This window comes from Idiotropiscis lumnitzeri, chromosome 10, assembly GCF_059441095.1.
Source record: "Idiotropiscis lumnitzeri isolate Australia: NSW breed Sydney's pygmy pipehorse chromosome 10, RoL_Ilum_1.0, whole genome shotgun sequence".
NCBI lineage: Eukaryota > Metazoa > Chordata > Actinopteri > Syngnathiformes > Syngnathidae > Idiotropiscis > Idiotropiscis lumnitzeri.
Window position 1 is genome coordinate 17,820,577 of NC_142400.1, and position 144,179 is coordinate 17,964,755.

Sequence of the window (144,179 nt, forward strand, 5' to 3'; positions counted from 1 at the left end):
GGGAAGGGGAAGCTGTCACTCTCGTTCAGACAGGAAGACATCGAGGGGACATTGAGCATGCGAGGCAGTGGTATACGCTACTTGAGGTTTTGCTGTTATCTTGGACCGCTGCCTACATACTGACTACTACTAAAAGGGTCAAGCAGTTCAAGGTCCGTTTCCAACTACGTGTGTGGGAAAAGCTACTGTAGGTTCTGCTCGGGTTCATGCTGGGGAGGTTTTTAAGAAAATGAGGGCTTTCTACTTTTTGAACCTGCATGCCCTGACACGTGATAATATACAGAGGATATAGTGCATTATATGCTTTCCTATATGGGCCATTGCGAAACTAAAAAGTTGGTTTATATAAAACAGCACACTGTAAAAAGTGCAGGTTTTAAATGGTACTTCACTTAAAAAGTACAATGGACTGAAACTTCTCATGATATCCACAGAGGTTTTCCACACGCTCAGCCATCATTAAAATCCAAAAAGCAAAGCATTACTGTGTCCTGACTCCTTGGGGGTCGGCTCGGCTTTGTGGACTGGTGCAACAGGAGCAGCAAAAACACTGTGATTATGACTGTCCCAAATAAATATTTTAAATGGCAAAAGCAAATGAGGGATGTACAAGAAGACCGAAATCTAACCGTTGTGTAATTATATCAGTGCCTTCCCCTTTGAAGCCTTCCTGGCATGTACAGCTAAGATCATACTGTACAAGTAGTAGCACGGCATGAGGTTATTCATGGCCTAACGGGAACAACACAATAATTTGGTGTGTGGCAGGCCAATACATAGTCCACAGACCAAAGCAGTGCACTTGTACCCTTTACATCTGCTCCAGGGTTGAGCCTGGATAATATTTTTAGCAATCCTTTTAAGCAGACATCCGTATGCAAAGCTTGAAATAACTATTTTTCTGAGCCTCATTAATACACATTGAGGGCCAAATTGACAAAGAATGAACTGCGGCCGCTGATCGCACCTTTAATTGCATTTGCTTTGTTCTCCAGCTCAAACACGCCAATAAAGTTTGAAAGCTGAGTGCAGATCGCACCTGTTTTCCCCCTGATTGCACACACAGCAAAGCGTAAATTGCTTCTGTTCTCCAAGAACACAGAAGAAGTACTTTGGAAGAGAGTCTTTCACATACGACAACTCAAAACACACCTGTTTAAAACACCCGACTCAAGTATTTTTGCTTTTTTTCTGTTTTTTCATCCATCCATTGTTCAAGCCGCTTCTCACAAGGGTTGTCGGCATGCTGGAACCAATCCAAGCTGCCTCCGGACCATCGGCTTGGTACAGCCTGAATTGGTTGTCAATCAATCGGAGTGCAGGCAAAGACCAACAACCAGTTGCTGTATTTTTTTTCACTGAGGTGAAGGAATTTGAGAAACACATTTGAATTTCCATGAATCTACATCTTCTGCAACTATTTTGTGGCATGAACTACTGTGCATCAAATGAAGATGACATTGAGTGAGAAGCAGGGTAAACTGGCTCTATTTTTTTCCAAATTGTTATTCTGAGCCGTGTGAAGAAAAAGTTTTTGCTGCCGTGCACATGACCATAAACTTCTTAGAGTGAGACTTTATATGGCCATGATGTATGATCTAGTTGGATAAAACCATAAAGTATAACAGTTGATATTTTATCAGATATTGTTTTGGTGGGTGTAAGAATGGAAAATTGTTCTTTCAAAGATAAAATATGCACATACAAGCTCGTTTGAAACTATATGGAAGACTGTTAGTCTAAAATAGTAGTTTGAAGAAATTTAGCGAGTGAGAGACCAACAGAAAAAAAGTCTTAGGCCATCATTAGAACTGTCAAAAACCCATTTTTATATATATTTCCCGTCTCTTTATTTTTTTGTTGCACAGTATCAAATGCAGTTTTTAGTCATTAGATGTACTTTGCGGTGAGTTGATATGATAGAGCACATTGCCCTCACATACTACTGCACAGCATTGCTTCTTTTGATTGGATCCCACCCATGCTCAGATATGCTTGTTGGCACATTTGCTGGTATGTAGTGAGAACGAATTATAGTTTCTGGAAGTGTTCTGTCGTTCAAGCAGTGACAGAGGAGACGTGTACAAAACCAAAGAGGAAAAAACTTTTCAACTAAATCACATGTGAAAAGATTTTCTCTGTCAGTGTTTAGATGTCCCAGTTCCAAAAGCTTTGGAAATATGTATTTTTCCTTCCCAGCTATAATGAATAACTTATTTTAGGATAGCAGGTTGTGTGATGAGGAGCGAGATGAGTGCTGGCAAAGTGATGCTGTCACCACAAAATCTACCAGTTGGCCCAGAGGAGTCCCATTTAATTAGAAAAAGTGCACGTGGGGTCCCTATTTGAGAAAAGTAATTGAATGTAAAACGTCGGTAAAACATGATCAAACTTAAAAGAACAACTGTTTTTTAAGCAAATGTTTTAATTTAAAGAACCCTGCAGAGCAACACCATTTTGTCTTCCGGTCTTGCTCCTTGTGCTTTCTTTTGATCACCGTTCATGACAGTCACGGTTGAATGAGAATGTGTTAGGGTGAGAAAAAGATTGAGCGGAGCGCAAATAAACAAACCACAGATGTGCTCAGCCATATTTAACAATGTGTCAAGATGAAAGGCAGGCCTCTGCAGAAGAATATTACCACATATGCAGAAACCAACATAAAGGAAGTCGGAAACACTGAATGTAAAAAAGCTTAACAGTGTTTAACGACAGAAAACCAAAATTCATGTGTAGATTTTTCTACACATGTCCGCTTCAAACTCTGAAAATATTACAACCATCGCCCCAATATTTAGGATTCCATGGCCGTTTCCTCTCACTGGAAAATCTGGGAGCATCCTGGAGAGTGCTCATCAGTTGCACTGCTATTTTAGTAGATTCAGCTCTGGACCTCCTGCAATCCATGCCATGACATTTATTTTTCTGTGTTTTTTGGGAGACCAACATCAGAAAAAAGGATCAATAAACTTACCAAGAAGAATGGTGAGGGTCGACTCAGAGATCACTGAGCAAACTCTCCATTTTGGGCAAACATCCACATTATCGCAATGACATGCTGCAGCAGCAAAGGAGGTTTTACTCTTTTTCACTTTTTCATAAGTGCTATCAATATTATTCGATGTGCAATATTTGTGCACATACTGTATTATCTGCATGTTAACTACACACTAGTGCAGGGCTCCTCAATCCTTCTGCAACGCACCTGATTCAAATGATCAGATAATCACCAAGGTCTGCAGAAGCCGGATACTGATCCTGAACATTTGAATCATGTCTGTTGCAGCAGGGAGAGATGGAAATCACTAGGACACCGCCCCTCAAGGAACAGGATTGAAGACCCCTGTACTAGCGTATTTAAGTCATCAACATGCCATTACATATTCACTGACTCTTATTCCAATACTTGCACGAGACGTTCGGCCATTGAGCTCGCAATTGGACTGCATTTGTACCTTAATTATTTATTACTGGCCAACAGATAACACATTAAATCTATCTAAAGACTAATTTAATGGTTGCTCAGATTTAGTAAGTTTTTTCTTTGAACCCCTCAAATGCTGCTTTTGGATTTGACTTTTATTTTTAATTGATGGTTTCCCCAATTTCATCATTTTATTTATGTATTTAGTTATTTGTGTAATTGTGAATATTGCTGCTGTAACAATCAAATTCCCCACTTCTCCTGTGTCCATTAAATATAAACATCAACATTTAGCACTCATAAATTCATTACCATTCAACAGCACCATCTGAAATGGCAGGTTACAGACATTATCTAAAGAAAAATAATTATGTTTCTCCAAAAACATGGAATAATAATCATGAAACACTTATGATCTCATTCTGTATGCTCAGCATTAGTCAACATGGTTGTCATCGGCCAAATCCTCAAAACCAAAGACCAAATATGTGATGTCTTGCTGATTTGTTATTGATGTAATAAGGGTGGCTTGGTTTGGCTCCACAGCATCCGCATTGGAATAAAAATTTAAACTTATAATTATATATATATATATATGTATATATTCTAATTAATTTTCATTACCATTTGACGAGGAGCTGTGACTAATGTTAAATTCCAAATAACATATCTCCATCTGGTTCTTCTTCACATCCTTTCAACACTTTGAACCCAGCTCAACTTGGTTAAGCCAGTCTGTGTTTTGCACACTCATTCACTCGTTCAAGTGGAACAATACCAATCAGTCCAACGGGAAAGCGGGCTTCCAAACTAAACTCCAACCAGATCCTGTGCTGTGTCTATGCTATTGGAAACATCTGTGAGGAGTCATCAAATATTAGATACGAGTGATTGGGCCCCTTGTTGGCGGTATCGGGGTGGTTGAATCTAAACATAGAGTGTCAAATCCAGTTTATTTATATCTGTTGCGGGGTTGTCTTTGATGTCCTCACAAATGATTGACGTAATCAAAAAATGTGCATGAGTGTAATTTACTGTGCAAACCTCCCAAAGTGAAACACAGTGAATACTGTTTCATTAAAAAAAAAATAATAATAATAGAATGAAGTTCAGAAACTAGAAAACATGAATGTTCATATAACTGTAAATGCGCAAACTTTTTCTGCACATTACTGCTCGTACGCTTCAACTAAGCACACTTGACAGATGACCCTGAAGCTTTCACAGGGCTTCTTAGAAATGTTTAGCTGCTCTCCTCGCACAACACATGGTACAATTAGACATTTATCTTTGCACATTGGGCATTTTAATTATATTTTGTTCTCACTATAAAATTACATGAACTTGGTCTTAACATTGTCCATTAAGAAATAATGAAACACCATCCTATTTAACAGCAAAAAAGAGCTTTCAATCACGTGACCTCTGAAGCGCACGAGTCTCTGTATAATGCTATTTTTTTTCTCCTTTCCTCCTCATTCGTCCTCTCTCAGAAACAGCCACTAGTTAAAAACTTTCATTCTTGCACCAGACTTGGTGAGAAGTGGCTCCTTTCACACACTGGGTCCCATTCACTTGAACAAGATGTCTCCAGCCACCAGAACGGAGCATTGGTGCTTTCCCGGCCCAATGGTTGTGGCTCCCACCTTGGGGGTGACGGCTATGGGCAGCCGCCGACTGGCTTCAGATGCCGCAGAGTGAAGATGACGAGCCGTTGATTCGAATGGGCGGGCAAATGAATGACAGTGAGCGCTCTTGCAAAATCACTAGCACACTACTTCATCCCTGGTAGATATGAAATTGTAAATATGGTTCCCTCCCTTCAATGTTTATGTCCTATCAAATCCAAAATATGCACACTGTATACAGCGTATTTATGTCTTGCCGGCTTGCAGCTGCGTCTGGTTGGTGTAAACCTGGAAATCGGGTTTTCCTCTACATTTGAAAGCTTCTCCTTCTGTTCATTTGATGGGCTGTACTTTGAGACGTGGTTATATCGTGCGAAGGCAATTAATATTTTGTGTGAAATGTTACGACAAAACCTCCCATGTTGAGGCACGCTCCCATCTCGTAAAAGCAACGGAGGCCATGTGATGTGGTGCAAGGTCAAGCGGAATGGTGTGAGGCTGTTGAGGACTAATGGAAAAGCGCTAGTCTTTCTTGTGATCCCAATCACATGGGGGGAGGCAAGGTTTTAGTGAACTTGGCGTCTTAGATCTGGGTTAGAAATATACCCACCAGAAATACTCATATTTCATGAGAAATTAGATCACCATTTTACCAAAAGTAATATACAGAGTCGGGCATTTTGGCAGACTGACACAAGGTCCCTCAGTCCGTCACTGTTTCCATCGGTATTTCAGGCTGATTTATGTGCCTGAAAAAGACTCGCGGGACGGAGGAGGCGCTCACCACCACAACCGGCAAGTCCAAGTACCGGTCCAACGTGCCTAATGTTCATTGGGAAGTGTGTGCAAGGCTCGTTATCAGCAGCTCCTGTCCGCACTGTATCCTTGACTCATTTCATGTAGCGCAAGTCATCAGTAAAATAAGAACAGAAAATGTGCACTAATTGCATTGTGAAATATAGTTTCATGCCGTTATGCCAGGTACATCGATATATCCTGTGCCTAAAAAGTTTTCTAATCTTATTCTCATATAAATATCTAAATAAAGTAGGTAAATCACTTGGACTTGGTTATTTTATATGGAGTTTGCGTGCTGAAAAACAGAGGGCTCCAATAGATCATAGAAAAACCTCTTGTGAAATTGGCGAAGTATGAGAGAAGGCATGTTGCCTATTCATGGCCAGAAAGCTATTTGGAAAATGGACAACAATGTGTAAAAGTTAGCAAAATTATCTCAGGGTTTCGAAGGTTTACCCATGGAGTACCACAAGGGTCCGTTATTGGTCCCAAACTGTTTATATTACATAAATGACATTTGCAATTATTATTTTAAGGATTTTTGATTTTGTATAAACTTGAAAGAGAGCTCAGAAATCTTAAGGTTTGATGTAAACGAATAGTCTCTTACTGAAAACGAAACGTATGGTTTTTGGAAATAAAAAAAAAAAAATATGACATCAAATAGGTCTGATGTCAATATTGAAAGAGTGTTTGAAACAAAATTCCTTTGCGTAATGATAGATAATGAATTATGGAAAGAACATATCAACTACATAAAATGTCATATTTCTACTATAATGGCAATATTATATAAGTCCAGACATCTTTTAAATCACACAGCCTTTCATGCAATTTATTATTCCTTGATTTTTTCCCCATTCGTCTGAATGTGTCGCGTTTTGGTGATCAACCTTTCAAATTACGATAAATGCAAGAGTGGTTTTGCAAACGAGAGCAATACATATTATTAATAAGACTTGATATATAATACTAAGAAAATTTGTGAATAACTATTATTTTTTTTTAAAAAACAAAGCCATTTTTGATGGTTGTAATGAATGATTTGAATGACAATGAAATGTCTTCTGTTATTATTATTTGTTATTTGTATTTGATTACAAAGCAATTTTGTCGCTTGAGCAAATATATTACCCTTGTAAGATAAGAAAAATAAATAAAAAAATAGGCCAGGCTTAAATAAAGTTTAGCTTCTGCCTGTGTCATTATGTCACTAACATTTGTATGTGGATTGTTTTTAATATGTATATTATTGAATGTTCTGTATGATGACAGAGTCAACACAAATTCATGTATTCATTCAAGTGAGGGAAGAATGGAGCAGGAAACCAATATAAGGATCGGTGTAGAGTCTACAGGAGCGGAAGGAGCTGAGCCGAATTGTGAAACTTTCAATTTCCCAGTTATTGTACTTTCCCACCCTTAACTTTGGTCCCTGGGGTTATAACCAAACGAACAAGATTGCGGAAACAAGCGTTCAAAATGAGCAAAGTCTGATTCTCCATGCAGCTGCCCCCCGACCCAATGTTGGGTAACCGAGAGAGAAAAGATGAATGTATGAAAAAATCCGAAAGATTTTGCAAAGTAGTGATTTTCTGCAAATTCATAGTTCAGCACAATACGTATGTGATTTGGAACTGACTAATGGAATGTTCTCACAAGCGCAGAAAGCCAAACGCAAGCGTGTATTTGTGTTTAGAATACACGGTTCATTGCTATTTTCCTAAATATTTTCCTTGGGTGTTTGGCTGGTCAGTGGCCGGGCCCGTGAAGAGGGCGTGTCTGCACCAAGTAGCTGTCTTTGAAAGGAGATCAGAGAAAGTTCTGGCCTAATTACCAGATGTTTGCCTCAAGACATCTGGGCTGACTGCCTTCTGCTGAGAAATGCCTAATATGGAAGGATGTCATAAGAGTAGTCACCGCAGACAAATCGTTTGTCAACATGGGCAATTTATTTAGCCAAGGCAGATTAAGAGCAAAGCCACTCTTTGGGGAATTTCCAAAATACACTCGCATCATTTTCTTGTTTTACAAATAACAATACATCCTCAATTTCTTTTTTTTGATGAAGTGGTTTCAAGACATGAGGAAGTTGGTCACTATTTGGGTCAGTTTTGCAGGATTCAAATAGTAACAGTCACAGTCGTGAGTCTCTACTCCTGAGCACACCTGTTCAATTAGACATTTCATAAATTGGGCATTGAGCAAGATCATTCAATGTGTTCGCGGTAGCATGACTGTGTCCAAATATAAATCATCTTTGTCCTTGACCTCACAATTCTTTTTAGGGATTCATGGACACAAATAATCCGACAAATGGTAAACACTGAGAAAATCTGAGATCAACAATTGACTCAGATTTTTTTTTTTTCTTTCTTAGCACCGACGAGGAATCGTCAATGCCTTACTTAGCTTGTAGGCGTTACCCCAAATTTTTTTATCCACTTTGTGCATCATGCCATTTTTATGCTTTTTATGATCACAGATTGGCTACAGGAGGTCTCCAGATTTATTTGACATAATTTCAACACATTATTGTAACATGAAACTGAGTATCTTTTCTTCCCATATCATCCATCCATCCATTATCTGTGCCGCTTCTCCTCACTAGGGTCGCGGGGGTTGCTGGAGCCTATCCCAGCTGTCTTCGGGCAGTAGGCGGGGAACACCCTGAACTGGTTGCCAACCAATTGCAGGGCACACAGAGACGAACAACCATTCGGCACAACCGCTGTAGTCTCTCACTGTGAGGAAATCGTGCTAACACAAAAAAACATGAATGAGACAAGCAAAGCTCTAATTTCTGAGAAAAATGCTGTTTTAATCATTTACGTTGTGGAGTTTGTTGAAAATGGACTTTTTTGAGCAGGACCATCACGTTGAAAGCAGTGATGTTAGGACCCACCGTTGTTTTCTTCATTGTTCTCCCTGGTGACTTAAATACAGCAGGTCTCAAAAGCCACACTGCTCTAAATATGTATTTCTGCACAGCTAATTAGAGACTGCCTGTTAAGCGGGCACTGAGCCCAGAACGAGGGTTGGCTAAATATACCAAAACAAAAACAAAGCTCCCAAACGGAAAATGACAAACAATTGGACATTAAGTCATAGACATAATAACTAATTTTAGTGGAAAGGTGACTTTTTTTGCAAGTTTCGTTTATCGGAGAAGGAGCACTTCAGCAACATGAGCTTGGTCACATGCTTTAAGAACGTGACGGAGGAGCTCATGTGACTGTAAAACAAAATAAGCTGACATCAAGACTTAGGCGCAACAATCATTTCTGTTGTTTTATATCGGCTAACGTCAATGTAAATGGCAGGTCTCCAATTATATCCTTTCTGCAACAATGTGTTCAAAAATGTATAACGCATCGTATGAAACATGCAGTTCATATGATTTCTGCTTGTTGTTAAACTGTGACGACTCTCCAAAACATTTTTGGCCCCGGAGTGTATTAGGTGTAGATTGTGAGCTTGAAAGTTGCTATTTTAATACATTTTTATCCATCCACCCATCATCTGTACCGCTTCTCCTCACGAGGGTCACGGGGGGTGCTGAAGCCTATCCCAGCTATCATCGGACAGTACTGGTTACCAGCCAATCGCAAACATTTTTAACAGTGCTTAATTACTCATTTCACAGCCAAACATTGCTTAGCAGCATACCGATTTCCAGACATCTGTTCATCCTACTGTTCTATCATTCAAAACAGTTCTGCTTCTTTAGATGCTACGTTGCAACCTTCGCTACATCGTAGGAATTCCCAATTACACTATCAAGTCAATTTTCAGTTTTTTGGGTGAGGATCCACTAGACTAATTGACTCGTGTAATTCAGTGGCTTTGCAATTAAATGTTGCTTCATGTTGCTCTTTACAGGCGCTCCATTCTTTTTCCCACTATTCTGTTTGACTCCTCAACCCTCTGACATTTATGCTTATGCGTTATCTTCAATACCGCTTATCCTGCACGGAGTCGCGGGAGAGCGCTGGAGCCCATCCTAGCAGATTTTGGGCGAGAGACCGACTACACCCTGAACTGGTCGCCAGCCAGAGACAGGGCGCACACAGACATCACTGAGCCGGAACCGAGCCCGCACACAAGTCAAGAGAGTGTAGGACGACACAATCAGCGACTATGTTCTGCTTACGTCTGTGATTATTTAGTTTTTTTGGTGGTGATGGAAACTGTGTATGTTATAAACTACTAATGCATGAAAACTACATAAATGAGTCCGTGCTGCACCACGTAAGATCACATCCTATTGTGAAACATTTAACTAATAAGTAATTTAAAGACAGAAACGTAAAAACGTGCACATTTTCAAAGAGAGGTACTAATCAGAGATAAAATATAGCTCTGTTGAGTGCTCTTCTCTATTTCAGTCTGCATAACTTGAGCGTGATTTAGGGAGTGTCACGGGTCAGTCGATTGGCCTCCCTCCTGCCTCTCTTCCTGAGTCAGCCAGGAGGAAGGTGAAATGTTTTACTGTTCACACATTCCCCTCTTGCTAACCTCAAAAAGAGTCCTCTCTTCCCTCCCTGCAAAATAGCGCTCCTTGAGATCCTTGTGCACCGCCACTCAGCAGCACATCTGACACATCTGGGAACCAAGAGAGGATTAAGTGCTCTGCGTCTAAATGTGTTTTTGAAAAATGAGAACGCGTCAAGGGTTGCAGGATGGAAGCCATGACGCAAGCCTCAAGCAGCATGGTCAAAGAGTGGAAATATGCGAGCAGCAAAAATGCTCAGGCATCAAAGTGTGATTATGAGCATGACTCAAAGGGAACCCCAGCACAGTATGTTGATATCATGATTTGCAAAAACGGCAAAGGAACTTACAGACTAGTGATATAATAACAGCGTTTAACCCATAACATTGTGTTGAGGATTTTTTGGGTATCCTTAATAAAATCTTTTAAGAGGTTTACAAATCCAGTATCAATTGAGTTACAACAGCCATTTAATATTGTGGCTCACTATTTGGCAATTTGGAGTCCTCGGTTTTCAATGGAGAACTTCTTCTACACCTGCAACGAAAGCTAAATTTGTACCTAAGACGCAATACTCTTGTTGTAAAAATCAATACAGTAAAGTCAGAATTACAATAAATATTTGATTAAATGGTGGCACAGTAGCCGACTGGTAAGCACGATGGCCTCACAGTGCAGAGGTCATGGGTTTGATTCCGGCTCCGGCCATGGCAGGGTGATTGGAAACTCTAAAACCCTTTTCTATCAGTATTTTTTCTTATTTTAGTTGTATTTTTTCTGTATTTTTTATTGTTATCTTGATTGATTGTGCTATTTTGGCGGTATTGTATTTGCACTGATTTCTACAATCTGCAGTTTGCATTTGAAAAAAAAAAAAAAAAAAGAGTAAGGGTTCGCCTCTTGTCGCAAGCTTTGGCTAGCCCAACCGCTGCGAGATTCAAACCAGCCGCAGCAGTACCATGGAATGGAACATCAAGGGCAGCAATGAAAAGTGATGCTTTGTCACCAGATTCTTATGTCCAATAATACACCGACAACACTGCGTGCTAAAGATTACTTTATTCATCGCAGCTGTTTTAGGTCAGCGCCACCAACATCAAGGCACTTTACGGAACTGTGCCATTCTTCATAAACACTTCACTTGGAATATGGCACACTTGCTCCGCCGGTCCATACATTAACTTTACAGTTTTAGTATTTGAAAAAACTTCTACTTCGCGTTTATGTGGCGTGAATTGAAAACATTGTAGTTTCTGCAAGTATTTATCAGTGACACTGTACAGTGAAAATGGAGCGGAATGTGAATATTTACTTTGCAAGTCACTTTACCATGTGCGCTTATAAATGTTGTTACAGTGCGCCTAAAATTTTAAGTTTGGGGCTACTACGTTTCCAGTAAAAAAAATATTGGACAGGAGACCTGCATAGTATACAGTAGTCTCTTTTTTTAATAGATGTTTCCATCTCACATTAATACAGTACATTGTGTGAAAGCCACAAACATACGCAATGTGGCGTGTTAAAAAGAAATACCATCGTCCAAAAGAAAAAAAAAAAGAGTTCAAAACTTGACAGGTGGGCCGAGGTACGCTACTGATTCATGGCTCAAAAGGTTGCACGGCCAATACACTGACAACCACCACTGATACACAGCTCAACAAAAATGTGTTGGAAGTTTGCATGGCATAGCACTACAGTATCACAAACGAACTTATCTGACCTTTGAATCAGATGATTTCTATCAATTTTTGCATGCTGTTAAAATGCATGCAGAACATATTTTGCAATGTCTAAAAACAATGTGAGATATAATTCTTCTCAGCATCTTCATTCTTTTGTATGAATACAACATGTCCGAGATGTTTTATTACCCGGACAAAAAATAAATAAAATAAATTTTAAAAAAATCTATTTCATCTAAACTATCCAGTATACAGTTCATCAGACCTCAGACATGTGCACATCTATATCTTGGACTATGCATCTGAAAAATGAAAAGCCTTTGTGATAAAAGCTCCAAGTGGTTTACATTCAATCGCTCACATTGTGCTTTGAATGTGAGCATTACCACATGGACAACAGTTGGATGAAGATCAATCCCGCTTGAACATCGGTTGACTTTTCATTGCACATCTGGTAAACATCAGCTAAATAAACATGCCACAATACTTCTAATACTGTGAGAAAAATAAAGACAAATATTGTCAAGCATCTACAATCATTCCAGGAGCTCTAAATCGTATCAACTTTTTTAACTGAGTGGAACATTTGAGCAGAATGTTGTTAGATTGGGTTTATTTGGAACGCACGGCAATTAGTGGGATTTGTTTATTGCTGTCACCTAAAATTTTGCAGAATGCGAGTCCTCTCTTTTGCACCCGTTGCACACTTAGTTGGCTACGCATGCAGATGTTTGTTTTAGCTGTCACTTAAGCTGTTGAACCAGGAAGAGCATAAACAGGTAATCATTTTTGGACAGGTTAGACTTTCTTCCGCATTCTTCATGGCCATGTAGTCGATCTTTTTGGTATCATTCTAGAATTTTTCTTTCTCGGTTTCAAATTTGAATGACAAGTTTTCCCCATTTTTACCGCCACTGGAGTGTAACACACTTTCCCACATCTGCACTTCTGGAATGATTCTTCCGGGATCCTCCGCAGCTTTGTCATCATGGCCATCTTGATGTCTCCGAAACAGGATCCCTTGGCAACCCTCATTGGCCTTGGCAAAAAGAGGGGAAAAAAATCACACAGGATCAGATCAGATGTGTCGGAAGATCACTCCAAGACGGTGATGTCCTTCGCAACCAGGAACTGTCAGATGCTCATGGCATTGTGAGCCGGCGTGTTGTCAAGGTCAAGTAGCTACGAATTGCCCTGCCACAACTCTCGCCTATTTTCAATGGAGGGAAACACCACAGGATGTCTTTGCAGATCTGCTGGTAGACCCTCTTGCCCACACTGACGGGGGAAAACACTGTATCTTTTCTGACACCTCTCACAAACTGTATCTACGTAAGTACCTATAGAGAGAGGCTTGAGGTCAAGATGTTTATACATATGTTTGATAGTGAATGGACTGACAGATTAATACATTAAGTGCTTGCAGTAAGACTGAAATTGTTTTTTTCATTTCATGTGTACAGTATGCATTTATGAACAGACGTGCAACAAACGTGATCATTATGTAATCCACAGAAATATGCACAGCTGCATTTGGTTAAGATGGTTATAGTACTTGGATAATTCCTTCATACTAAATTTGAACTGTATGTCCTAAAAATAGGATCCTTCACGTATTTTTTTGTAGAAACGCATTCCAGATTGATCTGAAAAGTCTCAAAAGTGGACTTTGGTTGAAATTTTGCCAAAGCAAAAGTCTAGGCTTTGATACATTTTTGGCTTTTCCCTCTGTGTTTTAAATGTTCTGTTTTCACAACATTTTATTTAACCAACAATAGCATTTGAAAGTGGAAACCCCTTATGAAACATCCTGTTGCTCTTCATGTCCGACTTGGCCAGATGTTCGGCATTTCATTTACGTTGCTTCAACTATCACATCCAATCACATGTTCCTTCCAATGAGCTCCAGTTGCTCCGATAAAGAAGTCATCACCCTTACTCCACGAGCAACCCCCTTGTTTGATGTGAAGGCTGCACACATGTGAGCGTGGTATGTGATGATCCTTCGTTTGGGTCGGAGAATCGTTTCTTTGCCACCGAATTTGTGTTGTACCGATCGGTTGAGATGGAACTGATGATGTGTGATGCCTAAACACGCAAATATGCCAAATTACCCCCACTGACCCAGTGTTTTCATGACCCATGCATATCATACCCATAGCAACCATTTGCAGAATTGCTTGATTTTAAACGCCCTCTTTTTTTCTGCTTCTTTTACGCATCATTGACCACGGAGAATAAAGTGTACAAGTTTATCGTAGAAGTATAACCACTGATTTGGATCGACATATTTTAAAAGCTTTTGTGCTGTTGTGAATACTCTTTTAAATGAAAGAGACGGTGGATTACGCCACATGCCATGTACAGTAAGTACTGCGTATTTGTGTGTGGGAATGTGCAGTTCAGGGTTGAATGGGATAATAAAGATGAGGATAAATGCAACAGAGACATGCAGATTCCTCATCAGTCTCTCGCGAATTATCATACGCTCAGCATTTACTGGAAGAGCAAAAAGTTACAGATAGGGAATTGAACTCACCGTTTAATTGCAAACGTGATACAGATTTTGTGGTTTGGAAAGGTTTGTCCTGTCACTGAGGTAAGATTTGTATGCGTAACACATCATAATTTTGTCAGCCACGGTCTAAGGTGCTGAACTCGATGCCTTTTATAGACGTCCAACAAAAGCATCAAATCTCACAATCAAAATGGGAAGATAATAAAGATCCAGTTCAGCATTAATACTTTCTTGTAATTCAGTGATCCAATCCAAGTCTGAGCTGGAACCGGAGTGCTGGGAACACAGATGCAGTGGAAACACGTCTCAGGGAGGACAGAGTGCGGCGCTTGTCAGTTTCCCAACACAGTATTTCTGTTAACAGTTTTAATAAATCACCAATTCACAGAATGGGGATGTTTCATCAAGTCAGATGCCTTTTGATCGGAGTCAAAAATAAACGTGCATTTCATTAGGCCTGCATGTGTGTGTCACATGTACTCCCTGAATCCCACAAGTATGCATGTCATTGTGAAGCATATCTACTGTACAAAAAACGTGTGTGCGTGTGCGCGCATGTGCTTTACTCACCACTTTGGAAGGCTTCATACAGAACAAGACACATTACATAATTGCCTCTGACTGTGAATCAATAAAACTTGTGGACTCTTATTTTGTTGCAAACTTTTATTTATGGTTTATGCCGAGACTGGTAAAAGAAGATACATACAAAACAGAACTGCAACCTAAATTTTGACTTGCGGCAGATGATTTCCATCTGAGTGTGGTGACCTATCCATGCACTCTCTGAACCTAAAAAAGCAACAACAAAACAGTCCATTTGAATGTTTTTTTTCTCCATTATTTGAATATAATTATTTGCTATAAGGACATCACGAAAGGGTGCGATACATCATATGTGAAGCACTCTAAGCTAGAGACGGGCAGGAACATGAAAGCAAGCATTTGCACAGTCGACTTATTTGTAATATGCATTCCCGGCTGCCCGGGAGTCCTGTGATCAGCGTCAATACTGAGTATAGCAGCATTGAAGATAGGTCTGAGTGGTTGCTGATGTATTGGGCTAAATTATGCGGTCAACCAGTCCCCAATCTGGGGAAGCTACGAGAACACAGAAGCCAAGGAACTACCCGGGCCCCTGAGTCAAAAGGTCTGGGGGAGGGCACAAACCCGCTTCATCTGGTGCCGCCAAAGTCAAATTGCATGCTGAAGAGAAATGATGGACAGTTCAAGCACCAGCAGTAATTGGTGCAGCTCCCCATCAATCTGAGCTGTCAAAAGATGTGGGAATGATCTGCTCTGCTCATTTCAACTGGTTTTCTCATCAGGAATACTTGAATGTTTCCAGAGAAAGAGGTCCTAATTTCATTATGAAAACAAAAGCAGGGGTAGGGAACAATCAACTCTCCGTGATCTTGACGTGAAATACATGGAGATGACATCCATCTTGGATTTTCTTTTTGAAATTACCTTTAGTTCCTTGTCATATATTTAACGTTAACCACAGGACAAACTGAAGAGCTATCATGTTGAAAAACACAAGCTTAGAAATGCCATGTATTTCCAATGATGCTATAAAACATGACCCAGTTAACCATTAAAGTGCAGAAGAGGCCACGTGACAGGCAAAGAGGTTCGGTAATCTCTGGTAATCTCTGCTTCGACATTATGGACCACAGCATCTTCACCGCCAGGAGCTTCATGGTGGGATATACCACCCCTGGTTTGTGTGTTTTATGTAAATATAGTGTCTAATGACACACTGTCAGAGCACAGATGGTATTATGGCCTTCCTTCCTGGAAGAGGTCATCTTTACCACCCCGCCCAAAAGGAGGGGCCGAATCACCACTGTGGTGAAAGGACCCGCTTTCACTCCGACCAAAATGACAGATGAGTTTCTATCTCTAATACCCACCTGATTTTATTGTGTGAGCTCCCTGAGAATGTTATCTGAAAAGCATAGGAATTGAAACAAATTGTTAATGTTGAGTCCTCTGTTGAGAGTACACCCATCTGCGGCGTTCACGTGATCATTTTAAGACAGACGGAATGGAAACGCTGAAATGGATACAAGAGACGTGTTTTAGAAATTCTCTGGAATTTATTTTTATTTTTGCTTTTGTGTCTCAATCTGGCGTTATTGCCGCCAATCAGGTTAATAAAAGGGCTTAGCAAAAGTGGTCCGTTGTCAAAGTTGAACTGTTAGTTCTGAATTATTCAAAAGACATTACAGTAAAACGTGTATCTTATTTAGAAAATGACATCATTATGTTCAATTCACTGATTTGAGGTTTTTATGAATGGCATAAAAGGCCTGGTCAGTGTAGCTTCGAGACCCAATAGTTCATTGCTTATCACCAAAATATGAATTTGACACTTAATGTAACAAAAACAAGCCCCAATTTATTCATAAAAACTAGTACTTGCGGAGCACTTCTACTTTGGGTACTCAAATCACTTCACACTATTACCTCATCAATGGTAGATTTCACACCATCACACACTATACAGCACTATATAGTATTTGATTTTGCATTTCATGTTATTGAAAAATTAGGAATAAAGCGCCATGGAATTATAGTACTTTTTGCCTCTCGTAATTTCAAATGAGATGTCATTTTTTTGTTCGGTGCAACAGTTTGTCAATTTTTAGAGGCGTGTGAGGCATAAGAAGCATCATCATAACTGTCATGAACACATTCATGACATGTGTCCTTTGCCATTTAACCCATGACAGCATCCAACACTGAATGGTTGCAGCACACACGGCATGGAGCAAGGGACTCATTCTGTGTCTTGCACATGGACGGCACTGCCATGGGTCAGAGACGAGATGTTCCACAAGCCTCTACAGCTCTTTTTACACTTGACGATTGCCCACATTCTACCGATGACTTGAAGCATGATTCCCACAACGGCAAGATTCCAACGACTGACACAGTCACTTCAAGACAGAAGCAATCGCTTCAGCTCCTGTGAATAGTTTTAGCTTGATTTGCAGCAAAGCATATTACTCTGGGGAAAGCACATTGCAGTTGTTTATTTGCACATTACTAACCACTTTTGGATATTGTGTACCCAGGGACATGATGGAATCCATCCATCTATCCATCATCTGTACCGCTTCTCCTCACTAGGGCCGCGGGGGTGCTGGAGCCTATCCCAGCTATCTTTGGGCAGTAGGCGGGGGACACCCTGAACTGGTTGCCAGCCAATCGCAGGGCACACATAGACGAACAACCATCCGCGCTCACACTCATACCAAGGGGCAATTTAGAGTGTCCAATCAGCCTGCAATGCATGTCTTTTGGAATGTGGGAGGAAACCGGAGTACCCGGAGGAAACCCACGCAGGCACGGGGAGAACATGCAAACTCCACACAGAATGGAGGGATTGTTCTGTTTCTCACTGTGAAGCCATCGTACTAACTAGTCGGGCCACCGTGCCGCCATGATGGAATAATTTACTGCAAAACTTTAAGTCAAGCAACCACACAAATCATTTTCTAACAACACTCACTAAACTCACTGAATTGTGCAAAAAGGTCATTTGATTTTTATCAAATTTCTGTGTTCCGTTAAAATGTCACACCATCCTTTGGAGATGTTCTAGTCCCACTCACTACACAATGCAAGGAGGAAAACATCCATTCCTCCATCCATTATGCGATCTGCCTATCCCCACGAGGGTCGCGGGCGTGCTGGAGCCTATCCCAGCCGTCTTCGGCAGTAGGCGGGGTACATCACTTTTTAATTTATTTGTCCCTCTTTGAAGTCACTCTCACCTTTCTCCTAAACTTCACAGATACGTCAAGTTCACCACTTCAGGCACAAATAAAAAGTTTCAACTTCAAGGGACCAGGGCCATCCTCTCCTTGGCCCCCCGCTTATCACGGGAAACGGTTCATTAGGAAGCTGCTTATTCCCTCCCACAGACTGCATAAATATAACCATAAAGACGCAATACCGTAAACCCAGTGGGGCAACACAGTTACGAAGCAACACAGGCAGCCATATAAAAGCAACATATGGAAAATCTGAAACAATAACTGGGCAGATTAAGAATATAGTATGAGTACTAAACATAAATTGTTACTTTTCTTTCTTTTTTTATGTAGTCAGACTGCACTTGACAAAATGCAGTCGCCTGCAGTGCATCGAGAAAGCACTTCGCCTTTTCCTCATTTGTTCCAGGCTTATCCAAAAATGTTTAAAATTAACTATTTCTTCATCCCATGACAACTATTGCAAAATAAATAAATAATTACAAAAATTTAAAAAGGGGAGGAGCTAGAAGAGGTGGTGGCCACTGTGTGGGGGGTCCAGGAACATTTTGGGTGCCCTTGTCTAAGTTCTTGAAGTGTGCAAATGGGGGACTGATGACTATTATTGTCTGTTGCAGATGGATTTGGTCGTTTATTAAAGGAACACAGGACTGATTCGATGACTGCTCTGCAGAACTGTCTCAACAGCTCCAGTGGCAGGCCATGCTTACACAGCAGACTCAAGGTCATCCTCTGCTGGGCCTTTTTCAGGATGGAGTTGATGTTGGCCTCCAACTTCATATCCTGTTTGACTGTGATTCCCAGGGATCTGAAGGTCTCGACAGTTGACACGGGGCAGTCGGCGAATGAGAGGGTCAGCTGTGGCGAAGGATGTTTCCTGAAGTCCACGATCATCTCTACAGACTTGAGCGTGTTCAGCTCCAGGTTGTGTTGGCTGCACGAGTGCGCCAGCTGGTCCACTTCACGTCAGTACGCAGTCTTTTTCATGACGGGCTTCATTTAAATTTCATCGTTGATGGTTCTGACGACATGATGCAAACAAATCTTTGATAGCACTAATAGATATACCTTGTAACAAAATTTGTAATTGTGATCTTACCGCTAAAATGTGCATGTGGCGCTTTTTTCAGACTTGGAACAACCGTACGCTACACATTGTGATATTTTTGCAATATAGACAGAAATTAATGTATTCACTTATGGAGCGCTTAGCGAGTGGCAACATAAGATTGAAGCTGGTGGCTTCACTTCTTGCTATAGTGAGTACGCAACATTATTAGTCCATTCACATACAAGTCTGTGGTTTAAGGGCTCAGCTTGCAAACCTCATGACCAAACCCAGGAAACAAGTGTTGATGTTAACTGTGCGTTTAGGCACTATGATGTCATTTTCAGTTGACAAAGTGACCGCCCCCTGAGATAGCTAAAAACAGGTGGATTGTATTGCTTAATTCATATTCTGCAAATGCAATATTAATCAGAATGCTGTGTTCAGAGGGAGCGCATAGAACATATTTAAAAGAACATTTTGGATTTAACTTCCCCTTTAAAGGAAGATTTACAAAATGCAATGGAATATATATAGAAACATTTAAGGGTTGGTTCTCTAAGATACAGTCTGATTATGTGATTATGTTAACACCTTTGTGACGCATGGCACAGTTATTGTTTCTGAGGAGGGGAAATTAAGTCACAATTAAAAATGGTTGCTTTGTGTTAAAAGATGTGGTTCCATGTTCCTGGTTTTGTTTGTTGTTCGTTATGACACCATTATGGGTCAAACATTGTTTTGCAGATAGATACACCAGGATTTACTTATTTACGTTTTGCTTCAAGACAGAATGACTGTCAGGATAGGGAATTACAGGTATTTATGAACGATTCAAGATACCTCACAAGGTTCCCACATTATACATGACTCACAATTAAGGACGGTGAAACTGGCAAATTACTCACAGGATGTTTGGCTCATGGAAGCATTAAATGGCAGATATAAAGCAGCGGATATGTAAATGTCTATGACGTATGAAATTATGCACTTTAAAAAAACATTTCAACAACCAGAGTTTTATTTTGGATGAGATTGACTAAAGAAAAAAAAAACACTGCAAAGCAATAAATAATCTCCTCTTGTTGTTACAACACATTGTGGATATTCTGTAATTATCCCCATCATGAGGATGTGGTAAAATAGTGTTCTAAATTTTCCTGACATTGTGGTGAACTCTGTCACTACAAAGTCTGCCAGCGCAAAAGTGTGCACACAGCAAATAAAAAGGCAATCATACCACTCAAATGTTTGCACCAATTTATATTTTGTTCTATTTCACTGAAAAGACAAATGTGTGTAAAAGGGACAGGGGGGGGTTGTAAGCAGTGACAAGAGGTAATTAAATGATAGAATGACATTTTATTGCCGAAGACAAACTCAAATGCAATTAAATAGGTAATGGACTGTAGATCACGTCGTCCTCATAGTTGCCATCATGGACATCATAGAATGAAGGGTGCCGAATCCACAAGTAATGTAAAAGTATAAGATGTGAGGGTACACAGGGACACGGAGTCATCTGGACACGGCTTCCCTACTGGATGGTCATTAAAGTGTCTTTTCCTGGCCGCTCTGCGCTGGTCGGATACATGATGAGGAAAAAGGGGAACACGCCGTTATAGAGCTTACAGGAGATGGCTCTGGAACGAGAGAGGTAGAGAAAGTTAAAGTGAATCACTTGGCAATGATCACGGGGGTGAGGCGGAAAAGACGTGCTGGAGAGAGACGACGAACAACGAGGATGAGCGCTGACGTCTGTTGGAATTGATTGAGAATGTTATTAATGGCTCCGTGGCCCTCAGGCCAACTCTTCAGTAACTATAACTCAAAATGAAAAGTAAAAGGGGATAACCAAAGTGTGGCTGATTCAATGCACTGCAGTTCACAGGATTATTAAGCCCTCCTGGAAGCAATCAGGCAATAGTGTAGCCTCTGGAGTCACCTAGGTCTGCTGAGTATTAGCTTGTGGACTTGAATGATGATGAATTGGGGAAAAAACTATATGGCAATAATAATCTGGATCAGTGATGTTGCTGGCGTTATGCCTGAGAGGACTAGCAAATCTGTTTTTACGTTAACAGAGCTACAATGGACACGCCACACACGTCAAAATCACACGGACATGCACTAAGTGAGAGATGTCCATGCTTTGAACCTGCGCACAGATTTCTGACAGAACTAGCGGTCTGCTCTCTGCTGACAGGAACATATTTTAAACACATGGTCAAAGTACCGCCACGTGCATTCAAGTTCAGCCAACAAACATAAGAGTCTCCATAAACACTTAGGTGAAGTTAAAAGCTGCAAATGTGAATACAAGAACAGTAAAGATCAAGTTCCATAATACTGAAATTCACTTTATTCAAAGGTATGCAACCCATGAATGCCTTTATTTAACGGTGGAAACACAGTCAAATGGAAATGCATGTTTAGGTTTTTTTTTATAAATGTGCCATTCAAAGTCAGTTGTAATAAATACAGATGCCAATACGCTAAAAAGAGATGCTTTGGGGTCGTTAACAGATGTCAACAATCATTAAAAAGGGAAGTGCTTCATGCAAAACATGCGCAACCAATGTTTATGACAAATTGTGGTGCAGTGGCATATGTGGCAAGCAAGAATTTTCTAAATTTAGGGAAGGATCCAAGTGTAGTGTGAACATAAAAAGTCCCATACACCGCTGTTTAGTATTCTTTCATTATTAAAATAAATTAGGTAAGAAAATTTAAATAAATAAAAAAAAATACAAACAAACAAGAAAATGAGGCATTGGGTTGAATTATGTGCAATTCAACGGGAAACTACATAGAGAGGAAATAATATAGGTTAACATTTCATAATACATATTGACACTATTAAAGGGTTCATGATGCCTCAGTTGATTTTATTACAGAAGTTTTTTTAGTCAGGAGTATGCCTGTATGTACACGGCAGGTCAAAGTGGCCAATTACAATCAAATGTTTTCCGATTTATTTGACTGCCTATTTCCATATACATTTCAACGGACACATATCCAGTAAACACGTTAAACAACTAGCAAACGCAGATGCTTAAATTCCATGTTAATAATTCTACAAGCATCAACAATGGGCATTGACAAAACAAATATATATTAAATATTTCGGTTTGGTTGACCTTGGCTGTGATAAGTATGAGATTTGTATCCATCCACATTTAGAATTGGCCTGATTGTGATCTGAGCTTATCCGATTCCTTGTTTTCCCCCGTTCCAGCCAACTTACGATGCAACATTGAATGTGTGAATTAAAGGTAATATTAATAAATGGTTCGCTCCCTAAATAGCCGTATGTTCCGTTGTTAAGTTTTATTATGGTTACTTTCACCCATTAAGAGTCAAGATTATTTTTGAGTTGTATTGTACAGATTTTAATTCCTATAATTTGTATGGGGGGGTAATATGAAATTATGCATGCCTCACACATATCACCAAAACCTCCAATTTTACTTGCATTTGTATTTAGTTATTTATTTTTTTAAACATGTCAAACTAAATTCAAGTGATTTGGTGTAATTATTCCAATGACGATGCATACTGTTTAGGGTGCTCACAACATGCAAGTTAGCTCAAATTTCCTTGAAAAACACAATAGCAATCGTATGGCTTTGAAGTTCTCAGACGGGTTTATGAAAACTCAAATTCAAATTTCACAGATTGCTAAGGGCCAAGAGTGATGCTATAAACAATAAAGAGTGGTGGAAAATACAGTACATGTATAAATAATTACACAGCTAATGAGATACTTTTATTGATACGGCAGATGATATTTAAACTTCCTTTTCACCTCACAATAATGACACAAATTACAAACTGCGCACTGACTGACCTTAATGTAGAGTAAATGCAGGAAAATCGGATTCTTCTGCTGCATAAACAATGTTCGAAGAAATTCAAGACGACTTCCTTACCAGATTCCAGTTTAGTAGTTGATCATCTTCTTGATTCCCTCAAAGCACTTCCACTTATCTGGGATGTAGAATGGTTCAAAAATATGAGGGAAGGGAGTGTCATAACCACACACTCTACTAATGGGAGCCTCCAAATTAAGGAAGCACTCCTCCTAAAAATTGAAAAGAAACAGATCAATAAAAATACTGGTTAAAAATGATGTATACAATTCTGCATGCAAATACACAAATTGACATGATAATATATATGTAATGCTGTGAAAAAGTGTTTGCCCCGACCCGATTTCTTTTTTTTTTCCTCATGTTATATGTATTCTTATGTATTGGATTATCAAAAAAAAAAAAAAAAAAAAAATATATATATATATATATATATATAAGATCTTGTAGTTTGGTATTTGTCAATGAATATGTTAAGCACTGTGTGTCATAAAGAGATACTGTATTTTGATTTAATATTTGAGCATGTCAACTTCACAGTTCTGTTCTCACATTTTGGAATTTTTTTAGATGCTGTCTCATCGCTGTTATAATTCTTTTTCTGTCTGAATATAGCCAAAGCTAAATACTTGCCACGTGTTGCATCTTAAATTAGGTTTAATTAATGTATCAGGATAATGGGTTGAACACAACCTCCTATTCATCACTTTCTTTGCCCTCAGCCTTTGACTGGAATACAACTTGACAGATTCTTTCCAACAGACTGTGGTAGATCCAGACAGTAACCAAAATATACGAGTAAAACTGGAAATCTATTTTCCAAGTTTTTTCACTTTGCTTGAGAATGTTGTATTTGGTGCTGAATATGTTTAAGACAATAAGGGATAGTGAAAGAAGTGCAATCTGTTTGCTTTCTGTTGTTAAGTTTGGAAACAACGTCCAGTCCCACTTTGGTTCGATTCGTTCACACAACAGATATTCTGAGCATACCAAAATGTGTTGCAATGATACAATGCGGGATACACATTGGAGCAAAACTGTTGATTGATAACTGATATTTATCTAGACAGTGTGGCAGATAGAAATACACATCTCCCTTAATTCATAAGTCTAATGTGTTTACATGCCACGTGTAGTTACATTACTACCATGATTTTGGAGAAGACTTTGCTTCGCCCTGTTAGTTGCTATTACTACCACGAATGTTGCTGTGTTAAGGCGCACATGCACGGTTAGGAACTATCCCAAGACCAACTCTTGCAGGAGTACAGGTGGCAACATTCAATAAAACTGACTGCCATTTACACACAGCTACACTGAAAGATTTGGATAATGTGCAAATAAATGCTTACATTGGTTGTCCGCCCTTTTATCCAACATCTTATTTTAACATACTAATCTCACTCAGTCAATGTACATGTCACCTTATATTTTACAACAGTAATTTTTAAGTATCGTACCAGAAGATTGTTTTTGGCCATTTCGATTAATGGAAAGTGAGCCGTAGTGTACACGGATAAACTAAGCCTGAAGCAAATGAAATTGATGTCATACTGTTGGAAAGTGACATCAATCTTAATAAGAAATGAAAAATCCCTTTGGCCTGGTGGACTCAAAATGTTTTCTGACAACATGCAAGCAGCCAGACAGTAACATGGAGTTTTCTCTGTCTGTATAAAATCTCTTCTTAAAAAAAAAAAAAATAAATAAAAATATTCACTGCATGTAAGCGGAAAGTACTGCAGTCTGAGAGCCCACCACCACAACCGGACAGGAGAAAGTCACTCAGCTCAAATTACATTAAAATCAGTATTTACATTTTGAGAAGTGCATCATTATATGCAGTATAACTAAACACAAGAAAACTGCGCACATTTTAATAAGGCCGTTGCAAATGCGTGTATCCATGAACGGCACAATTCAGTAAGGGACGAATGCTTCCCCAGAGCAATATTGTTGATACACTGACATCAGCTTGAATTTAATGTTCAAACTATGTGAGTGGAGTGAACTAATCGTCACTTGCAGTGCATTAATTAATGTTGACCAATCATCTTTGGACTACTTTATCAAGTTTTTAATGGACTCGTTGTTGCCATAGTCTGTTTATATTTTACTTGCCAGATTTTGACTTGACTGCTATGTCAACACTAACACTAGCACGGCAGGCAAAGGGAACACCTTTCTTGTACATCACGTGTCCATCTGGAGGTGGTTAAATCGGTTTAATATGCATAATATCTCATTATCCTGAGTTGCGCTAGTCATTTATTTGAACAAAGTTACACCACTCTCTTGTTTCATGTATGATGCGCGCTAGCACGGTTGGTTTAGCGGCTTCTTCAGCCCAAACCCACACAATGCTGCAGTCAGGGTATACTTTCAGATTTGTCTTATCGAAAATGTTATCATATTCATTTTTTATTTATCTATCTATCGACCATGTAACGACAGCGATGCATATTGATATTATTATTATCCCGGTTTGATGACAACATTTAGGTGCCCTATTCTTATCTTTTGGCCTGAATGTGAATAATGCATCGCCACACAGCGCCAAGGCATGCAAAGAGCAGTTAACGAGACAATCAACAATGCAGTACAATGGCTGACTGGCAACTCGGCTTTCTTGACAACTAATAACGTCACTCACTGGCGATTGCCGAACTAATGTATTTTTGATGTCTGACGAAAGTATGCTTAAAATAGTTTTAGCTGTTACTATTACTCAAAAGATGGTTGGCTATGTTTACATCATACAAGGTCTTTTAAAGCAAATATTTGGTGTTTGGACAAACAAAACATTCAAACAACAAAATACAAATTTCCTACGAAACTCCAAATTTCTTTTGGTTTGCATTTTTTGGTGACTTTTACTTATTTTTTTTTTTTTTATTTTGATTGCAACTTTCAGAGAAACAACACAAATTTCAAAATACACTTTAACAGAAGCGAATATCCTGAGCAGAAAATCATTTGTCCTTAACATCTGAGCGGAATGATTACATAACCACCCAAATTAGAAGTGCGATTTCTGAGTCTGTAAAATGTTCACGTTCTTGTATAAACACTGCCCTTTGAAGAATGTTTAGTGGTTCAAGTGATCAACAAAGCTTGTAGGGCAACGACTTTTACGATGGGACACCATGCCTGAAGCATTAGGACGACAATTTAACAATGAAGTCTGGTTCCGATTCAAAATGCATTCATGGCAGACATGAGAAAAAGTCCTCATCCTTGGTTAACACCATTTGGGTCATAATTCTGATAATGGTGTCAAACGCACAGATCTAACCAGTGTGCTGTGGTAGATTATTAAGGGCTGGGTGATATGGCCCAAACTTCACAACACAGTTTAAATTGCACCCCTTCAAGGTAACGGAATATCAAGATATAGAATTAAGGGTAAAAAAATATTTTTAATGCAATAATAATTTCATAAACTAATCATGTCTGAATAGGGTAGTTATGTGGTACATTAGATAGATAGATATCCATTAGAAAGATAGATTGTTAAAAAATAATATAAGATAACAACTACAGGGATGCACCATATTGTTTCCACAGTATAACTTGGTGCTTCTCCAAATCAATAGCGATCACTTTTTTCTTTGTACACAGCAAATATATCTGAACTCTTGTGAATTGAGACAGTGTGGCAATGAGAAATTTCAAAAGCCCTGTTGCATATTTGTACCTAATGGTCGTGTTTTATCACCCCCACCAGTGTTTCGTAGATATTTCTTATGAGGAATAAATCACTCACAGAATTATTTACTCAGCAGTGACATTTCAACAATGCACTTTGGACACACACACATACACATTTTATAAAGTACCTTTGGCGGGCCATTTTGAGCTATTGATGGGGATACGGAGCACGATTGAAAAGTTTGACACATATGTGGCGTTCCCATTTTTTGTCTAATCTTGTATTTTCCAAAACAATACCTCCTGGTTAATTTAAATGCAATGTTGGAAACGGATGTGACATCAAGGTGTTGACCGGGCTGTCCCTTGCACCCACCAGTTGCTTTTAAGTGATGCGCCAGGTCGTTTACTTCTGGATGTAAATCTGTTTCTTATTTTTTTCTTTCCATGAAGGTGGCATCCACACTCGGATATTTATTGAAGTCATTTAATGGAAAGGATGTAACCTGACCTGCATCATGAGACACGCTCCTGCCTTTGTATGCGGTGGCAGAGTCAGGAAACGGGTCCGTCAGTGACGATTGATTGAACTGCCGTCAGTTATCGACGAAATGGCCACCTCGATCGAAATTGGTCGATATTGAGGATTTTATGCAAAATTGGTGTTCAACTGTAATGTCATTTGCGCAATCTATCAATGACTCATTGATTGCTTACGCGAAATAAGAAATTACAGCAAACACAACCTCATTCTGTCCGGAGATGTTCCAAAAGAAAGTTGAAGAAATGGAAGAAAAAAAAGAAGAATAAATAGGAGTGGCAACAAACGTGAGACGTACGTCATTAGCTTGCAACCACCTATTAGGGAAACAAACGGAAGGATTGTCTCCTGAGCTAACATGATAGTTTAGCATGCGGCATCCGCAACATTCACAACACCAAAAGGTGCAATAGCAGACCAGGATTCCACTGTTGGCCATAATGCGAAGCGGAATTCAAATTATTGTGAATCATTTTCAACGAAATAGAAAAATATTTATGCAGTTAGAAGCGGATGTTCTAAATTCAACCGGAACTCGTTCGCTGCCATCAACACGATTAGGGAACATGGAATTTGGATGGCACAATGATTTGCAATTTTAATACATTGTTGCATCTGAGTATAAGCTTGCACAACCATGCAAACTATGACAAAAATGCAACTTACAGTCTGCAAAATATTGCAATATCAATATCACATAATACATTATTCTTTCAAAGCAAATAAACACTCACTTGTACAGTAGAGCTGATTTCAGCAGCGAACCCTCCAGTTATTGGGGCCTCATGACTAATGAGCAAACGTCCAGTTTTCACCACCGACTGCAATTCGGACAAAAAAAAAAATTACTGCAGATTCTCTACACAGAGAGAGTCTTAAAAGACACATTGCAAATAAAAACATTCAAATAAGGATCATTGAACATTTTTAAAAACTCAAATGTACACAGAACTTCTTCAGAAACAGTATTTAAAGAACAACGTGATAAAAGGTATTGCGCAATAACGTAATGCTTATGTTATCAATACAACATATGTTGAATTGTTGAAGTAGTCAGAACAAATGCAGTTACAAAACAATTTGAAAATGGAATTTTGACCCTTAACATGCAGCTGTAGTAAATATTTGGACAGGAGAAAGAGATATTTATACACTTAAAGCATATTTATTTTCAAAAATGAGTTTGTTGAACCATTTTTAACATTCATAGATTGTTTATAATAAACACAATATAACACTTAAGCGTGCCAATATTATTAGCATTGGCAAATCACAGAACAGTCTTTTGCACTAATGAGTGCAAAATATCTCAAACCAATTCACACGAATATGTTTACATGAAGACAACTATTAATTAAGGTACTCAGCAAGTAAAACTCATAGAAAGTGTTCTGCAAACAGACGCAACCATACAGTGTAACAATTGTGAGGAGGCTGGACAGGGCCCGGAGTGTTTTTGTCGAAACGCAAACAATTGTATCTGCATTCCACAATAAAGAAATAAAGAAATCCGTCCCTGTTTTGTGTGGGGTGTACGAGTTTGAATGATGGATGTGTTGGTGCAAATGGGGATGTGCGATTAACGCCATAAACTGATGTCGCCAAGTAAGGGTGGATGATATACAGCAAACTTCAACATGCTCCAGCAGCTTGGTTCACTTGCGCTGTCCGTGCATGTGTGTGTCTGAATAACTGTATGTGCTTCAAGTGCATATGATGGAACTGTATGAACTTAAGGAGTTATTTAGGCTTGTGCATAGGGTTAAAAGGACAACGATGGACATTAGAGGTCTCAGCCTTCCAAGCACAGGCATTTGGGTTTTCTCTAACCTGCCATTATCCCATGAGGATGCCTCTGCTCCACCAGTTATCTGTCACAGAATAGAACCAAACTATACTATAATCTCATCCACTTGCCACCGATCCAGACCAATGCTATGTCTGTTCCTTGCAACTTAGGAAAACACCGTGCTCTCTTTCAAATGGTTCCATTTAAAATTGCTTTTATGACAAGTTTGAACTGGAATAGCAGCCAGTGGAACGCAGACCTCCACCTCTAAGCTGATGTTCTTTTTTTTTTTTTTTCAAAAGCAAAATGCCACTTTTCTGACCATATTTTCCAATTTGTTGGAATCAATCCGCAGCGGGCTGCTCAGATTGGGGGGGGGGTCGGGTTTGGAGTTGCTGCATGTTGATTTTGGTATCTATTGTAAATGCGGTTGTGTTTTAATTTGTGTTCTTATTACCTGCTAATTTATATTACACCAGATGGAAAGCGCTTTGTTACAGCTCCAGCTGTTGTGAAATGCGCTATATAAATAAAATGGAATTGTATTGTATTGCATATACGTTGCCACACTTTCATAGTGTAAAAAGCTAGATGATGAAAACAGCAGAAACCATTAATTTTACATCGAGCAGAATGTCAGCCTAAAGACTACAATGCCAACAATGCGACTGTCTTAAACCCAATAGGTGGGTGCATGTGTTCAGAGAGAGAGAATCATCTATCGGTGCATAGAGTACTGTGGTTTCACATTTCACAAAATTCAGCCTGTCCTCTTACTTGTCATTAGGGAATTACAAAAACATTTTAGAGGGAGATGAAGCCATCGGAAAATATCTGGACACAAGTTGACCAGTTTGATGGCTTTAAATAGGGAAAATTCTGCGTTTAGACTAAGGAAAGGACCACGAATACACGAATATAAAAACTTGAGACCCCATGCTGGCAAGGTTTATTTTCCCTCCACAGGTTTATAACATCCACATGTTTTTTCTTTTTTAAATAAAGGGTTTCGAAGTCACATATCATAATCACAAACACATTCTTGGCCAAGTATGTTGAAGCACAAAGAATTTGTCTCCAGCAGTTGGAGTTTTTCTTCTACAGAAAATAAGCCTCTAACAAAATACACATTCAGACAAAACAAAAAAGTACAGAGTCATAAAACAATGTAACATGTCTAGCAATGCAGTGATAATGATATTTAAACAAATGATGGGATTCATGGATGGCATTTAAAAAGAATTTAGTTGTTACACTTCCATATCAATACTGCATATCGCCCCATTTCCCCAGTCAAGTTTCTCATTGAGTGAGGGAATGAAATAATACAAATGATATATGATCACTGACTTCGTAATAGTGCTAGACCGATATGCTTTTTTCAGGGCCGATACAAATACCGATTATTAGTGGTCATGGAGGCCGATGACCGATATTTGAAGCCAATATTCATTTGTTGCAAAAAAACAAAAACAAAAAAAAAACTACCCTATTACTCATTGCAGTCAGATTTCAATCTCCATTGTAGCAACACCACACCAGACTGTGATTGATTAATATAGTTCTTATCAAATGGCAAGTGTATTGAATAGAACCCCCTCAACAGTCCCTATGGCAGGCCGTGCTTCCTCAGCAGCCACAGGAACAATATTTTCTGCTGGGCCTTTTGAGGATGGAGTTGATGTTGGCCTACCATCATAGGGTCCTGATAGACTGCAATTCACAGGAACTTGAAAGTCTCAAGCCTCTTGACGATTGGCGAGTCTGTGCTGCACTAAAGCACCAGCCAGTCCTGTGACTGTGGTATCATTTGCAAACTACAGGAGTATGATAACTGTGTGCAGTGTGATATTGTTATTCATGTAGATAGAAGAAACTAGAGAAAGGACATCCTTGAGGGGCCCCGGTGCTGATGATGTGTGTGGAAAAGTTGTTTTCCCCCTGCCTCACCTGCTGTGTTATGTCCGTCAGGAAGCTGTAAATTCACTGACAGAGATGCTGAGGTGGAGGGGCATAGAGGAGAGGAATTCAGGAATAATAGCGTCAAAAGCAGAGCTGAAGTCCACAAACGTGATCCTCGCATAGGTCCCTGTGCCATAAAGGGCAGCCCAATGTTGACTGCAACATTCACAGACCGATTTGCTCGGGAGACAATGATAATGCATTTAGGGGTGTATTCTGCCATTTGCGCTTAAGTTAATTTCTTAAGCGCCTTTCCTGCGCACTTTCAAGGTGCAGCGATTCTCCCATCTAGGCTTGAAATACACCCATCAAGCATAATTGGGAATCCGTGCGCAGCCAATGATGAAGTGTGACCAATTGAATTTTGAGAATTCCTGCAAATCCCAAATTGTGGAGTTTTCCTGAGAAATATGAATTCCATACAGATCAATTTAGAAAATATTTCACACTTTAAATGAGAAATTTTCTTCCGTAGTAGACCCTACAATCATCCTGGTCATCACCCGTGACGTGTCAGCCGTGCATCAGGCAGGCTGCTTTTGAAGCAGCATTTTTATTTGCATTCTTGATCTAAAAAATACAACCAAATTATTTTAAACAGAGTACTGTGCTCATGACCGAATGTAGGAGCTGTTCCATTAGTAGAAAAGTGATTGTGTAGTGTGCGGCAGCCTTAAGGACGAAAGTGGATGTACTGTATGGAAAGATGGGGGTTGCTCTCGTTCACTTAATTGGAACAAAAGCGACACACAAAGCACACAGGGAAGAGCCAGGCTGTTTCGGGGTAGAACCAGTACAATGGAAAAGAGCCATTATGTAAGTCGCTGCACTGGAGAACCTGACAGTCATTCGGGAAAGATAAGGAATTGGTCTCAAGGGCTGCCATTTCCAAAAGGATTCCCTCTTGGGGGTTGCAATGATTATGTCTGCTTCTATCTGTTGCTTTTGTTACATGAGAGTGTAACATGTTTTTTTTTTTGTTTTCTTTTGTACTGTGGTGAGTGAGCGTTCCCTTAAGGCATACTAATGAATTTTCCTTCAGCCTCGGCACTGACAGACGGCTCCTGATTGTTGGGCAGGGCAGCAGCTTGGTGGCTTCCACATTACTACTCATTGTGCTATAGGGATGTCATTCGATACCAGAGTTGTTCCAAAGGCTGCAAGCGAAATGTCATGTTTACTGCCATTCCCATACACGCCCAAAGTAATGAGCAGCATGGAGTTTCATCCTGCCACAGCCGCCCCGTCCACACTACCTCTATGATCAGCCTCTTTCGACATTAGTATGCTTCCAGCTTCTGCTTTCCCAACCTAGTCGTTCCTCAATGATGCGGTTTGTCTCATCCTCATGTTTTTTCTTGGCTCCTCCCATATCGATTCTTCAAACCATCCATTTAGCTTGCTTTCATGAAGTTCATGTCGTCAGTTCAAGCACTCCCCGCAATGCGGCCTCACCAAGGTTGGCAGTCAACGACCTGGCACGCACTAAAAGGCTAAGGTCACAACTGTCACTTTCCCATGGAATACATATCAAATCACACACATGGGCAGATGAGCGCCTCCCACAACCGACTGCAGCATGCAACCAAACACACACTCATACATTATGTGAAGTACAGACACAAATGGCTTTTCAAGAGCTGCTCATTTTGAGTTACTGAAGCGCCTTCGACTGCCATCATGCTTGTTTATCTAGGTGTCATCGTTGGTGTCGTCCTAAAAGCAGACCGCATTTAAAACAACATGAATGAACTTTGTAACGCGACATTAGTTTGGTACACTGACAAAAACTGTCGGTTGGGTTTACAGAAAAAAAAAGGAATCTAACTGGTCGCACGCATTAAAATCATAAATTAATCAGATTTTATTATCTGCACCACTCATGTTGGTGACACTTGATTTTAATGCGTGCAACCAATATCCATATTAGTTTTTCAAATAAATCCAATACTCTTTTTTTCAGCGTATACGTTTATGTGTAATCTAAAATCAAGCAGGAGTACGTATACAAGTTAAAAAACAGTCCTGAGGTATTCATAGATTGCTACTATTTTTCACAATCCCTCAATGGCATATAAAACTAGTTTTCAAATGCACACGTTCCATATGAAGCTGCAAACCGCAATGACTGAAAAACTGTAAACTGACTGTACACTAACTGGAATGATGCACACGCACATGGACGCACAGTGCGCACACACAAACATTGACAGATGGTATGTGACAGGAAACGAAAATTTAGCTCAGTGTCGCCATAGAGAAGCAGTCTCATGTCCGCTGGCTTTGCTCCTGTCTGCTGACCCTATAATTGACTGACCATCTCAGGGTCCAAACTCGAGTGGTAGCCTGATGTTTAAGATTTTTTTTGAATTGGTGCTCAGTGATTAACATAAAATGTGTGTTTGTGTGGTGTGTGCGCGGTGGTTCTTGCTTTGCCTTTTAACTTGGCAAAGAACAAATGATGGTGGGAGGAAACAAATTCACTTGCTATATGTGCTTACCTCGTTGATCCACTCACTCACTCATGCCAGACAGTGAGGGAAGATGAGAACTACAATGAAGGAGAAGGGGGAAAGCACAAGAAAAACAAGTGTGAGGGGGAAAAAAGTGAGGAACAGCTTCAAGACTGGGCAGAGGGCCAAGCCAGCCTCTGGAGGAGTAGAATGCCAGGAGACCTCCGACTGAAATAACTGCTAACATCCCATGAAAACACATTAAAACTAATTTAAGCCAATTACACCCTGACACACACTTCCATACTATTTGCCTGTCCTATACCGCGACTGTACCCCGCCCCTGCATTGGCGTGTACATCCAAACATAACTTACTACTGTACATTGAACCATCCTTCAATGAAAAGTATCTCACAGTCTCAAGAAGGTATGAGCAGATGGAGGGCCCAAGGTTGTAAATCGAAGCGCTTCTTGCGTGGGTTATAATGTGTCAAGTAAGGAGGACCTCTCCTCAGTAGGTTACGTATATAATGAAATTAGAAAAAGCTTTTGGAAAACAGACTGTAATTCTTGAGGGCGGACAGAAACTATGATATACGCACAAAGTGAGTCAGTATGAAAAGGACTTTCTCAGTCCGGAGTGGCCATTAAATTGACTTATAAAGGAGAAGGACACCAGGAATAATGGGAGATCCTGTGAGGGTGGGAACAATCCCCAACAATAGTCAATAAATCAGTTCCTTGCTTCAACAGAATGGAATTAATTTGGGAACATTTCTCACTCATGGCTTTGGCAGTTTAAAACAGCGGGACAAAAGTGACATCAGGTCCGCAGAGACTGTTGATATTTTTAAAAGGAGGCTCAAGACTCACCTTTTTAGTTTGGCTTTTAAATAATTTATCTTAGTCTTTTAATTCAGGACTGTCATTTTATCTATTATCATTGTCTTTAATTTTTTTAGCTTCTTTATCTTTTAGTATCATCATTTTTCTTATATATTTTAGCTCCGTCGTTTTATATTATTGTCTTTTAATTTTTAGCTTCTTCTATGTCTTTTAGCATTATAATTTTTCTTATATATTTTAGCTTTGTCTTTTTATATTATTGTCTTTTAATTTTTAGCTTCTTTTTCTTTTAGCATTATCATTTTCTTTTATATGTTTTAGCTCCAGTGTTACCTCAAGGGGGGCCTCCGCGCTGGGAGGTGTGGCTGGCCTTCTCACAGGGGGCTTCATCCCGGAGGCTCCTTAGGCCCGGCGGACCGGGGCCCTCTTCACTAAGTGTAGGGTCTACCCCGGTCAGTCTGGGCCAGGGGTCTGTGTGTTGGCGGAGCTCCCTGTGGCCGTGGGCCGTCATCCCTCTCAGCGCGGATGAGCTACCCTGGGTACATTTTCTCATATGGTTTCTCTGTGCCTTGCCATGTCTTTCTGTCTTTCTACTAAGATGGTTTATTAAGTTGTGTGAATGAGAGTGTTCTGTGTGTATGCGAGTTCAGGCGTGTATGTGGATGTGTCTTGTGTTTATGTTGAGTGGGTGGAATGGGTTTTAGTTTTTTGTTGTATTTTGGATGTTTTTATTGTACAGCACTTTGAGCTGCATTTTATGGATGAAAAGTGCTCTATAAATAAAATTTGATTGATTGATAGGAAACAATAATGTAAGAATTCATTCATCTATAAATGTGCTGTTTTGCTCATTATCATGTGAGCACTGTTTTTTCCAGGTTATGAAACTGACTTAAAAATGTTGAACTTAAAGAAGATCCGGAGGATCCTTTGGCAACTGAACATCTGGTCGTATCTGCGTTGGATGCTGTGCTTGTGATTTCTGACCTTGCCTTTTCAACCAGTCCAGCTTTTGGACAAACAAACGGACCCCGATGAACTCAACCAGCCCACAATTCAAGCCATGATTGTGTGTTTTTCAGTGGAAAATAATTAAAACCTGGTCCAGAGAGGCAGCAGCCCTTTTCTACTTGTAAATAGGGGGGTTCATTTTCAGCAGAATTATGGAATGTTCATCAAATTAATATACTCAGGAAGTAAATGAGGGTTAGTGATAAAATCGTTAAAGCTCATTTTTATATTTTGTGCTATTTTTAATTCCAGGGTTATTCAACCTCTGTATGGCATCTCTATGGCATAGGATGAGTGTAATTGTACTGTCGAGGTCAGGGATGTACAACTGCCGGCCGCCGACACGGTGAGTGGCACCTTGATTATTCCTCAACCACAGCCGTGTTTTTACAAACCCCCCAAATTAAAAAAAAAAAAAAAAAAAAAACGCCGATAAACATTTGTCTTCAATGATGAGCAAGTGGTGAATGGGGTGGGGTGGTGTTTTATACCAGGAAAAAAAATCTGAAATATTAAATAACTACCACATAAAAAAAAAGAAAAAGAGCATGCAAATACATTACAATCCAATACGTATTTATTAACCCTTACAAAAAATCTGGTGAAAGGTGAAGCCCTGTTTATTCCAATGTTGTGATATTTACACCATTTACATTATCCATTTTTGTCTTGCCGCATATGTTTGTGTACTTTCACTCCACAGAGTACTCCCAAGTGCTCATCGCTATAATTACAGACAGAAAACAATATGAACCCAGGGTGTGGGGCCCAAACCTTTGATCACTTTCTTCCAGCGCTATTCTCTCTCTCTTTTTTTTAATTTTTTTTTTTTACTTTCTTTCCAGTGTGAGGAATAGCAGGCCAAACATATAACAATTGTTGTGGTATGCCACCAAGCACATGCTGGCTGACACCCCTCCATTGAAATGGAAAAGCAGGAATACTAGCTGAGATCTGGTGCTAATTGTTAACAGGCTGCCTAAACTATCCTTGATTCAACTCCAAATTAAAGCACAGCCAATTCACTGCTATGCTGGGTGACAGATCTGGCCATTGCATCTCGTAGTGAAAACTACGTATATTTGAGCTTTATTTAATGTTATCAAAAAAAACTTTCATTTAGTGCTGCCCGTAAAATTCCAACTTAATATATCCACTGTATCCCCATAGTCTTGTATATATTCCTTGGAAAAAAAAGAGACCATAAACCATTTCGTGTTGAATTACACAACTGTTTCTAATCATTTTTTCTTCAATCCCGGTGGCCAGGCATGCTCAGTTTCAGGCCACTGTGGACAAAATGGGATGGTTGTCAGACAATGTGCGAGAGATGGAATGAGCAAATTTGACAGGTGATTTCCATGGACGCCAGAGATCCATCTTAGTCGGCTGTAGTAAAATGGAAGGCACGCATCTAAAACCTGCTAGGATCTTTCAAACAACTTTGAAGCGGACCACAGTGTAACAGAAAACACAACTACTACCCGACATTTGACACTTCTCACCTACAACACTTCTAAAACTAAGCCACATGTTTCGTTTCAACTCCCACCATGGCATACCTGCTAATAATGCTTCATGTTGAATGTGTCAAGCACTTTGAATGTTTTGGGAGAAGACAATGATTTGTGAATTTGTTGAAATGAACAAAATATATTAATTAGCAGCAGCCCCTCATGAGCCGTAAACCTTACTGTGGTGGAGGGGTTTGCATGTCCTAATGATCCAAGGAACTAAATTGTTCGGGGTTTTATGCCCCAGGCAGGATCCCCCAAGGCAAACAGGTCCTAGGTGAGGGTCCAGACCAAGCATGGCTCAAAGACCCCAATGATAAGTAATAAAAATAGATACAGTTTTCCCTTGCTTGGGGTCACTGGGGTCCCTCTCAGCAACCAGTCTTGGAGGTGGGGCTTGTTGGCGACCGACTGGTGGCCAGGCTAGCACCCATGGGGCCCGGCCGGTCTCAGCCTGAAAAGGCAAACTGGGTCCTTACAATGGACTCGCTACTTGTGGGAGGGGACAAAGGGGTTGGGTGCCCTGTGACAGGCAGTGACCTTGGCGCTCCGATCCCTGGCTAGAGAGTGGAGTGATTTCAAATTGCTAACAGAAATAGACCCAAAAAAAAAAAGAAAAAAAAAAAGAAATAGACCAACTGGCAGGAAAAAACACCCATGCTACTAGTGATGGAAAATGAAGCTTCAAATTTGCTTCATGAACCACTTGCTGTATTGTTCGACTCCTCAAGATGGCACTGTTGTCTTAAATAAAGGGGTTTAAGAAATAGCAAGTGCGTGTACTTTCAACCCAATAGTGAACAGAGAGTGCCATGTAGCGGAGTAAAAAAAAAAACTGATTTATGAAACAAATCTGAAGCTTCATTTTCCCATCACTACTTCATGGAAGGCCGCTAAGAAATTCCAAATATGGGCAAGCTTGCAATGGGGGCACAGTTGTCCTTGCATGCTGCACCACAGTGAACACCAAGTAAACCAAGTGCAGTGTGAACAGGCCTTAAAGGGACACTTGATCCGGCTGAACATTGGCACTTATGTAATTGGTATGCATGTAATAATTACGTCTGTACTAAAACGCACCTCCTTAAAAGACTTTGTAGTGATTTAAGGGCTTTTTGTGATAAGATTCTGCACAATATTTTGAATCAAACATGAGCTCACATGAGCAAAAACCATGATCAGCGCCACAAACTCAAAAACACAGCGGCAGTCGCATCTTCACTTCCACAGGCTGAAGCGGATGAGTGCATGAATGCGGACATGACCCCCACAGTGGTAACTGGCTGTAGTTTTCAGACATTTTTCTCCGCTAAAGTTTTCTCACAGGGCAGCTGGCGCGGCCAGCAGCCAGTCATGGATGCCCCCCCCCCCCTCACGGCTAACAGTAGCCACTGTGGTGATGTTAAAAGTAACAGCTTTGCTCAAGGCAACAATTAGCTTTTGGCTGCTAAACAGATGAGGTTAGCGGAACAGCTTCTTAAGTTTTACTGTCTAGACATGCGGTTCTGTGCCGTCGAGTATGTTCACATTTGCCACCGCTTGTATCCGTTGATGATCACAGTGCAAGCGGGCATCAAATTTTGAATGAACACTTCTTCAACAAGCCCTTGAGGTGTTTTTTTTAATTTTTTTTAAACGTTCCGCAACATGGGATAGCGCTGCTTTTAGGGTCCGCCTTTGGGAGAGTCAATGTCGGACAGCGAGCTTCATAATAAACCTGGGTGTCGTATCTTGCCGAAATTTAAAAAGTTGAAAAGTCCAGCATGCCAATGCACAACACTAGTGAGGATATGCAGTGTAGAAAATAGTTGAAAGGACAACATTTGAAAAATTCTGATCACATAAGCCCCAGCGAGGAGGCAGATTCCTTAATTTTGTCTTGATTTATCCAAGACAAATTCATAACATTGAAAAAGCAAACTCATATAATTTTCCTGATTAAAAAAAAATACACATGATCCCTGTAATGTCAACTTCTCACTTTTTCCAGACTGATTGAACTCTGTCTTATATGACGATTCACCCCATATAATAATGGCAGTTGGAATTTTCCACAGTTCTGTCTTGAAGTCCTTTGGTGACATAAAACATATTTGACACGACTACTTCTGCATGGTTGAATCGATGGGAGGATTTATCAAAATGTTAACCTGAGGAAAAGCCTCATTTGACAAAGATGCCAAGGGTTCGAAACTTACTGATACTAATAATAAGACTAACAATCACTTGAAAACATCTTTTACTCTTGTTGTGCACCAAGGCTAAGGGGGACGAGATAAGTGTTGTACATCTTTCTACTCCCTGTGAACATGTAAACCGAGTTGAACTATGACATCTACTGATGACTTTGTATCTTTCTTTCTTTCAATTTTCGTTTTTATCTTGTAATGTGCTTATATGTTGAATCATTCAATCAATCAAAAGAAAAGATGTGTCAGAAAAACGTATTATTAATGTGATTAATCCAACCAGCATTCAGACTCATCTTGGCCTAATAAACAATGTAGTCCTATGACGTAGCGCTGATGCTTGCGAGACCGGAAAAAAATTTAGGACATGCCTGCATTGGGCTTGCTGTATGGAGTTTTCACTACTTTATAGAACTAAAAGCATCATGGGAGTGGTAAAAATGACGCAAATTAAATTCTGAACGGCAAGTAATTTTTTTTTAAAAAAGTTACCTAATTGTGAAATTGATAAGAGCAAAGTCATTTGTGAGCATTGCCATTGTGAACTGAACTCCCATCGTAGCGCGTCCAGTTTGAAATACCATTTGATGGCCAAGCACACAGCTGATGCCAATTCTCCAGCCCCTTGTCAAACCCAGGCATCCATGGATAATTTGCGACAGAAACCGATGGACGGATCAAATAAAAAGAGACTCGCCTGAAGCCATAGCTAAGTGGGTGGCCACTGCACATTAGCATTGTGGAGGACGAAGGTCTGGATGAAATTTGCATTGCGTCCAACGACTGCACTTATGAATTGTCCTCCAAAAGCACCATTGCAACCCTCATTCACGACTTGCAGGAAGCGGAGAAGGTGGAAGCAGTCACGCTCACCGGTGATTACTGGACTTCTCTCAGTAACCACAACGACCTCGGTGTGATAGCCCATTATTTTGACCCATTTCATTTGCACTTTGTTGGCATTTTATAATTCTTATATTACTCCAATTTGATCCCTTTGAAAGGCTGTTGAGATGTTGTTTTGTGTGACTTTGTGTGATTCAAATCCAATGCTTTATTTTTTTCAATTAGAAAAAAAGTATTTTCATAAAAACAAAAAAAAAATCAATTCTCATATATTAAAGGTATTACAATTCAATAAAATATAGAATTATATAATTAATCTAAAAAAATGGGAGGGATTTTTTTTACAATGAATAAAATGTGCGATTAACTATGAGTTAACTATGAAAAAAATGCGACTAATCATGATTAAATATTTTAATCGCTTGACAGCACTAATATCTAAATAGTAGTGGTACTTCCAAGTTCATGAACGCATCTCTCCATTTGTGAGAGAGAGAGCGAGTGAGGCTCTTCCTGCTTTAACGTAAACCACGGACAAATGCACACTGTTTTGTTTGTTAACAAACATGAGCTCACTGACTCGCGCCTCTTAATCCATAGTAAATGCTACAATATGTTAGCGTAGTATCGTGTTACAATGCTACATCAAACACACACTGTAATCTGTGTGTGCTAACTCCATCTTGCTTCCAGACACGACTGTCCCTGTGACAGAAATTAGTTCAGGCATCAGCCACAACATGCTTCCCTTTTAGATGATCGACCATACCCGTCATGCTGCCATGAATTGCATTAATTATTTTTGGGTGAAATGAGCGGTGACCTTTGGACGATGTTGCTAACACCAGTTAGCCATGACATTACATTTCTCACAATGCGATGTTTAGATCTGACAGATAACCCAGATTACAACAACTGCACGTGCGTTGCAGACAGCTATACAGCCAGTGGGAGAAGCAGGAGACGAGGTAGTTTTGTGAGTAAAAAAAAGCGGCAAATAAATAAACACAGTATATCAATAAACAGCTAAATAAATTGTTAACGATTATGATAGTCGCTGTGATTAGTCGACGCTTGGCAGCCCTAATAAGAGCATACTTGGATGTTGCTCGCACCCTTGACAATGACACAGCCTTTTTAACTAGGTAAAAACTCCATTAAACGTTTGATCTCTGCTCTCTGTGCACAAACAGTATTTTAATCGAGCTGGATGCCAAATACAGTTGTCTCATCACATATTGTCTTATTCTCCTGTCAAACAAAGGAGCAAGTATGAAATACTGAGTGAAACGTGGCCCAGTAAGACTAGTGTTACCCGTGGCTATCTCTAAGTCATCGCCATAGTTTCTGTGGCTCCAGTGAAACCAGAGATGTATTTCATCTCTCTGTCACTCAACAGAGGAGACTGAGAAAAAACTCACACTTGATATACAGCGCTACAACAACACTCTTGATCTGAAAGTGGACAGTTTGGCTGCTGCTGGGGAAAATAAATCCTTACTTGGGTCTGAAAAGTCTGTAAATCTAAGCAACGGCTTCATATGGAACCACTGGGCAGCAAAAGTGTTCGAAGGAAATATGCAATATGATTGGTTGGTAGCGTCATGTGGGGCACTGTGACGGCGAGAAGCAGAGATGAAGTAGGAAAAACACTAACATGCTCGATGTTGCCCATTTGATGCAGCTGAAAACAGACATACAGTCTGGTTAACCAGTTTGCAATCACCCACAAGGCAGAGAGAAGCAGTTGGAGAAAAATCAATTTTCCAGGAAAACTCAATTCAATCTTTTTCAGGACATTGTACTTTTTTTTTCTCATTTTCCATGTGTTTTCCATGATGGGAAAATTTGTTCTGAATCATTTTCTAGGTTTTCCAGGATCCGTGGGAACCCTTTATATATTTACATACAGAGTACCCCTATGATCGAGACTGAGCTGGTTTGCAAATAGTGAAAATCCGTGCAAAAGTGACAACCATTGAAATGCATATATTTAAATTGTGTATATTTATTTATAGACAGACTGACGGACAGAGCTGGATGGAAGGATGGGCACAGATTGATTTTGATTGACAATGTGAAACAACTGCTTAGTTGCATGAGGTAAGCCGTTCGACTCGGTGTGCGGTATAAATGGTACATTCAATAGAAGGTATGCATTTGCCCGAAGATAGCAGTTTGGATCCTACTGGCCAATCACGGTAATGAATGTTCATTACGTGTTTGGATCGCTCTTCGTGCTAACTGCGCAGTGTAATAGAGATGCCAAAAATGTATGGCCAACCCAGAGAGAAAGTGGAAAAAGACCTCAGTGAAATAAAGTATGTTCCCTATATCCACCTTATTTTTGTGTTCTTGATGATCAATTGAGCAATTGAAGTTGACAACATTTGGACAGATACAGCAGCTCTTCAATATATTGGTATTTAGGTATCCTACTGGAAATTCTACAGAGTAATTGGGTATATTTTTGGGTGATATTTATACAACAGCCAAAAATTAAAAAAGAAATACAGAAGAAGAAAAAAAAATAATTTCCACTTTATAATGAAGGACCAACAGGTTTTAATTTTGAGATAATCAACATTTACATTTACATTACTTACATTTAATTTGCATATAGCAGCACACTATGTTCCTCTCCAGAAACATTAGTGAGCTTCTACACAAATCTCTCCCCTTATATTAAGTCTATAAGATGAAGTGAAGTCACAATTCCAGTAGCAATTTGGAAAACAACAGACATGAGTAAGCCTGGTCAAAAAAAAAAAAAAAATCAGCAGTAGTTACGGCGACTGTGTCAGGCGGACAGTATCAAAGTGTCCAGAGTCATTTAAGTCTATTAAATGTTGCCATTTGTTTTTGAGTGCTGTGTTAATTTGGATGTTTGACATATGATGCATTTGTTGTCTTTACTAAGGATTAAAAGGATGGGTAAAGGGTCATTAATCCATGGACACAGTAAGTTAAACGAATTATAGAAAACTAATTGATATGTGAGCTCCATACCGAAGTTGTGCAAAGTCTTAAATGGGATATAAAGGGACAAATTAAGATTATGAAAGCAACACTTGCAGTAGCAGCTTCACACCTCAGTCATCACGCCTCCATCTCACGACACATCCATACATGCCCTGCTACACACACGCACACCGTAATTACGATACCACGCTGATGATGAGGAATGTGACGTGAAAAGTGAAAATACACTGATATCAGTCAGAAATTTAGCTTTTTAAATATTTATTATTTAGTGAATCCGTGGGTGATTTGTCCGAAAAGTGGAACGCACATTAGCATTGTAGTGGACTGGCAGCTAACATCGCCGAAGCAGAACATTGCAGGAAAGCTCAGACTTTACTTAGTAAATGTTCCATCCATCCATTCCATTTTCACACCCACAACCTGAGAACTGTGAGGCGGATGTACGAACCAATAATCCAGCTTTGTAAATGTTATTTACGATAAATTTGTCCTTGATGGTACCAATCAATATACCCGTTTGCTCAAAACCACTGTGGGAATGGTGTCAGGCAGTTGAGCTACACGACAATATGACAATTTATCCACTTGTTTTGCTCAGGTCTATGATTTTATTGAATTCCTCCCCCTTTCCTCATTTATTTTCCCATCTGTTATCTTGTCTTCAAAAGAGCAAATTTCGCTGAACTGTGATTTTCATGCCTAATGTTGAGCCTTTGATGAGATAATAGCTTGATTAAAGCCCGACGGGGTGTGTGTGTGCGAGCGTGTGTATCTATGCATCAGGAACATAAACCCACCACTCCGTTTCATGACATTTTAACAAGGCAGTAGTTTTAAAATACTGCGGTTATTTGAGAAACCCTACTTATAAACACTCTCAAAGTCACGACCACAACTGCCTGTGCCTTCACTTCCAACTCACACCTTCTTAAATTACTCCCCTAGTAACGAAATTCTATTCCTGGTCTTCTGTGCTGGCATTAACAACAGTAGCTTTATAGTATGTAGTTGTGGACCATGGGAATTTGACAGTAAATGTGCGAAAACAAAATTTCATGTTGCATCTCAGTTGTGTCCACAGGAAACACATGGCACTTAAATAAACAATGAACTAAAACATGATATCCCAGGAAAAATTGACGCCACAGTGTAACAGCCACAGCTAATCGGATGGAATTAGGTGAAAATACGAAGATATTTTACTTCAAAAGATAGTTTTTTTCCTCAGAAAGATTTAGGTCACATCACTTCTTACAATAAGGAGGGAGTTGCTGACACAATTTTCTGTGGCCATCCCTGATCTACTTTATGAGACGCTTCAATTTACTTCTAAAATGTTCATTCTTTTGACTGCTCGACTATATTGCAAAAAAAAAATGTTATCACTGTGTAATTGTAAAACATTCAGGAATATTGATAAATGAAAGGTATTACCTATTATTTAGGTAGATAATTGTTCAATTGAAAAATTGTAGCCACTATAATTGCTAAGGAGCATATGCTGTCTTAAATTGTATTCTCCAGCTTTAGTCTCAGAAAGGCAAATTTATATAAATTTATGGCACTGTCCAAATACATAATTAGCTCAGTGTAATAAATGCATTTTTTATCTTTGAGGTGCATTTTAGTTTCATATTTTCCAGCACTAGATTGAATGTTACCTTGCAAACAGTTTCAACATCCCATGGCAAGATAGTGCGAAGGTCAATAACCTCACAGGACACACCCAGTTTTTCCTGGGCCATTTGGGCCACTTCCTTCATCACATGTACCTAATGAAAAGGAAAGAAAAAAATAGCCCACATGATCATGATGATTATTATTTTTCGGTCTTTCAGCCATGACTTTCTGTGATTGTATCAACAGATTACAGATGCCTTGCAAGTAAAAATCACTTCAATTTGATTTGATATCATTGTCTGTGATAAAGACAGAGCATAAGCAAATACTTTGTTCTTCTAGAGCTCAAATTCCACTGATGTAGTTTTCTTTCTCACTTATCATAGACGGCCAGGCAGATGAGGAGTGGTGAGATAGGAAACAAAGAAATGCATTGCCACTGTTTCCACTACTTTACTGGATCATCTCTCTCGCCAAGTCATCCTTTAAGAATATTACTGGCTATGATAGAGACGCTTTCTCTCAGTGTCCCTTGAACCCATTCTCAGGCCGGAGCTACATTGGGGCCGGATAAGCCAGATAAAGTGGCTGGGAACAATCAAACTGAATCTGACTCCTGGTGAGTTACAGGCTCTGTGATACCAAGCCGTAGAAATCAAAGCTCACTGATGAAAAGAGCAACAATGGAAAGTGTACTGCAGACATGTGCCGTTAATAGGCGGAGAGCAAAGCGCAGCCTTGGTTCTGAGATGTCTGCACAGATGTTGTCTAAGCATACCAGCTGAGAGACCCTGCAGTGACACAGGAGGCTAGTAATGGGCTTCAAATTAATCCACTGGCTTTGAAACTCACATATTGTTGATGCGACTCCCTATTGCCTGAGCCTAGGTTTTCCAAAGATAGACGGAAACTAAACTATTCAGCACACCCGCAGAGATGTTGTCAATGATGTGCAGGATCATCTACCTGTGTACCCCAGGCAATCAATGTGACATCACTTCCCTCCTCCACAATCTCAGCCTGTGAGAGTGGAATCGTGTAGGCTTCTGTGGGAACCTGTTCCACTGCAAACACACACAAAAAAAAAACAGATTAGAGCATTCCTCACCTGCAAAGATATCCAGCAAGTAGAACATCCGCAATGTTACCACCCTGTATTGGGGCATCGACAAAAGGGATCTATTTTTGATGACTGGCACGAGTTTAATCTTTATTAAGTGTTTCATCAATGCTATTTTGCCCAACAGTGCGGTGTCAGAAATGTTTGTTTTTGACAGGGTAGCAAACAATCAAACCTTTATTGTCACACTTTTCACCTCTCTTAATGAGCAGAGTATGATGACATTAAACACACTGCTGTCCAATATTGGGTCGACGGACAATTGTCACCTCGATGTTAGGCAATAGAATATGGAACCGAATAATTATGCTAAAATAAGCCCGGTCATATCGCTAAAAAGTACATCATGATATAAGTATTTAATATTGGTCCATATCAATAATTATTGAATTTTATTTTATTTATTTTTTAACTATTCAAACTAGGGACCAGGATGATCAAATAGGAAATTTAGGTAATTTTATTTTAACATGTAATATCTAAACTTTAATAAGGGGCCAACACAACTACGAAAAAGTCAAATAAACACGTCAATATATGGACAAAATAAATTCCTTTTATGGATGAAAAATGTTTCACAATCCATTTCTTATCACTCTGTCAGAATTGATACTATTTAACCTATTTAAAATAAGAAAAAGTAATTTATTAAAGACAAATCAAAATCAATTCAATTGATTAAAGATAAAATTAAATAACACAACGACAAGGAAAAATACTATTCAAAATATCTGGTAGTAAAACCAATTTTCAACACGTGTACACTGTTTTTGTGTGCATTGTAATCTAGCGTAATGTGCAAAGTTGTTCCTCCAGCGGTTAAACCGTCATTCACTGTTCATACATTTTAAACTAATGTGAACTAATGCGCTCTCTTGCAGTTCTAGCATTACCATTCATTCACCCAACCGTGCGGGCACATTATTGCCAGTCGTGACAGTCCATTCATGTTTTACTTGGCTGATTGTGACTTGAGTACTACACCATGTATCAAACCAGAGATGTTTAACCAACTTAGAATGCGCAATATAATCTTTTCAGAAGAGTTGTACTGAGTTGATGGGTCTTTTTTTGGACATAGACATTGCACTGAAAGCAGTAATGCATATTTTCGCCCCTTTTCAGCCTAATGTGTCATTTGCATCTTCATGATCATATGTTGCTGGAAGAGTGTGTCTCCAGCTGCAAAATTGGTTCCGGGAACCGCAAATATGGTTATAAATATATTAAAAGCAGTTTTGAGACTTTTTTTTCCCCCAGCCCTACTGTAAACCTATGGGCATTTCTTCTAATATACTTGCTTTTTTTGGTGAAGCCATAGTACTCAAAAGAGAAATACAAGCATAGGGTGAAAGTTCAAATTGAACAAAGAAAGGCCCAAGTCCTAGATCCAGAATTAGTTCTTGTGACCGGTATTTACTATATTTACAATATTGGTATTTACCTTCCTGCAGTGAGCCAAGATTTCATTCTGCTATGGGGCTCTTTATTAAAATTACATATCGCTTTTTTTTTTAGCTGTCAATGAAATCAATAACATAAAGACCCAACACTGAGCGCCAAACACAGAGGTGCTGTGCATAGTGCTGTGGTACAACATAATCGACATCGCCACCCGAATGCCTACACGATTTTTATGGTTCAGCGGCATCACCAATAAATGATGTCACTTCCTCAAAGAGCTGTCAAAGGAGCTTGTCACACCACACAAGAGGAGTTGACTTGTAGGCCACACCCGACTGCAAACCCCTGATTTTTGAATAGAAAGTTGCATGGTGACAGAAGCCACAACCCGCCTATCACAGCTATTTTCAGGCAGTAGGCGGGGGACACCGTGAACTGGATGCCAGTCAATTGCGGGGCACACACAGACAAACAACCATCCGTGCTCACACTCAGACCTAGGGGCAATTCAGCATGTCAAATGAACCTACGATGCATGAAACCGGAGTTCCCGGTGAAAACCCACCCACGGGGAGAACATGCAAACTCCACACAGGAAGGCCGGAGCCAGAATTGAACCCATGACCTCTGCACTGTGAGGCCAACGTACTTACCACTCTATCAGCGTGCCAAGCCAAAATACAAAAAATTCAAAACTACTAACTTTATTCGATGAATAGAGCGACTAACTGGAATGGCACAACTAAACACACATATTCCTCTAGCGGTACATTTTGTCTGGCCGATTTCAAAGGCTACCATGTTTTTCCAGGACTTCATTGCTCCTAAGAGACTAAATGTACTTTTATCAGCACATGTTTGAGTAATATTTTCCAACTCCACATTGATTAATGTTGCAAAAAAACAAGGTTTGTATAACAAGGCGAGGACTCATATTGATGTGGCCCTAGAGAGTGACTCACAGTACTGTAAACAAAAAAAGCACTCTCACGCAACAGAAATTTGGACAGATGATTAAAAATATTTACCCAGCAAGTGTTTCCAGCACTTCTTCACTATCAAAGTTTGTCACTGAACAAATGTGAAGAGATGATCTTGAGAATAGGGCTGTCGCTTTTCAATCCTTTTAGAATAATTTATCCTATTAAATGCCCATTTAAATATCGCGTAATTGAATGGAATGCAAGCCCCATTGACCAATATTTTCCAATGAGTCTGGGGAAAATGGTAAATGGAGTTATATAGCGCTTTATCTACACCACAGTGCATTACAGAAGTACACATTCACCCATCAACGCACACAGTTATACACCAATGAGTGGCTGCTGCCATGCAAATTGATGCCAGGCCCCCTGGCAGCAAATCAGGTTTTGGGGTCTTGCCCGAGGTATCTTCAATTCAACTGGGAATGGCAATAAAGAGCTTGAAACAAGCACTTGAACACTTTTTTAAAGAATTGTACATTATTCTGCCAGTTTACCGCTTGTTGTCAACTCAGACTTTTGCTTGCAACACAATACAAACAACAAACGGACAAAAATTCAGCCAAATAGTGGCTCGCATTACTCGCAAGTGCGGCTGAACGATTGATTGTATTTGAATATAATCGCAATTTGAGAAAGTGTAATTTAGTATTTACAGAGGCGGCAGTTTCATTACTTGATTGACAACGCAGGATAGAAGGGGATTCACAGAATGCTAGGCTTTCAGCAGCATTAGTTTGCAGCTTTCTTAAAAGCCTGATCCTTTTCACCTTGCATGGTTAAAACTTCCTACGTGGGGAAAAGTAATATTGTGTATTTTGTGATGTTTTTGGCTACGTTTATATTCTGTATCATGTTTCATGGAACAAAAGAAAGGAAGTAGCAAAGGTACTGATTTTTTATTTTTTTATTTTTGTAACCTGCAATTGAGTATGTGCCTTTACACTACAGTACATACATTTGAGCACTTGACTCTTTTTTGCCGGTCAGTCCCCTGCCCTCTCCCCACGATCTCTGTACCGTTCTGGCCTCGGCTGACCCTCCAGCCTTATCCATATAAAACGACAGTCCACCACCCCGTTCTCCCCAATAAAAAATAGCGTACGTGCATATGACAGTGCCGTGGGACAGATGCTAGCGGTTTATTAAAACATCATTAACTGACTAATTTACTATTCAAATCCGCTAACCTTATTATGGTCTTGTCTCCATCTTATCAATCTTCTTCTTTCCCATGAACATGCCCAGTACAAGTAAGTATGCACTGGGATTAAGGTATTGCCCCCGTTGTAATGGTATAACCCAGTAGCAGGCGGGAGGAGCAGGTTACGTGATGTCAGAATAAGGAAATAAAGGCACACTTGAGCGCACACTGCTTTCTGACGTCTCTCCATACACAAACAGTTGGTAGAGGTGCTTTCGACGGGTTCGGAGGCAATTTTTGTCGTTGGCATTTTCGTGAGTAGGCTCATCACATGCACGAGGGTTGATTCTAAAATCAACCTAAAATCGGCCTTTGTTAATCAAACCAGTTAGCACGATGGCTTCACAGTGCAGAGGTCGTGGGTTCGATTCCGGCTCCGGCCTTCCTGTGTGGAGTTTGCATGTTCTACCTGTGCCTGCGTGGGTTTCCTCCGGGTACTGCGGTTTCCTCCCATATTCCAAAAACATGCATGGCAGGTTGATAGGACACTCTCAAATTTCCCCTAGGTATGAGTGTGAGCGCGGATGGTTTTTCGTCTCTGTGTGCCCTGCAATTGGCTGGCAACCAGTTCAGGGTGTACACCGCCTACTGCCCGAAGATAGCTCAGATAGGCTCCAGCACCCCCCGCGACTCTCGTGAGGAGAAGCGGTACAGATAATGGATGGATGGAAATATATTTGTGTTCTTGCACAATAGTTTGAAGCAAAAATCCCACATTTGAACAAATTGCTTTAATCATCCTCATCTAATCAAACTGCAGCAGAGCTGTTCTTCACATCTGGACTAAACTAATCTAGGTCAATGTGATTATGGAGTTAAAATAATTTCTACCATTAAATCAAAATAGATTATGATAAGTAAAGAGTATGATCTACATGGGTAAGTCATTTGTGAAGAGGATCATTACACTGTACAGAGCCAAGATGCTTACAGAGGTTTCTTTCAGTGCTTTAAATTTGTACTTTCGGCAAATTTCCCTCAATGACAGTGATTACTGCAGCAAAACGACTTAACTATTTTCTAAGCGTAAGACCCAGGTTGGTTTTAAAAACAAAAACATAGCCAAAGAGAGAATGGTGAAAGATTAGTCAGGAAAATGTATCATGCTTATCGTCTAGCTGGGTTGTTTTTGTTTTCTTTTCCCAAAAATTTCAATTTATTACAGTGCTACTCTCACAAATAACATTATGAGATCTGTGACACCTTCCAGATTAATATATTTGAATTTTGAATACCTCAATCACAACTACAGCTCCTGCAATGTTTAACTCATTTTGACAGATAGCTTTTTCAAACTTAGAATTTATAAAGTTTGTTTTTTGCGGTGTTATTTAGTCTAAAACATCCGAGATAAATATGCCCCAAATTCCAAACTGCCATCAAATAGAACTGCAGCTTCTCATGTGAGCAGTCATACGCCTGACTAGATATTGTACACCAAAGGATTAACACAATGGACTTTTTGCTTTCTCTCTAATTTACAATATTTTTTTTCTCAAAGCATAACGGTGGAAAGAGAACAAGAACCACCAAGCAGTGTTGTCCAGCGTTACAAGCTGTTTCAATCCCATGATACCCAAATATGACTGCTTGTAGAGTGAGTCAAACTTGTGACTAACTCATGACCTAGTGTAGGTATAACCTGCCTCATACTCTAAATTATTTGTGATGAGTTGCAACCTTTTTGTGAACGTGATAAGAATAAACAATGTAGAACACGGATGCATGGATTTAAAGCTGTATGCTCAAGCATATTTAAATAACTGACTAGTTTTCAAGCATGAATGAGTGCTGTTTTCAAAATGAGCTACAGTAAAAAAAAAAAAAAAAAAAAACAAGCCACGGAATTTACATTAGAAATAATCCAACTTACCTGCTGCCCTGTAAAGTATCTTGGGTTCAAAGAAAATGCAGGGATTCTTATCAGCGATGCAGGAGAGAAGCAGTCCTTTGGCCTGCACTGGGCTACGAGGTACGACAACCTGTACACATAATAATAATGATAGTTCGTCAAACAATATGGATAAAAGTGATTCTGCATCTGTTATCCTGTGATTATATGCACATTTTGCTCTTACATACATATAGTAGACAGCGATGGACATGAATTACGATGAAATGACAGAGTCTGTCATTGAGTCCAAACACTACATTTGACATTACACAGGCATTGTGAAAAATGTTGCAAGTTCAGTAAGTTTCAAAAGTTTATACCCATAAAAATAGGATCAGATGGAGCATTAAATTTGCTATATGATATAACTTGGATCACTTTCTTTAAAAGAAAATCTGTATTTTCTTGACAGACAGAATATGTATTACACCTCACAACATTACAATAATTTAAATGAAACCAGTACAAAGTCAGGAGAGCTTCAAGAGGAAGAAAATGTCTCACCTTATAGAATTAACCAACATCTTTCGATAATTTCTTTGATAGTGCATCAATGTGTTTCCTAAAGTTTCAAATTTCTCAACGTATATTCCCAAAAATGTGATAAATTCTACCCTCTCTGTAGCTCTATTCAAGTCAAAGCAACAGCAAAACAACAATGACTAAAGCAAAACAACAATGACTAAAGCCAATGAAGCCAATTTAGGGTGTTGCTAACCCTCAGATGAAGCTGGCTGGGCTGATTGTATGCACAAAGATTAACATTTATCAGCCTGACCTTTGTTGAGAGATATGTTTACTGCTTTCAGGGATAGTTACTCAGAGTAGTTCAAGCTGTAAGCCGTATCATCTATCCAGCTGTGGTGAAATAAGACACCTTGGTGTTGACCGCATGAATGTTAAGACGATGACAGACAATGAAACATGTTACAGTAATTGTGACATTTTTTGTTTCCATACGACACAGGCTGTCCGCAACATCATTGATTAGGGTCCAATGAAGTCTGGGTTAACAACCTTTGGCAGGGTACAGTTTTAGTCAGAGGCTTAAATATTGTTGGCATCGGACAGAATGCTCACACCTCCAAAACTCTCATTTTTGTTACTGCATTATCAGACAACAAGCGGTTTTAAATGCTTTTGATTCGTCAATGATTGATTTCTAAAAAAAATAACAGATACATGTAGGGACTGATAAATAGCATAGATTTGTGGGAAAATAAGCATTATTATTATTATGATTTGCAAACAAAAAACACAACAACATCGAACAAATGATCCCAAAGTTAAATGTGGCATGGCCTGGCCTCCATTGCTTCTCCCTTTCAACACGTGCCAACAAAATGGGGCGTGATCAACAAAACTGTGCAAGCCTCCACTGCACACTCAACAACAGCGTGCGGGGTTTTGCCACAAGATTTTACGAGTAGCCAAGTCTCGGCCACTGGTTTTGCATCCACTCAAAATATGAACCGTAGTTGTATGATGTGGCAATATCGGAAATTATAACTCATCAAATGCACAGAAGCTTACGCAGATGTAAAATGAATTATCGCAAGAAAGCCAGACAGTTGCCCAACGGCTGCTGACAAGGCATAAAAATACAACATATACCATTGATCTCAACTGAAGATAGAGTCTGAGTGTGTCTGGGCCGCACAAGGTATTCCACAAAAAAGACGTCCACGTATTTTCGTAGAATCTCCGCGTCTTTATTAAACAGTTCAGAACATTGATTCTTCAGAAGGTGAAAAAGATTGGTGACCTGACTTTGTATACTCCTCAGCACGTCTACTTTCTCTGTACATTCATTAGATGTCCGGGTGCATCTGTGCTCAACAACAAAAAAATCGGTCTCCCATTTTTCGTGACAATGGTGGTTGTCACTGCTGACCTTTCTCTTCATGACAGGTTTTGAAAAAGACATGACTGGGATTAAGTGACAGGTAGGGCAGGGTGATATCTTTATATGAACATTCAAGATATTACTATGGAAAAGTAAGATGATAAAAGTCATATCAGTCACGACATTCTGTAGTTCATGCTGCATGTACAACTCAGACCAAACCAACCACTATAGTTTGCTGTTGAGCAACAGTTAAAGCCAGCCAATGTCAATCTTCTCACAGAGAGACACAAACACACAGACTGTGAGAGAGACAGAGAGACACAGAGCGAGAGAGCGAGAGAGAGAGAGAAAGAGAGAGAGAAAGAGAGCGAGAGAGACGCAAACAAAAAACGCAGATGCTAGCACACACATGAGAAATCCATTTCCGGGGCATAAGCCAGCGAGACACAACCGATTGCCATCAAACCAAATAAATACAGTGGAACCTTTAGTTCGAACGCCCCTTTTTATGTTCAGTTCGCAATACGCACATAAATTGTGAAGAAAAATTATCTCGATTTACATATTAGTTTAGACTGAACACTGTAATTAGATGGAGCAATGATAACCCTTAAGTGATTTTTGAAAAAAAAAAAAAAAAAAAAGCACTCAGCACAACGACACGGCAAAAGAGGTGCTTGGCCGTACGAACACATGAACATTAAACTTTAATGTCAATTGGGGGACCATAATTATGATACTGCAGTTCGCAAATACCCATGGGCTACAGGTTTGAGACACTTGCATATACAATACACACACATTGTATTTTACAACAATACAATTTTCTATGTAACTGTGGATGAAATCCTGAAGCTTGTGCTCAAGATTATCGTGAGCGGTCCTCACGACGCCAAGTCAATTTACTCGAGTAGTAAAGTAATCATGGTGAAGCGGGTATGCTGCACACAAATGGCATGAGCGGCCAACAGAAATGAAATCAACCCAGAGTGTTAACGCTTTTAAATCTTTTACCCCCACAACTTTGATAAATGTCTTCTAAAAATGTTTAAATCATTTTTTTCTTACAGTATTTTTCGAAAGCTGCTTTTATTTCTTTACTTCACATTTGAATGTTTTAAACCATTTTAAAGGTTTTTGGTCAGCTACGTTGCTTTCGCCGCTTTGCATCTTAAATGTTATTAGCTGCTGTGTCTTTGCTAGTGTGAAGCACATTCTGCTGTCTTGCGTTTGAAATGTGCAATATACTGCGCAAATCCCATCTTTCAATACAAGGACAATTTTGTATTTATTGTAGGCCACATCCTTTTTCTGTAGCAACCTGTGTGTTCCTTGATTGACATTGTGCAATGTGAGGAAAGAGAATTAAGAGGAAAGTGTGGCTATAATAAATTTAAAGCCAGCTAAATCTCATTCACTTGAATGGACCTGGTGATTACAATTTGGGAAATATGAAATCGTCAATATGGTTAATTACTGTTGTAAAAGACAATTTACAATACAAAGCAATACAAGTTTATTTATATAGTGCATTCGGGAAATAAGAACACGTATCATGTATGTAAATGCTGTATTTATATTACTAGGTGGAGGCTGGTTGGCGAGCTCGTTCAAAACCAGGAAAGGCCCTCCTCAGCCTGAACTCGAGAACCAGTTTGGAAAAGGTTCTGAAGTTTAGATCCATTGTAACCGAATAGCCTTAAAAAGGTGTCATGGAAAAGCGACCACACAGACTGTTTTGGGGTAGAACAGGTAAAATGGAAAAGTGAATTAAGTTGGCAACACTTAAGACAAGTCGTCGTTCCTTTTCGCTTGCACTGCCGACACACATGCGTATCAAAATAAAACCCACACATACAGCACTTTTTATTTTGACTTCCTAAAGTCTGCGACAGTGGACAAAAAGAGCAATAACAGGACCAGCTAGCTACATATCCTTTTTCTGGGAGCAATTGTAGAAATCTGTGTGTGAGTGCAGAGAGAATTTTTAGAGATGATGAAATGGAAAAAAATAATTAAAAGACAGATGCAGCTCAAAACATAACTAGTTATTATACTCAGAAATATTACTTGTGCAGGTTATTTTCTCTTTAGAAACAAATTGCTGCAGTATGTTTAAATAATTGGATATTGGATAGCTTAAAAAAACCAAAATAAACTGAATAGAAGAAAATGATGACCTCATCTGCAACTCTACTATATTTGTTCAGAACTGTTCAATTATGTCAATGTTAAACACAGTGGCCAATATATTGATATTCAGTGGAAGTAAGAAGCATGACTGACTATCCAACGATTTTTTATTTATTTTATAAAATGCTCATAAAATGTTCATTTCTAAGCCAGTATTACAATAAATTTAAAATTACTAATAAATTCAAGTTGCTTGCATGTAGTTACTTCTGTCATTTATATTGGCGCTTAATTTGCTACATTTCTCTGTTGGATAGCTTAACTTTAGAGAAGCCTCATTTAATATAGAATAACTGAAGGCTTGGCCAACTGAATTTTCCAAGCACATTGCCCAACACTAGTAATAGTGTGATGCAGTATATTAACACATTATTACAATCGTATCTAATATGTGCTCTCCAATTGGCAAGCAACCAGTTCAGGGTGTACCCCATTGTGTCGCCCTAAGTCAGCTGGGATAGGCTTCCAACGCACCCCCTAGCGAGGATAAGTGATACAAAGAAAGGCTGGATGTGGTGTCTATGATCATGTGACAAAAAATATTTTACAACACAGAAGGTTAAGAATTCTGATGGCAGTTGCAAGTACTATTCTACCCCTAAATATCTTTAAAGACAAAGTTTAATTTGACAACTTACAATTGTAATTGTTTTTGGTCTACCACTCATTTTATTGTCTTTCTAAATATTCTTTTAAGATTTATGTTTATTTTATATAATCCGCCCTCGAAGCATCTAAATATATATATATATATATATATATATATATATATATATATAGCTAAACATTTGAGGACAAACTCATGTGGCAGGCCTTTGCAACTGGCAACAAACTCATGCTGACATGTCATCATCACCCTCGACAGTGCTACACGCTGGTATCTACACAGAATGAAGTGGAAGGAAAATGCAGGAAAGAATCACTTCCCTGGGTTATTTATGTAAGGCCTATAATGACAGACTGCCAAGTGGCTTTTTTTTTTTTTTTCAAACCTCTGCTGAGGTTTCCATCATTAGTGTCTTGCAAAGGCTTATATAAAACAGATACTTCCATAACATATGTAATGGCTAATAGGAACGCTGCAGCACACTATGAGCACTGCATGATGTACTGTATTAAGTAAGCACTTCACTTTCTCTAATTTAGTTGCACAGAGAGGCATTTTGTGCTTGCATAATATTATCAGTAATTGGGAAACTCTATTAACAAGCCTGCAATATAGATTATCATTTTCCATGAGCCTCCAAGTGAAATTCTGAGGGTTAGCTTCTGTGAATTTCTAATATTGCACATCATCCATCCCGCTTCTCCTCACAAGGGTCGCGGTGCTGGAGCCAATCCCAGCTGTCTTTGGGCAGTAGGTCATTAAATTCAAATTAATACTGTCCAAAACCTTTTAAATATATTTGGTTTTGCACATAGTATTTAATACTGTAATAGTTTTAAACTCAGCAGACTTCTCAGTAGGGCTTCGCCTATTGAATATTTTAGAAACTTGAGAATCTGTTGGAAAATTCTATTGAATAAACAAGTATTTGGATAAGAGGTATTTTGCTTTGTTAAAATAATTATGAATGCACAACAGAAAATAATACATTTCACTTAATAATGACTAATTGGTTTTCTGTCAGATCAGATCAAGATTTTTTTCTCAACTTCACATTGTGCAGAGAAGCGAACTATTTTATATATGCATATGAGGAAACTGTAGGGTGCTGTACAGCTAACCTTAATGCCAGGACAGTGGGCAAAGAAGGCCTCCGGGCTTTGGGAATGGTAGAGGGATCCATGGCCAACACATCCCCAGGGAGCCCGAATGGTGAGGTTGCCGCAATCAAACAAGTTGCCAGAGCGGTAGCGGTACTTGGCAGCTTCATTGACAATCTACAAAGACACTGATATGTTAGTTCCACCAAAAATGACAAAGGTTTCAAATACTTTCTCTTTCAACTGTACATGCATACATAATTGGCTTGACAAAAGATTTGGCAATGTGATTATTGGGGAGGGACAGGTAATGGTCAATGTGAACTATTTTCTGAATGATTAATTATTCGATTGGGACATACATTCTATTTCAACATTGGCCTAAAAAAATCATGGATACATATTTTGTTGTACGCCGCTTTGACTGCACAGGGACACACATTTATCTTCTGGAGGACACAGAGGAACATAAGATAGAAAGGTTAAATAATATGCCAACGCCAATTCAGCTCCCTAAGAAAACATGTGTTGTAAGATTATAAAAATAACGGACGTTTGGGGTATTTTTTATAAAACACCCACATTATGCTCAACATACTTAAAAAGACCACGTAAGAGCCGAGCAAAAATTGCACATTTTATTTGCAGAGCCGGTAATTATCCATTAACATATTTTATTAATGTAAAACTCAATAAAAATGAATGCTGGTACACATTAGGTGGGATGAGGCATTACAAATGAACTATTATAGTTACCTAAGATTATAATTATTATTTTTACAAATTAAAGAGTGTTGTTAATAACACAGCCTGACCTTAAAAATTGCATTCGCTAAAATGAGTCTCCAAGCTCATGAAAAATCAATCCCTCCATTATCAGAAACTGTGGGGCTTTTCTCTGAATGCAATGAAATCTCGCCAGGCTCATCTGTCAACTGGCAATGAAATACTGCAACTGGGTCATGGAAAACTGGATGCTACAGAGTCGAGAATCTGTCGTATGCCTAACATAAGTACATGTTTGATACTCGAAAATATATCTGCTTAAAACCTCAGGTGACTGAAATACATCCAAAAGGGTCGTCGAGTGGTATTTGGCCATGCCAGCCTGACTCTCCTGTTCACAAGCCGGCTGTCATTTCAGACCATTTTCTTTCCCTCGTTTACTCCTCTTCGAGACTGTGCACTCACGGCCGACGATGTGTTGTAAAGCAGCCACGCCTGCGCAAAGCCTTGTCCATTGGCCGGCCGTCAAGTCACCCTTTTTTTTTTTTTTAAATGTCCCCCTCCTCCACATTCTTCCATCTTTCTCTGCATGACATGCGCACACTCAAGGCCATAGCAAGGTGCGCCAAAGCAGCAACACCAACCTGAAGCCTCAGTCCACACGCTGGCGGTAAAGTTGGACTTAAAGTAAATAAATAAATCCCCTATCCTCGCTTTTCATTCACTGCATGACATACATGCACGCACAACTGACAATGAGGCACTCTATCTGAAGGGAAGATGTATTTTGGGATATAGGCAAGCTAACTGCATGTTTCAATTGTGCCGGATAACCACTGATACAAAAAAAAAAAATGATGCTCATGTTTGGATTTCAAAGTGTGTCGCATGGCACCACACCTAAAACAAATCAGGAAAACTGAATTGATGAAAAATAGTATCACACAATGGGCCTATTTTGGTGCAAGTGCAAGTCGATCTCCAACTGGCCACGTCACTTGCACGGCCGACTACAAAATCCCCCATCCAATTAGTCTATTAGTTTCCGAATGTCAGCCCTGATTTAAATGCAAACAGCTCTGCCGCCAAGGAAAGGCTCGTTCCATAGCACAACGGCGCAAACGCAACGTTATGCCTAAAATAGCGAAATACCAAAAGAAGGAAAATCCCACCCATGCGGACAGCTAAACTGTGCTTTGCGCTAGATTGCTGAGAACGTAAATATGGCCTTATACAGTATATCTACAAATGACTGAATACTACAGTTCTCCATCTTTGCACACAATTTCAGCATACATCTTCAAACATGTAAAACGTGTTCATACAGGATCTCTGCATTCACTCTACAGGTTATTTAAATGGAATGGGAGGCTATTATTGAGTTATCCTCAGAATGTATACCTCATCATTCATTATTATTACCTGGTCAAATGCAGGAAAGATGTAGTCTGCAAACTGGATCTCAGCAATAGCTGTGGCTCCTGCGACAGCTACACCGATACCAAATCCTACAATTCCTTGCTCACAAAGTGGAGTATTGAAGACTCGATCCTTACCTGGGGTGACAGTAAGAGAAAAACATGCAGATCTATTGATACAGCATCATACAAGGAGATTGTAAAACTGTGTTCAATACTACATATGCCAGACTTGAGTGAGGTTTTCCAATCCTCAATTCTCACCTACTAACCTTTGTTTAGTTGAGTACTGAGCAAGTAATGTAAAATATTTAAGAATCCACCAATCAAACAATTATTCTGCCATTTATCCGAATTCGGATCATGGATAAGTAAAGCCCATTCAAGCTGAATTTTGGATGAAGCGCGGCACTTGGTTGCTCAAGTTGCGATGTTAGAGAGCTCACTTTTTTCAGCTTTACGATTGGATTCCGTATAGGGCTAGTCAAAAGAATTACTGCAGTATAGCATATACTGGACCAATGTTCGAAACACATGTACAGGAGCCCGCTTCCTCAAACAACACACACATATGAATAGGTAGATACAATGCACATTTTTGAGCGGCATGCCTATACTGGTGCTATGCTAATGTCCATGCTTTCCATTATCTTTGATAGGACAATGGTCCATGCTAATATTGATGGGGAAGTCGCCTGTGGCTTATATATATATATAATATACAATACAATACATAATTCTTTATATAGCAGTTTCACTTGTCTACTATTTCTCTGTGACAACAGACCAGGAAATATGTGTACCAGTCTCTTTCTGTTGATTACGCCACATTGCAGTTTACTGGCACTGCGGCCAATTCTGAAACTAACAGGCTGACAGCTACTCATACATACATGCATGCACATGCATTTTGAGTGGACTCGGCACTATTTTCTGTCCGTTAAATCCAAAGTCCCTGCAGTAAAAGTTTATTATATGTGATTATGGTCTTTCAAAGTATTTCTAAAATCATGTTTTCGAAAAACTTCTAGCAATGTACACACTTTTAGTAATTTCATTGTAAGATATTTTTCATTGCTTTACTTTGCTATTAAATCACTAACTCTAGTCATGATCTGCTTTTAAATGTACTTTCAATTACAGTATGAGAAGCAAATTGAGTTACGTTGTGGATGAAATGTGCTTTATAAATTGGTGATTCTATTTTTATTCATATAATTATTTATTTATATAACATAGCCTAATTATAGATGAAGATCTAAACAATGTGAAAAATGTTTTAAGCCCCCTGTATAATACCCACCATTGTTTTGGGATGCTTTTTTTTTGCAAATAAATAAATACTGTATAGTAAAATTCTATAACAAACAGCTATACAATACTTTAAACATACTGTATACTGATATGAATAATAACTATAATCACATACTGTATACCATTCTAAACAATTACATGAATGGTTGAAGGCAATTACTGCATATATAACACTATAAATGATTATATAGATGTATTGTAAAAACAAGTACCATGTACGGTATGTTACAAATATGATGTTTCTTTTTATACTATAAATAGATGTAACTATAAATTTAATCATCGGATTATATTTCCTACGACTAAATTGCATATAATGGCAAAATGCATCAATACAGTACATGTTTTGATAACAGCAATACACCTCCAAAATGCAATGCCACCCTTTTGATGTAGCAAACCTATTCAGGGATCCAGAATAAAAAAAAATTGATAAATAAATATAATGAAAAAAAAAACATCCTATTTTTGCCAGCGATTCCATTTTCCCTTTGCCCACGCTGTAATCTAAAATGGAGCCAGAAGAATATGTAAGGTACTCTAAATTTGGATTAAGAATGTTATTTTGCTTAGTCTTTCCTTTCTTTGTGTGTGATGGCTTCAGATGTCCTTCTCGCCAGTATTACTCATGAAATTCAATTAGGTAGGACAGCATCACAAATCCGAATGAAAAATTCAATGAGCAAAGTGAGCTCACTGGTCAAAGTACGACTCAACCTTATATGAAGGTCACTAACGCATGTGTGTCGTCAAGGTATTGAAATCAGTCTGCTACTGCCCCAAAGTAGAAACATTGTGGCCACACAAAGAAAATCGTCATTAAAAAATATATATATTTACAATGGCAGATTGTTAAATCCCAATTTTCAACAGTAACTTAAATATGTCATTTTAAAATTTATTAAAACATTGACACAGCCACTCTACAACTTTGTCACGTTTGTACTAAAACACATTTTGTACTAAATTTATCAATCAGAGATGCATGTCAAGTGTTATTGGTTAACATTTTGCACTTTTTGATATTTTTTCTAGAACATTGTGTTTTTTATAACAACATATGTAATGTATTAATAAATTTAGGTTAGGATCAGCAACAGGATTTTTTTTTAAACGTCATAGTTATAAATTATAATGCATTGTCAAATCAGCATTGTGGAGGCTTTCACAAGTCAAACTTAAAAACCCCCAAAATATCCCAACTACCTAATTTGTTATGTAAAACACAAAGAAGTTTTGGGACACATTAAAATTTGCTGTGGGTGACGGTAATTGATTGATGATGACAGTTTTAATCTTGATGATAACAACATGTGTTTCCAAATGCAGAAAGCGAGCATTGTGAATGCATGCATGGTTAGCCCGGCTGCCAGGCAGCAAGAAGACTCCGTGTTCAAGGCATAGTGTGGAGAAAAAACATTCTCTCCTCGTGTGCAGCCAATTTCTCTCCAGGTGATCTGGCTTCGTCCGACAGTCCAAAACAATATTTTTGGTTAATAGAATGCTCTTTATGGGCGAATGTGTGTAAGCCATGTGAAAGACAGTGATCAGTGGTGATTCGCAATGTATCCCCGCTTCAACTCCTACGTTTGCTGCTTTTGGCCAACGTGTAATACTCTTCTGGTTAAGCAATCTGTTGATTTGGATGTACCTGTATACTCGGGGTCATTGTCATGCTGAAAGGTGAAATTCCTCTCTGGTTTCAGTTTTCCAGCAGACATCTAAAGGATTTGGGCCAAAATTGACTCATACTTGGAACTGTTCATATGTCGCATCAGCTTGACTGAAGCCTCTGCTTCAGGGAGAATGTAATTTTTTGGTTGCGAGCCTTTTCTTGCAAAGGAAAATATCAAAACAGCTTTATTAATTAAGCCACGCATAATAAAAGGATACATTCATTATCCTTTCCGCAACTCATAACAGTTTACTTTTTTCTGACTGGGGTTTGCAAGTAAGTAGAAAAGTGCATAGTTGATTCAGTATGTCTCTGTCATGCATGTAGGTAATCGTGATGCGCCATGTTTCAAACAAATGTACAGTGGTGCCTTGAGATATGAGTTTAATTTGTTCCTTGACAGCACTCGTAATTCAGAACATTCAAATGATTTTTTCCCCACTGAAATTCATAGAAATGTCATTAATGAGTTCCAAGGACCCCCGAAAAAATTGAATGTTTTTACACGGAATTCAAAATCTTTCTTGACACTAAATGTGTTCTATTTGCCTCCACTAGTCAGAACACGGCATTATGATTAATATTATATTTGTGGAATATGAGTTGAGCAGCAAAATCCACCATTTTATTTTAGCCACCATTTTGTCTCTTTCTGTTGAAAATGTCATCACAGTTGCCCAGGGCTCAGGTAATGATCAATCATAGCTCACCTGTTTTCTAAAGCTGAGCCATGATTGGTCGTTACCTGAGCCCTGAGTAACTGCGATGCCTTTTTCTGTTGACAGAAAATGGCAAAATGGCCGCACCCTGAGATGGACAATTTTTTTAATTTTGACGCATATTCCACAAACGCAATACTGTTTAAACTAGTGGGGCTACATAGATCATGATACTGAAAAGTAAATCTTTGAGTTGACTTCCCCTCTAATAAAAACATCACTAATATAATCCATCAATTATCTGAGCCGCATTTCCACGCAAGGGTCAGTACTTTATAAGTTATGCCAATATTACATAGAACTAAACCGAAATCAACAATTTTTGTCACACTTTCTCCTGCAGCGCACATTGTGCTGCTCAATCTGGTGTGCACGTCTTAGCAACGTGGGGAAGTAGAAGACAGGCACACACATATATTGTACTACAGATTCAGCTCCTCTCTTGGCTTCTCAGTAAAGCGGTAATAATCATTCTTTGCAAAGGACACAGGTTATACCTGTGAATATTTTATCCCGTCTGCATATGTAACCTGCTCCACGGTTTATGTTCAGACATTCTTTGCTTGAAGGGTAACAACATCGCCACGTAGATGCTAATTGTTAGCCAGTGTGCCGATGCTGATTGCCCTTGTATACTGGTGGGGGCTATGTGGTTATTTCAAATAAAGATGTAAATCGCTTTCTTATGTTTAGTCAGACTGTAATATTCGGATGAGAGTGACAATGAATAGCTTCAAGTCTCTTTTTTGAAGAAAATTTACTAAGTGTATCCACCAAACCCGGTCTTACTTAGAAATGAGTTAAATCATTTGCCACCATACAGTACCAGTATTGCAAATTTGCACAAGTCAAAGCAAAGCAACTTGGCAGCTAGTATCTCGAAAAATTAAAAATTCAGGTCACTTGTATCTCAAGGCACTCTGTAATAGGACTGTTTAAAATCAAGAAGTAGGTAGATATTTGATTTGCATACTTTCATACCAAAAGTCTGTCAGAGAAATCAGGAATTCTAATTCAACGTTTGGTCACATCAGCCAGATACCAACACTGCTTGCTATGAAACAGAGACAACATGAAGTAAGCAGTAGAAACTGTATATTTAGAGTAAATGTATATTTTTCGTTGGGGGGAAATGATCCAAAAAGGCAGTGGTGGAGAGCCGAGATGAAAACGTCATAAAAGCCATTCATATAGTGCTCGCCCTGCATTAACCTCTTTTCTGTATACTTGCTGCAGGTGGTAGAGGTGTGCTCCTTCCCTTTCAGTCGTGAGAGGGATAAAAACAGCTTTGTGCTCGTCACTGTACACAAGGATGAGATGGAAAATAATGATCCCTCTCCAAAAGGTCAACATTTCTGACGTCAATGAAAACAAAGGCAAAGCCAGCTACTGTGCGATTCATTTGAGACTCCACATTTTCAAAAAACAAAACCAAGGCAAACGCAATAAAATCAACAGATAATGCGTGGAAGACGATAGAGTAAGATTTTAGACTATTCTTCTATGCACGTCATCAGACAATAGTGTAAGTCAGCAGAAGTGTTGCTGTTTGGGGAAGAAATTGGGGGTTTGGTTTTATACAATAGCAAGAAAAAAATATGCTAAAAATGGAAAAGAAAAGAAACACCCTTGAGGTCCACTGTTGTGCATGTGACCCTTTATGACATTATTGCAATGTCATAGCGTTAGTTCGGTCAGCTCAACAAGTCAGAGCTGAAAGGGATCCACCACACTACTTTCATGTTTCTCATAATAATAATAATAACAATAATAATAATAATAATAAATAAAAAACATACTAAACTGCAATTTTAAACTTGTTTGTGCCTAATACAGTCTTTGAAAGTGTTTGTACCATATACAACAAACACAAATACACGAATACCAAAAGCACCTGTTTATTGATGCAGACAGAATTTAGAAGGTGCAAGCCACTGGACATTTGCACTGAGCTCAGTCCTTCGTGTCACATCTACTGGTACTGTACTAACTGTTGATTGACAGGCCTCAAGCTTGTTTCAACAGTTGCTGTAGAAACGTGCGATGCAACAGTTTGGTGACAACTCCGGTCACAGGCTTAGCAATTGCTGCTCCGCTCTTCTGTACTGTCCTTAAACACCTTTAAATACACGCATGTAGACAAATACTATATATCAGAAATGGATAACTGGTATGGGTATCACACTGGTATACAGTTTTGGTTCCAGGCAATATTTGCATCCTTTGCCTTATTATCATTATTTTACAGCTCCTAATCCCAAAGATACCAAGAGTCAGAATGCAAAAAGAAATAATTTTAGTCGTTCCGCGCCTTAATCGCTTGCAAAAGTACAACAGACTTTTTTTCACAGATGACATGTAACTGACAGAAGTAAGGACACACATATGCGCACCGCGCAAGTCACGATAACTTGCTCTCATTCTATTTTTGAAGATGTAATAGAAATGATGACGCTACGACAATTAATGTGGTTTAACTTTGTGTTTCTGTCATTTCTAAGAGTGATCATACCTACAGTACAGTAGTCATAATGTATCTAAGCATCCCCAAGAAGTGTAGGCAGTGATAATGTAATGAATACAAATAGTAATTTTAATACCACATAGAAAAACCTATCAGGTAACTACATTGGCTTTACCTATGCCGATAACATTTGTATTGTTTATGAAGAATTATTACATATCAGCTTTCTTGGGCTACAATGAAGAAATATTTGCAAAAGGGTCCTTTTGGTCCTCTAGGTGAACAGTGAACTCTTACTGTTGCAGTACCAAGTGAGGTTGTTGGGGGTATTAAATACTCTGCTGCCACCTTGTGGTAATACAAGGCAGAGCAACAGCAGCTGACGACAAGGGGAGCTTGCCTTTAAATGGTGAAGAAATGAGCAAGTTTAAACTTACCGTATTTGTCTCTCAGACCCACTGTGCATCGAAACACTCCACCAAAGGCCACATCTTCCCCGAATATGACTGCAAATAAACAGCACAGTTACATTTTCCTGCGCACAGGTGTGCAAAAAACAAAACACAAACATAAGAGTCTTATAAATATCAAAACAGACCGGGGTCTAATTACATTGACAAAGAGAAATGGGCCCACATTTAACGAACATTTGTAGTTAAGAAACCCTAAACTTTCATGAAGAAGGCATATAATGTGTTGCTTTTGGAATAGGTGTCACAAAAAAGCACACGAAAAAAATAAAACAAGCGATTCAACTTTAGTTCCACCGTATTTGTACATTGTACATTTTTAAGCAAGTAGTTTCCAATCAATTTTGAGACTGACTCAAACATTTGATGATTTGATGATTCTAAGCACAAAGTTTTGAGATGGCAAGTTTTTATACATGCATATATGCATTTATATATATATGCATATATATACATATATGCATATATATATACTGAACTCTCACACACACACGAGACCACACCAACCTTGCAAAACAGCATTGTGATGTGTTTCTATATGCCCTATTCAGTACTGAATTCCATTGCACTGTCTTATTTATTTATCTAATTTATATATTTGTCTGTATTATTGTTGTATTGCACTGGAGAGGGGAGCCCTCTAATCTCATTGCACACTTGAGTACAATGACAATAAAGGGATTTCTATTTCTTCTTTCTTTCTATATATATATATATGTGTATATATATATAAATGCATTTCTATATATATATATATAAATGCATTTATATTTATATTTATATATATATATTTATATATATATTTATATTTATATTTATATATATATATATATATATATATATGCATTTATATATATATATATATATATATATATATATATATATATATATAATTTATACACCTTCTACATTAGTCATTTTCACTGTTATCAGACAGAATGTTAATAAAGTACATATTTTCATATTTACATCATATCCGACAAGCTGAACTATTATTTGGAATTTCAGGACAACAAAACATGCTGTTGCTGTGGATATAAAACGTTAAATTGACAGCTTTCTGAATGTAACAGTAGAATAAGTAATATTGGTTTGTCTAAATGTTTATGAAGTAAACAGAAGCATTTGGTTGACTTCTTGTTATACACAAAAATTACCATACGCTAATATAATACTATGCATGAAAACTAATGAATAAAACATCATATTTTAATAAAATACCTGCGGTGGGGTCATTGGAAAGAGTGTTGTCCAAGGCACTTGTAATTGACTGGAACAAATTCATCTTCTGGGTTGGCCCTACAATGAGGTAGAAATACAAACAAAACAACATTTAATTAATAGTAAGACAGTACTTGCAAAAGCAATTTTCTCATGTCCTAATTATTTCAAGCATGATTAAAATTGGGAACACTTAAAATATACATGCAAGATCTTAATAAATTAAATATTGCGGTTGAAAGATTCCAGGGACTGCCCAACATGCACGGTCACTTCTGGGTTCCAAATGTTTGTGTTCTGACTGCATTCAAATGTAATGTCACTGTTAACGTTTATGAATCTATTCCGAATCATTTACACATGCAGTTGCTGTCGAGGTGCTTTAGATGAGCCCACCGTCAGTCCATGAGCGAGACCGCGAGCTAGCAGAAAGAAATTGTAATGATGATGTGTGTTCTGGCCCTTCAACTGTTCAACTGAGAGTTCAATTGAGAGCAGGTGAGAGAGAGCAAAGACTCAGTGGGCAAAAACAAGGAAGCGACACACGCAGCTGTGTGTAGATGCAATTGCGTTAGGTTTGAGCAAAGGATTAATTGCCATAAATACAGCCATATCAACAGAGCAACTCCAGTCCAAGCTCATCTGTGAATTTGCCTCGCGTGACAAGAGACTGAGAAAGGTCCCAGTACACTCTGTAACTAAAGCTGAGTTTGGCTTGTTTGGGGATTAAAATGCGTTTTCCAGTGTTTATAATATTGTAGCGTCTCTGGGAGGCTGATGCACTCCCAGTATGCTTTGCAGCACTATGGATGTAATTCGCATTTAAAATGCATGTTTTGTGTCAGTTATATTTCATCAGTCCTTGTTTTAGTTGCTTCAGTATTTGGTAGTATGAGAGTCAGTTTGCTGTATGTAATAATTTTAGTTTTGATATGAAACCATGATCGCGCATGACATGTTGACCAATGACTTGCCAACACTTTCATTGTGTGAAAGTCAGTGACAGTAAACTTGTTCTTCTATTTACAATAAATGAAGTGAAATTGTCCCTTACTTCCTTGTGAGCCCCACAATATAGATAATACCCCATTTAATAACGTGGAGGCACATGGCTAGTCATCTGAAGCGGTTAATGTATGTACAAGTCAGTTTGATGGGAAAATTTAGCTATTGTGGCTTTTCATCAAGTGTGTTTGGTTGTCCGGCAATTACGGTAAACACAATACAATACTACTTTATTTATATAGCGCATTTCACAACAGCTGGAGCTGTAACAAAGCGCTTTCCATATGATGTCATATAAATTAGCTGGAAATTAAGCTGCAGTGACTAGAACTTCACATTAGTTGAATCACGGAATGTCAATGGGAAATTAGCCAACTAATGAGCTTTAAAAATATATATATGAATTAAGAAAACTTTTGACATGCATAGACACTTTTTTTACAAGATTACATACAGGTGTGGCAGTCGTGTCATATTTCAGTGAATGTAAAAAAATAATAACTTGGAAAGACTATAATCTACATTCTCCCTCTAATTTCTTTTGCTGGTTATTTATTAACAGACGCCAACTAAAGGATGTAAACATCCATATCATCAAATGTCAACTTTCACATGACATCCGCAAATCAATTAATCAAGCAATCGATGAATCAAAGGGCCGATATTACATACTGAATAACATAGATTTAATTAAATAAAGCACTACAGTTTAATCGAACATTAAGATAACGTTTGGTGAGGGTTTTCTTTCTGATCACACTGTCAAGTAAACTAATACGGCTTATGTCGATCACTTTATTGAAGTTTCTTGCTACGAGCGCGACAGGAAAAAGCTAGCCGAATAGCTAAGCTAGTAACCTACCATACTGTGTCGGGACGAGGTCGGGCTGAAAGGTAAAGTGCGCTGCATGCCTCCGCTGTGTTTTCGTATGAGGGTCGCAGCTCGGCGTCAGTTTCAGCAACGCGGGTCCAAAGGGACTCTGCGGTACGCTCGATACACCGGAGATAGAAAGTTTCGAGTGTACGCCTCGAAGGAGAAGCCGTGCTGCAGCCGCCATGACTGTTGTGACGGGACAAGCGGAACCAAACTACCAAGATCGTCTATTAAAACAACCGATCTATAAAAAAAGAGCCTGCTTTATATCTTAGCTAATGCATGGCATACCTAATATTTTGTTTTGTTGTACGGATTTTTATCTTTCGACAAATATGAATGTTCATGCATTTATGCCAGCGTCTTGAAACCACACAGAGTGAACCCTCTTGGCTTCTCAGCGAGCATCTCAGATACATACTGACTGTCGTACACTACTCGGAGAACGGGTGTGTTCGAAGAGGAAGATAGCACTACGCTCCCATTTATTTCCGAACGCAGCCAGCATTGGCGCACCGAGTCCCCTGTCTGAACGTCCAGTGCGCGAACTGACGCTCCGTTTTTGATTCACTCTGAAGAATCGAACGGTAAATTTGAGCAACCCCCTGAGTTTCCGAACGGTATGAGTGAATCAGTGCTCGCTCAGAAATTATTTCCGAACGCGCCCATGCAATGATGTGATTGGTTATGAGAGGGGTGTGTACACAGAGCAGCAAAAACACTCTTAACGGCGTGTTCCCTATGTACCACAGAAGATGCTGCGTTCGAAGAAAATGTAACTGGAACATAGGAATAATTCCTCACATATTGTTTCAACCGCAAATCGTACGAGGTGAATGTAAACAACGGGTGACTGATATAAATTTTAAAGTTTGTTGATCTGGTTCGTCACAACACATTTTGACCTCCAGCAAACGTTTTATCTTCAAAGCATTTTATACATTTCAACAAATAACTTCAGGCAGGGAAATGACGGCATATTTTCATGCACTCAGTACAAATGACGCCGTGTTATGTAAAGTTTTTTTAGAACAAATCAATCAATGTAAAGATAACGTGCGATTAATATGATTAAAATCAATATTTTGTCATTCACGGTCTGTCACCACGGGGGTCGAGTGACGTCACATTGAAGCCGCTCAGGGTTGATGGTCCAGCATACTCATAGATAAGTCTCCCATTGAGCATGTTCGGCATATATACAGCGGGTTCCAGTTCCTGTCAATAACCAGCAACTTCACACAGCCATTGAAGAGAAGAGGAACAACATTCCACTGGCCAGTCTACAACCTGATCAAATCTTTGCCAAGATGTATTGCATTGCGTTAGGCAAATGATCAATCGAGATGCTGAATGTTTTTCTATTTTTATCCTTCTACACACTACCTAAACACATTACTGCTAATTCAATGACGCCATTCTGTTTGCAGCCTTGAACCTCACTGCGCATTCACCATTTTGTGTACAGTACCCCGTGACTGACTGGCAAACAGGCTATGAGAGACGTAATTGGAAGCGTGCATCTGTAGTCGCTGTACCACCAAAGCAACCGCTTTGGAACACTTACTGCTACCATTAGTGGCAAGAGTTTTGGGAAAATGTAAAACCAGATTGAAATAATCTAGAAAAGACATGGAAGAGCTGCAGACCCATTGGTTAATACAGTGAACCACCACATTTTTGCGATTAAGCATTTGCAGATTTTTCTTCGGGGGTGGGGGGGAACCTATCTCGTTGTTCAGAAAAGCCCATCTATTTGCCGTTGTTGTGCGCAGGCCAAAGCCATGTCTAATGTAAAAAATGCTTTGTTGCCATCTTGTGGCTAAGGAATTATGTCAAAATGAGGGTGCTTCATAGTCATGCCGTTTCCTTGTCTAATCAAAAAATCAGCAAACTGCAATTACCTGCAAACGTCTTTTGTGTAATGGGGGACCTTTCTGTGGTTTGGCAGTGCACTGTTAGAAATGAAAGCAACACATGATGATAAGGCAAACACCTCAAGATACAGTAAGTTTATTTAAGGACTTGGCAAACATTAAGAGAATAGGATGATTTTTCTACAAGAAAAAAAAGTACACTGCAGTTATGTTCAATATCTTGCAGAATTTACATTTTCACTGTATCAAGGTATAAAAACAAAAAAAGCAAACCTATTTACATTTCTTTTTATACATTGCTTAAGTTGACTTTGCACACTCTGCCACATCCAGCTTCCTGCCACTGTTGCACATTTTGGCCAGATTCTGTTGAGAGAAATAATATTAGATGATGAAACGGCTGGAGAAAATAAGCAATCAATTTATCAAGGTATGCTTACATTAGCAGCTCGGATGATGCTGTTGGGAGACTGCAGGGCTGCGAGGTCTGTCAGTATTTTTTTTAGATCACTGTTGCATGGACGTTCTGAAACGGTTAAAAATGCGTCACATGATTGTTTTCTGATTGAAGACTCTAAAATTGTTTCTAGGTATGATTATGAGTCCGGATGGTTGTTTCTCTGCGCTGCGCACATTTCTTTTTTTTGCATGTCAAGCGTAAGCAACACGCCACTCAAAATTAAAATGTTTATCTATTTGGCATTGTGTATAAATATTAAAACTGCAAATATCAATGGCATCTGATTTCCTGAAAAAAGGTTGTAGCCGATTCGGTATCAAAATAATGACATCCCCTGTACGCATACACAGTGGACATTTTTTACCAGTTCACGTAAGCACTGTGATGTCACGCATGCTGCAACATGCTAGCGCTCACATTGAACTTGTTTCCTGGTCTTTTGTTCTGTAAAATGTTGAATGGCACTCCAAGCCATGCCAGGTTTCATATTTCGAGAAAGAAGAAAAAAAAAAAGTAATTTATTGCTGAGTGACTGGCAAACACAGCCAACACATGTGTAAAGCTGTGAAATTATTCCATTATTACTACGTAATGTACGACAAATGTGACCAAAACGTATGTGCACATGGATATGGGTATCCTAATAATAGTCTGAAAATATTAGAATGATACTTGCAATATTTGGCTTATGTTATCATAAGAATTGCCTCATTCATATGAATATGAAATCGTTTACCGGTGATTAAGTAAATTAGAAGTATAAAAACATTAAATAAAAACCCATCTGTGTGACAGCTTTTATTGCAAATAGCCCGTTTATAACATTGAGACCTGCAGGTGAAGTGGCCATTATATGTACATATTTTCTATGGCTAAGTTTAGCTTCTGCGGCTTTAAATGAGGTGCGCTTTGTACTCCGGAAATTACGGTAAATCCAACATGCTTAATCATGCGGAGCACATTGTTCGCATTTGAGTGTTAAGTGTACCTGGTTCCGGAGCTCCTTGTGGATTAAGTTGCAGGTATGGATGCTCCAGCAGTTCTACTATGGAAATTCGCTCCTTGGGATTTCGGACCAAGCATCTCTGTCCAACAAGAGGCCATATTAGCGGTTATAAATTGACATACTTAGTGACACACATCTCAACAAATCCTCCTCTGTCAGTGTCTTTTGTGAAGACGACTCCACTTTTTTGTAACATCAATGTCGAGTAATTCATGATCTGAATGATTCTCAACTGATCAAAGAAGGAAAGCTTTCTTGAGAGGACATGTATCAGTTTTCAGGAGTCACATTCATTAAATTAACTTGGACACAGTTCATGTATATAATAGCCACATATGACATGTCAAATGTAGTACATCTGAGGAACATTTGGACTGAGCCTGCTGACATACTGTGTCTCCACCTGGTACAGCGGCTGCACTGAGGCGGACAGAGTGAGGCTCCAGAGGACAGTCAAAACAGCGCAAAGGATTATTGGCTGCCCTCTCCCCTCATTGTCGGACATCTACACCACCCGGTGCCTCAGAAGGGCTCTCAACATCGTCAAAGACAATACCCACCCAAACTCACACCTGTTCGACCTGATGCCCTCTGGCAGGCGCTACAGGTGCATCAAATCAAGGACCAACAGACTGAGAAACAGTTTCTTTCCAAGAGCCATCTCCATTCGAAACTTACACACACACACACACGACCACCTTTACCTTGCAGAACAGCAACGTGATGTGTTTTTATATATCCTATTCAGTATTATTTTCCATTGCACTAACTATTCTCTTATTTATCTAATTTATATATTTATCTGAATTATTGTTGTATTGCACTGGAGAGGGGAGCTCTCTAATCTCGTTGCACACTTGAGTACAAAGACAATAAAGGGATTTCTGATTCTGATGATGCATGCAACTTGGGAAGCTTCTCATTTTTTATGTTGTATATGTTTTAAAATAATACAATGTAGTGTGCCTATCATCATTGACAAAATGAACACAAAACACAAACAAATGCTGTAGAGATGACAGATTAGAAATACAAGAGTTTGTAGTTTTGGGCCTGTTACCTTCAACACATCCAGCAAATCCTTCTCTGAGATGTCAGGAAAATCAATTGTATGGCTGGGATTGATGATGGCATGCAGCTTGGTGAATTGATTGGTGATGCTTTGGAATGGAGTCTTTCTGTATGTCATACAGTACAGGATACATCCAAGGGACCACACATCACCTTTTGGACTAATCTTAGAGACAAAACAAAAGGAAAATTAGCAAACATTCTTCTGCAATCAGTACGGTATTTAATAAATTGTTGAATAAACAACAGGAAGAGTACTTTTGAGTGTTTTTTTCCATGCTGGGATGAAGTGTCTTTAATTGCCTCAGGGGGCATATAGTTGAGGGTTCCAGCCTATGATTGAGAAACAACAATGACATAACTACACTTACTCTGACCATGTTTTTCCCCCTCTTCACCTGCATGTCCAACATTCATTGGCGTTTAACAACTCTAAATGTATAGCTCTTACTTGTGATTCCTTCATAATGCTTGTTACATCAGGTTGGATATGGTTTGAAATGCCAAAGTCAATTAGCTTCAGTGATGCATTGACAATGACAAAATTTGCTGGCTTCAAGTCACTGTGGACGATGCCTGCATGCATGCATACAAGAGACAAAGTATGTATAAGACTAGTTTGAAATGAATACAAGGTAGTAACACTAATTAGGGGCATTGAGAGAAAAAAGTACCATGTTCGTGGATAGTGTGAACAGCTTCGAGCATGTTCTTCCAGTAGAACTTTCTCTCAAGTGGATTGACAGTTGTTCTGTTCCGCAACCAAGTGTTTAGATCCAAGTTGCCACACTCCATCAACATATAAATGTAGTCGTTTGTTATTTCACTGCAAAAACATGACCACAAATAAGTAATGGTTGTATTCCGCGGGCATACACGTCAAACCAAATGTAGTCTTACAACGTAATGAACAGAATAATAATAGACAGGGTACATTGTAATTCTAATACTGACTAATCATAGAGCTTTATAATGTGATCGCTGTATTGCTGCAAGAGGTTCAGATGGTCAATCTCATTTTTGTAACTTTCCACCGTCTGAGCATCTGCTTCCTCAAGGTTTACGTATTTCACTGCAAACAACTGTTTTTTCTGATTGAGGACCTGGTACACCTAACAGGACAAAAAATAAAATAAAATAAAAGGAATCAAGTCAAGAACTACGACAATGAGTAACAATACTAAATATTATCATTCCTTTATGTCATGAATTACCTTGCTGGATCCACCACGTCCAATCAATTTAAGAATGAAGAACTGCTTGCCTTTAATAGTAATGGATTCATTTGACAGTGAGGTGAAAGAATCCTGCTGGTATTAGAGAGTGTAAACAGAGAAAAGAAAAAAGTAAATATTACAGTTCCAAATGGTCGTAAATACAGTTGCACAATTTTTGATTAGTTTAGAATTATGTTATTTAATGACACGGTATGCATACCCAGACATAATGTTATCAAAATACAGACACTTTCTTATCCATGTGATACAAACTGGAAATGGAATTATACTGTACAGTATATGCACAAATTAAGGAATTGTACCTGTGGAACATTAAATCCAGCTGATTGACTCAGAGGTGTGCATGGCTGTTGAACAGGTTCACCTCTGTGTTGAGCTTTTCTGGTTGAATACAATACTGGAGGGTCTCGCTTCACAATAGGAGTAATAAAGCTGAAGGGGAGAAAGGATACAAGTTTGTCTACGCAGCTGTAAAATAAACTATTATAAAAAATGAGAGCTCAAATCATACAAAAAGACTTCACAAACTGGCCTTCAGAGATATTACCTATTCGCAGATGCATTTCTGTAGTTATTTGGAGTCTGTGGGTCTAATTTCGACGGAGGAGGGAGAGATGGAGTCGGGATGGATTTTACCACAATGGGAACCGGTTTGGAATCAGGTGGCGTTACACGTTTCACCTGAAATGAAGATGAGCGCATGTAAAAAGAGGTTGCATTTGGAATTTAAGAAGTTGAATCAGTGTGAACGGGGTTTTCCCCCAAAATATTACATTTTGGAGTGGGTGCCTTTGGCTTTAAAACATCTCCCATCATGAAAATGTTTTTTTTTTTTTTTTTTTTTTTTTTAACTGATCAACGACCGACTGCAATGCCGCATTACGCCAAACGTGTCAGGCGATTGCATGTTTCTTTTGGAACCAAGGATGTCTCACTACTCAGAGAACATCTTTAACGGGTATGCTACGTTTATTACTTTCCAGAGTGTGCTCATAAAATTAGCAAGTATTCAAAGCAAGGTAAGATAAAGATGAGGTGTGAGTGCAGATGAAACAGCACTGATGATTCCAGGCAGTCAAAAAGTTGGAATTCATCTTATTGATGAGATGCAGTCATTTGTCAGGTCTGAAAGCAATAAATAAGCCTTGTGAAATTGTGTGGACCAGGGAAGCCAAGAGTTCAGACAGGACATGGAGAAGCAAGTGTTTTTACTTAAGAAAGAGTAATGTTGAATAGAAAAGGATACAATAGACATTTGTCACCGTCAAAATAAAAAACAAAAAAAAACAGTTAGCCATCAATCAATTTGCAGCACTTATGTAAAAAAAATAGAATTCATAAAGTAAAATCAACATTAATAATTTCAGGGGGAAAAAATAATGGCGGTGGGAAAAAAAATGCTCGAGAACACCGCAGCGTGCCATCTAGCTTCAAATGTGGATATGGACCAGAGAGCGATGGACGGTCAAGTCAAGTCAAATGTATTAATTTCGCCCTAAATAGATATCCAAAATATAATTCTATAAAAATGTCTCAAGCAATAGTGGCCACGCCATAAGCTATGAAGCCTAATTTGCTGATTGAAGTGATTGCGCTGGGCTTATTTTGATGGTTACAAAATATATTTAAATTATTGTTGGTTGGACATGTTTACATCATATCAAAAATAGTGTATTTTAAGAAAACCAAAACATTAACGTACAAAGAAATACTTCACTGAAAAGTGAAATGTGTTTTGTTTGAGGCAGTTGGGTGTGTGTGAATGATTCCAATGGTACAACCCGTGCTTCAAATTAAGTCAGGAAAAACCCTATAAGTGACTGCTTTGAAATAACATGAACAAACCACTGAGAATTCAGATAAGACACCGTATTGGCAGACACGGTGGTGTGGTACTGTTGTAAAATTGCAAAAAATTAAAATAAAGCATTCTGCAAAAAGTATATCAATGTCAAACCTCTGAAGAAATATCCTTCTGAGTTGTGATCTTCCACTCTCCAACTGCTACATTCTTCTTGCTGGCAGGTTTGGGATGTTCCACCGTTTGGTTGACCTCAACCCTGTCAGGGACCTGGGGTTCTTTGATTTACCCCACATGGTGACATGTTAATTGCAAATAGTAAAAGAATAAATAATTTAGGGCGTGGTACTCTACAACGATGCGAGGAGAATAACCAAGGCCGTAAAAAAAGGCAAGTGTGGACACACTGATGTGAATGTATGGCACTGTCATTGGTTAAATCCTAGTCACATGAATCATGGAGCCCATGTGTACCAGCGTCTCCATTTTCCCCATGTTCAAACTGTAAAGGCCTCCTGATGGACTTGGTAATATTTTTTAATTGAATGACGATTAACTGCACAGCCCTATAGTGAAATTTTAATATAAAACATTTAATCGATAAAAGAGCAGAACTTCATTTTAATAATAATGTAGCTGGTTTCAATACATGCAATCCAAACAATAACAACAGTTAGCAATTAGTGTCAAAATCTATTAGTGGAGGCCAAAATTCATTTGTGGCATCCCGCCATAGATAAACATATACGTGGGAAACACTGCAGCGATGATGTCTTAATTTGCGACTTCAATCATCGATGATTTACAAAATTGCGGCTGATTACCAAATTACAAAAATATCCAGATTGCTTGATTCGATATAGATATAGCGGATCAGGTCAATGGAAAATCTATACATTGTGTATAAAGTTGGTAAAGGTGAACATAGACAACACTATATTCACATATGTACAGTTTATGTAGACAATATATACATTTATGAACATATATGATAGTAAATATATATAACGGTAGTTCTTATCGTGTAGGTATTTATGTAAATGGAGAGGGAGTAGCTCTCGGGCGTAACGTTACAGGTTAAAAAAAAAAAAACGCCAGCTAATTTGAGTACCGAAGCACCGCTTCATTCAAATTGTATTATACCTTAAATTGCTATAGCACTCACGTCAACATAATTCGACCAAGAAACACATTAGATTGCTAAATTTAATGATTAAAGGGGAAGTCAACGCACAAAAAGTCTTTGCAATAATACGTTCTGTGTCTACACGAGTCTAAACATGGCATTAATGTGGAGTGTGTGGAATATGAGCAGCACAATCCTCCCCTTTTTAGCCCTCTGATCACTTTCTGTCATCTGAAAATGACATCACAGTGAGGTGCTCAATAAGATGTAGGTAACAAGATGGCGCCCGCGGCCCTGCTTATATCAGTGCTGTCCAGACTTTCCTATATTTGGCTTTAAGAATACCTATAGAGAGCTGCTCCTTCTTGGTGGAAATAAGTTGTTTCTCTCCAGCTTTCAGGTTCCGCAGGGCCACCTCTAAAAGCTCGGCTGGCTGGGCACTTACTGATTGGGCTTTGAGCAGTATTAAAGTTGCCTTGTTCACGTTTCCTTGAAAAAAAAAATAAAAAGACAAAATAGCAATCTAAATTAGATTTACAGTCAAGCTTTTATAACTGTAATAGGCAGTTATCAAAAATAAATTTAAAAAAAAGAAAACACCTTTTGTCATGTTATAACTGTCTGCTAATTATTAAAATGTTTTTTTTCGGGAAAGTCATCCCAATCAGGCTCCATCTTCTACCTCAAATTCAATGCTTATTATTTAATTTGCCATGGCATACTCTACCTAAAACTAGCCAATCAGACACAGGAGAGACTGAAGGCATATGTTACGATTTGATAGAATTTTCTGTATGATACTCGAATACTCAAATATTTAGTAGCTGCAGCCCTACAAGTCCCCATTTACAGTTGTCATATCTTTATTTAATAAACCCTTGCTTCAGTTCCCGAGACTAACCTGCAAAATAAAATCGTGCTTCAAAATTACGAAAACTCCTCAAATTAAGTCACTAATTAGCAAAAATGCACCGCAAAAGAAAAAGTGATACAATATACAAATGATTTTTAAAAATACTGATGAACCTCCACTATGCATTTTCAACAAAAATTGGGGGTCGGCTCACCACACCCTTCATCCACAAAATGCAAAATCTGTTTTTAAACAATTATAATATATTGAAAAAAATATTAGTTATCTATTTATTTTTAATCGCCAGGTGAATCTGCGGGTGCCAAGCTGCAGGTATGCGGGCAACTGTATTAAGAGTTTCTTTGCTGATTATTTAACTACGACTAGCAACAGAAATCTTCATCTAACTTCATGTAAAGCGATACTGCCAGTGTTTTGATGCAGACGGCTGCTGTGAGCCTGTGGTGGTGATTTTTAGAAGATGGGTGCTCAGGGTTGGGGTAAGTGATCTTGCTATCGGCATCAACACGACACACTTCATCTTTCATCACGTAAGTATCAATATATAAGAAATGTCTTCTACCCTCCACATTAGACTCCAGCAGCCTATAATAAATATCAGGAAAAAACTGTCAAGAGATTGCGTTACTTTACCTTGAGAAACCACAAACTGAGCATGCGCTACATGGACGAATGCAAAGGCTTTGCAGTGGGATTTTGCAACAATGAAGTGGTCTTCAGCTTCATCAGGGTTATCAATGCTTTCAAGGGAAAAACAGAAAATTCAATACAAAAATCATCATCATAAAAGAAAAAAAAAAGTGCACGGAGCACCAAAGCTCAGCTGCATGTCTTATGTTTCAATGAAAACAAACGTCTCTTTAAAGTTTGCTCCAGCAAATAGTTATCTATTTGAGTTGCAGTAGACTGACATTAATTAAACTTTCGGCAAAGTCTGTTGCCTCCCTTAGTGCATGGAACTCGAGGTTAAAAAGCAAACTGCTTGGCTGCTACCCACTGCATAAGGAACCAATTAGATGCCGCTGTGGGCGGGCCAATCTGCTTCTGCAGGCAGGGCCACCCTCACAGCAAAGAAAGAAGTGTGTTGTTGCGAACCAAAATAAATTAGATTTGAATTTATCTGCCTTCAAAGTTGAAAAAAAAAAGGCCTTTGTGATAATCGTCAGAATGCCAAATATCGGCTGCGATAATCGGCTCGGCCGATAATCTGTCTATCACTGATGCAAAACTCATTTCGATAGTTGTGAACCTGTTTTGGTTTTCACACTCTTAAAGATAATGACCAAGGTTACCATTTGCTGGGGGGCCAAATTCAGAATAAAAGCCAAGTAAGGCATTGATATCCATGTACAGTATAAATTATTTTACTTTTATTTTGAAGTTGACCCTCGTGGCACGTTGCATTGAACAACAGGTGTGGCATTTGGCTTGACTAGGTTGGGTACCCCCAAACGCAACGGCGAACGTCATGAGATGAACACGTTGCACGAGGGTCGTCAGCCAGGCATTTCTCTCTGTCATCTAATAACAACCTCTGGTGCTCATTTGACAATCACGCCAAAACTTGTATATAAACACCTGACAATAACCCTGTCCAGCCAATTAAGCAGGCCCAGATTTCACATGTGTGTAAGTCATGAGTAAGTCAAAGCGTGAGTAAAACATTTCTTTGGTGGCGCAATGACTCACAGAAGGTTGGGAAACACTTTTGGGGTGTAATACAGTAAAACTGTAGTTATTTCACACTTACCCCTTGAGTTCTGCATATTTGATCAGTAATCTTGCATAGTCGGAGTTCTTGCTGTACTGTCTTATCGACAGACGTGAGAATATTTTTGAATAGCAATCCTTGAGTTTATTAAGGAGGTTGATGTCTGTGTGTGGGTTGCCTCTTTTTTCAAGGTTATTCAGGTAAGTCCAACATGACTCCGGGGAATTTGAAATAAGGACTTGTTCAAAATTGTAAGTTACATCTGCAAAGAAAAAAAAAAAGCTCAAATCATGACACGCAAACATCTTAACAAAATACTCACAAATGTTTGATCTTGGTCAGTAAACTAGTCTGCAAGAATGTAATAAAATTTTGTATTATTACCGTCCAATTTCAGGTCATTTTTTGTGTCATGTGCATAAAGACGAGTCATCGTGGACTCCACGGAGTCCTGGTCCTCCCTTTCTGGAGTGACAGATGGCATCTGCAACAATGGACAACATGTTTATTGTTCTTCAGCCGGGGCTACAAGATTACTTCTGAACTAATCGCAAAAAAAAAAAAAAAAATGCCTTTAAGAAAACTAAAACAAGAATACAAAATGCGAACCGGAATGCTGGCCACGTAGTCATCAACAGCAGCTGTCTTTGACGAGAATAGCCCAGGCTTCGTGCTCGCATTTGAACCAGACATTTGCCTGCAGTACAAGGACGCCATTTTACACACCTCACATTTGTCGTCGCAAATAACACATTTTGTAATTGAACAATTACTGTAATTCATTATAGAACAGACGCATGTCGGGAAATCAAAGGCTGAATGAAACGTATAAGGGCTGAATGACATAAGCATGCCATAAGATGAGCAACGTTAAAACTGCTGAGCAGGCGCACATGCACTTTCCCTGTTTCACGCTTTTTTTCATCAATAAAAATCTGTTGAAAAGTGCTCGTCGCTCGACGGCACATATATCAGTCATAACATGTTCTTCACATGCACAAATACGGAACTCATAATTATCTCAAAGCAATTGCAATCTATGAACATAAATAAATTATTCGGTGGTCATTAAATAGTTTAGGGAATACATGAAATAATATTTGCAGTTGAAAATTTAATTTGCATTGAAATTTTAGGAAAAAAGTATGGGCCCGAACTAATTAATTCATAGATTAAGATTTGTGTCAATCAGGTTAGGGCTGGGCAATTCATCAAAATTGAATGTGATTTTGATTTTGGCTTCTCACAATCTTAAAAACATAATCAAAGAAAAACAACTAATGTACCGAACGGCGCTGTGTGTATGCAAGTTCATGACGTAAAAATACCATGTTGCTTGTGCAGCAAGCGTGACATTGTGTGATTCAAGATGAGCGTATGCAGGGCTTTGAGCGGTTTAATGACACCCCAGTTGAAGGTTACTGTAAACTAAACACACATGTATATTTAAATACACAACATGTTTTGTTTAATAAAAAGAAAATGTGAGCGCTAATGCTTAAGTCAATGAAGGTGCCCATTCGAAGAGAAATTTACAAGCGACTTCAGGAGTGATATTCCTTCAAATAATTAATATTCACACGCCAAAAGATGCAATTCAGCAGAATGGAAAAAAAAAATGACTCAACTTTCACAAAGTCACTGTGTACTTGATAAAAAGAATTGTGTTCAAGAATAAAGTGAATACATTTTTTAGAGTTTTGCAACCAATGAATAATCAATTTTATTCATCATGATTGCAATATCAATAAACAAAATTGTGATTATTTTTTTCCTATAAATTACCCAGATCTATGTAGTTTTTTCATTTTTTTGAGAAAGTGTGATTTAAATAAAAATAAAATAAAGACCGTTGAACGAGCCTTTCATAGGACGCAAGAACTCTGGTCTACAAATGTGTATTTAATGTTGTATTAAAACAAATATTCTTATGGAAAAATTACCTGGACATATTGTTTATGTCTGATGTGTCACTGCTGCTTGATGGGCTCTCATTGATGTCATCACCATCAACATCCTTTTCTGGGATGGCGGAAGGAACATTGGGAACTCTGCCTGGCTGGAATGTGCAAAAAATAATAATAAAAATAATAGTCACAAATTACAACACCAACAGATAAATAATAATAAAATTGAGACCAACACTGAGAAATTCAATTCTCACCAAACTCTTGCATTGAGTTGGAACTCTCCGGTGCAGCAGTTGGTCTGACGAAACATTGGGAATTTCACTTCTGTGTGCAATAGAAGAGGGGGGAAAAATGATTTTTTTTCCTAAATTAAAAGAGGCAGAAGGAATCGTTCGCCTTACCCCAAGTTGAAAATACTTGACAGATGCAATTCACCCGTCCCATCTGATATCCTGCTTACTTTCTGGAACGCTAAGCCTTTTTTGACATTATCATGAGTTGTAGTGTTTAAAACCGCTGTCAAAAAAACAATGACAATAAAAAACATAGAATCAGATATAATATAAATTTGAAAGGTTTTCAATAGTGTTAGATCACTGAGTGACAGTCCAACCATCAGTGTCAACTATGCACAACTTGTTTGTTTAAAAACATACAAAATTAATTTGATTGGGTAGCTCAGTGAAGTCATTGTTGACACGAAAGGAAAGATTCTCACGTGGGTCATTTTCAGAAAAAATTAGTTTTTTCTCTCCTTGCAACCTTTGCAAGGCAGCCTCGAGCAGTTCCTTTGGCTCGGCACCCAGTTCTATTGCATTATGCAGTATGTACATACATCTCTTTTTGTTGCCTGATAATGAAAAGAAAAAAAAAACAATATAAATATGGCAGTTACCATGGGTTAATTGATATTGACATAAAAATATTTGTACCTTGAGAATGAGCAAACTCCGCATGTGCGATGTGGGCAAATGCAAAGTTCTGGCTATGAGATCTTGCCACGCTGAAGTTGGCCTCAGCCTCATTAACATCCTGAATTCTGTTAAATGAAACACATTACCGTTGGCTGAAAATAGCCATTAAATCATCCCAAATGCATACAGAAACAAAAGGATCATAATGGGTCAATCATACCTTATAGTTTATTAATACAGAATCGTAGTAATAGCACTGAAAAGAGGGAAAAGCACTTGCACATGAGGTCACTCACGCTTTTAACTCTGCAAATCTGACCAACATCCGGGCGTAGCTCTCATTTTGACAGTGTAGTCCAAGTGGCATATTTGAGAACACTTTGGTATAAAAACTGATGAGTCGAGTCAGATGGTTCGGATCCGAGTGTGGGTCCACTTTCTTCTCCATGTTTATCATGTATGACAGACAAGCTTCAGGCGATTTTAAGGTGATGATCTGGTTAATATTATCAGTGTCATCTGAAAGAAAAGAAAATCAACAGAGCTGATTAAGTCTGTGTACGGGAAGTGATGTGACAACAAGGCCTCTAAATACCTTCATTTAGATGTTTTCTAATCTTGTTGAGCTTTTGACAAACCATGGCAAGTCTCTGCATTCTGTCCGTATGCTCTTCTCCTTCCATCTAAAATGACAGATAAAGACATTTCTGTTCAGATTTGTATTTTCATATAATGTTGCATCGTTTATGGCATATGCAGTTTTGTTTACGTTTTTGCTGTTTTACTCTGTCGTCCGCAGTCAGGTTGGTATTGAAAATGATAATCTGTTTTCAATGGTTGGAATATAGTTTAAATATAATTTGTTTTCGCTGGGTATACTTAAGATCGCAACATGCTTGCACGCACAAAAAAACATTATGTGGTCAAACTCCGTATGGCGTTCACTTTCTCCTACGAATGCAAAATCGTTAAATTGCCAGGCAGTTTTGTCCACAACCACAAAAGGTGATAGCCGACAGCCAAAACGCTATTTCCAAGTTGATGTTTTCCGTTTGACAGAAGCTAACGTTGATTAGCACGTTCCACCGCCTTATAACTTTCTGATTTAATTCCGCGAGAAATAACTCTATTTGGCTTCTATCGACACATCACGTGAGTTGTTCTTTTCTTTTTTACCTTTCAATATAATAGTTCAGCCCTCACCGTGCATATCCCAGTAACGTTAATCCTGCCCTTTTACTCAAGTCGAGCGACAAGTTCGCCCTTCATCAACCGACTTTTCAAATATTGCACTTCCGTTTAAATCGCGTGTTGATTGGTTAGTTTTGAGGTGACGCTATATAGGCGAGGACGACTACTAGTATTATTATTACTACTACTAATATTTTTTTATATTTTTAATAATAATAATAATAATGATAATAATAATAATAATAATAAGAAGAAGAACATAGGTGGCACAGATTGTGATATATTTAATGGATCAAACCATGCTGTAATAAGTAATCGACACCACAACATGTCAGTTAAATAAGCAAATAGTAAGTACAATTATAAATCCTGTCTCAAAATAATAGCATCTTTACTGCATGGATCTGACACTTTTGGAGTGGCTGAAGGCGGCGCGCATGCAGTGTTATTTCCTTGTTCCTGCTCCTCCCAGCTGAGCTCCAAGATGGCAGCTGCGCAAGGGAGATGAGCAACGACACTTTAGAGTTGTGTCATGAAACAGCATTGGAGTATGTAGATTTTTCAGTCTTTGTTGGGACATGACCTTCATTTAATACCTAACAATATTCGTCACACTCAACAAGACTGTTGAAGGATTTTGAAACAACATGCTTTTCTCTGGGCTAAGCTAACAAGCAGCAGTCGGCAAATAAATGAACTTGTCTCGTCAGCAACACAAGAGGAAACATCAGCTTTGCAAACGGTAATTTCCTCTTGTGGCTGTTTCATTGAAAGATCTAGCATAAAAAGAAGGCTTGCTGAATAGCCTTGAAATCCACAAATGCTACATTTTACGAAAGGTTACTTGATATTAGCTTTGCTACATTCGGTGCTTCGCTATTCACATTGTTTTAAACTACAAAAAAAGATATATTGGATAGCAAAACAACCTGTATTGTAATAGTGATTATTTTGTTTCACCAGATCATTCTCGTCATGGCCGTCACTCAATTTCGTCTGTTCAAGATCTGCACATGTCTGGCCAGTTTGCTCTCTTTCTTGAAGAGATTGATATGCAGGTAAGTGATGGAAAACATTAAAACAATCTGATAGCTGTAGATGGTGGACATCACATTGAATAGATCTGCCCTTAATTTATCCATTCCTCCATCCATTTTCTACCGAAGGAATGGTCAATTTAAATGCACAATTTTTCATCAGTTCCTCTGGGGGTGTACATACATAGGACGACACACTTACTAACCAAATGTGTAACAAAAATGCAATTTCAAATATGGACAAGACAAGTGCTCTTAATGAATTTAGCTTTGATCAGATATTGTTCAATGCATGGAGAAAAGAGCCACAACACGGATTTGAAGCCACCAAAATAATAACCATGACTCAAATATATTTTTTCCTGGGGAAAAGGGCTTTTCTGCCGCAAAAAATATTTTCAAGGAAGGTACAACACTGATGAAGAAACTGTTATTAAGTGCAAAAACATTTTTTTTTGTCACGAAAATCAACTCATTCCAAATGTTCATTATATTGCAGGAATGTGACCCAGTGTAAACACAAATGAGACACATGGTGATTGGTGATATAACAACTTCATACTACAGTCGACCCCTGTATTATTCCCAGATGGAAACTAGTGGGTTTGCATATACGCTGCTTCAACCAAAAAAAATGGGATTTGCCGCTCCCCTCTTTTAGGGGAAATTGAGTATTTAATATTTTAATACTTTTGTCCTTGTTAAAACAAACATTTTCCCATAATTTTGTTTCCTGATTAATCAATTGGGCCACCTAGTTGCCTGTCCCTGTTCTACTGTTGAATATTTAGTTTCTTTTTTTATATAAATTAAAAAAGTTGCAGTTAAAAATTCCAGTGTGACATTACTTACCTGTTTTATTGTTCTTATTATTGTTTGGCACTAAACTAGAAGCGGAAGGGGCCGAAAGCTCAGTGGGGATCAAATAACTCTCCCGACCACAGTGGATTTCTCATCATCCATACCTAAACAGGTTAGTAGTGAACTCTGTAAAATTAACCCACTAACTACTCTCGCCTGATAAGAATGTGTTGTCAATTTGTATTGGAAGATTCCTAATGATTTGGACATTTAATGCTTAACTCTGTGGCAGTCAGCATGGAAGGTCTTTCTCGGCCAAAATGATCAAATAAGCGCATTTGGAAAAAATGTCCAGTGCAGAGATCAATTTTAGCTCATGATTTCCCTCTCTGCACTTTTAAGTCTGCACAGACAGATGTTGAAGACTGGAGTTCATGGGATGAAGACGCTCCAACAAGTATTAAGATCGAAGGTGGTAATGGAAACGTTCCCCCTCAACCCCCTGAGCTTGAGGAGCCCGACTACTTCAAGGACATGGCGCCAACCATCAGGAAAACTCAGAAGGTATATCTTTTAAAATACTTATGTCACAAAGAAATCTGCATCTTTCTTCCATATTCAATCAGCAATGAAAAATCTAACCACCCTGGCAAGTCTCAGGGTACATGCATTTTATTTTTATTTAGTTTTGTGATTATCTGTAATGTCTTCTCACCGATCCAATCAATGACATGCAAATAAAGACATTGCAGCTGCAGTGTTTCCCACATTTGTGCCAGGCCACCACTTTTCCTTTTCATAACCCGATATCGATTCATAAAGACATAAATGGATCTTTTTGATGCGTCCTTTCCCCATGAGTTCATGTGACTTGTCGTGTCAAGTGAGATCCCATCACTATCCGAGAATAGCTTATCAAAACAACAAGGTGGAAGCACTGAAATCAGCGCCAACAAGCTTGAAGGCAGATGTCTGGAAGTTTTGGTTAAAAAAACACAAAGACATGAACCAAAACTTTGTGAGGCAGTCAGGAGTGTGAATGTCATTAATCAAAAGTCATGAGTTAGCAGTGTGTTTTGCTACTTTATTTACTCAGCTAGCATTGTGGTTGCAATTGATTTAAATTATTTATTGATGTGATCAAGTCAGGTTCAATAAAACGTGATTAATGTAACTGCATTGGGTTAAATTCTTAATGTAAATACCTTTCGAGTTTTTGTAGCATTGGTTCTTCTGAGAATACCATCCATGTAAAAGTAAAATTAGCACCACGTGAAATCCTGAACTGAATCGAAAATCTCCGTCAAACGTAAATGGAATAGAATCATTCCCTTGTGAATCAAAGTTATTTTGGAAATCTGAATTGATACCCAACCATTCAATATGCTAATCAGACAGTTTATTTTGCCTTAGGAAATATTTGAATCCCGTACTTGTTCATCATAGCCGCACTAATGTTATCTTTAAATGTAGTTATTAAGTATCACATCAAATTTGAGAGACAAGCTTCAGGAAACGTATCTGAAGCTGATTATCCAGTTGCTTTTGTTTGTGACAGAAAGAAAATCAACAGATGATGAAAAATAATACTGTTTACTTTGTCATTTGACTTCCAAGCACTGCCTTCATTTGCCTGTTTTTTTATTCGCGTCGAGTTTATAATAAACCATCGAGTTTCTCCATTCTACACTTTATTGCCAAGACGCCAAATAACACTGGCCAATTGTGGAAAAGTGGATCAGTGTAGATAAGGTTGTCACTGTCTAAGCATCTTAAATCAATTTTCCTAACCGAGGTTAGACACCAACTTTTTCACTGGTAACACTGGCGCTATCAACTTTTTCAGTTGGGAGCACCGCACAGGATTTGTTCGCACCCTTTCTCGGGGAGGTTCAATATGACCATATTTGCTGATGTATTGTCATCTGATTTGCCATACCGTCGTTTTGGATGATGTAAAGATTAAAGATATGTTACCATAATAAGATCTTTGTTTGTAATAAGCAGCGACTGGTGAAACGGGTCACTTACGTATATAACTTTAAAAGAAGACAAAAAAAGGTAACAATACCAAGGCAAAAACTGAAAGGGACACTCACATGAGCGATTTGCAGCGACGACGACAACCATCCTCTGGACGCCCAAATACTATATCAAACACTTTTCGGGAAATCCCACCTTGTTGTAGGATTACATGCTCCATTTGGCTGGTCAACTGTTAGCCTAGCATTAAACAAGTGGATTTGGTTGGGAGTGGCCAAGGTTTGCCTGATTTCATCTGCATCTGTTTACAAAATGAGTTGGTCTGGCCTAGCATCACATGTTCCCTGTGCTTTTTTTTACAAACTGAGTCTTTCACATCCGTACTCGTACACAAAGAATATCGCTCTGAATGACCACACACCAATGCCCTTAGAAGCATGAGATCAGGAAATATGTTTGCAAAGAATCATTTAGAGGATGGGAAAGAGACATTGATAACACTAAATTAAAAATGGTGTCCATTTATAACTGCAAAGAGTTGCACAACACATTTCTCAGTCACATGCTTTGAGTTAGCATTGATGTTACATCAACTGGTCTTTTAGCTGCAAAGCTAACGACCGAAACAATGTCGCAATATATCACACAATGAAGGAAATAACTCTGAAAACAAACTTACTTGGACAGTGTTATTTACTGTTCCAGAGGGAGTTGGTATTGATCCCCGGGATAAGTGAATGATATCCTGCAAATCCACATTTGTGTTGATCCAAATTGCTATAGCAGTTGTCAGTAAAATGTTTGTCTTGGGAATTGTTTGGGTGTATTGAATGCATTTATAAACTCCAAACCACGGGAGAAAAAAATATTTTTTTCTCCTTTGCCTACTCCGGTACAGAGCAGTTCCTAATTTGAATGATTTTGAAAATTGAATTTTGAACATTTTTAAACACTTTAGAAGACAACAAAACCCAAAATTATTTAAACACTACTGGGTGATATGACATTATCATACGTATCGTGACGACGATAGAAATGAATCCATCTTGTTATTTTTTTCTACTTTCGTGCGAACTGGATACAAGTCAGCAAAGCTTGGTTTGACAACAATTGCTTTCACTGCACAATCTTTTGCCACACTGCCTGATCATCAATATGAGGAAGTGAATCATATATAGTCATCTTACATTACTGACAGAGAGTGCACAATTAGGTCAACATAGCTGCAGTGGGATTACTGGATGCAGTTCGCATTTCATGCAATTTTGTTTGTTTAATGTCACTTCAAAATAATTTGACACTCATAGTGTGTTGTAGTGATGGTAAAACGAAGCTTCAAATTTGCTTCATGAACCAGTTATATTTGTTTTGCCTCCTCCAGATGTCACTCTTTGTTAAACTTTGGGGTGAAAGTACACTGACTAGCCGTTTGTTAAACCTTTATTTAAACCAACAGTGCCATCTAGAGGAGTCAAAAAATACAACTGGTCCGTGAAGCAAATTTGAAGCATCATTTTCGCATCATTAGTGTGTTATATACTGTTATTCTAGAACTGAAAATATATTAAGGTATATCATTCTCGTGATATAATATGTCCTGTATTATGATAGAACATTCTTTCCATATCGAGCCTCCAGGTGTATTTCAGGAATGTAGTCAGGTTGTTATATATGTATTGTAAACAAAACTGCGCCGTTGCCGATTAAAAGAAATTTGAATCCTTTATGATGGCTGTCTTAAGGTCTGACTGGTCTCTGATTTCCACTTGGTAGATTGTGCTCAAGAAAAGGGAGCCATTGAACTACCTGGTCCCTGATGGCTCATCAGGTTTCTCCAGCAGACTTGCAGTCTCTCAGGATATGCTGACCTTCTGTCCACCTTCAGTGAGTTATCTTTTGTCATCTCTGAAGTTTCGGGAATGCATTCTGTTTATATCCGAGAAAGACATTTAATTGTTGAGTACACATTGACATTCATTTTATCCTGATGTAAATGCTTGACCATACACGTTAATATTGTATCCCAGGCGTTGTTTCGTGTCCCATCAATTCTTACAGTGGGAAAAAATGTGATCAAGTGACACATTTCCTTTACATTCAAAACTTGGAGCACTCTTGTCATCGTATCGCAGAGTTATTCATTAAATGTGGGTTTACTGAAAGACAGATCGTGATTAAGGTCTCACAAATGGAGAAACCCTATCATGTGTTTGCATCACAACCAAGAACAATGTTGTGATGCAGACTTGGTAAACAAAAGCTGAAGACCGCAACACAATCTGCGAGGCATCGTGAGAGAAATCTGGTCGGCAGAAGTCTTTGAGGGATTTGTACCATTTCTTCAGACCAGTCAGAAAAGTGCAATGCTTAAACTTAAAAGTGGTTTTGACTGAAGATTAAAGAATAATGTGAGGTCTTCACCTGCTACAAATAGGTTTTAGGGATGCACAGCCTAATATAAATATTAGGCACATAGAATGTGATTAGTGCGTTAATTAAAAAAAAATAAAAATGAGAAAACAATAATGGAATCATGGGACATCGCACATGGTGATTTGAATGCCACTGTTTTCCATAACTTCAAAAGATATTTTCCCAATTCTTCTGGCTGATTTCAAAATTGTACAACAATGACATTGTAAATAGTTTTATCATAGAAAAATGCAAATTTGGAATCACGTAACTGTGTCTTGCAGTTAACCTAATCTTGAGTTTAAGCAGTGCAATTTATTTTTTTCGTGAAACAACACTTATTTTGTATTATCCCTTATCTCCTCATGAGGGTTACAGGTGTGCTAGAGCCCATCCCAACTATCTTTGGGCAGTATTTGATGCTAAAACCTAGGTAACTCCTTTGCATACGCCGTAGGTATCGCAAGTCAAGACGAACAAAGGCAGGCAGAAACCTAAAGGCAAGCATTTGAATAGTTACGCTCCTGCATCCCCTACGACCCCAAACCAGAAGTGGTGAGACCCATACATAGAAAAATCAAAATGACTGGAAGGCAACTGCAACATGTGTGTGATACTATTTCCTGCTAACTCTGTATTTCATGGTTTTAAGGCAACTGTTGTTATCCTAATACCCTGACTATTCTTTTTAAAACGAAAGTTCTGTCATTTCTGTCTTCTATTCAGTTATAATTTGCAACCCATTCAAGCGTTGACTCAAAAATTACACAAACTATTTTCAGGCGTAGTAATTATTAAAAGGAGTCTCATTGTGGCATGCTTTCTGTTTTTAATACAACTCGGTTTGATGCGAGACATGAAATGAAAAGTTTGGGATTTGCTTAGTGGCAAGATTCCACCTCTTTTTTCTGACCAAACTACTGTGTTAGCGTAGAAATTTTGCAAGGTGGTCTGTATACATTATTGTGCCAATTGATTTGCTGTTTGGCAGGTCAAGTCATATACAGGAGTGTGATTTATTGTATTCATGCAGTCAAATTCTCATTGGTGCCGTTGTATAACTTTGTGCAGGGAGAACTTGGTGAAATGGATAACTGGCAGGGGGACACCAATGCCTGGGAGGATGAGTCTGACGCCACCTGGGAAGCAGAAGAGGTGCTCAGGTAATAAATCTATTACTGTACCGTCACAAAGCTGATAGGCATGTAGGTTCAATTTTTGACCTGCAGATGGCAGCGTTTACCACTACAGTGTATTCCAATAAGGAGGAAAAAGATGGAGTTTATTGTCCTCGCCCTGACAACCATGAGTTCAATATCTATATTGACATAAATTGCAATCTGTAATCCCCGTAACAGACAACAAAAACTGGCTGAGAGAGAAAAGCGATCCATGGAGCAGCAGAAGAAGAAGATGGAGAAAGAGGCTCAGAGGATGATGAAGAAAGAGCAGAAGATGGCTGTTAAGCTTTCGTAACATTTTGCTAATGCTCAGTTTTGAGCCAGAGGATCTCAAGGGAAAGACACTGAATCTGTCGTGAGTTTATCTTTAAAATCATCAGACCATCCAAAGTTTTCATGCTACACTGCTACATTTTCAGTAACGTTTCGTCATCCAGCAGCCATTCCTGTCCATGTTTGAGCAGCAACGGTGAATCGTTCTTGGGTACGCTCACAAACCCCGTTTTCCACCATGTTTCCAAGTAATTTGTTCTTTAAGAATTTGAACCTCTATGCTCCCTATATATTAGGTGTATGTGCTGTTCGCACATGTCCTATTTAAGGTGTGTAAATAAACTCAAATCTGTACTGTATGACCTTTTTATATAATGATTGATTTTCTTTGTCTTGATTCTAACCACAATGGACAAAGAGGTGTAATTATTTTTAAGAATCACTGTTTGCTAGTGACATTGGTCTGCTTAATAATGATTTTTGTATTTATGTTCCATTGTTGAAAAACAAAAATTTCCCCCAGCAATTACTTGCACTGTACCTCTGCAAAATTAGTCATTAAAGACAATAGCATACTCTATCCTGTAGTATTAAGCTGTGGGTTCCTATGGTAACATCATGGCTATTAACATGAGCTTCAGACTGTAATGGAAAAATATGCAGCCACTAGCTCCATTTTTAAAAAAAATATAAACTGGTCTTGGATAACTGCAAATCCAAAACCCGATTCCAATATAGTTGGGACGTTGTGTAAAACATATATTAAAAACACAACAGAATGATTTGCAAAACAATTTCAACCTATATTTAATTGTTTACACTCCACAAATGAGATATTTTGGTTCAAACTGAATGTTGTAATTACATCACAGCAGAACTTCTTTTTTAATCAATTTAGATTTGCTTATTGACAAGAAAATAAAATTTACTGCTACACAAAATGTGAATTTAATAAATAGAAACTGTTGATTCCATTAAAAAAAAAAAAAACAATTGTTCATTATAATGTTGATTGAAAGGCCCTTGTTTCTGAACCTTAGAATTAACCTGAAAAAAAATGCTCCACAAAGTTAAAAAGTAATTGATTCTCAAAACTGCTCTGCAAAGAAGAAAATTTTATTTTGAGCCATGGAAATAATGCAATTGGGTAAAAAAAATTTTACTGACAGCTGCATATATGCATGTGCCTATGTATGTGTGCGTGCACATGCATTTATATGCAGTAGGACGTGGGCATTGAATTTGCTTAAAGTTACATTAAAAGAGGCATTAAATTACATTTGCTAATACCTGCAGAAATCCATTCTCAGTTCACAAACGTTTGTGTTGTTAAAAAGCAAGAAGATGTAACGGTGATAAACACGCCCCTTTCTTTGGAACATCTTACAGGCTAAAATAAAAAATGAGTGAATCGTTACCTAAAAACAGTTTATCAGTATGACCATGGAATGTCTTGTCTTTGTAGTATATTCAATTGAAGATAAGTTGAAAAGGAGTTGCAAGTCATTGTATTCTGTTCATATTTATGTTTTACACATGTTGGTGCCATTTATGAAGTGTAGATCCTTTTCACTAGCTACATCAATTATTGTAGCCCTCATTAGTCATTACATTTTCACTGGCAGCCTTTGTGAAGCGAAATGTGCATTTCTGTGTTTTGGAGTTTTGAAATTTTGATTGATGCAAAATGAACAGGGATCACACCGGTAATTGTTGTACAGCTTTAGTGATAACACTATCATCAGGCTTAAACAAAGAAAGCGCGTGTTTATTGAATTGAGCAGCCTTTGAGGGTCGAGATTCTTAAGCAATAAGAGCTCCTCGTTTCAACCGTTGGCATGGTACTTTGGCGTGTGATTCTGAAATGGAATAATGTTTTATGTATTTCTGTTATACACTGCATTGTTTTGTTTTGATTACATAAAAAAAGATAAAACCGGACTTTCACTGAAGTCATTATGCTCAAGTATGCCCTCGCAGCTTTTTGAATAAACTTCTTTGATTCAGGTGAATAACGTGCTTTATGGATGAATTGGGTTGGAAAAGATATTTGACCAGAATCCAGTGAACCCCATTCTCTAGATAGTACTGATATTACTACACCCCAAAAATTAAGTGGCATTTGGTGTAACACACTTAACCCTCTGGGTTGTATTCTGGCCGTTTGTACACACATCCCTTTTTTTTTTTTTTTTTAAATAATCAGCTATGTTTGTGCAAATGTTCTGGCACTTCCTAATGTTGGAGTTTTTTGTCTGATTTTCAACTTTGTATCAATAATATACAGCTTGTGATAATTTTTTTTGTCCAGTTGAAACAAATTCAAATGATTTTTAATTTGTTCAGTTATGGGTGAAACGGGGTTATTCTAGCCCATTGCGGGCCACAAAAGGATCTAAAATTTGACAGAGGTGCTGGGCCAGGAACATTTGGATAGTGGTTGCTCCAGATATACTAAAACGTTGTGGGTACTGTCCAAACCTCATAGCACAAGTAAGCACATGCAAATAAATAAACAACCTGATTTAATAACCGTGTGCACTGAGGCCTGCGCCTTTCAAAATAGATCTCATCAGGTAGTATGTTTGTGTCAATTAATATGCAAGATGCAGCCTTTACACACCTGTCCATACAAGCCCTCTCCTTGTGTTTTATGTTTCGTGTTGCTAATTAAAGTTCAGAATTTTAATTAAGTACCATTCTGCTTTAATTTGAGTCTTGAGACCACTTCTATACTGTCGAGAGGAAATCAAAATCAAAATGGATGTCACTTAATTTCTTGAATTTCAATGAAAGGAAGACAGAAGTGATGGCGTTCGCTCCCAGTGTCCCTTCACCACCCCAATCTTGGCCTCTCTTCACTGGTTCCCAGTGCACTTTAGAGTTCGCTTTAAGATACCTCCTGTTTGTCTTCAAAGCTTTAAATGGCCTCGCCCCAGCGTACCTCTCTGAGCTCCTCCACCCCTACCCCTCAGGTCTGTGGACCAAATGCTGCTGGAGGTACCGAGGACTAAGCACAGCCTCAGGGGGGATCGTCCTTTTTCAGTTGCCTGTCCTTCCCTAAGAATGACCTCCCACGGAAAGTTAGGCAATCCCCCCCTCTCTGTCCACTTTCAAACTCGTTTGAAGACACATTTTTATTCTTTAGCTTTTGACTCAACATGAGACTGTCGCTGTTCTTCTGGTATATATTGTTTGTCTTTTAATTTGTGTGCTTATTTCCTGCTAATTTATATGACTCCATTATGGAAAGTGCTTTGATACAGCTCCAGCTGTTGTGAAATTCTCTACATGAATAAAGCTATCATATTGAATTTTGGGGTATAAGAAGAATTTGAGTTTATGTAAGGTACAGCATATATACTTGCATGACAATATATCGGATACCAATATTTTAGGCCCCAATATCAGTATCCTTATCGGCCCCCAAATTCTGTTTCAATCAACCTCTAGTTCAAATAGCTTTGATATAAATAAATAAAATAAGTCTGCTTGGATAAAAACGTCAGAAAGGTCAACATATACTGGTATTTGTGGTCTGATGAATTCCATGCGGACCAGAATACTGGTTGAGATCGCTAAGATGAACCCCAGTGATCTTTTGGCACAGTTTAACGACACTCCCCAGTCTGTTTTTATTAAGTAGGCTGAGATTGCTAAGCCGAAGAATTACTGCAAATGGGAAATTCAACAGAGGACAAATGGAAAATATTCATAAGCAAACTGTCAATACGAAAAGTCCTCAACTTCCTCAATCAAAACTCTCTAAATCTCTGATTAGCCTTCTTCAAATTTGTATTTGTGATGACCTCAAAAGTCAACTTGTCATCCTAAATGACGACCTCTCTCCTGTGTTAGTGCGCCTTGCCGGATAAGACCGCTTTTGAGATGACCTATTTTCAAAAATGGAAAATCAGTCAGTGTGCTCAGAAAGACAACTTTATGCACGATATTTGCTATATCCCTCAGGGTCATATTTCACCATGCATCATCTCAACATAAGACTATCACGGAGGGTGTTACAGCATCTGATGACTCAGGCTTTTGATGCTTACTGAACTAAGATATTTTGATTATGTAACATGGAGATACCAGAACATGGCAGAGTGCAATGTCGTCATAGGGATTAAATGAAGTGTTAGTTCCTCTTGATTTGCCAGATTTTTCTTGAGTACATTTGAAATGCCGTTACATCATGACTGTGAAAACAAGTGTGGATAGCTGCAGTTGCATTAACCCAGTTTGTATGCAGATTTACAGCTTCAGTGATAAACGCTTAAGTGCATTTAATGCACTTCACCCTGTTGACTCTTCAATCAAAGGATGTGAAAAATGCAGACAGGAAGCTTTTATCCAAGATGAGTCATAGAAATGTTTGGGAAAAGCCTGGCTTGCTCCCCTTTATTTATTAACGTGAACATCATAAATTAATGACCATCTTTGCCAATTTTCACAGGCCTCTTACATAAGTGACACACTACAGTGGTGCTTTGAGATACTTGTTAGTATAATTTGTATCATTTGTGGGCAGGACGGTGACCGACTGGTAAGCACGATGGCCTCACAGTTCAGAGGTGCAGGGTTTGATCCCGGCCTCCTCCGGCTACTTTGGTTCCCTCCCACATTCCAAAAACACGCATGGTAGGTTGATTGGATACCCTGAATTGAATTGTGTTTGTGGACGTGGATGGTTGGTCGTCGTTGTGTGCCCTCCAATGCGCTGGCAACCCGTCCAGGGTCTAGCTCGCCTACTGGCCGAAGATTGCTGCAATCGGCCCCAGCATGCCCACGACGACCCTCATGAGGAGAGGCAGCTCAAACAATGGATGGATGGATGTACCATTTGTTTTATGACCACTCGCATGACTCAAAAACATTCATATCTCAAATCATCTTACCTGAATTAAATGAATTGGGATGCCATTAATCTGTTCCAGCACCCTCCCATCCACGATAATTGTAAGGTGGTCTTTAATGAGTAAAATAGCAGACTATAAAATTGTAATGTATATAAAAACACAGTAACACCATAAATAGAACATAAAGAATCGACAAGTTTAGCCACAATGTATATGCCCAATTATTATATTAATGTGTTGCTCCACCGTTTTTGCTCTATGCTTGTTGCTTTCAAGTAGGCATCAAGGCTGTTACGGCTCTTGGGAATGACTAAATAATTTACACCGAAAAATGTATGACGCGACAATGCACAAATGCAGGCTGCAATTCAGGACCTGCTGGTGATCAGTTTTTGTGATTGGCAATGAAAGATAGTGATTGATACATGCCAATCACATACTTTTCCGCAAAAATCAGCCAATCGATCGTCGCACCATTACTAATAATATCTTAATATGAATTCAGCGCTCTAAAATGACTGACACATAATGTATCAAAATGCTCTTAACGTCATGTGAAAGCTAGGGCTGGATCACGAGTCAGACTTCCGGTCAAGTGGACTTCATAATAACGACCAACTCACTCCACTCATACCTTAATGTTACCAATTAATTGGCCATAAATTGTCCACATTGCCAAGATGTGACATTTGGACTTAACATGCTCTTTGTTGAGCATGACATTAGTTCTGCTGCCACATCGAGCATTATTAAGTATGCTCATTCATACAAATGCTTTTTTTTTTTAAAAAAACGACTAAGTTTTTAGACTTCGCTACTTGGATTTCCTAGTCCAAATGGTGCGTTCCAGTGCACTTCTCCTGGTTGGTAAATCTGTTTTGCCAGGCGTCAAAGCCTTGGCAAATCTCTTAACTTCTCTACTTAAGGATCAACATTGCAACATGCCCAAGTGACATAACTGTTGTGCTTTGATCGTTAGCAAAACAAGCTATCTGAAGCAAAGATAGTTTTTAAATACTCATCTAATTCATTCATTCTGTTAGTTTGACCGCAAACTTAATCTGAGAGTGGCAATGAACATCTTTTAAATCAAAATATTCACAATGGCAAAATGCTGCTTGTTGTGGAGCGAGTTGAGTTCAGTGCCACCATACAGCATTTGTCTCAAATTGTTGCCCTCAACTAAAAGAAAAAAAAATTCAATGACTGCTTGTAGCTTAAAAAAACTTGCGAGTCACTCGAGTCTCAAGGCACAACTTTAATTTTCCCCAGCTCAAACCCTTAAAAAAATGTCAGGAGTCCAGGTAGTCTATTATCATGCTTTAATAATAAATATAATGGACATTTGATGCATACCACAGATATTGCACATAGCTCAGGCACATAACTGTCATTTGCTGTGAAGCATTAACTTTAACAATACAAAAGGTTCAATTTACTAAAGCGCCACTTATTGGAGGGAAGATACACGCTTCACCAAAAAAATAGAACAGTGATTTTACATTAAAGCTTTGGCTGAAGGATCAAGGTTTCTTTTTGAACAACAACAACACCAATCAAAACTTTTCACGATCTGTCAAACCGAAACCAACATTCAATCTTTTTTTCTCCAAAAACTCAACTGAACAAGTGCTTTGACAACTTGGGAGCTACAGTAGCTACAAAACAGCAATGAGAAAAACCATCTACCCAGACGATCATCTTATAGCGAAACTATAAATAAATTACACACCTGTTAATAAATACTCCCTTTCATATTACAAATTAATTTCAACTCACAGTCAATATACAGTGCTTGGACCCCAAATAGCGGCAATGATTAGGTGTTCACGAAAAGCAAAAAAAAAAAAAATACTCTCAAAAATGCTTAAGTGCTTCGCATTCAAAGTGAGCCGTGTGCTTGCATGTCGAAAGCCATTACACATCTGGCCTGTGAGCAATGTGACGAAGAGAGCGCAATCCCATAATACAACACCCCCTGATGAGAGCAGCGATGTTGACCGGAGTGCTTTTATCCACACCATGTCGCGAGTACAGCCAGGCCACCGTGGGGAGCACAGGTGCTGCGACGGCAACCAGATCCACCAGGAAACTGTTGCTCCAGTATTGCTTGCTGATCACACCCTGTCCGGATGCGGGATGATGTTTTTCTGTGCTCACGTCAAAATCCAGCTCATCCATGAATCGCGGGTTTTCTGCAAGTTCTGTGCCATGCAAGCTCGTGTCAGTAGCAATGACTGCACTGTCAAGGAGAGCAGGGGTCAGCATGTTGAATGAGGGAGACATCAAGTCAGGGAAATGTGCCGAAGTGAGAGTGGAGGTGGGCAGGTTTGGGAGACCAAGAAGAGTGCTGGAGATGGAAAGCGTCTGGCCTCGACTCACTTCAAGTCTCAGAAGCTGGTAAAGAAGAGCCTGAAGATCTTGTGACATAGGCATAATATCAGTCTGGATACCTTTAACTTCAGTCTTCTTGAGGGAACGGCTGGTGACAGTAGCAGGTATAGGTGGTGGGGGTGGACTTGATATTTCTGATAATATGGACATTTCAGGGCCAGACTCGATGCCAGGCTTTGGCATGTTGATGTCCAGACTAAAATCCACCGCTGTAGACATGAAGACCTGCTCCAAAATGTCAGCTCTGTTGGCCATCTCGTCATTTATTAGCAGCCCACTATCAGCCATGGCCTCAACCCCTTGATCTCCCAGCTCCATTCCACCCTCTTCATCGCCAACCCTCTTCTGTCCGCCTCTTTCGGGGCTCTCAAAGATGAATTCCTGTGTGTTTTCTTCTTGAAGGCTGGCACCGCTCTGAGCAAGTTCCATGCTTTGCAACAGGGACTCCAGTTTCCTGTTTTGGATGTTGATGTCAATAAAGTACTTTTGTATTCCCTTATCTTTTTCCATCAGGCTACTCTTCATGGTCTCCACAACCTGGCGTAGCTGTTTAATTTCCTTTCGGGCTTCTTTGAGTGACAGTTGTGCCTCGACTCGGTGACACTCCTCCTCAATCCAGTCTTCTCTCATTCTGCCGAGCTGGCCCTTGAGATCCTCAATTTCTGCCTCTCTGAAAAACAACAGAAAACAGACTGTTACTTCAAGTTCTTGAAGGAGCCACTTCAAAACTTTTGTAATGGCCTATCTCACACTAGCCAAAATGAGCACTATAAATTAATAATTCTAAAGCTGAATCTGGACGAATGTTTCACGCAAGAACGAACTCCAGCATTGTCATTTCATGTTTTTTTTTGTCTTATATAACCAAGAAGTAGATGTCAGGTAAATTGTCATTTGAGCCGAGCTTCAGGTTTTGGCTATTACATCACATCTACAATAGCACTATGAACACTTTAAAACCACAGAAAAAAAACCCCTTCTAATTAAGATAAAATAAGATGAGATAGATGCTAACTGACCTGTCATGCACCCTGTTGTCAGATTCCAGTAGCTTAGTTTTGAGGTGCCTGATGACCACTTCTTTCTGCTGCAGAGGGGTGAGGTATTGTTCAGGGTTGGGGGGTCTGATTCCATGGTTATCTCCACATGAATGGTAGCGGCTCAAGTTCACTCTCCTGTTGGGCAAAGAAATATATGTATCCTTAAAGGGGAAGTCAACCCCCCAAAAATCCTTGCAATAAAATCTCTGCACCCTCAGTAATCTAAACATGGCATTTTGATTAATATTGCGTCTGTGGAATATGAGCAGGAAACTCCCGATTTCAGCCATCTCAGGGAGCAACAGCCATTTGTCACTTCTGTCAACTGAAAATCACAGTTGCTCAGGGATCAGGTAATGACTAATCACGTCTCACCTGTGTTTTAAAGATGTCAGCAATGTCATTATCAATTGACAAAAGTGAAAAAATGGCCGCCCACTGAGATGGTGAAAAGCAGTTGGATTTTACTCTTTAATTCATATGCTGCAAACGCAATATGAATCAGACTGCCTTGTTTCTACTAGTGGGCCGTAGAACATATTCTTGTCAAGAAATTTTTGGCGTTCACTTCGCCTTCAAAACAACCACAACAAACATAACACACTCCAACGAGACATTTAGAATACAACACTAAAATTACTGCATATAATAGGCAAGCTGAAAGAGAGAGAGAGGAAAGATGTTGGCTGAAGCCAGAAAATTACTGTCTGATGCTGGATTACTGGCTTACAGACAAGAGACAGGATAATAGGTGTTCTAAATACATGATCAATATAATCGGGTAAAAATAATCTCCGTGGTAAAATCCATCTCAACGCTAATTGTATTAACATTCATCTGCCCGCTGCATGACATGGTTCTTCAATGACAAGCATTTTTTTTTCTGTGGAGGATGACTGGGCAGAATTGGACCACATGCAATGCAGCCCCAAAGCCTCCCTATTCAAACAACACAATTTCCTGTAACACTTGAGGCTTTGATAAAAGTGCTCTGCATCCCATCCAGAATACAGGGTGGGTAAAACAGACAAACATGTCGCATGTGCTCAAAAGATGACTCATCCTAAATAGGCAAGAGTCACTGGCACATCATTAAACAACATGTTGCAATATCAAATATATTAAAAGAGATACTTCTATTCTGTGTTACTAACAAAACATGATCATGATAGTTCCTTGAGGACAAGCTTCTTGAATTCATGGCACCCTTGAATCCAAAGTGCATTTTTCCAAGGTGTGGCTGCAGCCAGAAGGGTCATCGTCTGGACTCGACGTTTGAATGACTGAATTTGTATTAATCCCACACACAGCCAAATAATCCCAGCAGTCTGCAAAGGAGGAAACGAAAACCGACCGTGGCTAATCCAGCCACATACACACTAATCATCCTACACATTGCCTGTGCTTCAATCTCACTCACCAAAAATAGCTAGTCATACAAAAAGAGCGTTTTATCGCTGTAGCGGTAAAACACAGTGGAAAGATTGGCCGGACATTTGAGAAATGTGACAATTCTTTTATAGCCATTGGAAGTGTAGTGAATATCATTGCTGCCTTTTATGGTGTAGATAATGTGCTTTCTATATAAATGTACTTGATTTTCCATTCTCACTGCTCGCCTGGGATTAACTTCATAGTCAATGCCCTAATTACCATACAAATTAACAGGTAATGAAATAAATATTTACCTGGATGTAGGGCTGGAGTTACAGCTGCTACTATTGGTTGAGGACGCAGCTCTGGGCGGAATCCTACAGGGAGCATATAGTTCTGCATCACGGTTGGAGGACGGGCTCCCTGCTGGTTTGAAGACTGGGACCAAACTGATGCAGGTAATGGGACTTTGTTATAATGGAGCAAATTATTGTCATGTAAAAAATACAATTTGAAAACATGCAACTGCAAAATGATAATACCTGCGAGAGGAGGTCTTCTTTCCAGATGATTTTGTGAGGCTGCCCCTGGTCTTTAGGCTCCCTGTACTACTGGAGGAGCTAAAATCGGCCTCACTTCCTGCATGAGGAGGAATTGTATGTTGTGAGAGGCTGCTGACAGACAGCCACACACTCACTTTAGACCAAACAAATAATGCTTGTTTTGGTTGTCAAGTTGGTCTCGGCTATTAAAAAAAGACCTTAAAATATTGTAATAAAAAAAATGGAAGACATTCAACTGTGCAGACCAAATGTTGTACCAGATGACTGTACGATCACAATGAAAACTTGCATCTCTATGCAGACACATTTACTGCATGTTGTTTTCAAGTTTTGCACTTAAAATCTGCAACGTAGTTAACCATGTCACAAAAGAACTCAAATAAAGCCTGGAATGTCTATAAAAAAGCACAGGGGTTGAGCTAAACTTCATTTGGAAAAAAAACTATCAGTCAACAACTGATTCACAGGAAATTAACATGCACTCAAGGTTTCCTGATTGATCTCACATGGGTAAAATGTTGCAGGACTGACACAAAATGATTATTAATAGACAAATCTAAGCACCGTTGAAGAAATCATATAAAAACTAAACCCTACCTGAGAGACAATTCTTGCCATCAAACAAAACCATAGTCGTGTGTCCTGTGATGACTGTGTCAAACTAAATGGTCAAAAACATTCTCCACCACTGAGCGAGTTGCCAAAGAGTCTGTGCACATTCACTCAGTCAAGTAACCTCCCACTAATCAGCCTAATTGTCTAAGCCTCCAAACTTTTTCCCTCACCCAATCAATGTACCCCCATAGTCTCCCATGGAGTTTTGAAGGTATTTGCAGATTTAAGATGGAGGAAATTTAATTCTAGGATAAGGAATTTTTTTAATTCCCTGCCTCAAGGTCAAACAATGAGTCTAGTAATGATTATCTCCTTTATTTTGCAACCACTTTTTGTAAACTGCTGACACTTTTGTAATTTCTTATAGATCGTTTTCACTCATGTGATCAGTACGTTTGTCCGCCTGTTGGTGGGTAAAACTGGGAGGATTCTTGAATCAAACACTCAATGAGCACAGGAAAAAAAAAACAATGTGTCAACCTCCAACATGGCGCTTGATGTCAACTATGTCTTCTCTGGGAACTTGTAATGTGTACCAAAGATTTCTCTTTTGTAAGATTTGACAATAGTAGTTTTAAACTCTGTTAGTCCATGTTCCGTATTCTTTTTCCTTACCTCTGGCTTTCATGGCTGACCTCAGCTCCTTCTTGTGCTTCGGTGCGCTCCGTGGTTCAAGACTGCCCTCTGCCATAACTCGTACCCTTTTCTTCACTTTGGCCTTGCGCTCGGGGAGTGTTGGCGAGCTATGGGCACTCTCCTCTGAGCCTGATGGAGTTTTGGAGGGGGACACAGACTGACTAGTGGGGCAGCCGGTGTCATCTATATTGTAGATAGGCACACAGACAGTAATAACCAAAACCAGACACACGAGAGCTCGACCTTATGCACTCGAGTGCACACAAGCATGCATGCATGCGCATAAATACATTCGTACTGAGTAAGGGGGGCCCACTTTGATGTGCATAAAATATACATAAATGTCTGAGAGCCGTTGCATAATATTGCCTGCTTGTGCTGGCAAACCGTGGTCCCCAACCACTGGTCTGCGGCCCATTTGCTACTGGGCCGCACAGAGATAGAGCATAAGCGCCCCACAACCTCCCATCCCGTCGGTTGTGCTACGAAGGGCAGCATAAGCAGAGATGGGCATTTCATCTCTGGGACGGATGCGTGCTCCAAGCGAAGAGAAGGGCTAGAAACTGTGTGAAGAAGCAATTGAGGGCCAAAATAAGGATATTAAAGGGATCATCCAGCAAGGATGGTCAATTTTTCAATAACATTTATGTATCATTTTTTTTTTTTCAAAAAAATGATATTGGTTTGTATTTTCTATTTTATGAATTTGTTTTCGAGAAAACAATACAAAATTAAAGGGTTTAAAAAGACCTCCTGGTAATGAGCATTTTGGCCACGCCACACTCCATCCCTCCAGGTCTTGGTGGGAGTCACGGGAGGGACAACACAAAAGATACGCAAACACAATGTCTTCTAAGAGAATTTTCGTAAGGCTAATTTATTTATTTATTTATTTATTTATTCTATAATACAATTTCAGTCTTAAGCGTTAGCTTGACTTACTTTTTTCACCAGCTCTGCGTACACGACTCATTTGAAAATGATGTGTCCAATGCGGCCACACTCGGCTGTGAAGTCGTCCTCGTCACTGGAACTTCGGTGCGCTGAATTTTTCAAAGTCTATCGATCTATTCATCCATCTCTGCACTGCATATCCTCATTACAGTGGTGTGCTTCCATGCTGGATGTTTTAAAACTCCGCGATGTGGGCCCGTCAAGAAGTCCCCCTTCGGGGTTCGATGAGGTATTTATCTGAAATCGACGCCCACTCATTCGCACTGCGAAGTTAGTGGCTGCAAGGGGTGTCGGACGTGAGCGTACCCGACTGCTTGATAGGCAATAGCCACCCACGACATGGATCTGCAGGCTGGACAGTAAGGAACTAATTTTGTTGCGCTAACGCTTTTTGTTTTAGCAAGCGGCAATCAAAAACCGGCCCATGATGCAAAAGGTTGGGGACCACTACTATACGTTACTATGAATTTGTTTTTAATTTTATATATTTAATATATACTCATTATTTATATATATATATTTTCATAGTCACTGTGTGTATGGGCATGTATATGTATGTATGTATGTATTCTTACCCGAGTAAAAACTGTTGGTGCTGATCGTCCTCTTCGAGTGATCTGAGCTGACGTCACACTCTTTGCCCTCCTCCTCTGAAAAAGGAGAGTCAGAAAGAGGCGACCCATTGCCCTTTGGCTGGAAGGGATGGAGGACCAAACGTGGGATGCGACTCCGTGGGCTTCCTTTCTGTGGAGACTTCTTTTCCTGTTCCGTGGAAACAAACTGAATGATGTGTAGGTTCACGTCCATTGGTTGCCAAGTGGCGTAATCTATGTTCTAGTTATAACTAACCTCATACTCTTGGAATGGTCCCATTGTGTCTCATGTATTGTATTTCCACTGATCAAGCTTGTAAAAAAGAAGAATTAGGTGAGAATTAGTCAACAAAGAAAAAAGAGACTCTTTCGGTTGCATCACCAAACCACACATGCATACACACAAACATACACAGTACACACACAGCACACATGGAGCCTGGTACAGATGGCATAAGATGTACAAGAGCCAACACGTTCTAATTTTACCACCTTACGAAACAAACAGTATTGACACAATTCTATTCAATTACCTTTCACAACCATCACAAATGTCTTTTCTTAAGACAGCATTTAGTTGAGATGAGGATTTCAATAAAAATTCTAAAGTCTAGGAAATAAAAAGCAAACAAAACTGAGATTTAGATTTACAGCTGACACAATAACACACGTCTGTGCTCAGTTCCCATTCAGACGGTGTGAATGTGAGAGTGAATGGTCATTTTTCTATATGAGGAGTGATTAAACGGTTAAAGGTGGGATAGCTTCCAACTTGCTGTAAACTGGATAAGTGGATGGAATTTTTTTTTCACTTTCCTTTTTCAGAATTATGAACCTATGAAGCCTATCCCAGCTGACGCGGGAGTCGGGTTATACCCTTGACTGGTTGGTAGTCTTCAATTAATCTAGAATGCATGTTTTTAGGGGAATGTAAACTTGCAAATTCCTCAAATTATTTTAGTAAGATTTTTAGTATTATGTAAAGCCAACTTATTGCTATGCTTAAACTATGCCGCTGTACACCGATCAAAATCACAAATGGAACATTTTTATATGAAATTTAGGGATCAAAATCACAAATGGAACATTTTTATAAGAAATTTAGGAATTTAACTTTCTTTATTTATGGAATTTAGCCATTAATTTAAAATAAAGACCAAAGTAGAAATGAACTCTCCATGGATTATGTAACCTTTCCCCCACTCCTCATTCCCTGCACAGTTAACCAAAGAACAAACATTTTTTATTCATGCTTTGGAGTTAAATAATGCAGAATTTCTTGTCATGCTTGAATAAAATGTAGTCTCATCACTTCTTCTGTTTTGTTAGCTGCACTGCCTCTCAGTAGCTTCCCTTAATGGGTCGGTTGCATAAGTGCAGATGTGATGTATGTACTTCTTTTAGCGCTTCAATTATATAATTGACCTCAAGCATTTTGCATCTTCTTGGCTCTTATCTGTGATGTATTCTATCTGTATTTGTTATTCTTTCTCTGCACCAGTAAAGTAATTCACATTCTTTTGTATGTGCACCTCTGTATTATGACATCCTCATTCTTCAAATCACAAAGGATGGCAAAAAATAGAGCAGAGCGCCATGGGATTGAAGACTCAATTTTTCATTGTCAGAGTCTAAAATTGAACCCAGATCTAGGTGGCCTCCATTGTATAATTTAGATTCAATATCCTCACAAACCCAAGTGCCATGCTTCATGAGCAGATGTCTCGTGGACCGGCACAACAGAATCTGATTAAGCATCTAGCAGAGAAAAACATTCACCCTAGTGTCCTAGCAACAGTCTTAGCAACAAAGAGAATGCTGAAGAAGGAAGCAATTCTGTGCACATTTGCCCAGTTTGTCAACTTCTGCGCGTCATCATCATACTCTGCCCTTCATGAACCATTTTGAAATGTTATGTGTGGGTGTTACCTACTGACAGAATTGGGAGGCTTTCACATTCTGCATGAATATTATGTCTTTGATTCTGTGTGTATGAACTGATTTGTAAATAAAGTTGTATTGTATTGTACTAATGTTGCGCTGAAGCCCTGCCGTACACGTGGAATAAAAAATTGAACACTGCATCAAATTATATGACCGTCTCAGACTATGCACATTAGATGAAAAGAAAATACTGAGGGGATATTCTCAACTGTCCTAACGTTATTATTGCAGCCGCTAAAGACTTGGTTCACTAAATACATCATCAGCTTGTTAAGCAATGCATCACATCTTAACGGTAAACACAGGCTTGTCAACTTTCTTGAGCAATAAGTACCATCCAAACCACTTGATCTACAGCCTCTTTCAGAACTCATCTCTACATTAGCATTTCTTTAGGAAACAGGACACTCTGAACAAGCAAAACCATCTTAGTGTCATATGTCAGCAACACAACGTCAGTGGAATACACTGAGAATGTTGCACAACTGACCAAGTCTGAAAGCTAGTTCTCATCCTTTCTTCTATAACCAGATGTTCTATGTTTTGAACAGTATAGATTGAAAATCTCTTAATCTAATCTACTTTTTAATGATGATCAAAACAAGGATTCAAATCAAGCCATTCACCCCTTCATTCCATCAATGCATCTCTCGTTTTTTGACATCACAGACGATGCTCAACTAGTATTGTACTGTTTGACTCCTCGATAGTGTAAATTTATATACAGCTCAATTTGGTTGCAATACACGCTATGCAAGTATGGTACAATACAAATAAATAAATACATTAATAAACCACTCCTTTATTCCAGACATGTAACGGTGAGATACACTCAAACTCATTACACCATGCTGTCACACTGAGTAATGCTTTTGAGTCATCGCTCAAAAAACATCCATCCAAATATCATCTATCTATTTTTGTCAGAACAGAATTATCTCGCTATTAGACCTTTGACCATCATTCTGAATGAATTACAAGCAACACTGCAACTGAACTTCAAATTATTTGTTCACATTTCAGTCTCCTTGCAGAACTCACCATTCATTTTTTTTCACTTGGTGCCCCACCTACAACAACGACAACAACGACAACAACAACAACAACAACAACAACAACACATCCATGCCCGGATTTATTTTGGTCAGATCACCAAATAATAATATAATTTGCGTCGTCATAACAAATAACAGCCTGACATATTCCCATAGATAACCCCCCACCCCCCACCCCCGCACACACAGACCTGTTCTTATGTGCGCAGTTGGTTTGTTCAGAAACATTCACACGATGTTCTGTTTTATAAAAATATAATGTCGCCAGCTAAAGGCTCACCTGATGTTCAGTAGTGCGTGATGCCGCTCAGAAGGTTGCTGCTAAATCTGCGGAGCACAAATAAATGTCCAGTTGCTGGTACCAGGTTGTGTTCCACAATACAGATGGACCCACAGAGAGGACACACACAATTGGACCTCTGACAGTGCGCGCACATTATGACGACCATCCTCGGAGTGTTACATAACGTATTAACTCTTGAGTCGCCCGCTAAACTGCGAATGGACGAAGATTAGCAGTATGAAACGGGTACATGTAATCCATCCGATGGGATCAGCATCGATTATCAACAAAATAAAGATGGCATAAACGTTTCAAGTGCATACACGTTTTGTGTGCTAATCATGTTGACTCTCCATGGTACTGAAAAACGGGAAGTTGAGGGCAGTGCGTGTGTCTTGTTAAAATGTTCACCACCTGTTCATCGCGAAATTTACACAAACTCCCGTGATTCAAATCCGCCAGTTAGGTTTCATTTTGGAAAGTACTACGCTGTAAAGTAATAACTAAATCGAGAATGTAGCGTTAAAATTGTCATTCTTATCTGCAGTCTACCATATCGCGTTTGTGGGTGCTCATCGTTTAAAAGAGAGTCAAAGTGGATGGCCATTAGGTTCTGGAGTCAAAGAAAAATACTTCTAGTGTCAGGATGATGTGTGGAACCGAGTGAAATGGAAGCACGTGACCAAACAAAAAACGTTTTGTCAACACTTATGCCCTCTGCCGGAAGAAACGTGTAACGACTTTTTCCTCAGCTGAAACCCTCACAATGTAAAAGCTGGTTATACATAATACAGTACACTGACCGATTTTACATCTCAACCCCTTTTCAAAACTGACCCAATGCATGACGTTGGGGGAATAAAATCACATAGTATTCTTTACTGCTCATATAGTTATGTTGTAGAGTAGATCCGTGATTTCCAACCACACTGCTTTGGCAATTTAGTTTCCCTTGAGTGATCACCAAGTGTGATGAAAGGAATTTAATTTAATTGGTCCACAAATTATTTATTTACACACTGTATCTTTTTTGTATCTCTCTCTGCAAGATGGGCCGAACAATGAAATGCCCTTCCGCTAGATGACAGAAGGTACAAAATAATGTGAGGTCAATTTATGATAGTGCATAACTTTTTGTGACATTTTTGTGTGGTGGTGGTAGTGTGAAATGAAGTTCTTTTTTACATGTAAAAAATGCAACCCAGAAATGTAGCTGTCAGAGACGTTCTAAATCTAACCTAAATCTGCGATATTAATAAACTTTATAAAAATAAATAAATAAATATATATATTAATATAATTTCCTCCCAACACACACACACACACACGCACACACACTGAAATAAAGTAAAAAATGATTTATGTTCCTACCCTAAACTATGGTCTCAAGCTATGGGTTATGACTGAAAACAACTTGAAAATAAATAAATAAATGAGTTTCCTCCGCAGGGTATGCAAGGCTCTACCGTAAACACAGGGTGTGAAGCTCAGCCATTCAGGAGGGGCTAATAGTGTTCATATTCATCAAGATGAGCAACATGAGATGACTTGGGCAGACACCACCCAATTAGACTAAGGCCTGGGGAAGAAGGAGTCTTTTTGGGAGCCCTTTTTGGCCTGTGGGATTCATGCCCAGTGCAAGTCTGGCAAAAAATGCTGTCTAACTGTGCGCACTGGTGGAGTTGTCTTTCTTTTGGTATTTTTACAGTCGTATGCAGTTAGAAACAGGCAGTTTGCGCCGTTGTGGATGAGAACAAAGATGTCTAGCTTTGTATCCAGTGGAGGCGACTCCACTCATTCCCTTTAAGTTCAGCGAGTGAGAGGCGCACAGTCAGATCGAAGTGTGCAAAGTGCAAAGGAACTGCAAGCAGACCACCACGGGCAGATAATGATGAAGTTGACCACGGCGTTCACAGATCAGCACAGTGAAGTGGAAACTTGGAGAATGCCTTCTATCCATGTGATTTTAAATACTCTGTATATAATAAAGATTACAATATGAATAACATTTTCAATTAATTGGTTTCTACAAAGATGATTATGTTCTCTTGGGCAATTTTGGCCATGGTCTATATGTGACGGATTCAACGCATAACAAGGGACACACATCGGATATAATTAGTTCCAAATATTTACATATTTTTGAGGTTGTGGTGACTGTTATTGCCCAATATAATCATTACTGTTTTATTTAAAATAACAACCCATACGAATCTGAACTAAGATGGAGAAGAGGTCATCAGAAAAGAATATATTTATGGAATTTACTCACTCAGGTTTTTACATCATCATCAAGCCTGCACTCAGCTTTTGTTGATGAGACGCTTTGGCTGTAATGGATTCCATTGCGCCAATTAGGACCAATAATTTGTAAGTGGGAAAAATGTCACCATGGAGAAATACCTCGCTGGTTAGAGGGAGAAATACATCACTGGTTAAAGCTCAAAGAAGAGGTGGTAGATAAACAAAGCGCAGGTGGCGCCAAAACTCTAGGTACATTATGCCATACCTATACAAAGACAGACTTCTACAACCATGAGTTGAAAAAAATGCAAGACAGTCATTCTTCTCAGAGGTTATCAGTAAGAACAGTGATAATGCACGTACATTGTTTTTGGTTATAGACAGTCTGACAAACCCTACAGCATAGTCAATTTTGAACTACCTTCCAACAAGTCATGCTTTGACTTTGCTGCCTTTTTCACAGATAAAATATGGCAAGTAAAACAAAAAGTACATGAGGAAGACCTCATTTTGCCTTTCTGGCTTCTCCAGACAATAGGAAACCACAAAATACATGAATATATGAGGCTTCAAACATAGAATGGTATAAAATTAGATTTTTTTTTTGTGACGAATCAACGCCAAGTGAGAAACAATCATGTAGTGGAACAAAATTCATACCATATTTTGAGCTGTTTTTAGAAATAAAAGTCTGGAGTGTGGGGGCGCGCTAAATTATGCGCCCCCCTGAGTTATTATTTTGTAGAACAACTTTTGCGATGAGAGCTGCTTTTTGGGTTATGTCACTATCAGTTTTGCACTGAATTTTTTCCCCATTCTTCCTTGCGAAACAGCTCCAGCTCAGATAGATTAAATGGAGAGTGTGTGAGAAAAGCAGTTTTCTGATCTTTCCTCAAATTCTCATTTGCATTCAGCTCTAGACTTAGACCACATCTGTCAAACTCAAGGCCCGGGGGCCAGATGTGGCCCGCAACCTCATTTTATGTGGCCCGCGAAGGGAAAATCATGTGCTTCAACTTGCTGCTTCTAGCACATTTTCTTCACTTTTAACAACATTGAGATATGAGATATTGCCATTTATTACTGGCTTTTGATTTCAAAGCTAGCTTTGTATCGATGTGTTGTGTGTAAGTGATAATGTAAGGTGATTTATATGAGTTTGCAGTCATAACGGCCCTCTGAGGGAAACCAGAACCACGATGTGGCCAGTTCCCAAAAATGACTTTGACACCTCTGACTTAGACTTTACCATTCTAATTTTGAACTGATTTGTTTAGTTTTGCACCATTCCATTGTATGTTTTGCTTTCTGTTGAGGATCTTTGTCATGTTGGAAGGTAAACCTCCATTTCAGTCTCATGTCTTTTGCAGACTCCATCAGGTTTTCTTTCAAAATGGCCCTGTATTTGGCTCCATCCAGCAATCCATCTGCCTTGTCTCGGTTGACCAAAAGCAGCTCCAGACCATGATGCTGCCATGTTGGACAGTGGGGATGGTATGTCCAGCGTGATGTGCAGTGTTACTTTTACGCAAAACATAACGTTTTGTATTCAGCCCAAAAAGGTCAATTTTGGTCTCATCTGATGAAAAAGCCTTCTTCCACATGTTTGTTTTGTCTCCCAGATGGCTTATGGCCAGCTTCTTTTCATGTATGTCTTGGAAAAATAGCTTTCCTCTTCACAGTCCTCCATAAAGGCCAGATTTGTACAGTGTGTGACTAAACGTGGACCGATTCCATCACCTCAGGTGTGCATTTCAGCAGTTTATCCAGTGATCATGGGCATCTTGGTTGCATTTTTAGGGATACCGAAGGTCGTGGGAATCCCCTGTGATTCCCACGTGATGGGAGTGAACTTTAATTTTAATCATGGGACTGTGACAGTAAAGGATAAAAAAATTCACAGGAGTAGATGGGAGCGGAATTATCCAGGACAGTGCTCAACATTGTGACCACACTCTTAACTGCTCCCAACTTTTCAGCGTGAGCGGATAAAAATTTGGGCTTCGTAAGTAATCTGTCTTTTACTAATGTATCCAGCTTGTGGGTTTAATATTAGCGTAATGTGACCAAGACGATCAGCACCTTGACATGTGTCAACCAGAAGTACAGCATTTTTTTTTTCACCTGGACACAACACACACACAATCAAACGCACGCACAAACACACCCCCACACACAATATGTACAGGAAATCTCTCTCTCTCTCTCTCTCTCTCTATATATATATATATATATATATATATATATAGACATTTGTACATTTGTATAAATTATAATTTGTGGAAAAGTTCGTTTATTTCAGTAGTTTGGTTCAAAAAGTGAAGATGTAGGGATTTATTAAACAGGAGAGATTACAGGAAGCCAATTTTGACCGAATTTATATTTTTAATAATCCTTTTGTGACATTGTACTTTCTTGTGATGGTGAATCTGAGAGTTTTCTTAACTGCTGCTGCAAATATTACATGAAAAAAACCCTACGCTTTCATTTTCTAAGACTAGAACCTCAGACATGCAGGTCCAGTTTCGCCAACTTTTGCAGATCAAAGTTTGCTGATCAATTCAACTGTGAACAATGAGACACTAGAGGTCGCTGAATCCATTCTAAACGTCTTTGTGCCGTTGACTGAAGTACTGTATAGAACGTTGAGTATTTTGAGGTTGGCAAGGATCTGTGTATTCAATTCTGCTAATTAATGGGGTGCTCGATCTTGCTTCATAGTATCCAGATGTCCTGTAACCAATCAAATGTTTGTCCCTGCAAAGATATTTTGCCACGGTTGCATAATCGGTAATGGTTATTTTGACATAGCTTTATGATCACTAAGTATGTTTCCAACAATCTAGACGTTAAAATCTTATCTAATCTGATCGGATGTGTCCTTGGAGGCTTTTAGTCGAACGACTATACGATAAAGACCCATATGCACTGTCTCATACTTTGTGTAAACTTGAAAGATCACGCTTATCCAACATGAGTCTTTAATCATTAATTATGAATGTAGTTTCATTTGAATGAGATTCGAGTATTTTTACCCACGCATATTTGTGTATGTATTTCAGGATCTATCAAGAAGACAAACAGATGAGTTGCGAAACCACAACAAACACTTTGCCACATGGATTCCCGGGTCGCTAGTAAGGCCTTTGGCTCCGTGTTTGCAAATGGATGTCATGAAATTGGGAAGCACCGGGTGACCGTGTGGGCGTGTTCCAATCGGCCTAACAGGCTCTGCTCTTGTGTGGAGTGCAGAGCGCAACACGCACTTCTCGAGGGTGCAAACCAATCTCACACCCTGACGCGCAGACCATCTCCGGCTCAGGCGGACCCCTCCATCCAAGGGAAGGAAACATACGAGTCACTCGACATTCGACGTCTCCCACTCACCCTCCAGCTATGTTTGCATTTCGAGTTGTTACGCTTTATGTGGGCCTGCTCCTTGTTTTCCTCTGGAATATACCATGTTTTCAGTCAGCTGCTATCATCTCTCCCTCTACCCCGAAGAGGAACAAGGGAGCCAAGCTCCCTCATCAGGGCGGACAAAGGTCAACCAAACTCCTCAAAGACATCTTCGCCTCTTCCCATCATATGATGAGCCAGCACAAAGAAGATCTTAAGGACGATGTCGTGCCGCACGAGTACATGCTCTCCATTTACAGGACGTACTCTGCAGCGGAGAAACTCGGACTAAACGCGAGCTTTTTCCGCTCCTCTAAATCTGCCAACACCATAACAAGTTTCGTGGACAGAGGAACAGGTTGGTTTGGGGCCGCGGCCAACTCAGTCGCATTAATCTTGCAAAGCTTTCTTTGAGGGGGAACTACTTGGCGTAAAGAAGGAAGAGACGTCATGAAGTGTAAATTATAAAAATGAACATTTCATAAAGTTGATATTAAATAAGACGATAGATCAGTCAGTCTTCGTATACATAATTTTCTCACATACAAAACATGTGAATTCTCCTCTGTATGATTTTGCTGTAGGTGCTACATTTAACCCCTGGGTAACACGACAATAAAACACTAATTGAGGCGCTCTCTAAACGAAGGTTGTAAATCTATGTCACTGCAGACGTAAAAAAAAAATCCACGTGAATAGGAAACTTTCCCCCCAGTTATACTATTCTACAACACATGTGGTTTCCGTGCACAACACCCCCATGGCATGGAAATTAATTGACTGCAAATGTTCACATACTGTTGGTATAGGTAGCCACTCCGTGGAGAGAGCTGGGTGCGAGGAGCAGGTGTTTGAGCCATTAATAATTTAAAAGCAAGTGGTTTGATGCTTCTCATTTCAACTCTCTATCAATATTGGAATTAGAGTTCAACTAACTGTAACTACAACAACACTCACACACCATATATTTATTCATCGTGGAAAGTGCACATTATTACTACCCCTTACACTGGCAACAGATTATTTGTAGTGGACTTTCTTTTTCCATTATAATTAATCATTTGGATTCCTATGGGGGAAAAAAATCAATATTTGATACAGTTAGTTAAACACGCACTGCAAAATAAAACGACAAGATATAATACGACACAGCGACCGATTCCAGCTAGCTCCACTTTCAATATTTAAATCGTTTTGTTACAAACGCAGTGAAAAAATAAATCAATAAATAAATGAATAAATAAATAAATAAATTGTACTGATTCCAACTTCGGTGTTAAGACACCAAAGAAAGTCAACACGAGTTTTCGAGCTGGTGCTTGTGTCTACTTCTTGCAGTGTGAACTGATTTGAAAGGGGGTGGAGGGTGCCGGACTCTCCGCCAGTGATTGTGATGTGGTGTGTCACTGGCTCTGACCCCGAGCTGGGACCCTCTGAGAGCCGCATGGCATCGAACGGCTGATTGGAGTATTTGAACTCAGTGATCTAATTGAGTGTGGATGTCATAACATATCAAACACTGTCTTCTTCTGAAATGACCCATTGGCCACGACGATACATCACAAAATAAACGACGACGAAGGGGAAATGGGGAAGCTAAACAACAACACAAATAATAAGCACTTCCCCTGCTGTGAAGTGATTTATATATTTTTTAAATTATGATTCCGCGGGCAATTACAATTTATGGAAAATATACTTCTTCCCGTCTTGCACATTTTGTTTCTTTCAACGGTCCTCCAAAAATCCCTTAAGTGTTGCATTTTATTAAGTAACCTGCAGCATTTAACTCAACTGGGAATAAAAGTCAAGGCAAAATTACCGATTGAGGCCTGCTTTTATGCACAAGCATGCGCTGCGCATTTACACGCCAGCTCGTTCTTCGTGTTTTTGAGTATATTTGCACATTAAAATAATCTTTTTAGTGGACGCTAGATCATTTTTAAAATTAAATAGACACGCACTGCTAGAGGCGGTTCTTGAACGTAATTTCAAGATCACAAACGTTTTAAATAAAAAAAAATATTCATACCATTATATCTCATTACAACACATGCAGATAGGTCTTTTAATTGACAATGAAATATTGCAAAACGTAATTTGAATTTGCTGACACACTACAAAACTTGCGTCGAAAGACATTTAACGGAATCTCGATATTAAGAAACCTCGGTACATTCTTGTCTGTCAACACGAATATGTCAGTAATTTCAACAGGCTGTGCACCCAGTCCGTTCAAGAGGCATTTTTAAGGAGGATGTTGTCGTTGGCTAGATGGGATGAAATATAAGAGGGGAAGTGCTTTAATGAGTATGATGGGAATTCGGGCTGTTAATTATTTGGTGAACTTGTATTCGATTTAGTTTAAGGTCTTGTTAAAAAAAAAAGGTAGAAAAGAAAGGTAATGCAGACCAGACGCGAAAGTCACAGAAACAAGCACAAGGTTTCAATCTGGTTTTTACGGTTATACTCTGCAGGATTCTCGGAGGGAAACTGACAAGTAGAATCAAATATCTCTTTGGAATAGCTCGTACAAATCACACGAGTGTGCGCACGCAGCCTTGTCACTTTTATTTTTCAAAGAAGTTTGATATTTTGATATTAGCAGGTCACCCCAGGCAATCATTCATTCTAACGCATTTTACAATTTTCTATATACATGCATTTATATATATATATTTATATATATATATATATATATATATATATATATATATATATATACATATATATATATATATATGTATATATATATATATTTTTTTTTTATTTATTTATTTTTTTTTTTTTTTAACGATACAATTTCACATATGATTGAATGCGTATTAAGAAAGAACTTCATTGTCTCGCCAGCCACCTCAACATTGAAAACACCTGTCTGCTGTTATGTCCAGTTTTTATTTTCCTTTTGCTTTCGCTTTTAAACGTATATTCAAATCGTATCATATTTTTCGAAAGTCTGCTCAGTTCTAATCTACTATTGACCGAATTACATATTCTATGTCAGATTGCATTTTTTTTTCTTACCATCGCTTCACATTGTTGGAATACTTGCGCCCTCTTCTGCGCTCTTGCCGAGTATAATTCATATTAATTGTGTATTGCTCAGTTTACTGTCTGTTGCCTTTGGCCCGTTAAACGCGCAGCACTAACTCGACTCAACTGTATTTTCTGTAACACGCCTCTAAAATAGAAATGCAAATAATCAATAAATGCAAAGGGTGCATTTATTAGAACGTCACACAAGAACCGATGAAGCTGCAAATAAACATGCTTTGATATCGATGGATATTTAAACGGAATTTAGCGTGAATAAAATCGAATAATGTTAGAGACTTACAGCAATAAATGCCAACGAGGAAGAATAGACCTTTCTGCACGATGTGTGCTTTTATTGTGCAGAAAGTAACTGGTTATGCGGTTATACAGAAAGGAAATTAAAAGGCGTGAAGGATAACGTGTGGAGCTTGCAGGTATGCAAAATAAATAATAAAATAAATATATAAATTATTCCCCAAACGCAGATGTAATTGTATATTATTTGTCATTGAAAAGACGCGCGATTTACTGAAAGGGACTTGTTTTCGTTTAATTTCTAAATGAGTGTATTTTCTGCTCTATTTTACAGATTTGCACGCCTCTCAAAGTTGTGTTATTACATGATCTATATGAATCTGTTTGTGTTTTTGTGAGGAACCAAACTTGTTTGCTGAGCTGTAAAACAAACAACCAAAAAAAAAACATTATAAAGCGTAATATTTTCGAGTTGATGTTTCATTATATAAATGGAGGACGTTTTTTAAAAGCACAAAATGGGTAAAATTTATGAATATGTGTTTTTTTCCCCCAGTTGGTTTAGTGTGGGTATTTGTGGGGAAAAAGAGCGAGGAGAGCAAAGAACTCCCTCCCCCATCTGAACACTGTACACTCTAAGTGAATCTGACTGCAATTATTTTCTTCTTTTATGCTTGCAGACGATCTTTTGCACCCTCCTCTGCGAAGACAAAAGTATCTGTTTGATGTCTCAACCCTTTCAGACAAAGAGGAGCTGGTTGGGGTGGAATTAAGGATATTTAGGAGAGCGTTGGGAGACTTGCAGACGACAGGCCTTTACCATATCCAACTTTATCCCTGCAGCTCTGATATGCTGCTGGACTCCAGGCTGCTGGACCCTTTGGACTCTACCAAGTCCAGATGGGAGGTTCTGGACGTGTGGGAGATGTTTAAATTTCACAAACAACGTCATCATCATGACCATAAAGGGAACCAGCTCTGCTTTCAGCTCAGAGTCACACTCGGTAATTCCGACACTGAGTTGGACCTCAGGGTGCTGGGTCTGGACAGGAGTGGGCGGTCCCAGCAGGAGAAAGCCATTCTGGTGGCCTACACCCGCTCCAAGAAAAGGGAGAACTTGTTCAACGAGATGAAGGAGAAGATCAAATCGCGACGATCTATCAAGGAGATAGAGGTGCTGAGAGCTTCAGTGGAGGAGGAGGAGGCGGAGGAGGAAGGGATGCCCCTCAAGGGAGTCAGAGGGGAGGGTCCCCGAAGGCGGAGGAGGACAGCGCTGAGCAATCGTCATGGGAAAAGACATGGGAAGAAATCCAAATCCAGGTGCAGCAAAAAGGCGTTGCATGTGAATTTTAAAGAGCTGGGCTGGGACGACTGGATCATCGCACCCTTGGACTACGAGGCGTACCACTGCGAAGGGGTATGTGACTTTCCGCTCAGATCTCACCTGGAACCTACCAACCATGCTATCATTCAGACTCTAATGAACTCCATGGACCCCAACAGCACCCCTCCCAGCTGTTGTGTCCCCACCAAACTGAGCCCGATCAGCATCCTGTATATAGACTCAGGCAATAATGTGGTGTACAAGCAGTATGAGGACATGGTGGTGGAGCAGTGTGGCTGCAGGTAGCGGCCATTCAGCTTACGATGAACTCTTTTTCAAAGACAGAAAAATCCTTGATGATATGGTTGGTTGGGTGGAAGAGTCCTTCCAGGATACATCGACTCATGACACATGGGACGCTAGATGCGATATTTGCTTATTTATTCCAACTCACCGCTCACAAAAGTGCACACTCACTGCCTTAAAGTGTTATTTCCCAACCATGCAAAAGTTCCGAGTCATCAAACAGGCCCTTGTTTCTCAGAGATGTGTCCATTGTGTGATGGAATCCCATCGGGTGCCAGTGTGCACCTGTTCGTGCTGTGGCTTGAGAGCACAGAGGCTTTTTGCCTGTCAGCGTTTGGACTTGCAAGCTCTTGTCGTGCAATCTTGTCTGTAGGGCAGACTCTTTTCGGTCTGTGCATCCAGCTCATAATTGCCTCTGTCCGGCTGGAGTCATTAAAGGCTCGTGCAAGTGCATGTTTTGCAAAAAAAAAAAAAAATGAAAGGGGAGAGAATGTCTCACACACACACGCACACGCGCACACACACATTCACATACAGAGTCATAGAAGAGGAGTTAATGCCTTCAAGAGATTTTTGCCTGACTGCAGACCAGTCGGGAGGCGCTGAGAGGGTCATCGTGTGCTTTTGTGGACACAAAGGACAAAAACGGACTTGTTGGCCTTGTGTTTTTGTAGAAAGAGGCTTTGAAAAGCACACACATTTACGGTGAACTTTTTTTTTTTTTTTTTTTGCTCAAAAGTCTGCATCGTTATGAAATGCACTTCCGCAGCTTACTGCGCCAAGAAGATATTCGAACGTTTGTCTGCTCTGGTGAGGAAAATGTAAAACAAAAGACTCGCAAATGAAGCGATATTTAAATGCACATTAGCTTTGAATGCACTGCTGTTCAATATTTTTTAGCTGTATATATTTTGTATAGTCGATAACGTTACAAAGTGCTCCGAATTAAGAAATGAGAGAACTGCATTTCTTTGTAAATGTACAAAATGCACTCAAATCGGTATAATTTCTATTCTATAATTATTTTATTATTTGTGATGTACAGAGTTTCATGATAATCATATATTTCTTACATTGATAAGAGTAATTTAAGGTGTATTCTTTTTTTTTTGCAGAGGGTGGAAAATACCATTATTAAGTGTCTACCTCATCATTGCGTATCGGACCTGAGTTTAGAGGTGCATTGAGTGTAAAGCGCTTTTACAATATATATCAGATCATCTATATTCACATATTAATGGATACTATTCCACTCCATTACTGTACAAATAAAATTCAAAACCAAGTCCACAAGCGTTGTATTTTGTTTAATTCCACCCTCATTTTGTTTTGTGTATTAAAGCCAATAAAATAATGTTGGACATCTGTACTACAGTGACATAGGAAAAAGCCAATTGTTTGTCTTGTTTTCATTTAATTTCATCTTTTTAAATTTGTGCGGCTCAAAATATGATATTGCTTTCAGTTCCATGCATGACTAAACTTGAGTGCACACAAAGCAGGTCATAAAAGTCATGGGTGTAAAAACAACATTTTAGAAAATAGAAAACATTTAGGTTTCCTTAACAATATTTCCAATGTCGGCAAAGAGATATTGTAGATCAGTACGAAATGTTCTGCAAAATGCATTACATTCTAAGACATGCTTCAGTATGAAATCAGTATTACTTGCATAGTTGGATTTACTTAGCAGGTCTTAGTTGATCGTTTATAGAGGTCATGCAAAGCATGTAATAATGGCCATATGCCAGTAGTTTATTGTGTTTTGTGACAAACAATTCCTCAGATAACTTGGAGGGATTACAAAAGGGAGGAAATAGCTACGTCCCGGATGGACGCTCATTCTGGGAACGGAGTATGGAGGATTTTTTTTTTGTTTGTTTTGTTTTGTTTTACTTTTTTAAAGGATGAACTAAGCAAGGACGGAAGTGGGTTTTCCGTCCCTGTAATCGTTCCTAACCGGTTCAAGTACCCGCGGATGCGTTGAGTTGCATTCTTTTAAAAAGAAAGACCACTGTTCTCTCCTGCGTTCCGACAGAGCTGTCTTTATTAACCGCCTTTTGTTTCCTCACTTTTTTTCCATGTACGTTCCCTGCAGTAACATTGTACTCACAGATATAGTCCGCCCTCTTGTGGTTAAACACAGGTACTACCATGGATTACACCACAGGATGACAATTCACTGACTCCTGACTGTCTTGTGTGTGTAACCCGTCAATAAACTACTTCAGACTGCATTTATAACTCAGTCTGCATGGGGCGTAGGAAAAATATGGATATTAATTTAGTTTTGTTAAATAACTGTTAACATTTAATACATACCTTATCCCTTTGTATGCCAAGTATGTCCTTGTCTGGGACATCACTAGAGCGTAAAAATCCCTCCAAACCGTCATTCATGCTCATACCACCGCCACCGTACACTAAAAGCTAGGACCCAGAAGTGGAAGTCTTTTATTCTCCTCGGATGCTTTTTAAATTTTTTTAAATGGAGGGTGGGTGATTGACCGGCTGATGCAGGGACGGAAACACTTTAAAAGGACGGGCACAGAGGACGATTATTTTTAGGGATAATGACGAAGAGACAATATGGGAGGATGCCCAGGTCACAGGTGGAGGACGGACCGGCAAAATAGTGTAAAGTGCCCCTTTCTACTTGGGGGTGTTAGTCCCTCGAAAAGTGTTTGAAACTCAAATTATTTACAATTTAGTGGCAAGTAAATGTTGATTTGCATAGATGATAAGTCATCTGATTTTTGAGTGTGAGTGATGTAATCAAGTCTATGTTTTTAAGAAGAAAATATAAAAAATGGATACATTACTTTATCTGCCTTTTACAATTATTATCCTTAGACTGAGTGTCATTAAAAAACAAAACATGTAACAAATTTGCTAACAATTAAACAGAGAAAATTTCGATTCTATTTAGGACTGACCATTAACCATTAGAAGTAGTCCAAAGTATTTGGGCCAGTCTATTCTTGTCATTTAAGAACAGTCTATCTTCCTAAACAGCGAATGCCACAAATGCCTGCACAAGGCTTTACACAAAAGCCATTTTGCGAACATCGCCATACACATATGGTGACCGTCCAAGTGGGGAAATCCACAGCCTGACTGTCACTGATATGGCACTGAATGTACGAAACCCCAGCTATTTCCCAATGTATTAGCCCGCCTGGGTCAAGTTTACTTAACACTTTAATGTTTTCCAATCTGTGGATGAAAAAGTTGGAGAGAAAGGGATTGCTCCCATATAGGCTATCGACCTTGGCCTGGAACCAATTAGGAAATTGCTTTGAAATGTTATATGTTGTCCAGACTCTTGTACAGTATCATGTCACTCCTCACATGCTTGTGAGGGGGAAACAGAGGATGCTAAGTGCACTCTTTAGCAGGCGCGGCAAATGACTGACACAACAACCATCCCCTTGAGTATAACCAAATGGCCCTGCAGGCTATATGTCTGGAACGCCACAACCATGGTGCTACTTGAGACTTGCTATCTTCTCCTACGAGCATTCGGGGAGATAGTTGGCACCGTCAACATTAGAAATGAGAAGAAGTAACAAAGACAGATTAAGCGACTGAACGCTAAATTATTGTATATGCTTTTTCCTTTTGATTTATATTTATTTGACAAGTTTTCTAGTTTGGTGGGCACTGGCCGGGAGGTGAGACTAAATGTGAAGGGAACAGTTAAATGGTGATGAAAGGGAAAGGAATGCTTTGTTTACCCGCTCAATCCCCCTCTCCTTAAGTTAAATGTTCCAATAAAACTTCTTCATGACAACCGCCGTATTGTCCCTCCGCTGCACGCCGAAGTCAAGAGAGCAGAAAGAGAGTTGTGTTTATTTGAAACTTGCTTTGGGTGTATTAGTCCAAGCAAACCAAAATTGGCAACGAGACGGGTTCTTTTCATAAGAAATGTGGAGAATGTATAACACAAATAGTCTTGACACCCCACATCTGTGTGTGAAGGCTCCTCTTTAGGGCAGTGGTAGGCTCCAAACCCCCCAAAAAAATGAAGATCGGCATTGTGATGGTGTGAGTGGGAAGCCGGGACCCTCTCCAAGATATAAAAAAATCATCTTGGCTCATTTTGAATGTGAATGCTCCTCATTCTTAACCCCTTTATCAGTGATGTTCTCATACATCTCAATACATCTTCCTGATAGCCTCGATACACGAGACATGTAAAGCAAGTGGAAATATGTTAACTGGGATAAGCCGCATTATAACTTCCATTGTTAGGGTCTTTGTTCATTGAAATAGAATTTACTAGTGAAAAACTGGAAAAGAGCCTGCCTGACACTTAGCCAAGGCCTGACTTTCATATTGATAAAATCCAGCACAAGCATATTTTCAGTAATGATGTTTCTCATTAGAAGGCCTCTTTGCTCCAGAGGGATTCTGTCTTCTTCTGTGTCTTGTACTTCTTGTAGTTACAGTTAGTTGATACCCTGACTCAATTTATGATAAAGATTGACACTTTTTCATTGACGCAGGGCCATGCAAGGTTCAGAATATGGTCTCTGCAATGCAAAGGTGTGTATATATAAATATATATATATATATGTATATATATATATATATATATATATATATATATATATATATATATATATATATATATATATAAATATATATATATATATATATATATGTGTGTGTGTGTGTGTATGTGCGTGTGTGTGTGCCACCAAGGCCTTCAAAGTCTTATTTGACCCAGTATTCTCGCATTGTCCAAAACCAGGTCCATAACTCACTGCATGTATATATATATATATATATATATATATATATATATATATATATATATATATATAGAGAGAGAGAGAGAGAGAGAGAGAGAGAGAGTAAATGGTAAATGGACTGTTACTTGTATAGCGCTTTACAACTTCGATCTGCTTTGGCCTTTTCCAGATGACTTTGGGTGATGAGCAGGGTACACTCTGAACTGGTTGCCAGTCAATTGCAGGGCACATTCACAATCACACCAAGGGGCAATTAAGAGTACAACCTGCCATGCATGTTTTTGGAATGTGGGAGGAAACCTGAATACCCGGAGAAAACCCATGCGTGCACGTGATGGCCTGAGCCACATACAAACCCTGAACCTCTGCACTGTGAATGTATGTATGTATGCATGTATGTATGTGTGTCTGTGTCGATATAGGTATTATGAGTGGACAGAAGGTGCGCTGTGCACGCAGATGGACAGACGAGGGATTCAGCAGAGCAGCAGATGCCTGAAGTGACCCCTCCTGCTGCCTTTCATTGAACCACTGGCTCCAACACAAAGGCAGGGGCGGCCCTAAACATTAAATACACTTGCTTGTGCCTGAATGGCAAAGGTCATGTTGTCCTCCCCACCCCACCGACTCCCACCCCTCTAACTTCCATTTATTCTCATGAACTCAATTAACACTCAGTCACATTTTCGGAAACCATTTGAACACAACAAAATAATACTGGATGTTAAAAAGGGAGGTGGTCATTCGTGAAGTTAAGACTGCCAGTAAAATAAGCAGTGGCAACTTGACAAAAGACTAGAATGTAGAAAAAGACTGTAGTGTGTTTTTCCCTGCTGGAACATATGTCCCCAGTTTCTTCTTCTGTTATACAGATTTACGTCCTTCCTCCTGACAATCCAAATGGCAACAGGAAGACACACAAACATCTCCAATTTACCAGAGATACATACAACTTTATTTCTATAGCGCATTTCACAAAAAGTCACAACCTATGGCGCTTTTGATATGTTGACATGAACAATGTTGAGTTAAGCATTTATTTACAAGCTACACTAATTGTTTGTAAGCCGCCGCTTTATAATCAGAAGTACAAGTTGCTTGCAAGATGTTCTTGGCTTACCTGTCTAGAGAAGCGTGCTTTTTTTTTTTGCGCTGTTTATTTTCTAAAGGAATGTTGAGTGTGCCCTTTCACCTCTCCTCATCAATTTACTACCCCTGGTCTACGTTACAGATGGTGACCCTGTCCTCGTCATCCCTGATTAACAAGTACACCTACAGATTCTCCATCAAATCTCTGCTTAGCTTGCAGTCCATCTTTTTTTTTTTTGTTGTTATTGCAAGTCTCTGTGAGCTTGTGTGAAGTTCTGAATGAGCCTGAGCCAAAGGTAAATTTACTCTGTCAAGTGTGACAATACTAATGTTTGGGAGCAAGGCAAGGACGTGACCTCAGTGCCAATTCACATCCACAACTTGAGTGGACAGTGAGGGAGGGTCATTTCCCAACAATGGTATTTTCAGGTCTGGACACTCAACTCGTAGGAGGACAAATAAAGCCTTCTTTGTGCTACATTAACTTGAAATGTGAGTGAAAAATGCAAAAATCAATACAACAATATGTCTTTATTAGACCTCTTCAATAACACAATTGTTTCTCTTCTATTCTTTTGAATTAATTATCTAAATATGTGGCTGAATAAGAAAAAAGTAGTTGTAAAATAACTTTTTATTTTGTTGTAAAATCAGACACGCATGCAAACAGGTGACGGGCAATGAGGCAACAAGTCAAGCATCTGAGCATGACTGTGGGGTGGAAGGTGGATGGTGGAGGGGTGCACGAGGACTTGATGGACAACTCCACAACTCAGCAGAGGCAGAGCTTTCACTTAAAAATGGTGCCTGGCCTATTTCAAAAGGTCAGAGCCCAGAACACTAACACACTACATTAATCACGAGAGGCTGTGACTTACCTGTCTAGTGTTTCAGCTGTGGTGTACAGTTAACCTTAATTATGTCTGATTAGGAGGTGTGGAAGATAAAGAGTCTGTGTCATGCAAACGATTGGACATTAATAATACGATCTCAGATTGGATGTGGGCGTCTCTGTACAATTGAAAGAGTAATGTTGGCTAGCATTTGTAACTTGGATATTTTCTTAGTGTTAAATATCCAGGACCAAGCATCTGAATATATTTGTGTACATGAGCTTAAATATGCACAAGCTGCTGACAGATAAAAGCAAAAAAATTCATATAGTGATCAGTCTTCTCTTCGTTTCAACCGTGTCTCTAAAACACATTTACACACAAAAAAGATTTTAATGTCTTGTACTGATGAAAATGTTGCAGTTTTGCTATTGTTAAAGGAAGATGGAAGTATATCGAGTGAGACTGACTCACAGGGCCAGAGACTGGCAGATGCTAAGGGCGCCGTGGACTCTAGGGGGCGTCAATTGGCTGAAAATTCAAGTTGTATATAATAAGTTTCAAATGATTTATTATTGGGTGGCACTGTGGAGAAATGGTTAGCACAATGGCCTCACAGTTCAAAGGTGCAGGGTTCGATTGCGCGTCCGGCTTTTCTGTGTGGAGTTTGCTTGCTCTTCCCGTGCCTGTGTGGGTTTTCTCCGGGTACTCCGGTTTCCTCCCACATTCTAAAAGACATCCATGGCAGGTTGATTGGTCACTCAAAATTGTCCCTAGGTGTGTGTCTCAGTGCAAATTGTGGTTGTTTGCCTTTGTGGGCCCTGAGATTGGCTGGGAACTGGTTCAGGGAACCGCCTACTACCTGAAGACAGCTGGGATAGGCTCCAACACCCCCATGAGGATAAATGGCTTAGATAATGATGGATGAATTATTAATAATTCTTAATTTCAAGTCAAAATGATAGAACAGCAATTAGAAATCAAGATAAATAATCAAAGGGAAATTAATTTTAAATCCTGCTAAGGCAGAGGGGGCAAATAATACACCATGCATTGCCTGCATTGAGTTGCACTCGAGTGCCTGCTTTGGTAAAAGGGATCATCCAGCCGGGATTGTCCGTTTTTTAACAAGAAGCTCATGTATTTTTTATGAGGAAAATTATTGTCGTTTGATTTTCAATTTTATACATGCAAAAGTAATGACTTTAAAACCGTCTGTAAAAAATGAGGAATATAGTCACTGCCCTCTCCGTCAATATCTTAGTGGGAGTCACTGGAGGGACTAATCACAATTCGTCTATTCGAAGTCATTGTAAATACGTCGTTGATAATGTCAAAATAACAAGACCAACCGGTCCCTAAATCAATGAATGTGGACATCTTTACTTCGGCCCACTTCAACCACTGAAAACATCACAAAATGTTAAACTAGAAAGTAAAAAAAAACAAAACAACGATTAAGCAATGCCCAATAAATATTACTTATAATGGGAAACAAAGAGTCTGTTGAAGTCACAGTTTCAAAAATGGACATCGAGGCAATACTTTCTAAGGATATTTGGTTTGCCCAATAAAATTGGATGATGCAACAGTAATTCACACGCATGATTTGTTTGACAGTAATGAAACAGTCATGAAAGGAAGAAAAAAAAGTCCATTTTCTATTTTAAATTGTGCGACCATATGTATTGAATTACAAGCAATGTTAAAAATTTGGCTTCCATGGTAAACGTATGTACAGTAAATCGTTAATGAAAGGGGCTGCCATAAAAATTCTTCTTTTAGGACGAGTAGAATAATAATTATTAAAAAAAAGTTAGAATTAGACAAATTATATCACATTTCATCAGTTTCTTTCACATCAGTTTTTGAAATGTCTGAGATTCTCGAAAAGGCTCCAGAAAATCAGTTTGTTAATATTATTTCTACTACTATTAGCACTATCACTACTACTAATTCTGGTAGTACTACTTCTAATACTAATATTAGTCAAATGTGAAAGAAATAATATTGTGCTTTTGGACTAAATTCCACAGACATTCAAACTGACAAACCCATTGTATTTGTTGTTGTCGTTGTTTAGACACCTCAGATCATGCAACTTGTCTAGAATGCTAAAGATTTGCAGTGCGAGTCACTAATATTATTCATCATGGTGTTTCTAAATCTTGAAGGTCAGTGATGATCTCATGAAGCATGACATGTAGTGTTCATGCCAACTATTTTTCAATATAAAATTTATAAATACAAAAGTCATCTCACTTGTTTATGTGGATGCACTAACATTGTTGAGATTTTCTATGCATATCATTCCTGCGACTTTAGTGAAGCACTGTAATATTGAATTATTTTTAGAGAAAGGTGTTCCTTTGAGAAACATTGTGGGTGGCATTTTTTTTGTTAACATAGCACACATGTAGTTGAGCAGAGTTGTATAGAGTTGTATAGCCCATGCTTGTCCTGCAATATGTACTCACATATTTGTTTTTATAAATTCTTCCAACATAAGAATTACTATAATTACTGCAATAACTTTCCATATTTTCGACACCGCTTTCCCTTTCGGTGATATGGAGTCAATGACATTTTACATCAGGTGAAAGGCAGACTATGCGCGAGACTGGACGCCAGTTAATCACACAGCACATTTAGAAACAGGCAACTATTCCCATTCAAATTCACATCGTCACTGAGTGGGAATTAAACCCATGCAGCCTCTGGACATCACTACGTTTTGCCAAATAACCCATTATCGTTACTCGCTTGTAATTGTTATGTACGTCACACTAGTGACATGCCACCACACCCTTTACATTTCTAGGAAAATGCAGGTAAACTTAAAGGGGACAGTGTAAAATGTCAGATTATGGTTATGTAGTTTTAGCATGCTGTGCGGCGCTATAAAGTAGGTGGCAGGCTGAAAGTAACCTAGGGGCCGGACTTTGGACTCCACTGGAGGTAGCAAACGGCAAAAGCGTCTTTAGTTTATACATTTTCATTTGGTGCTGTGCGGTGACCGGTGATAAAGATCCAGAAAGCATTCAGTCACAGACCAAGTTGACATTTTAAAAATCCTGATTAATCAAACTGCTGTAGTTGAAAATTCTATGAAATAAATCACAAACCGGAGAGTATGCCAGTCACATGTGCATATAAAATACAAAACTGCATGAACACATTGAATGTTGCGCCAAAATGAGGTAAAGGCTTCATGCTCTCACAACCCCCTTCTTGGTAATTGCCCCATTATACATTGGTGGCAGATGAAGCCATTCCACATGTTTTATGATGGGGCCATTTTCATTTTGTCTTCCCTATGAGGGACAGATTTATGGCACAAGGCAGTCTTCCATTCAAGGAGTACTGCATTCCACAATACACAAACACTTTAGCTGTGTTTACACGCTCGCCATATAGATCTTATTGGACATAATCTGGTGACAGGCTTCACTGTGTGTTGCTGCCCCTTTCCCTTTCTACTGATACGAGTCTATAAAGGGTAGTACCCTCAAGTTGGACTCATCTGCTAGCTTCCACTGCCAATAAGTGAGCTGCGATACACTACTTCACTGGAGCCATCGCCAGAAGAGTGCATGCCGTGTGGTATTCTGAAACATAGATCAACAATTGTTTTTTTTTAGTATTTTTTTGCTTGCTTTCAAAATTCTCCCAGCAATGTGAACTATGATTTATTCTTTTTCATATCCGGAATAATCAGTATAACAGGCATAATATTCTTTGATTTCTGTAAACAAAATACAGAAAATCTGTGACAATTGTCAGCTCTGCGCCCAATGCAGTCCTGTCAACCAGTTGACAGGACTGCATTTCTTCACAAATCTTGGTTAAATTTCAAATGTTGAAATAATGACAAAAATGTCAATGTTTCAAGAGACTGAATTAAGTTGATGAATGAATCTTTTCTGGAATACGGTGCTCTTCGGTGGAACTGTGTGTATTTGTCAGGTACAAGTCTTTTACAAACAAGGTAAGCTGAGGAACACTTGTTATTAATCATTTACCCAAGTCACACAAAGAAACCAGGAGAGAAACTAGCTGGACCTTGTGTTTGTGCTCTGTATTGTGCTACACAAACTGGCCACTGTGACACTTCCAACACCTTAAACAAAACATCTCAACCTGCTCAACGCTGATTGATTTTCTCATTGTGGCAGTTAGTCGTTATTGAATCTGCCACCACAGTGGCTTCATTCACCGTTGTGACTAAATTTAGAAACCTTAACTGAATTATTGCCGTATTCTTGATCATTTTGGTTTGTGTCAATGAACTTTGATGACACTCCATTCAATGCAACATACCCTCAACGCTCGCCCACACAGGCGTGTTTTGTTGACAGGCTTAAACTTTTATCACAGGTCTTTTCTCGTTCTCTCCAGCGGCTATTCTTGTGTGTCTCGCATCTTCTAGCTTCGACACATAAAAAAAAAAAAAGAGGCCGGCATACAAATTTTCTGTTTGCTGTTGTCTGACCTTTTTGTGAACTGCGGTAAAGTGAAAGGCACTTTCAGCTGGGGGCGAATCGGATGGCAGTAACCATATGCCTTTCTACTGATACAAAGGTGGGAAAAGGAGGGAGGCCAGGGTGTGTGAGCATTGGCCAGGGTGGAGGGTGGGGGGTATTGCATGCTAGGGTGAAAAGGAAAGTGCCATGCCGCATCTTTTTGTGTTAGTAAGTGGTGGCGGTTAAGGGTCGGGGGTTTGGGGCAGAAGAAAAGGGGAGTTTTGCTGGATGTGGTGTTCAACAGTCGGCTGACTGGCTGTTGAGATGGAAGCCTCTTATGGATGAGTGCAATGAGTAAACAGCATTCCTTTTCCTCTGTCTAACCCTCTCTGTCTCCTATTTCAGTATTTACTAGACTACTATCAGTCTATTGAGCAGAAGGAACCTCATCGCATCTGAGGCTGAGGCTCAAGGTGCTCTTCTTCTGATCACGAATACATGTTCCCTTTCAGATGACTCTACTCTGACAGTATTACCGTGATGAAATAAGAGGCTAAGCAGAAAGTATTACTTCTGTGGCTCATTGAATTCAGAGGGGCAAATGCGTGGATATACCTATTAAAAAAAACACATTCTGGCGATTAAAATAATTCTTCCAGACCAATGAAACAGCTTCAATCACAGGTTTGCACAGTCGCTTGTGGCTAGGCAGAGGTCATAGGGCACAATGGTTTCTGCCCCATAGGTCAAATCAAAATAAGCATATGCCAATCACACTCACTCAGCTTTGATTTTGGGGTATTTGGGGCAATAGCCATTTCATACATTTTCCTTGATTTGTTTGGCTGTTCAATACCTTCGTTTGAACTTTTTTTGCCAGCAGGAGTTAATGAAACATGGCAACTAACCGATCAGTTTGTCAGAGCCGTGCAGCAGCTTCACCCTGCATGACTCATGTGTGCACGTGGAAAATGATTGACAGATTATCGAGTAACGTCTTCTTTTTGGACGGTTTCTGATTGGCTAGTTTTGGCATGCCTTGACCAGTTTCGGAATAATAATCTAAAATTACATTAGACACAAAAGGTATTGCCAGAGGGATGATTTTTCAAAACATAATTTCAATTATATTCTCCTGTCAGAGACTTACAAGAAGCTATACAATGTATCTCTCGTGCCACTGTTCCAAATGGAAAATGTCCAATAAACAGTAAGTTTGTTGTTTCAAGTTTTTATCACGGTTTGTATACATGTTCTATGTTTTAAGTTTTATATTTGAAAACCAATAGTCACTGTAGTTACATATCATCATCTGTATTTACTTCACACTTCTCTCTAAGCATACAAGCACGCCCACTGAAGAGAGTTTAGATAATTAAGCAGGGATACTAGTGGACCGCCTCCAATTCATTGTGCGTGCCTGTGGTACATGGAAATTTAGGTTTATTTTGTTTTGTTTTTTTGTAGGGGACTCTAAGCCACCTCGTGTGTGACTCAGATCAGTGGCTGTATGCGTAAACCAGCCTATGCCAGGAACATAGGCTGCCTTTCTTACTCCCTGACCCAAATAAATGGCAAGATACATTTTGACGCACGACCCCCAGCAACTTCATCTCTTTAACCTTGAAATCCAGCTTTATTTTAATCACCACTTTCAAATGCCTTTGAGAAATTGGATTGTTATTCATCTCAAATTGGGCTATATTTTGACTAATAGCAATGTATTCTCAAATTCTCAACCAGTTTAATTCAATCTAGTGTGTGTGTGAGCCGTGAGGGTATTAATTTGTGACAGGAGAAGCAAATTAATTTCAATAATGACGAGCAGTGGTCCTTAAGCCAGTCACGAAAAATTTTGAGGGCAATATATATACACACACACACACACACATCAGACGCTTGGGAGACTCTACAGATTAATGAACCATCTGCAGTTGTTTTTATTAAAAGTTTAGTAATACGCACTTCAGTGTGAATATAGCCATAGTTAAATAGTGTTTTTTTTTTTTTTTTGGTACATTATTTTACAGTATTAAGAGGTGGATTAGGTCACTAAATACCCACTGAGGGTCCAGGTGCAAAACTCACAACCCGCCACTGATGAATTTTGATGACGAATGTAAACCAACACACATTATCGAGTCCAGAAAAAAATAGTCCATTTTATTAATCGGACGATAAATTGATGAATAGTAAATAGTAACAGTCAAGTAATCACTAATTATTGTGACAGGCCAAACAACCTTTTTTGGACCATGGACCAGTTTCACATATCATTGATGGTGTAGTGGTACACGTGCCTGACTTGTGTGTGGACAGTGTGGGATTATCGTTTCCCACTCAGTGACGGTATCTGTGTCTCCCATGCGACTGACTTTCGATTCAGTTTTTAGGCTCCAGCACCACAACTGTGACCCTGTACAGGATATGTGTGTTGATGATGGCATGACACGTATTTCACCAGTATGCGGAATGTACTACGTTGTTGTAATTAATGGGGGCCTGCACATATATTTCTTTTCAACTAATCCTATTTCTCTCTTTCATCCTGTCTTCAGGATGTCACTTACTTTGATTGCTTTTGAGGATATACATGGATGCATGTTTTACAAGTACGACCGGTGTCATTTTAGGTACTTCCACAAGCTTGTAGTATAGTATGGCTCTATGTCATATTGTGACACACTGATGTGAAGTCCTCTTCGGACTGCCGTCCAGCATGGAGACCTAAATACAGGCACGCTTGAATGCACACCGCTGTCTCATGTCTCTTCATACACAAACAGTTGGTAGTGGCACATATTCAGTCATGAGCACAAAGTTCTGATTAAATTACTTTTATTAGATTTATTTCATACAGAATGACAAAATGCTACAATGCGGCTATTTTAAATGTAAAGTGTGCTTAATCTTCTCGGATTTCAATATTTACAAGTCTCAGGTAGGCTGAAATTAATGGAAAAATTATCTGCTATCAAAATATAGGCCATTTTATTTCACAATAACATATAACGTGATGTATTTTCAGTTATTCTATATAAAAAAAAGTCTTGATTTTTCTCACTTTATTGTGAAGTGAGATTAAACAGACCTGTATCAAATGTCAAGTGTATGCAGCAGTGCTGCTAAATGTAAACAGGAGCAAAGTAGCCTATATATTTTTGCACAAATGTAGATGTCAATCTAAATAAGAGCCATAAAAATGTTTCTGACAGAAATTTACAAAAAAATAAATAGAGTCATAACAAATTATGTTTCTGACAGAAATTTATAATAAATAACTAAAATAAAAGGATGAACTCTACTTAATGTAATGAGAACATATATTGCGCAGTCCTCAAAAGTCAAAATCAAAACTCAGGCCTGTATTGTAAAAACAAATCATATCTATAATATATGCATCGAATATACTGTACTCTCTTATCCACAATATTGATATACTTTTAATCTTCTAGGCCGCTCCTCCTGGCCGACGTATTGGACTCCGTAACATTTCTTGTTCAGCTGTGTGTGTAGCAATGTTTTGTAGAATTTCCATCCATACACTGCTATTTTGTCGTTTAAAGTTGGCTACGCTTCACGCGGTTCCAAAAAGGTCTCTGTGACGTGTACTCAGTCACCCAAGCACTTAATTCAGTTTTTCACAATGACATTACCAATTAGCATGGCTTCTTTGTCTTTCTCTCTGCTAATTACTCCTCATAATCCCTTCGTGGGAACGATACATGTAAGAAGTGTATTTTAGACACAGCCATATACGTAGAAGCGAAACTACAACATTTTTAGTAGGCAGTAAAAGCTAGCCGTAGTTTGTGGCTAAACTTTCAATAGCGAGCTACTGTCACGTCTTTCCTCGACCTGACGACTACCCGGCTGCAGGTGACATAAACGGCACAGTGAAACTTTTCGGAACTGTTCAATTATCAAAAAAATAAAAAATCTGTGATTCTCAGCTTTGTAATTTTTTTGGGGGGGTATTTTGATGAGGCTCAAAATGCAAACTGCTATGCTTGGGTAGTTTGAAGGCATATCCAGCATGCCTTGAGGTGCTTTTTTTGTACATCATTATTAATAATCACGAGTTTGTTGTTGTTAGTTTACGCTTTCCCGTTGTAGTATTATTTGTTTCTAGCATTCACCCACCTCGTTATTAATTGATTTTCATTAACTGTTAAATTTAATTTGGCACTGAATGTTTGTTAATATAGGACGACTATTTATATGATTCACTTCTTATTTATTTTCGTTGTTGTTCAATCTGCCACCTGGCGGCAGCTAGGTTGCATTTGCTTGATAAGTGAACGCTTTAGCCTATCAAATCAAGCTTCTTCTTACACGCAGTTTGCTGCAGATGACAAACGACGATGGACACGACAGTAGGAAAGTGACACAATAGAGTCTTTTCATCATCTTTGCGATATCGCCCAGCTCTGTTCTCATTTTGGGGAGTCGAGACAGCTTCCACTTTCAGTGAAGAATTCTGTTTGGGAGATACAAATAAAACGGGTTTAGTCTAAGCACTAAAGAAAGCTTTGCATTCAAACGTCTCAAATTCTTTTTGTAAATGCTCAAATATTGTTTTTAATTATGTGAAGCACATTTAGTTATTTTTTGTATGAAATGTGCTATATAAATCAAGCGGCCTTGACTTGCCCTTGACTTTGTTTCTTTCGGGTTTATGAACAAAAGACAAGCTGCAGTGTTTTGTGATTGATAGATATAAGATGATAAATACTTGAATTTATTCCCATCTACAGGTTAGACAAGACACCAACGATTAAATGATTTACGTATCGGATAATCCTGAATAATCTTTAAGTAACCTAGACCTATATTCATTAATGCAGTTCATTTAATAGCATTTAGCATAGGCTTGTGGCAGCATGTTGTAAAGAGACTAAAATGTGCTGCAATTACACAAGTTTTGGAAAAAACAATGTTTTATGAGCATGTGAAGAAGACCAAATAAACACAATGCAAGAGCATGATGATTAAATCCAAAAGCCACTCTGTTTGTCACCGTGACTCTTTCCTTCTCCACGCACATGCTGCATTTATTGTGGAATGTACTTTAAGTGACTGTAATAAAAGTAAATATAAAATACATGAGAATATTATTAAAATGTCTGTCAATGCCAATTTTACTCATCAGATTTTGGAATTTTTGTGGACTGAGTGGTGGAAAATGTGTGTGATTCAGCTGTTGTTCAGATGGTTCTTTCCAAATAAATCAGTTAGAGGAGAGCAGTTTCCAACTTTTCAAGCCATCTGGTAATTTGCAAAGTGTGGTTTGTAAATGTTGAAATGTTTGCGACAATGAATCTATTACATTGTAGTTTGAACTGAAACTGCATTTTTTTCAGTCTATATTTTAATGACATGTCAGTACTAATATTCCATTTGTTTAATGACACAGTCAAGGGATGCTTGAGTGTCAATTACATTTTTACAACTGTTTACATTGCTTTAATAAGAGCCAACTGATTTTACCAACTAAAGTCATGTAAAAAATGTGATTGATTGTGAACCATAAACATTAGTCATTAAAAACTGAATGTGAAATTGTGTTGTTTTAACTGGTCATTTACAGACAGCTGTTGGTGAACAATGACCCAACTGCTCAATAAATTATCAAAGGTGTGACTCACAGCAGGCCTGATTCTCCTGTTAGTGCATAAGACTCATTTTAAGCGCTTGGATTTATATACTTTTCATTTACGCAGATTCTCCCATTCAGCCTTCTGAAACAACCATTGCGTAAAAGTTGTGAATGAAGGCGAGCTTACCAAAGAGATGTGAATCATTGAAAATGGCGGCTGTCCATGGTGGATGGTGATCCCATGGGGAGGTGTTTGCTGTTCCTTGAAAAACACCACAGGCACACAAGAATCAGAGTACAAAATGCACAACAGATTGAATAAAAACTTAAAGAACAATCTTGACTGCATGTGAATGTGACTGCATCTTCCCGTGGCGCTTGACTTACTACTGCCACAGAAACAGATTGAGAAAATAAATTAGCTTAAATCAATGGGAGAATATGCGAAAGGCTAAAAAAAATTGTTAAAATCTCTGTTATATTTTTGTAAACACCCAATTATGCTAATTTGATGATCAACAGTGTTTCTGAACAACATTTTTTTTAAATCAAGAAACTGAAATTAATTATAATTTTCTTTTTTATTTATTAATTTTGGAGAAAGTAGGAAATAAGTGACGACTTGAAAACATCTTACATACTTTTGATGAGGAATATGGCCCCGCCCCCCTACGCTCTCTCCATGTTTCAGTCAGAGTCATTGAAGGGACCGATTATAAAATCTTCATTGGAAATAATTGTACTTTCATTGCTTATAACGCCCAAAATTTATGTGGACATCCCTACCTATGATCGATGCTCGCCTGCTGGCTGTCTGCTACTCGCTGCCAACCGCCGTCTGCATCCTGAGAGTTGAAACAACTTTAGTTGAGCTAAATGTTAAAATTATAACCAGTCGGGGTTCATGTCCGCTTCAGCCTGGGTAAGTGGAGGAGAGATTAACATGGGATTTTTGATAATGTGCAGGTGATCACATGAGCTCACGTTTGATGTCAATAAAGCCAAACTATTGTGCAGAATGCTTTAATACTTTCACAGGTTGCAGTGGACAAGAGTAGGAATGTGCATTCACATTTTGGTGGCGATCGGTCGCCGTTTTTGACAACAGAACGGACAAAGCATGCAATATGTGTTGTGACATAAACTGCCGAGACCAGAAAAAAAATAACAAGCTGAGCTCCAAAAGGGGGCGTGCCAATTTGTTGTGAATCTCATCACAGCTCATCCAAGTGTCAATTTAAGGTAAAAAAAAAAGGATCAAGAGTTTTTTATTTTAGTTTTCATTCGCACAGTGGATTTTACCAATTTTATCCATATGATTTCAGTGCCGAGCGGCACGGTGACCGACTGGTTCGCACGATGGCCTCACAGTGAGAGACAGCATCGGGCGTGGGTTCGATCCCGGCTCCGGCCCTCCTTTGTGGAGTTTGCAAATTCTCCCCGTGCCTGCGTGGGTTTCCTCCGGGTACTCCGGTTCCCTCCCACATTCCAAAAACATGCATGGCAGGTTAATTGGACACTCTAAATTGCCCCTAGGTATGAGTGTGAGTACGGATGGTTGTTCGTCTCTGTGTGCCCTACAATTGACTGGCAACCAGTTCAGGGTGTCCCCCGCCTACTGCCCGAAGATAGCTGGGATAGGCTCCAGCGCCCCCTGCGACCCTAGTGAGGAGAAGTGGGATAGATAATGGATGGATGGCTTTCAGTGCCTTCCTCATTAAAAAATGAACTGGTGCCCAAAAAAAGGATACTATATTTACAAGTATTTCTAGGTAGTTTCATAGTAACAGTGCAAATGAGCATGTTCATTTTCAGGAGTAAAAACATCGTGGAACTCGTTTATGTTGATAAAAATATGTTGCGTGTCCAGTGGCCAAGTCCAAATCAAGTCAGAGACACCAAAAAATCGTGCAGAGTCCAAGTCCGGACTTGTGTACTATAGCCCTAATCTGAGGTAAGGCGGGTGGCTTGCTGTCTTACTGCCATTTGAACAGAAAATACGTAAGGTCAGCAATTTTAACATTGAACTCATGGTGGACATTGTCGGATATCATAAGAAATAATATAATTCACAGACCAGTGCAATAAAATGGGAAAAATGTTATGTCATGTTATTATCACTATAATAATAATAGTTATTACTATTATTATTTATTTATATTAATATATATTTTTTATTCTTCACGTGCAGGAAGTTCTGTCCCCCCTGACTGCACGTCCATGAAAAAATATACCGTATGGAAGTAAACTTTCACAATGATATTAAAAGTTAGACACCTTGCTTTTGGTGCTGTTACCCCGAATATATTAATCAAACATCAACTTTGTAGGTTCTCATTTTATAAAGTTCAGTCCTTTGACTTGAATTAGTTTTCAAGCACAGAGTGAATATGGTGGACCTGCTTTTTCCGGAAATGAGTCAATCTGCTCTCCAACCTATATACCGTATATTTTATGTCAATGATCAAGACTTATGAAAAGAAGCGGCGCAAGAGGTTAGTTTAGCTGCAACATGTGTTGTGGAGGGATTGTCCTGTCAACGCTTTTGCTGGTTTTTTTCTACTGTTGCAAGGCTTAGGACACATATAAACCACAACTCAAGGAATTGGACCTGCATATGCATACCTATAGTTTTAACTCATGTGGAAATCATGGGTCTGTGGCTTGGATGTCTTAATCATTTATCCATTCAACATGATTTTTATTTAAATATCCAATGTTTACAGTTTACCATTGTCGACGCTGATCCATTTGCGGCATAACTGGGAAGAAAAAAATCACTCTCGGGACATTTAAATCACAAGAAAATATGTCAAGATAAGGAATTTGGTAAAGGTTGGAATCCCACTCAAAATCATTATAAATGACTGTTTTTCTATAAGCTGCTTTACTGAACCTTTTAAAATCTAGTTGTAGCAAAATAGAGCAATGAAAGACAAAAAAAACAACAACAAACAAATCATGAAATGATATGTCAAAATGAAGTTGAGGGGAATATATTGTTGACACAACACATCTTAAACTGATTAACTGATAATGCGGCACGATAGTGAGTGATCTTTGTGTGTGATCACAGGAGATTTAGGGAGCCACCATGTTTGGCAGGAAGAGAGGACATACTGGAAGAATGTTTGTTAAAGAAGTAACATTAATCCATTCCTCTTGGCGTTCTTTAAAGAGGAGCAGGAGCTATGACAGGCTAAATGTTCCCAGAAATGTCACATTTCCACAAAATCTAAAAAGCCTCTTGCAGGCGCACATCCTTTGATGTCTGGATATGCGTTCGAGATCCGATGATAAATAGATGATGGTTGAGGTTGCAGAGGAAAGGGGTCTGGGTGGAGGGCCTTGGCAAAGGCCTGCCGATGGAACAGACTCCACCACTCAGACCGCTTTGCCAATGAATCCAGATGCTCTCAGAAACGACTTCACTTTTTTTCAACCTCGGGGTGGTTTGAAGTGCAACTCTGAATCAAGATCTCTTCAGACATCCGAGATTGCAAGGTTATAGCCCTGAATCTGATTAATCTCGGGCAACGTATTGCATCCGCTTCTATTGCTTCTGCACATATTGGCCCTGGAAACGCACGCCCACCCTTTGACAGATATTGAACAGATGCTGCAGAGCTGCTGTGAACTATTACACATGTGAGATGTAGCTCATCACCATCACATCGGATCAGAGCGCAGCTGGACGGAACAGGTACATTTACCACCACATTTCCTCTCTGAAATCAAATTGCACTTCATGGGAATTTCGGTCTCTTAACTAGTGAACAATGTGCTCCTTGCATGAAACCTTCATGAAAACTTTTGAGAGGCGTTTTACACAACACTGGTTTAACAACCAGAGATAAAACATTTAAATTGTAGAGATCCATAAATGTTTCCAAAAGTTTTTGTTAGAAATGACACAGAACCTTTGTAAAGAAAAAAGCATGTTGATATTGAGTGTTCACCTTAGGCATGTGCTGCTATGTTTGGTATGTCACAGCCAAAACCACAAACACATGCTGTTGTAGCATTTTTGGGTCTCCAGCAAAGTTAGTATGCATTTACAAGACAGCTGAAGAGTCCACTGGAGTCGCGTTACTCACAAATGACAAAATCAAAATCATCAAAGGGTCATCAAACAGAAACACACGAGGAATTTGTCGCCCTTATCAAGGGTCACCAATGTGGTACCCGCACTGAGTAGCCAAAAATAACTCACCGGTGATAATAAATTGTGATTTTCTAGGAATCTTCCATAAATTATCATTTGATAATATAAACATTGGCAGAGAGTTATGGAAATAAAGTGTTCCATATCGGCATGCTAATTATTGTGAGAAATTAATTAACATGATCAGCGTCTCCACATGAATTATTCAATGTAATATGAGATAATGTATTATTTCAAAGTGTGTATCAAACAGGAAGCCTTTTTGCATTTCATCTTTTTCAAAATGATTGGTGACCTGTGACTTAGGTAGTGTCACTTTTATTATGTATATCTGAACTTTTGTTTTGTTTCGAATGTCTCAGTCTGTCCCTTGTGTTTAGTGTTCAGCTCCCTCAGCCACTTGTGTCTTGTCCAGGTTCTTCTCGTTTCGACAGTTGCTTGTCTTTCTGTTTCCTGGTTTGTTTCTGTCCACATCGATGTTATTTCTGTGATTGTGATAATCAGAGTACCTTTGGTGTTTTGGCCTTTTGGAAAATACATTTTGTTGCTCAGTACATCCTGTTTCCCTCCAAAATGGTCCTCAACCCCATGAGTACCTCATGACAACTATATTACACCATAGTATAAATATGTACAAATAAAAATTCTTTTTTTTCAAATTATTATTGCTATAAGGACAAAAGCAGTAAGTGACACAAGTGAGATGTGACAAATTATGAGAAAGTGTCAATTGAAGATGTCAAACCATCTCACAGATGTTTTTTTAACCGAGAACATCAGACATTCACCTTGGATTCCAAGCTGTCAAAGTCAAGTGTCAAAGGTAGAAAAGACAACAAATCCAGTTATGACATCCTTTCCTTCTGAGAGTATAACATTCCAAACATGGCCCAATAGAACATCAACAGTTGCACAGCATTTGCTCTCAGAAACGAGTGTCCGTCTTTTTATGGTCTGAGCAGTTCTTAATTCTCATCACATTCTGTTGTTCTGTCAGAGAGATGACGAATCACAGAGATGACTGATGGATTTAAAATTGTTATATTGTCCACCATGAGGCATAAGCAAAGTAAACGACTGCCATGGCCATCTGGGAATGAGGAAAGAGCATGAGGACTTTCTGAAAACAAATAAACATTGAACACATGAAAGCTGAAACAGTCCATCAAATTCTGTCCTACAAGTGTAACACTTCAGAGCTGTCATCTGTTACAGATGATCCATATTTTGTTACGGAAATCATTGAACGCTAGATGATTACGCCCGTAACACTGATTGTTCTGAATAGTTAAAAAAAAAAAAAGAAATCATGGGTCACATTGCCCAATGAGGTTGAAAATAAAGCTATATGAATTTCTATAATGTAGATAACTCCGAACATTTGTATGATTCGTCTGATAAAAACTACTGAGATCAAAACGTTGCCAACAACACCTGGAAAGAGATTGCTGGCACACTTGGAAGAGACGAGGAGGCAGGAGGGACAAAGAATATGACAACGATTCAAAAAGATTTGAGCTCGTTATCACCATTCATAAAACAATGACATGGCATGGTACTTCATTTCTTTTGTTGTTTATCTACAAAAACAAAGCTTCTGTAAAATAACTACTTTATGAGTTATTATGTAAAGAAAAGGCAACAGAAGTGATGTCAGCTCTGAGTGGAAATACTTTTAAATCCAGAATACTTTGATTTTTCCCATATCTTTGAGTAAGTTCTGGAGCCATCTGGACCAGAAGGGGGGAGAAGGATGGCTCCTTCTGGTGAGGTATGACAATAAGGATGTGGAAAAGGTGGCCATTCTTAATTTCTATCCACGCTAATGGCCAACAGCCTATTCGTCATCTGTCATAGCAAGAATACTTAATGGAGCCAGCGGGGTGTCCAGTGACTGGCACTTCTCCTTCGATGAGAAAAGGGAGACGACCTAGGGTGAAATTGAGAAAATGAGATTGGGAAAGCAATTACTTTGTTTCCAAGCCTTCAGCCAATGTCTTTTATTTGAAAGTAGGACACAAGTGGCTAATGTTCACCATTCCGGTCCATATTATAAGCAAAATGACAAACCAGTCATAACTTTAAACTATGTGAGACAGATTTCCCCCTTCAACTGTCCAAAAATGTAAAAAAAAACTGAAGGACTTTTTGGGGATGAAACCCAACATTCATTTCAGATTTAGTCAGTACATTATGTCATTGGGTATTAGTCCAGTTCATTTTTTAATGATTTTCAAATGACAAGCACACTTAAAAAGAAGATGGGCGCTGTTTTTGTGCCCGGGACAAGTCAAGCTCAAAGCGCAGTCCAAATGTGCGCATAAGTGCAAGTTTTCCTCTTTTGGTATTTTTGTAGCCCGAGATGGGGACAATTAGAAACGGGCATTTGCGCCGTTGTGGGAGAGAACATACTTTCTGGCCAATAAAAGCAGTTCCACTCCATCCCTTAAAATTCAGTGCAGGAGAAGTGTGCACAGTCTTTGACATTGCAGAAGCAGAAAAAAAAACTAGCTGGAGCCCATTCAGAATGTCAAAGCGCAAAAAAAAGTACGTTCATAAGCAACATCAAGTATGCGGATGATAAAGTTGGCCAGGGCGATCGCAGATGTCAGCTGTGAATTGGGCACTTGGAGAGCACCTTCCACCCCGATCATTCATGTCCACGTGTGATATACCACACAGCGCAGTCTGTCCACCTGCGCTTTGATCAAATTCACCAAACTTGCATTTCACCAGCTGCACCACAATTTAGACATTCTCCAAGCTGGTCTAAATTCTAGTCTACTTTCTGTTACCAAATTGTCACGTGCGTATAATAGAAAGCTACCTCGGCCCCTGATAGAGCAGAATGGTGCAGCGCAACCTGCTAAATTCCCAAATACGCTAAACTCGACTTGTCCCCGAACCAATATGATGATTTTTTTGTTTTTTACGAAAGTAGAGCCAGATGATTTCAAAATCAATGATGGACTTTGGGGCAAATACTGCTTGCTGTGCTTATGTTGCGATCAAATAGGACATTTACAGAAAATGGCAAACACTTTTTCACTATTTAATTTAATTTCCTCAAGGAGGATTAAGGTGGGATGGCATTTTCTGGCTCAACTGATCATTTTACATTGGGCTCTTATATTTTTTGGAGTTGTATATTTTTTTAACACATTTAGTTCAACTGCTACTTTTGATAATTTTCTTGTCAAAAATGTTTTCAAGTAATTATTAAACTAAAGTTAAGCCTCATGTTTGCCAGTTAGATTGACTGGCACTTAGTCCAGTGTGTAACCCGCCCCATTTCGGATGTCGGGTTAGGCTTTCCCAAGGTAAGCAGAAGAGCATGAATAAATGAATGAAATAGTTACTTGACTATTGATTCAGGAATATTAAAGGGGAAGTCAACCCAAACATTTTCTTTACAAGAATATGTTTTGTGCAGTCCCACTAGTCGAAACACGGCATTCTGGTTTATACTGGGTTTGTGGAATGGAAGTTAAGCAGTAAAATGCACCCATTGTTGTACATCTCATGGGGTGGCCATGTTGCCACTTGCTGTCGACAGAAAGTGGCATGATAGTTGATCAGGGCTCAGGTAACGACCATTCATAGCTCAGCTTTAGAAAACAGGTGAGCCGTGATTTGTCGTTACGTGAGCACTAAGCAACAGTGAAGTCCTTTTCAGTCCACAGAAGGTGACAAAATGGCCGCCCCATAAGGTGGCTAAAAACAGGTCGATTTTTCTGCTTCACACATATTCCATATTCCTTCACTCATATGGCATGTTTAGATTAGTGGAGGAGCATAGAACATATTAATGCATTTTTTTTCTGCGCAAATACATATTGACAAATATTAGAGCATAGTAAAAGAACAAAAAAATAGAACCCCATTTCATAGTGGGGCACCATGTTTCTTTTGGTTTCTAATGAACACCAGTATCCATATACTTTTGCTATGCCTATTATGGGTCGTGAAAGATCAAAGAAAGAAGATTTGTAATTGCAGGCCACTACTTGTCTTTGTTGTTCAGTTGGCATTTGTTGTTGAGGTACTCAAACGAACCTTACCAGAATTTCCAGTGGCATGAACCCAGTGGTTCCAACTCTAGCACAAGCAACACCTCCAGACTTCACATGAAACCTAGCAGTACTCATGTTCTCTTGGCCTCTTCAAATATAGAATGATCTCCCTCTCATGAAGCAATGGTTTGTTCCTGTCTGAAGAAGAGAGCCTCTTGATAGCCATTATATACAGACTGTCATGACATTTTGGCTTCAGACCTTGGACTCCAACTCAACTTCAGTGCATCTGTGCTGGAGACGTTTCTGTTTAGTCTGGATGCAACATTCCACCGAGACATTTTGAAATTTGCCTCTTAAAATATAACACAATATCCCTTCGAATTTGAAGTCTGTCCAAAGATTGTTCAGCTGGGTTGTTGAGAGAACAGTTCAGAAGGAAATAGCAGAATGGGGCATTGCCTCCATTCATCTGTGTCAATAAATTCATGAATTTACAGACGTCAATTTTATGAGCCAGTGGCCAGAGTGCCAACACTATCCACTAACGGCGAGTTGGCCAAATAAAATGGCTCAACTATTTATGATTCATTAGCCTCACAGGAACAACAATTAAAGT

The 144,179-nt window shown here is 39.0% G+C and overlaps 5 protein-coding genes across 15 annotated transcripts; 2 read left to right on the forward strand and 3 right to left on the reverse strand.

The window, feature by feature from the left end:
- Positions 1-20,626: 20,626 nt before the first annotated feature.
- On the reverse strand, positions 20,627-69,443 carry bckdhb (branched chain keto acid dehydrogenase E1 subunit beta). Its single transcript, XM_088307694.1, has 11 exons — positions 68,887-69,443; positions 67,020-67,097; positions 65,766-65,834; positions 59,161-59,294; positions 57,034-57,189; positions 51,243-51,351; positions 45,625-45,722; positions 44,700-44,810; positions 28,177-28,263; positions 23,311-23,462; positions 20,627-21,021 (listed from the first exon to the last, which is right to left on the reverse strand). The coding sequence occupies exons 1-10, from the start codon at positions 69,080-69,082 to the stop codon at positions 23,322-23,324; spliced, it is 1,179 nt and encodes a 392-aa protein (XP_088163820.1). The 5' UTR covers positions 69,083-69,443; the 3' UTR covers positions 20,627-21,021; positions 23,311-23,321.
- A 1,452-nt stretch (positions 69,444-70,895) lies between these two features.
- ttk (ttk protein kinase) lies at positions 70,896-84,194 on the reverse strand. Of its 4 annotated transcripts, XM_088306624.1 has the most exons (26): positions 84,063-84,182; positions 83,656-83,710; positions 83,482-83,569; positions 83,183-83,405; positions 82,905-83,011; positions 82,691-82,822; positions 82,374-82,488; positions 82,227-82,296; positions 82,006-82,121; positions 80,672-80,759; positions 80,447-80,546; positions 80,102-80,324; positions 78,985-79,091; positions 77,823-77,966; positions 76,508-76,629; positions 75,098-75,231; positions 74,853-74,982; positions 74,527-74,622; positions 74,267-74,424; positions 73,987-74,138; positions 73,764-73,888; positions 73,571-73,645; positions 73,302-73,478; positions 72,224-72,320; positions 71,216-71,301; positions 70,896-71,141 (listed from the first exon to the last, which is right to left on the reverse strand). In XM_088306624.1, exons 3-26 carry the CDS (start codon positions 83,567-83,569, stop codon positions 71,076-71,078), a joined length of 2,931 nt encoding a protein of 976 aa, XP_088162750.1. In that variant the 5' UTR covers positions 83,656-83,710; positions 84,063-84,182; the 3' UTR covers positions 70,896-71,075. The 4 variants fall into 4 exon arrangements, with proteins under 4 accessions (XP_088162750.1, XP_088162751.1, XP_088162748.1 ...); XM_088306625.1 differs by lacking the exon at positions 83,656-83,710 and having other exon boundaries at positions 74,527-74,619; positions 84,090-84,194; XM_088306622.1 differs by lacking the exon at positions 83,656-83,710 and having other exon boundaries at positions 84,090-84,194.
- A 291-nt stretch (positions 84,195-84,485) lies between these two features.
- Positions 84,486-92,123, forward strand: ebag9 (estrogen receptor binding site associated antigen 9). Its single transcript, XM_088307603.1, has 7 exons — positions 84,486-84,625; positions 85,041-85,135; positions 86,006-86,087; positions 86,318-86,479; positions 89,672-89,782; positions 91,382-91,473; positions 91,669-92,123. Exons 2-7 carry the CDS (start codon positions 85,053-85,055, stop codon positions 91,784-91,786), a joined length of 648 nt encoding a protein of 215 aa, XP_088163729.1. The 5' UTR covers positions 84,486-84,625; positions 85,041-85,052; the 3' UTR covers positions 91,787-92,123.
- A 5,805-nt stretch (positions 92,124-97,928) lies between these two features.
- sybu (syntabulin (syntaxin-interacting)) lies at positions 97,929-108,419 on the reverse strand. 8 transcript variants are annotated; one of them, XM_088306485.1, is made up of 8 exons: positions 108,072-108,419; positions 105,049-105,105; positions 104,775-104,979; positions 103,225-103,428; positions 101,974-102,070; positions 101,746-101,898; positions 100,037-100,192; positions 97,929-99,687 (listed from the first exon to the last, which is right to left on the reverse strand). In XM_088306485.1, exons 2-8 carry the CDS (start codon positions 105,070-105,072, stop codon positions 98,541-98,543), a joined length of 1,986 nt encoding a protein of 661 aa, XP_088162611.1. In that variant the 5' UTR covers positions 105,073-105,105; positions 108,072-108,419; the 3' UTR covers positions 97,929-98,540. The 8 variants fall into 8 exon arrangements, with proteins under 8 accessions (XP_088162611.1, XP_088162616.1, XP_088162612.1 ...); XM_088306490.1 differs by having other exon boundaries at positions 103,225-103,374; positions 108,072-108,418; XM_088306486.1 differs by having other exon boundaries at positions 104,775-104,961; positions 108,072-108,414.
- A 5,188-nt stretch (positions 108,420-113,607) lies between these two features.
- gdf6a (growth differentiation factor 6a) lies at positions 113,608-119,116 on the forward strand. Its single transcript, XM_088306839.1, has 2 exons — positions 113,608-114,075; positions 117,692-119,116. Exons 1-2 carry the CDS (start codon positions 113,715-113,717, stop codon positions 118,639-118,641), a joined length of 1,311 nt encoding a protein of 436 aa, XP_088162965.1. The 5' UTR covers positions 113,608-113,714; the 3' UTR covers positions 118,642-119,116.
- Positions 119,117-144,179: the final 25,063 nt, after the last annotated feature.

Bases quoted from the DNA above. Each gene is read 5' to 3' on its own strand.
- bckdhb (XM_088307694.1), bottom strand. From the start codon at position 69,082: ATGGCGGCTGCAGCACGGCTTCTCCTTCGAGGCGTACACTCGAAACTT. The intron at 57,190-59,160 runs GTAATAATAATG...GTGTCTTTGTAG, and splicing joins TCTTTCCTGCATTTGACCAG to ATTGTCAATGAAGCTGCCAA. The intron at 28,264-44,699 runs GTAACATTCAAT...TCCGAATTGCAG, and splicing joins ATGTTGAAACTGTTTGCAAG to TCGGTGGTGAAAACTGGACG.
- ttk (XM_088306622.1), bottom strand. From the start codon at position 83,569: ATGGAAGGAGAAGAGCATACGGACAGAATGCAGAGACTTGCCATGGTT. The intron at 82,489-82,690 runs GTGAGAATCTTT...TTTTTTTGACAG, and splicing joins TTTTTCTGAAAATGACCCAC to CGGTTTTAAACACTACAACT. The intron at 77,967-78,984 runs GTAAAGTAACGC...TTTTTTTTCAAG, and splicing joins TCAGTTTGTGGTTTCTCAAG to GAAACGTGAACAAGGCAACT.
- ebag9 (XM_088307603.1), top strand. From the start codon at position 85,053: ATGGCCGTCACTCAATTTCGTCTGTTCAAGATCTGCACATGTCTGGCC. The intron at 89,783-91,381 runs GTGAGTTATCTT...AACTTTGTGCAG, and splicing joins TGACCTTCTGTCCACCTTCA to GGAGAACTTGGTGAAATGGA. The intron at 91,474-91,668 runs GTAATAAATCTA...TCCCCGTAACAG, and splicing joins GAAGCAGAAGAGGTGCTCAG to ACAACAAAAACTGGCTGAGA.
- sybu (XM_088306485.1), bottom strand. From the start codon at position 105,072: ATGGGACCATTCCAAGAGTATGAG. The intron at 103,429-104,774 runs GTAAGAATACAT...TCTACAATATAG, and splicing joins CACCAACAGTTTTTACTCGG to ATGACACCGGCTGCCCCACT. The intron at 100,193-101,745 runs GTAAATATTTAT...TTTGCCCAACAG, and splicing joins AACTCCAGCCCTACATCCAG to GAGAGTGAACTTGAGCCGCT.
- gdf6a (XM_088306839.1), top strand. From the start codon at position 113,715: ATGTTTGCATTTCGAGTTGTTACGCTTTATGTGGGCCTGCTCCTTGTT. The intron at 114,076-117,691 runs GTTGGTTTGGGG...TTATGCTTGCAG, and splicing joins TTTCGTGGACAGAGGAACAG to ACGATCTTTTGCACCCTCCT.